Source organism: Mchenga conophoros, linkage group LG10, assembly GCF_057382185.1.
Source record: "Mchenga conophoros isolate Kocher_MC1m ecotype Shallow Benthic linkage group LG10, M_conophoros_male_GT1.1, whole genome shotgun sequence".
Taxonomy (NCBI): domain Eukaryota; kingdom Metazoa; phylum Chordata; class Actinopteri; order Cichliformes; family Cichlidae; genus Mchenga; species Mchenga conophoros.
This window is the reverse complement of record NC_140535.1, coordinates 11102376-11245923: the sequence shown is the minus strand read 5'-3', so window position 1 is coordinate 11245923 and position 143548 is coordinate 11102376. Positions and strand designations below refer to the sequence as shown.

General features: G+C 40.4%; 8 protein-coding genes across 11 annotated transcripts in view; 5 read left to right on the top strand and 3 right to left on the bottom strand.

The window, feature by feature from the left end:
• mpp1 (MAGUK p55 scaffold protein 1) overlaps window positions 1-8151 on the top strand; it is a 9654-nt gene extending 1503 nt beyond the window's left edge. Inside the window, exons 2-12 of the mRNA XM_085288538.1 lie at window positions 1507-1635; window positions 1728-1806; window positions 1979-2064; window positions 2188-2256; window positions 3448-3644; window positions 4300-4403; window positions 4486-4566; window positions 5483-5563; window positions 5663-5865; window positions 7296-7370; window positions 7452-8151. Coding sequence (XP_085144664.1) covers window positions 1507-1635; window positions 1728-1806; window positions 1979-2064; window positions 2188-2256; window positions 3448-3644; window positions 4300-4403; window positions 4486-4566; window positions 5483-5563; window positions 5663-5865; window positions 7296-7370; window positions 7452-7628 — 1281 coding nt within the window. The 3' untranslated portion in view covers window positions 7629-8151. The remainder of the gene's footprint in view (window positions 1-1506; window positions 1636-1727; window positions 1807-1978; window positions 2065-2187; window positions 2257-3447; window positions 3645-4299; window positions 4404-4485; window positions 4567-5482; window positions 5564-5662; window positions 5866-7295; window positions 7371-7451) is intronic.
• A 2627-nt stretch (window positions 8152-10778) lies between these two features.
• vamp2 (vesicle-associated membrane protein 2) lies at window positions 10779-20632 on the top strand. The gene is made up of 5 exons (XM_085288537.1): window positions 10779-11171; window positions 14797-14899; window positions 15162-15320; window positions 15616-15667; window positions 15830-20632. Coding segments are annotated over exons 1-5 (333 nt in total). The 5' UTR covers window positions 10779-11169; the 3' UTR covers window positions 15847-20632.
• A 2057-nt stretch (window positions 20633-22689) lies between these two features.
• pcolcea (procollagen C-endopeptidase enhancer a) lies at window positions 22690-30145 on the top strand. The gene is made up of 10 exons (XM_085288536.1): window positions 22690-23321; window positions 24611-24703; window positions 26948-27056; window positions 27144-27402; window positions 28471-28595; window positions 28696-28832; window positions 28925-29226; window positions 29315-29392; window positions 29478-29648; window positions 29791-30145. The coding sequence occupies exons 2-10, from the start codon at window positions 24615-24617 to the stop codon at window positions 29919-29921; spliced, it is 1401 nt and encodes a 466-aa protein (XP_085144662.1). The 5' UTR covers window positions 22690-23321; window positions 24611-24614; the 3' UTR covers window positions 29922-30145.
• A 1245-nt stretch (window positions 30146-31390) lies between these two features.
• Window positions 31391-34052, bottom strand: tmem88a (transmembrane protein 88 a). Its single transcript, XM_085287922.1, has 3 exons — window positions 33602-34052; window positions 32325-32650; window positions 31391-31908 (listed from the first exon to the last, which is right to left on the bottom strand). The coding sequence occupies exons 2-3, from the start codon at window positions 32631-32633 to the stop codon at window positions 31621-31623; spliced, it is 597 nt and encodes a 198-aa protein (XP_085144048.1). The 5' UTR covers window positions 32634-32650; window positions 33602-34052; the 3' UTR covers window positions 31391-31620.
• Window positions 34053-36093: 2041 nt separating this feature from the next.
• On the bottom strand, window positions 36094-63815 carry kdm6bb (lysine (K)-specific demethylase 6B, b). 3 transcript variants are annotated; one of them, XM_085288535.1, is made up of 22 exons: window positions 63589-63815; window positions 61180-61344; window positions 59108-59166; window positions 58506-58629; window positions 56779-56835; window positions 56310-56514; window positions 55980-56228; window positions 54778-54933; window positions 54421-54699; window positions 47658-50212; window positions 47436-47562; window positions 46887-46992; window positions 46215-46420; window positions 44373-44542; window positions 44218-44286; window positions 43984-44132; window positions 43561-43675; window positions 43290-43477; window positions 43014-43155; window positions 42774-42900; window positions 42176-42346; window positions 36094-40145 (listed from the first exon to the last, which is right to left on the bottom strand). In XM_085288535.1, exons 4-22 carry the CDS (start codon window positions 58622-58624, stop codon window positions 40122-40124), a joined length of 5214 nt encoding a protein of 1737 aa, XP_085144661.1. In that variant the 5' UTR covers window positions 58625-58629; window positions 59108-59166; window positions 61180-61344; window positions 63589-63815; the 3' UTR covers window positions 36094-40121. The 3 variants fall into 3 exon arrangements, with proteins under 3 accessions (XP_085144661.1, XP_085144659.1, XP_085144660.1); XM_085288533.1 differs by having other exon boundaries at window positions 54421-54933; XM_085288534.1 differs by having other exon boundaries at window positions 54421-54933; window positions 61180-61340.
• Window positions 63816-67891: 4076 nt separating this feature from the next.
• LOC146565401 (endonuclease domain-containing 1 protein) lies at window positions 67892-69347 on the top strand. The gene is made up of 2 exons (XM_085287921.1): window positions 67892-68220; window positions 68442-69347. The coding sequence occupies exons 1-2, from the start codon at window positions 67924-67926 to the stop codon at window positions 69048-69050; spliced, it is 906 nt and encodes a 301-aa protein (XP_085144047.1). The 5' UTR covers window positions 67892-67923; the 3' UTR covers window positions 69051-69347.
• A 4437-nt stretch (window positions 69348-73784) lies between these two features.
• Window positions 73785-142730, bottom strand: nlgn2b (neuroligin 2b). 2 transcript variants are annotated; one of them, XM_085288530.1, is made up of 9 exons: window positions 141893-142730; window positions 118332-119079; window positions 110974-111027; window positions 104764-104913; window positions 87664-87849; window positions 84968-85233; window positions 81373-81526; window positions 80701-81067; window positions 73785-78644 (listed from the first exon to the last, which is right to left on the bottom strand). In XM_085288530.1, the coding sequence occupies exons 2-9, from the start codon at window positions 118846-118848 to the stop codon at window positions 77714-77716; spliced, it is 2625 nt and encodes an 874-aa protein (XP_085144656.1). In that variant the 5' UTR covers window positions 118849-119079; window positions 141893-142730; the 3' UTR covers window positions 73785-77713. The 2 variants fall into 2 exon arrangements, with proteins under 2 accessions (XP_085144656.1, XP_085144657.1); XM_085288531.1 differs by having other exon boundaries at window positions 80701-81061.
• Window positions 81618-83094, top strand: LOC146565400 (uncharacterized). The gene is made up of 3 exons (XM_085290142.1): window positions 81618-81857; window positions 82262-83024; window positions 83077-83094. Exons 1-3 carry the CDS (start codon window positions 81829-81831, stop codon window positions 83092-83094), a joined length of 810 nt encoding a protein of 269 aa, XP_085146268.1. The 5' UTR covers window positions 81618-81828.
• Window positions 142731-143548: the final 818 nt, after the last annotated feature.

The following is a 143548-nucleotide window of genomic DNA, read 5'->3' as shown; positions in this document are numbered from 1 at the left end:
ATATTAGTAACCCAACTGTGTGCAGAAAAGCAAATGGAACTACTGATATAGATTTTTATGGTGAATTAATTTATCTCGGCACGGATGGTCTTCCTCTACATGCCTGTCACCTTCTGTTTTTCACCCTGAAGAGACAAGCCGCCGCTTTGAACACTCTTTCTTTACCATGATGCTCCTCCAAACTTGAAACCAGCATTAAAACTGTGGCCATGACCTGACCATACTTGTTGAAGGATAGCTTGTTTCCAGTTACTGAAGCATTTCTCAAACCTTTAATTAAATCTTGATCTTGTTACACTCCAAGTGGTGGAGCTGACAGAGCTCACTGTCAACATCTTGATGAGGTGGGTTTTATTAAAATGACCCTTTAGTGCTAGTCTAAATCTAATTCCTCAAGAGATCAGAGACATTTCTGCTCCTTTCTTCAGACACGTTCAGCTGATTTGTGAGTAAGCGGACATTATTGCAGATTCTTTTTTGTGTGTGAAAAGAAATGAGAGGGAAGATACATATCGTGTATCGGAATATCAAGATTTTTATTTATTTCTTATACAGCTTTTCACTCTTTCCTGGTGCTCAACACTCCCGATGGCTAACAGCACACACAGCTGATGAATTACTATCACACCTCACAGAGAAGTGACCTGACTGGATGCTCATCAGTGCAGGAGTAGTTTCTAAACCCAGAGTTGGCTTTAGAGCAGCTAAAGCTATTGGTGAGGTGGACAGTGATAACGATTGGATTATTGTAATGCTGATGATGGAAGGTAGATAATTTTTTTTTTTTTTGCTGAAGCAGTGCTGATGTGTCATATTCACGCAAGAAAGTTTGCTGATGCAGGCAATCATCTCTCTGATGTCAGTTAAGTGAACAAATTATAAAAGCTTTGATATGGTGCACTCATTGCCCGATCCTGGAGGGCACTTTACTCTCACAGAGTCATTACGTGGTATCTTATCTTGTACTCAGTAGATTTAATGTAATTCCGTAGTGTCTTGATTTGTCAGGGGAGCTACGTGGATTTCTTCTTTTACGGCGATGCTTACACTCGGGAAATAACTCAGACGAGGTTGTCCTGCTACGCTTTTGGTGTAAAAGAATAGCACAAATCTACACATTTGATTTCTGTAGCAAACATTCAAGCAGCATGCTTCGTAGTGTATTCGTTTTGCTACATCAGTGCTTTGTTCATCACACTGCTGGTATCCATGACCACACGAACCTGGTGGACCAGATGAGTGGACGTGGTTAATGAAGTGTGTTTTAATGTCTGGTTAATTTTCAACTTTGAACATATGTTGAAAGTGCAAAGGAAACGTAGCTGTTGTGCTCACGAGGGCAGAAAGTGTCCGCCGCCGTTATTAGAAAGAGCAGTAAGCTAATGATCTGATCTGACAGAATAGTGAATTCGGTTCCCTGTATAATGGGAGGCTTCTTGTTCTTTAGTTAATTTCATTTCCTGTGATGTCATGTGATTCATTTGTTTTCTTTCTTCATTTTAACAGGCAGCTATGCAAAACTTTGAGAATCAGGGGGCTGACTTTTATACCAACGGCAGTGCTGGACACAGAAATTGCACAGAGGTTCCCAGGATGAAAGAAGTGGCGTTTGAAAAGAGTGCTTCAGAGCCAATGGTATGTAATCAGCCTCGACTGTTCACTCAGTACTCCTGCTTTAAATTTGAAAGAAATGATTCCTCCTCATTGACTGTGGTCTGTGTCTGTAGGGGGTCACTCTGAAACTGAACGAGAAACAGCGATGCACGGTGGCCAGGATATTGCATGGAGGGATGATTCACAGACAAGGTGATTCAGCACATTTTGTTTTTTTGTTTTGTTTTTTTACAGTTTGCAGGAATTGTGCAAGAAAAGATATTAATATAGTGTGTCACGAGGGAGTTTTATCTGATGTCCTGATTAGTTGTTATAGTACTGGAGGATCAGTAAGACATCTAGTTTGCATTCTTTGTCTTTCCAGGGTCTATACACGAAGGAGATGAAATAGCAGAAATCAATGGAAAAACTGTGACAAACCAAACTGTAGATCAGCTACAAAAGATCCTGGTAAGCCACCAGCTCTTAAGTCCTTCCATTTATGTTTGGAGCTATACTGAATCACAGTTTTTGCACTTCATTTTAACTCGGCAGTGCTATAAAAACATAAATCCATTTCTATTTTACATACAGAGAGAAACCAATGGAGTCGTCACGATGAAAATCATACCCAACATGAAGAGTCGATCCCGAATCTGCGAGGTAACGATACGACCGACAGACTATGCACAGCTTTAGTGTTGTGATGCTTATGTTGAATAATTTGATTCATATTTATTCTCTCCAAGAGACTTTTGAGATTTGCATGAGTGAATCCAGGAAAGCAGGCTTTTCTGGTCATATTAGAGCACAGTCAAGTATTAGTTTGGTCACTTTTCTCGCAGTCTTTTTCTTCTGCATCTTACTTGCTTACAATGATTTTGTTTAGGTGAATCTGCTGTTAGTCAGTGAACAAACCAGGTGACTATAAACCTAGCTTTAATGTTAAGAACATCACTCATTGTTGCTTTTTGACATGAAACACATTGGTAGTGTGTTTCATTCTGCCATCTAGTGACCACAGCATGTCTCTCCATTTACATCTTTCTTGTGGCATAAAAATGGCTGCCCTGTAACATACTTTTAAGTACAGACGACATCAACTTAAAATAGCTTTAAAAGAATTGACATATATTTCTTTTTTCAGCATCAAAGTTCGTCCCTGTTGTGGTCAGTGATGGCAGTTTACTTTAAAGATTGCACTGCATTAATATGTAGGCATTGTTAATATGCTTTCCATACAGAGAACAGCATTTTTGGTGACCCAGATCACTCCAGTGCATCAATGTTTGTGCACATTTTGGGGTGTAAGCTTGTGTAAACTTCTACTGGAGTCTCTTGGGGAAACCACAAATACATGTTCATGGACTCTACTAACATTAGTAATCATTTACGCTGAGGGGACCCTACATGTGTTCCTGCTATGATCTTTGACAGTTTCCTCATAGTTTGCACCCTTTGGATTTTAACCTGAGATATAAAAAGTAACAAACAGTTACTTAGTTACAGTTATTTATTCGCACAAGTAGACCTTGTCCCTTGGTTAGAAATGTAGCCATGTCCACAGTTTGAAAGGAGCTGTCCAAGATCATATCATGAAATTGTTTACTAGTATTCTACTTCAGGGTGAATTCACAGTTATCAGTAGAATCACAGAATCGTAGACTTCAGATAAACTATTAAGTTCTACAGATTAGAACTTTACTCCCGGCTGACCTTAAATAAGTGTTGGGTGATAACTGAACACTCTGGTAAGGACAGCAGGTTATCAGTAGTACCTTACATAATGCCAACTGTAAATCTTTAGTTCTTTTACTGCCAGGGGAACTAATAAGATTTGTTCACAATCTCCAGATGTACATGAGGGCTCAGTTCAATTATGACCCTGCCACAGATGACCTCATCCCATGCAAAGAGGCAGGTCTGAAGTTTCAGACTGGGGACATCATTCAGATCATCAACAAGCAGGATCCAAACTGGTGGCAGGGCAGAGTGGAGAGCAGTGCTACTGACTTTGCTGGACTCATACCTTCTCCAGAGCTCCAAGAATGGTAAACTCTTTAATATACCAATCACATCACAAATCAATCCAATTGTATTTTATTTATATAGCGCCAAAATCACAACAATAGTTGCTTTAAAGAACTTTATATTTTAACGTAACTGTAAGGTAAGGTACAATAATAGAGAGAAATCGCCAGCATTTAGATGACATCCTATGGGCAAGCACTTGGCAACAGTGGGAAGGGAAAACTCCCTTTTAACAGGAAGAAACCTCCAGCCTCAGGGAGGGGCATACCTGCCATTACTGCAATGTTCTGTTTGGAAAGTGTCCTGCCTGGCATCTCCATTCTCCAAACAGTACAGTGCACCCCACCACCAGAATAAAACTGGTCCAGATTGACTGGGTTTCAAACTGCCCAAAGCTCAACCAAAACAATTATTCACGGGTTCTGCCAGGCTAAGCTCAGTCCATCAAAACCCAAACTCTCAAGTCATTGGACCCCAAGGATCTATTGATAGAAAACCACAAGATCCTCTTAAGAATGGCAGTTTCCATGCCCCATGTGGTCAGAGCGCTTTTGACATCATGTTAGGGATGTACACGATCTAGGTTTGCTGGTTTAATGTCGTGGCTGATTTATAATACAGAGTGAACTGTACCAGATATTCTCAGGCTAACTTAAATACCTGTTTTCCCTGCAGGAGGGTGGCCAGTAAAAGCAAGGCCAAAGAGGGCACTCAGTCCTGCAGTCCATTTGGAAAGAAAAAGAAGTGCAAGGACAAGTACCTAGCTAAACACAGCTCTAGTAAGTAGAACACTGCAACTCTCAGTCCCACAGTTTCATTCATTTCTTCTCTAGTGCGACCTAAAATAATCTTCTTCTGCAGTTTTTGACCAGCTGGATGTGATTTCTTATGAGGAGGTTGTTCGGCTCCCAGCTTTTCAAAGGAAAACACTGGTCCTTATTGGTAAGCTTCCTAGCTCAGTTATATTATAAGTTTGTAACCTTTGCCTTTTGCTTTCCACATCACCGCAATAGGAAATAAAACAAGCAAGATGCAGAAAATGTGCACAGTCCTCAGATCAGTCACTTTTTTCCTGGGTTTCAGAAATAATAAGATGTTCATTGTTAAAACATTGTCCAGAATCCTCTGTGGGCAATGAAGGCCTGAAGTCTGGAACCCATGATCATAACTAAAGAATAAATTTTCTTTGTTTGCGATTCTTTGTCAGACTTTTACTGCAGCTGTGCGCAGCTGTGCAGCTTTTTTGTCTTTAGCATCAAAAGAATCCTGTGATTATTCACCACTGTTTTCTTTAATGGGTTGCCAGGTCTGTTAATGATGCATTTTGCCAGCATGGTCTGGGTTTTTTTTTTGTTGTTGTTGTTGTTGTGAGAGCTGTTAGGCCACGCTTAATGCTACTGCTATTGATGTGTAAGGATGTCTTGCTTTACTTGCATCGAGAGCCCTTTTGAATATATGCTGTGGATTCACAACAGTAAATTCCAAAAACAGATGCCATACTTGGAATCGGCTGTAGACTATTTGCCTGCTTAAATTAATGAGATATAACACAGGAATAGCTCAGATGTGTCTATCAAACCGTTTTGAGTCACTTGAGTCCAGTTAGCTCTGATTCCCTGTAAAATAGTGGACTACAATAGCTGAGAGCCTACACTTTTAGCCCACATGTGTTAAGTAACAGTAACTTTAATATGCTTTAGCAAGAAGTTAAAATAACATAGATTGTGTCTTCATTGAAATTGCATATAAGTATATCTTTAATCAACGGTAATGAAAGCATAGTTAGCACAGTTTGGGTCTGATTAAAATTTCCTTAAAAAATTAGCGCTGTTTTGTTAATTCTGCCTTTTTTTCTCAGGGGCACCTGGTGTTGGAAGGAGTCATATTAAGAATGCACTGTTGACACGATACCCCGAGAAGTTTTCATACCCTTCACCACGTAAGTAGACTGATGGCCTTTTTATTCCTCTAACGTGGTGCAGGTTGTTACCATCCGTGGGCTAATTCTCACTAATTCTTAACTCTCATTCTTGCGCAGACACCACCAGACCCCAACGTAAGGATGAAGAGAATGGAAAGGAATATTACTTCATCTCCCATGAAGCCATGACCAAGAGCATCTCTGGAAATGAGCTGCTGGAGTATGGCAGCTTCCAGGGTTTCATGTTTGGCACCAAAATTGAGACCATTCAGAAGATCCACACGCAGGGCAAAATCGCTCTGCTGGATATAGAACCACAGGTTAGCGCCAAACTTCTTTTCATGTAGCATCAACGCAGTTGATCTAAATAAAGAATACTGTGTCTGCCCTGGAGTGCTATTTTACCATTTCTCAGAGTTGCATAAACTCACTAAATGTTTTTATGCTTAATTTGAGAGCTTTTTTGTTTTCTTAAAGTTCTTTAGAATTGAGATATTCACCTACATGAATTAGCTTCACTCAAATGGAAAGAAAATGCATATCCAATCTAACTTTTTGCCCTTTAACCTAACCACATTGTTAAAGTAATATGGTGCAGATTCAGCAGTCATATTATTAGCTATTGTTTCAGTAGCTATAGCTGTGTTTGCTAAACCTACTATCCACCTTTGACAAACCAAAGATGATAATTTTATATTCTCCTGCAGTGAGTTGCTTTTGTACTCATATTCATGCAGCACAGTGTATAGAAGTGATAATGTGGTATATTTTAGGATAGTCTAGACTGAAGTAGTTATTAAAAATCCCCTAAAATCCCCTTTTGTTAAATAATGACTCAAAAGGCATCTTTTTGAATGAAATTCACACTCCTTACAGGTAAACGTATGATTTTTATAACGATTTCATTTTTCAAATTATTTTTCAAATAAAACTGGGCTAACAAGTGAAGGAAAAGCTGCTCCTTCTGTGCTTTGAGTCAGTCTCTTGCACTGCAAAAACAATTCATATTTGCCTTTATCTTGTCTTGTTTAGAGGATGTTTAAAGTATCAAATGTGTGAAATGCGCTGTACTTCATCAGTTCTTCTTCTTCCGGCTGCTCCCTTTAGCGGTCAGCCGATCATCAGATCATCTGAATCCATTTCACCCCATCCCAAGCATCCTCCACTGTCACACCAACCCTCTGCATGTCCTCCTGCAATGCATCCACAAATCTCCTCTATAGTTTTCCTCTTTTCCTTCTGCCTGGCAGCTTCATATTACATGATCTGATATCCCATCTTGGACGAAGCTGTCATTGTTCCTACATCATCAAAACATTAGTTCAGGATCAGCATCGCAACTGACAAATGACGTTGTCTGAGCATTCAGTTAGCATTAGACAAGAAGCTAGCTTATGCTTTTAAAAACTATCACTGGTGAAGCAACGTGAGTAACCTAAATTTGTCTAACAGCAAACCAAACTTGAAAGTCCACCTTGCAGTGTAATGACATCACAACAATGTAACTGCTCAGTTGCGACGCTGATTCAAAACTAACGTTGTTGTGATGATACAGGAACAACACCAACACATAGATAGTAGACACACTGCTCCATATTCAACATTTCTTGTACAGAATATCCATATTCCCTCATCTGCACATGTCTAAACCATCTCCGCCTTGCCTCTCCAAATTCTTCTTCAAACTGCTCAACGTAAGCTGTCCCACTGATGTACGTGCTTCTAAACTACCACTAAATCCTTCTTGCAGACCTTGAAACTCTTGCGGACAGCTGATTTTGCACCTCTGGTAGTTTTCATTGCACCGACCAACACCGCTCCCCAGGTACTACATCTTATCCAAGTGTTTTAAAATCCCCAAATTTCCCAACCACAAACTGCTAATCATCTACATCTCCTCTCCTAGACGGAAAATCTGCAGATGATCCAGAAAGAGTCAGACGCCATCCTGAGCACATATGGACACTTCTTTGATGTGGTTCTCATCAACAACGACGTGGATGAAAGTGTTAAGGGTGTGGAGGAGGCCATGGAGCGGGCCACGTCCACCCCTCAGTGGGTGCCTGTGTCATGGGTGTACTGAAAGATGTTTGGCACCACTATGATACCTTCTTTTTGTCGAATAGCAGTGCAATATCACTCCTTTACGCAATGCCCCACATGTCTGTGGGCTTACTTTTAGGTAAATGTTAATTGTCACAGAGATTTTTTTGCACTATTGCGTTTTTAAAAAGAAGCAATATGTAGACAGGGTTATCTCAGAGAGTCGAGAGCCTCACCAGGGATGGTTTTTTTGGCTGTTTAGACACTTTGTGCTTCAGGGACTAACTGGTGAAGTTTTGGTGCCGCACATCTTTGGGATTATTTGGAAAGTAAAAAAAAGCAAAACGGGGCGATAACTGTGAATGAAATGCTCACTCTGACGTAACTGAGTTTTAACAGGCACATCCTGAAATTGTTCATGCTGTGAGTGTAGTGCCATATATCATTGTTTGTCACAGAAAACCCTTCGCTGAATCATTAGAGCCTCGCAAAAATGTATACCTCATATGTTACTAGAAAAGGCACTTTGAAACAAAAGAATAAATCTCCCATCTCTGTTGCAATTGAGTCTTTGAATGTGTTTTACGTTAAAAGCTGTTTCTCAGACCTTTCGTGGAATTATTTTGACAGTTTGCTTGTCGTTAGGTCATCTCCCTTCATTGGATCACAAACATGAAAGGGTGTCTTTGAACCGAAATATAAAAGTCGAGGTTTAGTCTTTATTGTTTCGGTGTCATCTAGACTTTTTCTGCCTAAATTGGTTCAGCATAACAGGGCAGACGTAACACATACTTCAAATCTCTCTTAACATTTTGGTCTTAGATGTAGTGCAGGGGTGGCGGGGTGGGGGTGCAAAAGGGTCATGTCTGCCTGAATATTTAAGAGCGCATCATAGCTCAGGGCTGCCATCAATAATAGATCAAGGCGTGCATGTCTGAATGGTAGGATACGAGCAATGCACCTGTATCAACCACATTGCAATTCGTCCCTCATCCACACTGTGGGATAAACACTTACAGGCTGTACATGACAATGAATTTCATTCCAATTCAGTTTTGCACAGAGTTCCTGGCAGCAAACGCGTACAGACTGAAATTAAAACATGTCACTCCATGGATGGATATATTTATGAGTGTGCAAATAAATGACACAGTTTAGTTCTTAAGTCATTAAAGCCAATGTGCATTTGAAAGATATCAAAATTAAGTCTAAAGGTAAGGCTTGACAGTGAAATCTGCTGTATGGTGTACTGGAAGCAAACACGTAGAAAATCCGTGCCGATTTAAATTGTGTCTTTTCAAGAATTAACAAAAGGAACAAACATATTATTAAGTCTACAAATACAACTTAAGCTGCACAGTTAAAAAAAAAAGGTGTTATTTCGTCATCAGCTGATTAGCTGTGTTCAGGTCTCAAAGCTTTCTATACATACGAAATGAAAAAACAAAACATCATAATAACAAGCTGGGTTTTCTCAATTTTTTATTGAGTGCCAGCTGTACAACATGTTCCACATCGTGACTGAGGTCATCACTGTGAAGGGGATAGTTACCAGTGCATAGTTAGCCTGTGAGGGGGTGGGCAGTGAAGTAACGCTGCCTTTTGATGCCACCAAGTGGTTGAGTGTGAGCACCTACAGCTCCTCTGAGAATATGCTGCAGGCTAACAAGAGGATTCTTCAGCTCTGTAACAGTAACCCCAAACACCATAATAAGTTGTATTTGCCAAATTTTAGACAAGCAATCTAGTGCACATTTACATGGTCTTGTTAAATTTTCTTCTAGCGTGACATTTTTATCATGATTGAACCTTATCAACGGACCCAACGCAGAGAATTAAAGAAAACGGGCTGTTTTTCACCATTTCAACCTTACATTTGTTTAGTCTTGCAAAGTATTTCAGTTTGTGTGGTTTATTAATGCAGCAGAACAAGCCCATTGGTGTGTCACATAGGATCATATTAAATTTAACTGCGCTTTGTGTTATTTATTTTACCAAGGATGCCCCCAGTCTTGCACAGCAACACAGTTGTTCATTACACAGATTGTAATGGAAACACTATAGATATATATTTTTTAGCCAAAGGTAAAACATAATTAAGGCACATTGATTTCCATACACTGTGTTGATCCTGCAGCAGCGAGAGCAGCTTCCACTCTTTTAGGGTTTATAGTACATTAATTGAACTCTGCCTCGTTATCATCTTCAACTTGGAACATCTTTGAAGGTAATACATTTGGGGCAGCTGTCAAGAGCTCTCAAGACCTACAAACAATAACTATTTTTAAAGGCTGACCTTTAAACTTCCTTAAGGTGTAATTCTACGTCATCAAGATCTAATTGGACCAACCATCACCATCATGGTGATGGTTGGTCCAATTAGGACCAATTAGGACCTTCATTAGAACCTTCATTATTATGAAGTCATTACAAAACACGATAAAATAAAAAGAAAGGCTGCAGAAAAATAATGTTTCAAAACCATTTTTTGTTGCTTGACCTTTCGTTTTACTTAACTTCTACTAATCATCCTTGGGATGTAGGAACTGTCCACAAAGGTCAAGCTTGTACCAGCCTGTCACACATGAACTGTACATATACACGTTACAGTATCAAAGCTATTACAATGCAGATTTATGCCAGTTTGATATATATATATATATATATATATATATATATATATATATATATATATATATATATATATATATATATATATATATATATGTGTGTGTGTGTGTGTGTGTGTGTGTGTGTGTGTGTGTGTGTGTAGTGGAGATATCGAAGATAGGCACGGCTGGCCCAAACTGACAGAAGACTGAACATTACATGAACCTATATAAACTTATAAACACCAGTAACACTATTCTATGAACTTTGGGGCCTTTTATACAATATATATATATATATATTTTAACAGCCACATTCATATTTACTATAAATGATAACCTAGGCTACTGCTTATCTCGCCACACCCCCTTTCGAGGAACGCCATTTTGTTGACAGACAGACTCGCCATGAGAAAAAGCTCCTTTCTGAGGAGCTAGAACCCCAAATGTGACCGCAACATGCAATGTATTTAAATGAAACACGAGCAGATCCTCAATAATAGCCCCCACGGTTGAAAACGATGCTTTGTGGGCGCTAAAATGGCGTGTTTGAAGTCTCCGGCCACCCATTTCAACATGAAAGTCGCCGCGATTGACGTCACCGAGCCATCTTTGTCCACCTAATCCAGGCGGAGGGTTATTACACCTTCATTACAGCACGGTCTCCGACAGCACCGGGCTCTAGTAAATAGCCTGTCAGGTGCCGCAAATCTGTAGACATAGAGATAATTTTTAAAAAAGAAAAAAAAGAAGAAGAAATATATAGCGAGGAGACACCTCTCAGTGGCAGATTCAAACTCAGTGCTCCTCCTAGGATATATAGGCAGGCAAACGCCACAATAACCAACCAAAGGCTGCCAGAGGGTAGAGAGGAGCGCAGAAGGCACATCCACATCCATCTGCCAGCCACTTAGCACGCGCTAACATTTCCAGTCCGGATTAGAGCACAGCTGTCTCCCTGCTACCAGGAAAATGTAAGTACAGCTCGCTGATTTTTTTTAATTTATTTTTTTTGTCAAATCCGAATTTATTTAATTGCAATTTGGTCCTCACGACTGGTGTTTGGGAGGCTTTGTGGGGATTTGTGGCGTGTGAACAGTGTTCCTCAGCCGTCATAAACCGAGATGGTTATTAATCTCTGCTGTTGTGTTGATCATGGAGAAATATCGCAGTTTGATCTCATTTCACAGCTGTCTCTTTCTGATAATATGACCCAAAAGTGAAGAGGCTAACGCGTCGGCCTAACCTTAGAGCAGACGGTGGGGTCGGGTTTAACTGTTATTAAACGCGTTATTAGCCTTATTTCCAGTGTGTGTGCAGTGAACGTTTTTGTCGACTGTCTTTTTCCTTGTTGTAATTATTATTAGTTGTTGTTGTTTTTTTTCTTTTGCCGTGAGCTACATTTGACTTGAGCCAGCACGTACGCATTTTTTTCCAGTTTGGACTGGTTTGATTTGAAAAGGACACCGTCTGTGTGATTATACCCACGGGCTAATTAAAATACATTTATTTATTTCTTATTATTAATAATAATATTAAGAAGGGAAAAGACGTCGTGTTCTCTAAAGCTGTGTCCCCTTGTTCAACATTTCCAGTGCATTATTCTTCCCTTGCCCAGTCACAGGTGACGATTTGGCCGATTCTAGAAACAGCAAGGACATAACGCTGAACGAGCCATACTAGCTGTTTGACCAGCGCCAGACTATTTGGATAGCCTGTTGAACACACCCTCGACGATTTTCGACGAATACACCATAATACTTGTCAAAGACTGTTATTATTAGCTCTGAATTAGTCTTAGGCCTAGTTTACGTGATGTTTGCAACCTACAGCGGGGGGTGGGGATAGCCTAGCCTCCTACTGTATGTCGTCGATTGTAGTGCGAGGGCGGACAGCTGTATATCTCACCACATTTCATTGTTGTTGGGTCTTCGTGGGTAAATGAAGCGTGTAAATGTCTTTCTTCACGCACCTTTATTGTCCATTTTTTGTTGTTTTTGACCGCACGGTGAGAAAGGGTGGGCTGAGGAAAAGTAGCCGCCACAGCCTTCACTGTCAGCATAAGCATAGCAGGCAGTTTTAAGGGTGAAGCAGCCTGGTTCCGACACACTACCTGTCATTTACCAGGGTCGTCGTGCCTGTTAGTGTTTTCTTTTTGGGCTTTGAGTTACATTTGTCGCCATATTTGGTTGTTATTGTGCATTTAAGAGCTTAAAATACATCCTCCCTAATAAGGAACCTCCCCGCCCTCGACGTTGGCAGTGCTGTAGGTGTTTTACAGGCCCGTCCTGCTCGCGGTGAACAGGGATGTTTCGTGTTTCCTGGTCTGTGTGGGTACACGGTCACACATGAAAGTCGTGTAGGTTAGGATCCAGTGCCCAGCATCAAACAGACTGCTGTTGCGCTGTCCAGTGCTGAAATGTCGCTCTCCAGTGCTGAAAATCAGGCGGCATGCTTTTCCGTGACAGCGACAAACAGAAATCAATTGCAGAGTTAAACGTCTGTCTATCTGCCAATCTTACTCTGGCTTAAGGAAACCAAGCATAAATGTTGAAAAGCTTCCTCATATCATCAGGGCCCCCCTTAATAAGTCCCATCAGTGTTGCAGCAGCTCTCCACAGGGCAAGACTATTTTTAAAAGCACTATCTTGAAAGAAGGTTAAATATATATTTAGCGTTCATAGGAAAACTGACATTAGCAGTGGACTGTAGACCAAACTGCATCTTTTATTAAATGTTTTTTTGTTTTTGTTGTTTTCACTGATTACAATCTCAAAGTGCGATTGAATTGGAATACTGGCACACAGATTGCTGATAGAGTCATTTATAAAATAACTATGTCTCCTTTTTTAATGTATTAAAATGAAAACAATATATCCTTTGTTAAAAAATACAGAGAGCATGAAATCACTTTATTTAGTTTATTTTCAGTTTGTTTTCTTAACTTTAAAACTTTAAAGGTTTTAGATTATGTTCTGAAGTTGCACACAGATGAGAAATGGTTGATCAAATCAGCAGCACACAGTTTTCGCAGGATGTGAAAGCTGGTGAGAAACCTCGTCACAGCACTAGCAGCTCTTCTTGGTGCTAGTTTAGAGGTGATGACAGTGTGAACCTCTGTACACATTACACCTTTATGGTGGGACCCATTGGAAAGTTGGAGGGAGCTCATAGTAATTATATATATATATCTGTGCAACTTTATTGTACATTCATGCCTGTAAATATACAGTTATAGAATAGTAGTCATACTAGTCTGATAAAATAAAATAATATCAGTATTTTGCACATGTTTGTATTTTAAGGCAAATAATATTATTAATATGACATTTAGCTGTTATAATTTTTCCTTGGCGACTCATAGGGACCACCAGCAGCACCACGTAAACTATTTGAAAGGATTTGTTGTTGTTAAAGGATTAGTCATTTGTGAGTGTGCAGAGGTGACCTTTATACAGAGTTTCCCCTCGCACTAGTGAAGTAGCTCAGTTACAGCTAAGGTATATTTCTCGTAAGATGCTACAAGCTTAGCTTTATCATAGAGTGTTTGTTCACGATCTTACTTTGTGGTCATTGATTTAGTTTGGATTTATAGAAGCAAATGGTAAGCATTAGATCACACTCCATCTAAGTATTTTCAACACTTTCTCACTTGCATTTCAGGAGTTGTAGCGACCGCGTTATACATTCTACATCAAGCTGTATAATGTTTAAAGGTTATGTTTAAAATAGCCACAAACTATTCCTGAAAAAAATATTAAAAAGTATATTTGCGGTTGTAATTTGCGCCTGATGCCCATTCATTCTCCATCTCAGTCATGAGATGCGTGTCATAGAGGACTCAAAGTGGATATTTTTTATTTCTATTGATATACTACAAAAACTATGGATATACCTGAATCACAAGTAGTGTAGCAGCACAGAAAAGGCTAAAGTTTCAAATAGATATAAATGACATTTGCATCAGCGGTGACAAATTTAAGTATTTTTCACTAAGACAAAAAGAAGCAGAGAAACTATTCTGAAACTGCCATGTGGTGGAACTCTGCACAGGAGGTTTAGAAATGGCAATGATGAAGAGACATCTGGGTTGGGATGTAGGGTCATTTTACCCAAACTGTTTCACTATTTGGGCCCTTTTGACTTAATATATATATATATATATATATATATATATATATATATATATATATATATATATATATATATATATATATATATATACATACATATGTTGACCTTTTAGCGGTAAATGACACTCCCACTCTGTGAAATGACACTCTCTCACTGTGGTCACCGTTTGTACATAATGTCAAAGAACAGGCTCATCTAGCCCAAGAGGACAAGTTCAGTGGATTGATATATACTAGCATATAGAACTGACACATTGTGAAACCTCCACATCTGTTGCATCACACTCGATGGCCTCTTTAGGTTTTTGTGAAGATTTTGGGGAGCATGACTCATTCTTTTGTAGACTAATTTTCACCGCATCACAAAAAAACCACTTGTGGCTTTTTTTCCATTTCTGTTGTAGAGTAATGTGGGAATTTAACATGATGAACATGCTATTGAATATTTGCATTTGTTTATCATCAGGTCTGCCCCAGCCGCCGGAGCCCCTGCACCAGAGGGAGGGAATCAGCCTCCCAACCTCACCAGCAACCGCCGTCTGCAGCAGACACAGGCACAGGTGGATGAGGTGAGTACAGTGCAAACACACAGCCAGGCATTCATGCTTTTCATTTCATTCATTCATTCCTCACATACTAAAAAAAGAACTGAAAAAAATGAACATTTAATAATAAGTAGTGGGTTTGACTCCTCTATCATTTCTCCAAGTCTTCAAACAGCTTTTGCTATAAAAATATATAAACAATATCCTATATCTAGTAACCCTTACATGCAGTCATGTTGTGTTGATGGCCGATTACACCACACTGCTCTGTGTGTTTCCCCCCCAGGTGGTGGATATCATGCGTGTAAATGTGGACAAGGTTCTGGAGCGTGATCAGAAGCTGTCAGAACTGGACGACAGGGCCGATGCCCTGCAGGCTGGAGCCTCTCAGTTTGAGACCAGCGCTGCAAAACTGAAGAATAAATACTGGTGGAAGAATGCCAAGGTGAGGTCATGCAGACATCCTTACTTGAATAGCAAATGTCTGTCTGTTTACAGACAAAATGAAAAAAAAAGAAAAGAATAAAAATCAAAGTGAAACAGAAAGCCTCTGCAAACATGGAGCCAACTACAACCATCAGTTTCTGCTATAAACTTTGCTCTTGAGCCTAATTTTGTGTGTCACTGGTAGAAATTATATGTGTGCTGTATGTGATATTTATGTGATATTGATATTTTTAGTGCTTTAAAGAGTTTTTATTAAAAATCTCTGTTTTTTTCTGGAAATCTGCTGATTACAGATGATGATTATCCTGGGTGTGATATGTGTGATTGTCCTCATCGTCATTATTGGTAAGAAGCACACTGATATTTTCTATAACAGATATAACAGTTATTTCAATGGTGTTATTTATTTGTAATACACATACATTTCTTTGTAGTTGCCTTTATAATCTCCTAACCCATGCAGCGATTTACCCTCCTTCACCTCTCCTCTCTTCTATGTCTCTACAGTGTACTTCAGCACCTAAGAAGAATTGCTCCTACCCCAGTCTGATCCTAACTTCCTTGCTACAGAAAAAAAAACAACCTCGAATTGATGACAAAATTAACTGCAGATGATTAATTTACTCTCTCTATATATAATTACATCTCCCCAATTAGCCTTGATATAACACCCCTAAACCCGTCAGGGCCCCCACGGCTCCCCCACTTCCACCACCTCGCCTCTGGACCCCTGTCAATATTTGTCCTGTGAGTGTGTGGCCCTGTCTCCTTTCTGGGTACTCTTGGCTTTTCTAACCTGCCATACTGAGAACCAAACACTTGTGACGATGCATCAACAGAAAAGGAAACAACGATTGGCGATAATTGTTACATAACTGATATATATATAGTTCTTTGTAGAGTTTTATTCTGATATATACCGTTTTGTAGGTGTGTGTGTGTGCGTGCGGTGCGTGTGCATTTTGTACTTTTTATTTTTTGTATTAATTTTACGTATGCTTCAGCGGTAACTACTGCCTATTAATCGAAGTGTGTACTTTTTGCATGTTTTTCATCATCTTTCCGTCCCCTTGCTTCTCCTCTCTTTTTGGTGTATTTTTGCACAGTGGAGTTCGCCTCCATTCAACTGGGATACAAATTTTCATCTTGTCTGGGTTACTCGCATCCAGCAAAACAAGCCAGAGAACTAAAACTTGCATTTAAAAAAAAAAAAGTGACATCAAGTTACAGAAATTGGAGCTAATCTGCAGAAAGAACTGCCCTTAGAAAATCTCCAGGTTACTCCTTGTTCGGCTCAGGATTTCGATAACTTGATGCCGTGAAAAACAAAAATCAAGTCTTAGCTTCTTTTATGGCTTTTTGAGCGATTTAACGCTCACTGATAATCCATCAAGCGTACAAATAATGCATGAATTGTGAAACTGCTCTAATAATCATCACCCCTCCGGACCCCTTTCCATGTAATCCTCCCATTAACCTCCATTTCTCTTTTGAAATTTCCCTCTTGAATAACTTTCATCTGTTGCGTCTTTTATGCCCCCACCCCACCTTCTGTCTCTCGGCATGCTTGGACACCTCAATTTCTTGTGATAATTTCGAAACTGCCATAGTACATTTGGACCAATGTCTGTAGATGTTTCTTTTTTTATTTAAATATTACGTAGTGTCTTATTTCGAAAACATTCCTTCATTGCAGTCTAGTGCAAACGCTCTTACTGTAGCACATGTAAGTGTAAGTATCTTGAAAAAAAAAAAGTAACAAAAAATGCGATGAACCTATTGTCGAAAACGTCAGTCGTGCAAACCACTGGAGAAAAAAGTTAAATAGCTGTAAGGGTACATTTTCAATAGGCAGGATTAGACTTTGAAACTGTCCAGATTATTTTTTTAGAGGTATTATCTTACACACTCACACTTATATTCTGGAGATGTATTCTGTGAAGGTACCGTTGTATAAATTGTTGAATTCGCACACAGCAACGTTTCCCCAGTGTGGACACTAAAAGGCCTTAGTCTTAGTCTTCAGTCACTTTTTTTCAGTAAGTGTCAATTATTTCCAGTCACACAATCTCCCCCCATCCCCCTCACACTTTTAGTAGGTGTGGAGGGACTGCAGAAGAGGAGTCTGCTTCAAATGCACAAGCTACCTTGTTTTTGATGGCGCTGTCTGGCTCTTCCATAGCCTGGCCAAAGCAGGTCCTGGTGCAGTAAAAATCAAAGAAACAAACAAAAAAAAAAACCTCTCCACATGAAGAGCACATTATAAAACAAGACAATTCAGCCTTGTAGATTTAGCAACAGGGACAGGGGCTAATTAGTCAGATTCACAGTTTTAGATTTACTTGAGCAGTTTGCTAACCTTCAAAGGTTAGCTAGCGACAAGACAAGTAAGTCACAATTTAAAAAAAACAAACAACAAACAGTAGCATTCCTAAGACGAGCATTTTGCTAGAGCAGTGGTTTGTCTCGGTGTGTCTCCCTATAGTCAAGGCCTTTTTCTTTTTTAAATATATAGATTCTATTTTTTAATTATAGTATATTTTTGTGTGAAACAGACAGGTAAAGAGGAAGTGTGCAATCAGTACCATTTGCTGCTAACTGGCAGCGAGCTCCTCTTTACCTCTGTCTGCTGTGTTTTTTGTAATTCAGCTCTGTGCGTTACACACTGCCAAGCATCAAAGGGAGAGGCTTCTGTTATCGCAGTTCTTTCTTTCATTGGTGCCCTCACTGGTTTGGTCTTGAACTCTTACGTAACTTGATTTCGGCATCTAACTCCTGCGCGTGACCATTTCGGCTATTCTAGGAGCAGGAGAGCAGGGCAATATAGATGCACTTGATTTCTTTTTTTTTAATTTTCAGACACTGTGGGACACTAAGGCCTTTTACACATTTCATTTCTCAAAACCGCCGAAAAGGTTTCGCTCTCAGCTGCGGGATGATTTAGAATTTTCCCTTGAGGTTGTGGTGAATTAAAGTTTATATTGCGTTTAGAGAAATGATGTACCGGCCTAGCATTGATAAATGCTCAACAGGAAACCGCTCAGTTTATCCTTTACTGCCACTGATGCCACAGTCCTGAAATTTAGTTTTGAAGGAAATACAGCATTTCAGAGCAAATGTGTATAAAGCCTTAGCAGCCTTGTGTCTTTTTATCTTCCCCACCACCTGAGTAAACCAACCTGCCCCTCTTTGCTCAACTCACTTTTCGAAATTCCTTGTCTGCGCGTGTGAGTGTATGTGTGCACAAGTGCTTTAATGTGTATGTGTGTGTGTGCATGTGTGTGTGTTAGAATAGCTCAGTCTTGGGAATATCCCCAGTTTATCCTGACAGATTAGGCCGCTTAACTCTCAGAGTGAAGGCACGTTGTTTCCTTGATCACTGAAGTACGATGAACAGAGAGGTTACCAGAACTGTTGGCCCGTTCCAACCTTAACACCCCCCCCCCCCCCACATACACATATATTTATCCCCAAACAAAGCAAAAGCAAACCACAGAAGATTACCAAAGACCAGAATTCCATGCTTATGCTGCCAATTGCCATCAAAAACAAGCGGATAGGAAGATGTTACCCAAGCTATCCCAGTCTGTCTCAGATAGCTTACACCCTTACTCTACCTATAGGAACTTTGAACTCGTACACACTGTTTATGTGGTGTGTCAGTTACGGCTTGTGAGTGTGCCATCCTACTAAACGTATGCAAGTTAAACCAAAACTTGAGGACCGCATGCTTCAAATCTCAAAACTACATTAGCCTTCCCCTAATTATGTGTATCCAGGTTTGAGGAGCTTCTTTAATCTGTAACTAGTTTGTAGACACATGATCCTATAACTAATTATAGCACAAGTCTTCTTTTTTGTGTGTCTCCACAGTGCTGCCAATTTTTCAGAAGACATAAAAATTAAGATACAAACTACAGCTATTAGACAAACCCGAGAAAAACAGTGAAATCTGCATCTGTTTGGTGTTGTAATATGGGGGTGTTTTGGGGATAAGGGGTCCATATCCTCAGGTTTAAGCCACTAGTAAATTTACCATAATATGTACAAGGACAAAAACTGCATGAGAAAAAGTAAAATTGGATATTTTTGGCAATATCAAATCATCATTGGGTTACAGATGTAGTCCTTTTAGCCATCTTACAGGAGTTAACCATACAGTGGACTGAAGTGGTATAACACTACTGATTGGGGTAGGATTTGTGTGTTCTCCATAAATCCAGCTGTTGTCCCGTGAGAGCTCAACCCTATTGGTCACAATAGTGAAAACGAAGTGATTGCTCTCTTTTTCTGTTGCTTTACTGTCTGTATGAAAAGAAGTGTGCATAAATTTGAACACCGTGGCACTTTCTTCTTCTTTTTAAAATGTTGTGACTCATTCATTTTCAAGCGGGATGGGAATATGATTCACTGGTGAATATTGTCTTACGTCAGCCTCAAGGACCGTTCAGTGATCTCAGTGCTGTGTTCAGGTCATTTAGGGGGAATAAGTGTTTGGAGCCCTTTTTTTTACAGGGCTCTTGAATTTGTAATTCAAATTTTGAAAGCAAACGAGCAAGAAAGAAGGAGACCAACGCAAAATCCGCAACCTTATTGAAATGTTCGCCATTAAGCCCTAAAGGGGGTGAACGCAGCAATAGGAGGGAACCTTTTGAGTCTCTGAATGTTCTTTTGATGGCTATCAATTCACAATATTCTACTTAACATATGTTAACATGTTTCTTTTGTTCCTTTTTTGAAACCAAATATTGTGTTTTTATTTTGCATCAGTTTAGTAATAACTCCAGATGTCACTGAGTTTTTGTGTGTCAGCACTGATGGGTAAAGGTAAAGAAAATGGGAAGTTAGAAGGGCAGGGGAAAGTATTTTTACCTTTCAATAGTCCAGAGTGCTTAGAATGACTCTACAGTTTACATCAGATTGCTGTTTGTATCTACCAGATATATTTTTTGTTTAAATCAGTTTATTTTTGAGGAAAGACTTTTCTTTCTTTTTTTTTGTCTTTTTGGGAGTGGGTTTTCTGAGATGATGGTCCATATTGCCCCTGGTCATCTGGCCTTACAGGAGGGACAGGACTGGAAGATCACGGGCAATGTGCTGGGCTGTATGTTTTTTCTCTGTTTGCTTTTATTTATTGATACATTTATTGTGCTGTCATTTGGTATGGGATTAGAAACTTAACAAGGTTGACTCAACGCAAAGGAGAGGAGACTGAATGAGAAACTAAAGTACATAAAATAATTGTAGTGTAAATCTATCAATGTCTTATTATATTGATGAACATCATGAAATATATGTATATTGGAAAAACTGTGTCTATGACAGCTTGTGCTTTCATTTGTGCTTCCTGCGCTTTGTCCGTGTGCAACAATGGGGAAATGCAAATGTGACTGCAAATCTGGGACCTGTGTGAATAAGCATACAGTTATTACCAATGCAAATGATATCCTTAATTGATCCTTAGTATATGCAAGAGTGCCAAAAAAGACTATGTTAAGACCTGAAGTCAGAAAAATGTGCACCTCTGCATCCATTCAGTCTGGTTTATAGTCTCTTTTTAACTCCTTAAACTCACATTAAGACTCTCGCATCACTGAAAACTAAACAGCATGCACAACCAGTTGCATGAGCATATAAATGAGCTAAACTATAATGTAGCTCGTTCACTGTAGTTAGACTAATAAAGTAGGCACAAAACTTACGCCTCCATAGTAATTACGCACACTAAATTCTGTATCAGAAAAGTAAGTCTCTTGAAACCAGAGGGCAAAAATACAAACTGTCAGGTGTGGCTGAGACACTCATGTACATCACAGAATGGGATTTTGGGGGGGGGGGGGGGGGGGGGGGGTTGCTCTCTAAAAACTTCTAACAACCTGCCAATATCTAATTAGGGTTTTGGAACCAGGGAAACCTATGAAGGAGTATTAGGATCATATTTTTAAAAATACAATAATTAAAGTTGAAATTTTGAGAACATAAATAGAAATTTTAATAGTAAAGCCACAATTTGTGAGAATGTACTACTTTTTGTGTCAGGTAACAGATAGATAATTTCTCTTTTAGCATCTGGTAACCAAGTAAGTATCGAAAATTAACAATTTTATCTTATTGCCGACAATTTTATTCCAAGATCAAGCAGTATTTTACCTTTATTCTCGAATTTTCTACTTAATTCTAATAAATGCTCAATCAAAAAACCAAAACGTTATCATCGTCGTTTCCGGTGGCTTTTATTTTGAAGAGTAGCTAAAGCGGTCATATTTCTTGCTATCGGTTCACTAAATATGAATTTCCTAGCCCACATATGTAATAAAAGAAGAAGAAGAAAGCTCTCCAGCAAGCGCTAGCTCTAAATTAAGCACATAAAAGCAAAGCTTCATTTTGCACATTATTATCATGGCGCTGACTCTTTCCAATTGCTTCGTCAGCGCAAAACAGGCTTTCTGACAGAGTGGCTAAATGAACGACTGCACACGCTTCAAATGGAACAACTTGGACGAAGAAACAGAAAATGAGCTGCTATCACTCCGAAGATGATGAAACAGAAAGAGGGGGGATAGACCATTGTTGTTACACGACTTCACCATCTATTTGTGAGGGCGGCGATAAGAAATAACACTGCACCCAAGATGTAGCTTCACGTTTTCACCGCTGGGTGTCGCCCTGTCCTCTACAACATTACTTCACGTACACTACAGACTGAAATTACTCACACTAAACTACTTGCCAGCATGCAAAAGCATAGATGCTGGCTTGCAACACTTCGTTTATATCACCTCTGCATGCAACCAGCTACATCGAAATCTGTGAGGGTAACCACTGCTCTATTTGCGCACTTAGAGTTTTCTTTTCAGATGTTTCCTCATGCAAGCGTCTTGTTTTTGTTTGGATGGTGTTTATTATTTGAACTCATTTCTACAGATGGATATAGTTAGCTATTTTCTAATCTGTCTAACTTGTGCTTTTTATTTCTGTAAACCACATGTCTGCCACTGCAGCATAAGGGAAAAAGCATGCATGTGAAAGGAATTAACTTTCTAGCTGAATACTGTCATTACCATGACTCGGACTTACTGGCAAATAATGATGTCTCCTGAGCAGCTACCATAAAATGTGAGGGAAGTCAAGTATTAGGTGTGACATTTGAGTTGCCGTTAGATCTGACTTTAGTGAGACATCCTGTTATTGCTGTGAGCTTTTTGGCTCATTCACTGGAATATCTTATTTTCCCCATAAAACGCACAATGAAGTGCATCCAGGAAAAAGGCTATTATGCCTCAACAACTTCCCTCCTGAAAAGTGACAAACTCAGACAAAGCAGGACACAGTCATTCCAAGTCACCTCTGCATGTGCTTCCATCTAGTTATCACTGAGATCCTATGAGAGTTGGTCCTTACTGCAACGCACCACATGATTTGAGGAATGTTTTTTTTCTTCTTTTGTTAAAAAAAAATGTGTGGAGTGAATTTGTGAGGAACCATATTTAAACAGAACAGATGGCTCCACAGTTGCTTTAAAATCATCAGTTTGGATCCATCACCTTTACAGATGGATTCACACAACTGCACGCATTCTGGTTTTGGTTTTTTTTTCCTCACCTCTGAAGCGCAGTGTCACGTTAAATTGTGTTTCAGAGTTTAAAAAGAGAGGGAGAGAGATTAACAGCTTGCAAAAGGAAATGTGTGGATGTAATAACAGTAATGTGCTGGCTCAGGGAGGAGGCATGGACGTGACCTAACTCCAGGGTGCGTACCAAAAACAACTTTTCACTTTTCTGGGACTGTCTCGCTGTCAAACTGTTTTAAGTTTGTTTTCCATTTTTCTCAGTCAGCGCACCCCTCCTCTTTTGCCTCAGCCATCCGTTCACTACAAGTCATCTCCTCCCCCGCTGCTGTTCCCTCTTGACTCCCCAGCAGGAATGTGGGGCCAGCTTGGAGGACTCTTTCAGGAGTTACAGCAGAAACCTACACTCTTGCCTCGGATTACGGCTTAAAGGTCACTGTTACTCCCACACATATTGGCAGCGGCTGCATGGTTGTGCAGACGTCGTACACTCCACCCCCCCACCCCCCACCCCACCCACCACCACCACCACCACCAGCAGACTCCTGTGCGCCTTTGCATTCCTTCCCCCGCTGACTCTTATCAGAGTCTTTGGGGTTAAACACAAACACAACACAGCACAATTGGGGAATGCTCATTTCTCTAACTGCAAAACAGACAAGCACCAAATCTGTCAAAAGTTTGGAAAGCATGTGGCACAAAACCTCTTTCAAGCAATCTGGAACGCCACAATGAGATCTGAACTATAAAATCTTACTAAACATAAAAAAAGAAAGAAGAGAAAAGAAAAAAAACTTCTTTGTGGAAATATCTTTGTGATTTTACAGACTGTCTGGACCTTTTCCCTCACAGTTTGATCAAGATGTCCACCTTTGTAGTCCATAAAAATTTATCATTTTACATCAGCGTACCCTCCACAGGCCTCAATAACGCAGGCGAAAGAGTTGGCTCATTACTGAATCTCAACAGAGAAAGGATACTCCCTCCTCTCAAGTGTTATTCTTGCCTTGGTGGCAAATAAACAGTCCTTGAGTCAATGGAGCCAAAGGAGCTCCTGGGGCTTAGGGAAATAAGAGCATCAGGTTTATTATCATTCCTATTAGAGCTTATTTTGACTCCCACATGTATTTTTCATTCAACTAAGGCTATTTTTTTTAAAGAAAAACATTCTGTTTTGCAAATTAAAGGTCTCACATCATGCTGTGGAATGTAAAGATTTACGGGCCTTCCTGTGCACGTACAGCCCATACAGCCTCAGGCTTTGCCTCTACCTGTGCCCTCTCTGTAATCAGGAGTCAGACGCAAGCTGGAGTTCATTTTTCCTGAACTTTTAGGCATTTAAAGGTCCAGAAACATCCAGAAACAAAACTTTCCAGACTTCTGATACTGGAGCCCTTTGCTCCTCCTTCCTAGATGCTCACTGAGACTGAGACCAGACTTACTCTGGAAGAAACATCTGGCTCAAATTAAAGCCTTCTCCTCCGTCCCTCGCCACTCATGTCATCCCCCCCCTCATGGTTATTTTTTGCAACTTTAGCCCTTTCATCCTTATTGTCCATCTCTTCGTCCATTCTTGCCCCCCTACTCATTCATTCTCTCCGCCCATTCCGAGCCTCCTCCTCCTCCTTCTCCTCCACTTCCTCCTCCTCTGTCTTTCACCTCTTGCCTCCTGTTACCATCTTCCTTTTCTGCAAATAGTCTGGTTTGCTTTTTGTACGCAGCATCATGAAGCCAATGAGCCATATCTGGGGTCTCTCCTTGGTCTTGTCTCTGAGTTTGGGATGGACAAAGGCCCAACAGACAAATTTCACCAGGTGAGGTTGCATTTTAAACCATTTGTGATCGAGAACCTGCAAAAGAAAGGTTCTTCTTGAAATTCACTCTGATCCTCATATGCAGATATGTGAGGTGAAGATACTTTTGTTTATTTTAACAAATATCAACCAGGATAAAAAGGCTCTTTGAAATGATCTTTACTATGACATTTTAATTCAGTCCTGCTTCTGTACATTCTTTCCAGCTGACTGTTTAATTGGGCACAGAGCTGTCCTGTTGGTTTTGGGCTCATGATGTGTGGCGCACTGAGTTTGCAAAGGCTGAGGTGCCACAGATGTTAATGCTTTCAGCTCTGCCTGTGGGGTTGAATCAGAGAAACTTGGCTCTGATTCTGTGCATTTAGGCTGTAATCAGCAGCTGTCTGACTTTGCTGGGGTTCTGCTGTCTGAGTCCTAGTCTGGGAAAACAACAACGTTATGTTTCAATCTAATTTTAGTTTTCTAATTTTGGTTGTCCACGTTGCTGTTTTTGCCTCCTTACAATTTGTTTACTTCCTCTAAAATGAGGCATGATTGAAAGATGTTTTATATTTCTTAAAAACTTGAACTCTCCAAAACTCTCGAAACCACTAACTGTAAAATATCCCTTAACAGAAATGACTTCATAATAACTGACATTTTTTCAGTGGCTCCTAGTTTTACAAATGTATCCTTGCCAAAATAGGACATTTTTCTTCCTGGAAAGTACATTTTGACAAAGTGTCCAAAACCTGAGCGTCAGCTGTAAAATCCCCAGTACTTTTCACTGGCCTACAATTATTCAACTCTTTACTTCAAGCTACTGACTAGTCACTACATAGTTATGGACTACCAAAGCACTCAAGTTTAAAAAAATACAAATTAAAAATTAATATGTGCAACCACTGTGATGGTATTGTCTCTAACCCCTATTAAATTTAGCTAGTTAGCCTCTGTTAGCTGCACACAATATCAAAGTCAGTCTGAGTCAAACAGTTATTTGATGTAAATACGCACATTTCACAAATGCAAGAACATCTCTATTTAACAAGCATTACAAATCTTACCTCGTGGGTAAACTAGTTACAACAACTTAGATAGTTTCCAACACCAAAGATAACAGATAATGTTAACTAGCAAGAAGAAGGAAATACCCACCTCTTTCTTGTTCATGTAAAGTGTTGTTTTGTCCAAGGAACACATTGGGGATCAAAAGACACAAACATGATAACCAGTTTACATTAGTTATGCTAGCCCAAACTCAAACCATGGCTGGTTAGTTCAAACTCTGTTAAGTTTGAAAATCTTTTACTGTATAAATGGACTAAGAAAAAGGCAGTTGTGTGACTGGGTAGATGAGGCTTGTATAAGAAAGCCCTTTGAGTGCTCAAATTGAATAGAAAAGCAAACTATAGGTACAAGTCTATTTAAAACACAAATAATGACAGGTAATTTGGAAGCAATTTATCTTACTAAAATGCTATTCAACATGTGGCTATAAGATCTGCGAATGAAACCACCAACCTTTAGATTAGTGGACCTTGGCGTCTCCTATTGGTAATGGAAGTCCAGCTGTGAAGCTTCAACATTAGCAAAAGGCTAATGACTTCAATCAATCAAAAGTTCAGATTCCTATGGGGACGATAATTGACAAAAGAAAATCGCTATGTAAACCCACACGTATAACCATTTAATCAGAAGTCTTTTTGCAATCACAAGATTTTCCTCTTGCTGGACTTTAAAAAGAATGCAAAGTACTTCTGCGCTGGCTTCTGTCTTAAGAGCAGAAAGCCACAGCCATGTTTTATATACAGTCTCTGGCTCTATTTCCTGAGGTACAGCCAAGCTAAGACTATAAATCGATTTATAGGCTTTATAAATGACTGATATAGAGTAAACAAGGGTCTGTCAAAAGAAGTCATCTTAACTTAATTATGATCCTGTTACAGAGCTCAAGTGCTGACTCCAACTTGATTGAAGTGTGATTATTGTTGTTTTTTTCATTCTTTCCCTGTTTTAGTGTCAATTAAGCAGCAGACTTTAATTAAGAAAAACATTGCAAGAATACATGTAGCAACATCTGCACCCTGCGATTAAATCATCATATAATGAAAATTTCCATCTTCTTACACTAATTTCTTCCAGTAAATTCCCACAACAACAACCACAACAGCCAAGAGTTCATTTAGAGAGACAACTAGAGGATGTTAGTCCTTTTAGGACTCTGCTTGAGATTCCCATTTCTCACTGACTCCTTTACCACAGGCCTGTGTTCTACTGCGGAGGAGACATGGTTGCTGAATCAGGCTTTGTTGGAAGTGAAGGGTTCCCAAGCTTCTACAAACCAAACAGCAAATGTGCCTGGCGCATCACTGTGAGTCACTCTCCCTTCCCCAAGCCTGAGTTCTCCAGCTTTTCCAAGCTTTCTGTGTCTGACTCATGTGATCTCGATGCTTTCCAGGTCCCAGAGGGAAACGTGATAACGCTCTCCTTTCGCATTTTTGACCTCGAGGCTGACTCACAATGCCGCTACGACTATCTGGATGTTTACAATGGACATTCCAACTTGGTGCAAAAACTGGGTCGCTTTTGTGGAACTTTCCGACCTGGAGCGCTCATTTCAACCACAAACATGATGATGCTGGAGATGGTGACTGATGACGAGACGCAGAGTCGAGGATTTCTGGCCTATTTCAGTGCAGTCAAACCCTACGTATCTGGTATGTGGTCACATGATGAAGCTGTTTTGTTTTTGTGTTTTTCATTATAATGCCATGTATGCATTCCCAAATAATCCCAGTGCCTGAATGTAGCATATATTTTTGGACTTCGTATCCATGACCACAATTTCTAATGAGGTAATTTTGCCTTAAATTAAAGTTAAGCTTAATTAAATAGTTAATCTCCTCTTCTTCTTGGCCTCTTGCCTGCTCAGCTTTAAGTGGTGGCAAACCTAAAACCAAAGTAATAATAATAACAATAATAATAATAAAACATTTGAAAGCACTGCAGAGGTTCTCAATACACATTAGTTTAACAACATTTATGACTCCTAAAATTTTTATAAATCCCAGATTAAGCCTGTTTTGGATTTAAACTATTAAAAATGACTATATTCTTTAAAACGATTGGCAAGTGCAGCTTTCATAGTTTAGGAATGAAGTGTTTACAGTGTTAAAGAAAACAGGAAGTTTCCCACCTCATCCAGCTTTCACAGTACTGTTGTAAGGGAGCAGAATAATAAGTAGTGAATTTCTTTGCATTAAAACCTTCAATAGCAAATTATTACTGGTAATTAAAGTAACCTCTGGCAAATGATCTGAAACATATCATTAAAAGTAACAGGAGGCAGAACCATCGACAGTCTGGATTCAGCAGATAGATGTTGAGTATCAAGCCTGAGATTAGTCTTCAGACTTTTCTTTTTTGTTTGGAAGAGCTTATAATTAAGCTTCAATAATATGCTTCAAATGTGACCCTGAGTCATGCTGCACCAGCGACCTCCAGCAGTACCCTGGGGGCTCATCAGAAATTGTGTAATAATAGTAGAAGGGGGGCCGGAATAGAGGCCAAAGTATGATGCTACACCCCTGAGCTTGCACAATGTGTTTTAAAAAGTGTTCCAGCCAACAGGCTAGATTATTAATAACAGCTCAAAATGTTGAAATTTATATCTTTGTTATAAATGTGAAATGTCTTATTTGATATTAATGGTGCAGACAGCTTTAAGAAAAATTTACAAGTCTCTTCATTTAGCACCCTAATGGAGTGTTTACGGCTTGTTTCAGACGAACAGTTCTGTGGGGGGAGGATGACAAAAGCCCAGGGAGAGATCAAGACACCCAACTGGCCCGACAAAAAATACGAACCAGGAACAAGCTGCTCCTGGCTGATCACTGTGGAGCCCAATATGGTCAGTGGCAAGCTGACTCGCAGTGTGCAGCCACTGTATAGTCCAAAGTTCCTTACTTTGATTAATTGAATCTTTATACTTGTGTCTCTTTGGATACCAGGTGATCCACGTGAATTTTGATAAGTTTGCCGTGGAGGATGACGCTTATTGTCGCTTTGACTATGTGGCATTCTTTAATGGCGGAGAGAAGGATGACTCACGTCTGATTGGAAAATACTGTGGCGATCAGGTCCCAGAGTGAGTGACAGAAATTTCTGAAGCCTTTAAAGTTGTTTTAAAATAGCCATTTCTAATTTTACACCTCATCCTTTTTCCTGTCTCGTTCCTAGACCTATTGTTACCAGCGGAAATGTGCTACTGGTCCAGTTTGTGTCAGACCTCAGTGTGACGTCTGATGGGTTCCTCGCCCACTTTACCAGCATCGCACGTGGTTCTCAGATACCAACAGTCAACTCAGGACAGACTACAAGATACAGTCCTCCAGTACCTTCTGTCAAACCTGCACATCCTTCTACCCCGATAGAAACAACCACCAAATATGTGCCAGCTCCTGTCCCTAGGTCCACTCCGAGCCCCAAACCAGTCAAGCCCACTAGAGACCGTAATGCAAAGCCAAATGGAAAGAGGCCTGGTAGGTAAATGTACAAAATAAAAATAAAAAAGTTAACAACTAGTATCACTAAAAACATATTATTTCTTTTTCACTATTTTCTTATTAGTGCCTCAAAATCCACTCTGTGCCAAAGCCTGTAAAAGAAATGGAACAATCAAGACTAGTTTCTGTGCCAGTGAATTTGGTAAGTTTCCTGCTGTTGACATATATACACACACATGCATTATCAATCAGATGTTGCGTTCTGACTGACCCCACCTTTTTTCCAGTATTAACCGGGAAGGTGACCTCTGTGGCCCCGAGGCCCCGAGGTGCTATTCAGATTACTGTGTCCCTCATCAAGGCCTACAAAGCAGGCCGGCTAACCATAACACAAGTTGGAGAGACCATGTCAGTTAAGCTGATGTCGCAGTGCAAGAAGTGCCCGCTGTTCCGCAAAGGTGGGTTGTTGCTTATTTTTTAATTCGTATTATCCAGGTGCCGGAGATCAGCAGTATCGTCTTTAACTCAACAAACATAACCTCATTTAATCTTAATGTTTGTGGGGTTTTTTGGGTTTCGTTTTTTTTTTCATTCTCACAGGTGTCAACTACATCATCATGGGTCAGGTGAATGAACAGGGACAAGGTACCCTGGAACCCGGTGCATTCACAGCTCTCTACAAAGCCCCACACCACAAATTGTTAATGAATATCAGCCAACAACCCTGTTAACCTCAAATACCCGTCCAGACCAGAAAATGGAAACACAAATCTAGACATTTTAATGTGAAATGCAGCTCTTTCAAAGCACTATATATATGTTATACAGGAATACATAACTTCAGTGTTGTACCGCAAAATAATTAAAAGGAAGGCAATTGTAATGTCTTATTCAAAACTCTGCCAAACCTTATGTTTGTAATTTATAACTGAATAAAGGTTTTATATCTCTTTCATTTTATCTGACTGGCTACTTTGTGTGTGTGTATCAACTGTGACACTTAATATTAGAATGATGTCTCTGACTCCACCTTGTGGATTTAAAAAGTAAGAGCAACCTGCACATTATGAATCGGATAACCATGGCTCTAGATGAAGAAAATGTATTGTCATTCATAAACACAGAGACCAGTTTACCTTCATTTTTTTTTCAATATTTTTTTATTCGAAGATTCTGAAGCCAGGAATGACAAAGTCAATTTTCGAAAGATATATCAAGAAATTCCTCAATTTTATTAACAAAGGAAATGGAATTGCTCACTTTTTCTCTGCCGTTTTTGTAGCTTGCAAAACCATCTGAACCACTGAATACTTCTAGGGCCAGGGTCTGGCAGACTGACCTTATATTTGAGATCCGTGGTTCCTATTAAAAATCTCAAGAGGTGATAAAGTCTAAAGTCTTTGGTCAAAGAGTCTAAATCAAGATGTCACGTTTTTCAAAAAGGTTTCTACAAATTCCTGTTCTGACCTCATATAACTAGAGTGCAACCAAAAAATGTTCTGTACTTTTAGTACGGAATTATAATTGGAAACCTTGCTTTTTTAATTATTACTGAAGTTTATTAGTATAAATGTGTTTCACACGGCTATACCAGGGCATCACAAGTTGTAGAAATAACAGAAAGAAAAATAACAGAGTACTCCTACCATCAGTCACACAGCAGGGATGTGGCTTTTTATGTCTAAGTGAGAAGTCCAGTGTAACAGACTCACCTGTGAAAAAGCTGACATCCCCATATGCCCTCTTTGCTTTCCAGCAGCTTGTTATGTGGGTTGTTGATGGCAGTTTGTCCATTAGATCTACTACCCAGTCTTCTCCTCATTCTTCAATTTTATCTTCAGTTTCATCCCTAGCATCCTCTTCTGCCACACCAACACTCTGCATGTCCTCCTTCACCATGTTCAGCATTTGGCCCACATTTGTAATTTTCTTTGGGCTACCTTTGGCTTTGACTAATGAGGCTGAGATGCAGTCTAGCTGCCTCAACTAAGCCACGGGTCTACCTTATGCCCCCAGACACGTGCCGTATCCTAAGTCAGTCTCAGGTCATACCCTTTGAGCCACATCTGGCCCATGCTATATTTTATGTAGCTCGTGTCATGAGTTTTTCCTGCATCTGGCCAAAAGTATATGTCACTGAGTTAACTGAGCTATCAGGGCAGGTTTTCTTTTGTGTAAAAAAAAAAAAAAAAGCTGACACTTTATTTTTTTAAAAAATAACTTTACTGTATAAAAGAAAAGAAAAGAAATTAAATACATTGAAACTGTATTCAAAACGCAATTGTGACTCTTAAACAATGAATATGAATGATTAAATGTGATGGATTTTTACAATGGCTACAGAAAAAGGACATATAAAAGTAGATTTCGTTATAAAGCAGGAAACTTGATAATATAATCATATATAATCCTCCTCTCCACTCCTCTCATCTACACCCAGATGCTACCCTTCCCCTGTCTCTCCATTGCATCCTGTTGACTAAAGCAGCTCCCCGGACCTTGCTTCTGATTGCGTTGGGTGGGCAGGTTCTTGTACACAGCCCGGCTGTAGGGGATGAAGCACAGGCCCAGCTGGAGGTGTCGGGCCAGACGGCAGTAAGCCGCCAGCGCCAAGACCAGCAGAGGGGTGAGCAGCAGAAAGCCCACCACCAGCAGGGCTATGCAGGCTGTGTCGTCCAGCAGGTCTGAACAGTATAGTGATGTTCCATGGGGCTGCACCTGAAGGAGAAGGGATGAGCAGCACATCATCAGCACTAACTCTAAGAAGTGTTTGTGTATTTAAGGTGCTCACACTAGTGATGTACAACACGGTCAGCATGCAGTGTGCTGTTTGTGAGGGCCTAAGTCTCACAGTGACCTAGAGCAGCTTAGTAAATGAGCTCTGGGAGGCTCCAGAAACAGCTGAGAAAACAGCGTCAAATCTCCGGAAATAAAGGAATTCCTTTCTTTTCTTTGGCATTCCAACATAAGAGTTTGATTAAAAATCGACATCAGGAGGTGCAACTCCAGTGGTTGGTTTGATAAACTGTGATTACCAGCAGAATCTAGTTTTAACCCCTTTCTTTCAATCTTTTAAAACAGCATTTTCTTTCATTAAATCCAAGATAATTATATAAATATATATATGTATTTACTGTGGAGTGGCAGAGAAAGCCGAATACGATCATGGTCAGCGCAGGGGTGAGAATGATGCCGAACAAGATGCTGGCCAGACTGAAATTGATCAGAGCGATGATCATATTCTGTGCAGTGACCAGCACGGAGCACGCCCAGCAGTCCAGAGAGCCCCTCAACTCCACAGGGGGGTCAGCGGCTTCGCTCCCTCTGTGAGAGTAAGGAGGCGGCACCACGACCCCTGACCCCAATCTGGAGGAGAACCGTGCTTCGGAGCGGGCTTGCTCAGACATTGTCTTCTCCAGCGTCCCGGTCCGTGAGAGGCTCATCTTCTTTGTGGTCTTTTCTGCATAAAAAAACCACACACGAGTCATTCATGCAGCTAGACAATCCACAAAACAACCTGGATCAGCATGACTTTGTTTTAATCCCGGCGTTATCGATCTCATCTTGGGTCTTTGATTGTCTGTTAAAAACCTTCCCTCTCCCTGCATGCTCTGATTCTGATTCAGTCTGACCGCTACAAAGATGGAAAGTTACAGAATGTTAAACCATATTATGCAATAGGTCCCTGAAATATTATGGCGAAAGATATGGAAAGTCACCATGAGATAACTGCACAGTTGTAAGTGCAAGGAAATTAACTTCCCTGACTCCACCTCCAACCCCCTCCCAAAACAATGAGCCAGGAGCATCTGGAAAAGTTTGAAAAAATTCCACTACTCACCGAAGTGTCAGAACAATGTCACAATTTTATTCATGAAATGCTGGGTGTGAGCTTTTAATTCCTACATTTCAATTCATTCAAGTGTTTCCACGCGATAAAGAGGAGCACTAACACTACTTCCCTCTGATCTGTGCTGCACTGACAGCTGCTGGTATTCACCAGTGTGAAATCTTTCACTTTGGCATTTCAACCTCACCCTCCAATCGACTGTCCAGTTAGGTGTTAAGATCATTAAAAAATATCTCTTCTAAAACTAGATTATTGTGCATTATATGGAAGTCAAAGAGTACAACTTGAGTAACAACTATCACATAGATTAAAAGGGCTTTTTGAGTATTAAAAAAACATATTAACGGCTTACACAACATTTTAACAGTTCCTTCGATCTGGGATGGCCTTTTGGAGACACTGGAGAAAATAGGCTGTTTGCTTCCAGATCAAAATGAACCCTACTGAATGGCACTGATTTAGTGTGTACACATTCAAATAAAATGAGCTGTTTTGTTTATTTTTGAAAAAAAGAAAAAAGAAAGGAAAGCAAAAGTAAAGGATGGATCCTGTCATACTTACTTGCGTTATAAACCTGATGACCTTCCCCGGTGCAGCTCAGTAGTGGCACCAGCAGATGAAGAGAATTTCAAGAATTTCCTCCTGATGTGCGTCTTCTCCGACTAAAAATCCAGATTTCGAACGTATATCCAAGTAAAGGTGGAGTTTCTACCTCTCGGCTAAGTCTTCTTCTGTGCTCAGGGCTAATTATACAAGCTAATAATAATAATAATAAGAAGAAGAATCAGGAATCTGTCAGCAGTTTGGACTTTAGAGATGTCACAGAGGCGGGGAGAAAAAAGCTCTACAGGCTGGTGGCAAATTGTGCTTTCCTACTGGCTTCCTTCCCTGACATGCTTTTCCTTCCCTTTTTAAGATTTTCACTCTGACTCCAGTTTTGAGATCCGAGCCAGTGAGCCTGTATCCTGTGTTGCCTCGAATGCACAGAAAGAAGGCTGGGCTGTGTTAAAGGCTGATGTTAGGTTTGTTGGGCAGAGGTGCAGTGGAGGGGTTTATATATGATAACCCCTGAGAGGAAGGGGGAGGGAGGAAGAGTGTTTATTTGGATGGATTAGAGGAGTTATATGCAGCCCAGTCTGCAACACTTTACACCTTCACTGAGCTTTTTCTTCACTGTCAAGTCCCGATAAGGTCCTGTTCAAAATCCAAAACAGCTCATTTTGTATCGCTTTTCAAGCCAAAAGAGAAAAAATAAATAAATTTGAACCCATTCTGGGAGAAGTCAAACTGAGAGTCTGACAGAAGACTTGCTATATTTACATTTTCACTGAGAGCTCAATTCAACCACTTGGCAATATAGCCTGAAGTAAGATGTTTAAGGCACAGACAGACTTACATAAGGTTTCTTCCCAGTGCGGGAGTGACAGGGGTTTGGCCTTTGACCCTGTGATGAAAAACAGATCTGCTCTTTCAGAAAACATAAGGAAACGAGGAAGCGGGGGAACACTTGCTAATTTAGAGGTGGGGAAAGAGGCTATCATGGGACTGATAAGAAGCCAGAGGGGCTCAGATCAAAGGGTGAAATTAGTATTTTGATATGAAGTCTAATTTTATTATCTTTTTTTTAAAAAGCTCACCGTAGACATCTTTGTTTATTTCTTTTTTAACAAGGGGCAGATCTGTAAATTACCCAAAGAGAATGAGACTGATCAAAGAACTCTTGGCGTTTAATCTGTGGGTTTAAAATAGAAAGAGGGGATGAGGAACAGAGAAGGTGACGGGGGTCAACCAGTGTTTTTGCCATTAGCAGTGCCACAGTGTGTGTTGTTTGCATGTGCATGTGAGTGTATGAGAGGGCTGGTAGAGGAAGACCAGTCTTCCTGTCCTTGGATCCGGGATATCCGCTGCTGTGTCCACGCTCGACACTGTGATGTGCACAGGTCTGGCAATCTCATACCCGTGAGACAGAAAGAATGACACTCTCATTGCGTGTGGCGCCTGTTTTCAAACAGTTTCATGCAAGTCTACATCTGTTATATTATTTTGGTTCATTATCATTGTATAAGCAATATGTAGCGTTACTTCTTTTGGTCACTTTAGGCACTGACTTCATTGTTTTACTGTATGACTTAGTTGACTTATTGCTACATTTGAATTACTTTCCTGCTGAACTCGAGAGCAGCTGCAGCTTGTAGCTTTGACAAGATGGTATCAGGAAAGTGTTGGAGGGAAAAATAAACGAGCTGTGTGCTCGCCTCCCTCAGCATCAACTCTGAGGGAAGCACAGTGTCCAGTGGAGCCACTCAGTGGCCATAAGCAGACTGACAGAAGTGCAGCTGGCACGTTTAAACGCTGGATCAGATCCTTCAGGACCACAAGACCTCATTGTTGCACAGATATGCCTTCAAAAGTGAAACAATTTTGTGAACTTGGAAAACTAAAATGAAAATAAAAAATATTATCCTTTGTTTCAGCATTTGTTAGTTTGGCTTGATAGCTAACACTTTTTAATTAATACTGAGTTTGACAGGAATGATAGTGGAATTTAGTAATTAATGGATAATGGATGGTGCATAGTGAGATTATTTGAATTTTTAGAAAATGGAAATTTTGATGTACTGGTTCTAGAAAAAAAGGGGGAATTGCATCACCAATAACACGAGGTTTTATTCTCCTGTAAAACTAATTTTTATTCAAATTAATAAAAGATTCAGACAGAAGCAAGTTGCATGCAGTTCAGTCTCACTTTCTTAGAAAACAATACCATATAAAATAAGTCGTGTTTTTAAATGCTTATAAACTTCTGTACCTCCACACTAGAATGGAGTTGGGTTGCAAAGCAGCTTGCCGAGCCATCTACAACTGTGGGCGGGCAAAGCTCTTTTTAAGATTTTCTCATAGAATGCAAATAGAGGCTGTAGCTTACCCATCAGGTAAAAGACATCCGCTCATATTGAGCTAATCTCAAAGAGAGCAGAGAGGGTTAGCCAGTTAAGACTGAAGAAGGTACTCGATGGGACTCCAAAAAAGAAATGAAACGTCGGAAAAAATCATTGTGGGATAATTTATCAAAACATTTTATTTTCTTGCACAACCATACAATATGTCACAGAAAAATCACAGAGGGATTTAAGACAGGTCTGGCTCAGGTTTTTTCTTCTATGTGAGTTCTTTTTCAAACAGTAAGTGCAGCATAAATCAAACAAGTCAAGAGGGGGAAAAAAGAAGCATTATTACACCCTCCAAATAATCCCAATAATGAAGACAAGACACGAAAAACCTCGACGCCATTAAAAGTCACATCCCTAAAAGTCTCTGCAAAAGTGTCAAGAGTTACAACTACTGCTAATGCTCATCATAAAATCACTAATGCCTCACAAGATTATGAATTTCATACAATGGAAAAAAAATGTTAAAAAAGATCTCGTATTTATCTGTTAGATACAGTACAAAGACATCATTCCATTTCTGTTACCAGTAAACTGTGTTGAAATGGTTCTGAGCACCAAATGGTTGGTTTGAGTTGTATCACTGACTTATGTTCATATATCATTATATGCTGTTTAATGAGGGGGCACTGAGGCAAGGAGGGGTCTAGCACCATGAAAATTAAACCACCCCCCTGATTGCACTTCCCCTATCAACACATTATGACCATACTACATTTTTAAAATACCTTGTAGCCCCTTGTCAAGTGACGTATCCTTTGATATGCAATAAATATATACGAAAACGACAATGTACAGTATAAATAATGTCACAATTTACAATTTTCCATTTTCTCTGTGATCCAAAAAATCGAAACTGACAACAAAAAAAAGAGGTATAAAAGCGGGAAAGATTTCCCATTGCAGTTATTTAAACTACAGTGAAACAAGATATTTTTAGGGTGTATTTTAATATAGCAACAACAGAAACAAATGACTAAGGTGGACAAGTCCGACCAAAGACGAGTTAAAATTTCTGATTGAGAACAAATCTACAGTCTTCTAGCAAACCTGAAAACAGATACATTATGTACATTGAATGGTGTGCACAGACTAATGAGGGGCAGAGGTATGATGTGGAAGATGTCATTCGTGGGCATTCTATTATAATGGTTATACGACAGTGAGGTTGAACCGCCATCCAAATTCATAAAAACAGACCCGAGCTTGTGGAGCGAGCACGAAAGACAACGGCAGGAAGAAAAGCTGCTGAATGTACTTGAAGCAGCGCTAGGCGCATACAGCATGGTAACCAGCCTCCCAGCGTCACACTACATTACAGAGCACGCGTGAGATTTTTAGCTTGTAGCTTAGAATTTTTTTTAAAAAGTATCTGTGACAAAATTAGTTGTGTTTATAAACAAAAAACAACATCATCATAGATTGCATTAATATGTGACTTAAAATCTCAACATGTGAAGCTACATCAACTTTGGCACATTTTGTAGCCAAGTAAAAGTGAACGCAAAATAAAAGTAGGTCATATGAACAATAAATGCGCCATTACTAATATAAGCAATAAAATGAATTAATGACAATGAAAATCATTTGATGTGCTGTTAAACAAAGAAATCTGGGTCTTTCCTGTCATATTTACATTCAGCCGCTCTTGAACATGCAATACTGTTCAAAAGTTTTGGTGCACTTTTTTTTTTTTAGAATAAAAAAGTAAAATGTTTTTGGAAAAAAATTGAAATTACTTAGTAATCATTAGTTTAAATTAGACACATTGTAAATGATGATCAGTGACCACCGGAATCGTTAACTATACATCATTAGTAACTATTTTAATGGAGGGCTGTTTTCAGGAAGCATCGTGTGTTCCTGTGGTACACTGTTACCTGATACAAGTTTATTAAGTTAGAAGGCTAAGTGATCATGCTCGGAAGCTGCAGAATTGGCCTTTGTTTGACTGATTGCAGCTGCTTCATCAAGAAGGTTTATGTTCTAAATAATGAAGCTCTTCAAAAATATTTAATAAAACAGCGTATATGATAGCTTTCTCTGAACCAGCACAATCTGCTTATAACCAAGAGAAGTCGGAGGTCCTTGTGTGCAGCCAATAAAGTATCCAAGTACATCTGAGTCTCCAGTTTGAACAATAGATGCCACATGGCGTCTTCTCTGGCAGCTTCAACAGCGCCCATAAAATGCCTGTCTGAACATCTGCAGTAAAGAGGCGTCTAAGCAGTGTCACAAAGGAAAAAAGCCACAAGACGGGCAGAAGACCGAACAGCAAAATATGGCTTTTTCCTCACAACTTTGCTTGAAGACCAGAATCCTGGAGTCACCTCTTCACTGCCGACACTGAGACGGACGTTATGTAGCTGCTGTTCACTGAAGATGCCAGGTGAGGACCTGTGAGGTACCTGTTTCTCAAACCAGTCTTTAGTCAGTAATGGACTTTTCCTCTTCCTCAGCTGTGCACCAGCCTCTCCAAAATCTCTTTCCATTCTGATTAGAACTAGTTTGTCAATTTCTTTTTGGCTACAACTGAACGAGCCAAATTTACTGCTTCCGTTACTTCAAAAAACATTTTCACATGTACTCATTTAATTTACAAAAACACTCTTCTGACGACCACATAGCCTTTTAGCACGATAAAGCTGTAACAGGAAACACCGCAGAACACAGAAGTGATGGTTCTCTTTGAAGCAATGACGACTTTGTCCATTAATCAGAAATTGTTTTGTAGCATGTGGCATGTCTGATCAGCACTATGCCTCATTAGACAAAAAACAAATATGCTTCTATTTCAGAAACAAAAAATCTTCCGAAACCAACCCAAACTTCTGAGCAGCAGCGCACTGAGCTGGACCCTTCAGGACTGACGATACTGACGCGGCCTGCAGTCTGACCTCACTGGTTTTTGCATTATAACATGATTGTGTGTCCCTCCGGACGTTTCACTTCACGAGCACTTCACTGACATAAACCCGAACGGCGACCCCTGCTCTCTCGCACCCCATCTATGCACACCACTGCGTATCCCATAAATTTATTCACAATTTACAATTATTTATCTTCTCTGTCATCTAGAAACAAGAATATTGAAACAAAAGAGGTATAAAACTGGGACTGTTTGCCCATTCCAATAATGAAAAAAGAGAAAAGAAAAAGACATCACAATGCCTTTTTTCCTCCATGTGTCATAGAACCACACCTAACACCATTTAGACCTGTGAAGAAGCCAAAAACAAATAAGACAAGTTCGTTTTTCTTTCTGCACACTTCATTTTCAAATAAGAACAAAACTGTTTTAGTCCTCTGCTAAACCCGTATTTTAGAGACACTGATAAAAATTTGTGTTTTTTTCTTTTTAATGCTTACATAAAACCTTTGTGTGTGTTTAATCTTCTAATTATCTCTCCTCTAAAGTTCACAAGGCCAATGTGGTGTACTTCTAGGCTGGTAAAACTTTTTTTAAGCATCTAACGAGCATAAATAAGATTGGAATAGCACCTCAGAGAGTTTACAGACAGGAGTTACAAATGTCAGAGCTTTTACCTGAATATGAAAAAAAACCCAAAAAAAACCCCCAACAACAAATAACCAGAAACAGAAACCAGTACAATGCCAAATGTGACAATCAGCTACTTCTCTTATGAAGCGTTTCCCCTGCTGGTACATTAGAATCACAGCAAATTCATGGACACATAGAATAACTAGATTGGTGTAAAAAAGTTCTACTGAATTTGCATAAAAGTACCTGAATCAATACACAGAACTGGCTACTTGACGCTTTTGAATCACAGCAGTGTCCGTTGAAAATACATCACCTGATTTTCAGTGCTAGCAGTGCTCACATTGTGTTTTTTTTCTCCTGTCCTTATCTAAAATGCTTCTTGTGAAAAGTACCAGTCTAGTCATTCTATTTCAAAACACATGTCCAATCAGCAGCTGGTATGGGGAAGACGGTGAGCTATATAGTTGGACTGGCTGAGTATCCATACCTTACAGTGTGATGTAAACAATACTGAGTAAACGTGATTGGCTGATTGAGACAGTGTTTGCAGGAACAGATTGCCTTGAAGGCAACATTTGTGCTGCCATTAGAGTTTTGGTTATGGCTGAAAGACACTGTGGAGGAGTCCTCACTTTGAGAAGGGAGTTGGAGTCTGAAGGATGAGGGGAGAAAAAAAAGAGGAAGAGAGACAGTTCAGCTGGGGGTTTGGAAAGAGCTGTTATCAAATACTCATTGCATTACTGCGGACTATTTTTCAAAGCAGACAACTAGTATCTGCAATAAGGATGTTGTTTATTTAAAAGCACCAGGACAGGGAACCTAGCAGACTCCTTTACTGCAGCAAGAAATCATAATGTGAACCCCAATTTTACAAAATGGCCAAAAGTAATATAAATTTTAGCCAAATAACACATGACTTATTTGATATGTATAATGGTAGATGAGAGCAGTTCTAGGGAAGGTTAACCAAAGCCAATAAAAAACAAAAAAAAGAGAAATCGAGAGAAATAAACTCTCATTCACACATTTCTAAAGGGAGAAACTCTAAAGGCTGGATTAACATAATAGCGTCACATCAGCCACCAGTAAACAGCACTTCATCCAACCCAGTGTGCTTTTTGAGAATGATGACTATTCTCTGTTTAAATGACAAATACATGATTTGGAAGCAAGATGATATCACTTTGTAAAGTGAAGCAATGTAGCTGTTTGGAAAAAAATAAAAGTTACAGGGAAATTCTGATTTTCTTTTTTGGTTGTGAACTTCACAAATTTGCTAGCTCAGCCTGTTAAAAAGAAAACGTAGGAAGGTAATTTCGCTAAAACAACACCATGAAAAAGTATTTGACCCCTTCCTGATTTCTTAGCTTTTTGCATATTTGTCACACTTACATGATTCAGATCATCAAACAAATGGTAATACTAGACTAAGATAATCTGAGTAAATACAGAATTTTATCTAGACCTACCAAGTGAAAATGTGAAAAAGTAAACCTGGTAACTTCTTGTGTCATCCTTGGCAGCAAGAACTGCAATTAAGCATTTGTGATAATTGGAAGTGAGTCTTTCACATCGCTGTGGAGGAATTGTGGCTCACTCTTCTTTAGAGAATTTGTTTTAAGTGAGCCACATTGGAGGGTTTTGGGGGGATTTAAATCTGGACTTTGGGCACTCCAAAAACCTTAATTCTGTTTTTTTGAACCATTTAGAGGACTTGCTGATGTGTTTTGAATCACTGACCTGCTGCATAAGCAAAGTGTGCTTAAATTTAAGGGCATGAACTAACGGCAGGACATCCTCATTCAGGATTTTCTGGTAGAGAACAGAACTGATGGTTGTACCAATTATGACAAGTCGCTCAGACCCTGAAGCAGCAAAACAGCCCCAGACAATCACAGATCCACCACCATGTTTGACTGCTGGTGTGATGTTCTTTTTATGACATGCTCTGTTCCCGTTACATGATGCAAAAAAAATAAATAAATAATTATAAATCAACTTTTGTCCAGTTAGTCCACAGAATATTTTCTTGAGGATCATCGAGATGTTTTTTGGCAAACATGAGATGAGCCTTCGTCTCTTTCTTACTGTTGAATCATGAGTGGGTTCCTTAGATGTTGTTCTGGGTTCTTTTATAACCTACTGGATGAGTTGTTAAAAGCTTTATGGAGTAATTTTGGTAGGCCGGCCATTAAAGTTTTCTCCATTTGTGGATAATAGCTCACTGTGGTTTGCTGGAGTCCCAACGCCTTAGAAATGGCTTTATAACGCTTTCTTTCAGCGACTTTGTTTCTCAGTTGTTTCATGATAATGATGTGTTGCTTTTTCAGATCTTTTAGCCTGCTCCACTTTGTCAGACAGCTTTTTTAAAGTGGTTTCTTGATTAGACATGTGTTGCAGGCCTGCTCACAGTCCATGAAATTGAACTCATTTAAAAACTACAGTTTGTATTTACTTGGGTTATTTTTGTCAAATATTTTTATGATCTGAAACATGTAATTATGACAAATATGTGGGGAAAAAAAAATCAAGAACGGGGGAAATACTTGTTCACAGCACCGTAGCTCCAAATGCATGACAGAGATGCCATCAAAAACAAAAAACAGTCTGAATAAATAAATTTAATTCATTCCAGATGCCAGATTAAAAAGTGACCATTAGAGATTATAAAATCATACTAACCAGCACAAAACCGTCATAGATTTTCATCAGCTCCTCTGTCCGATACTGTTCCAGCACCACTACTCCTGTCAGCGACGGGCTCTTAGCTCTGGCACAGTCCTCACAGTGCACCACGTAGGTCGTCTTACTACTGTTCTCACTGGTCACAAACAGCAAGTTAAACACCTCCACCTGCACAAACACAGTGTAGTCAGCACCACTTTAGTCAAGCATTAGTTCATATTTAGTGGTATGACTCTGTTGGGGAACCTTCCAGACCCTTCTATATGCAGACATAGGGAGAGCCAAAGCAAAGCCCCAACACAGGACAAAGCAGGTATCAGCGACTGCAGATATAACATTGCTTATGCCATAAACAGCATGAAAAGGAGCAGCTACAGCAGAGGAGGGTTACAAAGCAGCTTGCAGGTATGCAGCACTGAGGGAAAGCTAAAGCAGCACAAACAGCATCTTCTAGGATGGATTTGCCAATTGGATGTGTAAAAGGGTGTCAGCTGAGCGACCTCATAGCCTGATTAAACTAACACCGCGCTCGACTTTTGAAAGTGGGACTCGTATCATGCTTTCACTTCTTTCACACAACAGAAGAGTCACTCACATCACACTCGTTGCAGTAGTAGGCTGGCTCGTCTTTCACGCGGCTCTGGTAACAGATTTTCTTCCCTGCAGCCACCAGCTGGTCTCTCAGAATCTGGATGTGCTTGATGGACTGCAACAGGCAGTGTCTGAGTGTTTGAGAGAGAGGGAGACAGAGAGGGAGGGGAAGACAGTGAAAGATGTAAACTAACGCCCCCTCACATACACACATGTATTCTGTAGATGCAAACACACATCTTACTTGATCATCTTGAAGGTATCCTGATCTGTGATTTTAATTGTGCGAGCCACATTCCAGGAAACGTGGATCATGGGAACGATTGACTTAACCTTCTTCACCTCGTTCCACTCAAAGCGCTCCAGGGCGAGTTGATATTGGTATGCTGGAGGAGTGAAAAAAAAGCAAACACAAAACAGTGGCTGACAAAAGGCAACAGCATATTTAAGTAGTAACTTTAGACAAAGAGGTTTGAAGCTGCTGCTTTTGGCTTGTTTTATTTTTGTCCTTGTAACTCACAGTTGAGTGGTCCCACATTCCAGGCAATGTTGTTGCACCAGCCCACAGCTTGGACCCAGTGCACAGTCCCTGCATTAATCCACACCAGGTCGCCTGGCCTCTGGATGAAGCGGTACACAGGGATGTTGGAACTGTAGAGATCCTCTAGAACTGGCCACCAGGAGCCTGTAAGGTAGTCTACTCCATGCCTGAAGGAAAGACCAAAGCAATTCAGGCTACAGTAACATCTTTTGTATCATTTTTGTTTCAACTGAATAAGTTCTTAACTCACTTTTCACATAAATTATTAATAAGTTCCCAGTAGTGCTCATGGACTGCGAACCACTCGCAGTCACCAGGCCCGATGTTGATGTTAACTGAGCAGAAGTTGTTGTTCTCTTGATGACCTGATGAGAAACACAAGCAGTCCTTTTAATTTGAAAAGCAAAGTGTGTAAAGTGTGCGTGTTAGTCCCCATAGGGAAATAGTTCCTCTGCATTTAACCCATTCACCCAGTGAAGCAGTGGGCAGCCGCCAGTGCAGCGCCCGGGGAGCAGTGTGTAGGGACGGTACCTTGCTCAGGGGTACCTCAAGGTAGCCGTTCAGTGGAGTCGAACCCCTGACCTTCCGATCATGGGGCTACCACTCTACCTACTGAGCTATCCCTCATTTGAAACATTAAAAAACACCCTCCTGAGTCAAGACACGCACTTACCTGGTGTACGGCTGCCCGGCACCTTCATGTAAAGCTGGACAGTGTTCATGCCCAGGATGGTGTGACCGACGTGACTCAGCATGTTGTTACTGGATTCCACTCGCATGAAAGCTGGCAGCTTCAGCAGCTCCTGCAGCTGGGGCTTCCACCTTGAAAAAAAAAAAAAGTCATAAAAAAAGAAGGTAATGTGAGAGATTGTGGATCCTCGATTAGGTAAGTTTAACATGATCTTACCTTTTAGGATCAGACAGATCTATGTTGGTCCCGAATTTAATGATCTTTCCAACAGGTTTTTGCTCTGAGCTGGGGAGAGACACAAGCCTAACATGAATATGCTTCGCTGTAATACTGTGACCTTTTACACGAACAGATCACAGTTTTTCACTAACCTCAGAGAGCTGTTGGCATGAGGAGGCTGAGCTTTGCTCAAGATGGACGCAGAACTGGCTTTTGAGGTATGATTGCCTTTACTGTTGGATAGTGTCAGAGCGGCTTTTGTGGCTGCCGATTGGTTTGGAGTCTGTTCCTCATCTTCCTCATTCTCACTCTCCTTCTCCTCCTATAATACATCTGCATGAGCTTAGCTTATAACTGATAACAAATGCATGATTACATAAATTCAAGGTAAGTTTTGGACAGAAACATCTGTGAAGTCAATCACGTTTTTGCCTGCATGTGTTGATTTCCTCACTTCAGACACTTAAATTGTTAAACACAAACTACTACACATCTGCTTACTAACCTACAACCTTCATTTAATGTATTTTATTCAAATAACCTTTGAACAAAATACCTTAAAATACTGTTAGTGTCCCCCTAATGCTTTAAACGATGGACAGACCTGCATCAAAAGTAAATACAAGTCTAAGAATATAAAACAATTCTGAATTATCATTCACAGTGGAACACATAACACATGTATGCTTATTTACAGAAGCATGGATTCTTTCTTGAAAAATATACATCTCACACATCTGAGATGACAAAAAAGAAGCTAATCTCCAGTTTGCAAAACATTAGTTTTCATACAACTTTAAAAATGTTTTTAACACACTGCAAATCACTGTTGTTTATTCAAGTAAACCAACATTTAAGTTCTAGTTCATGGACCCCACTTCAACCTAATTCCAGTCTATAGCATAGCGGTTAACACATTTGTCTAACACAGAAAAGATCACCACATTTTTTCATGATAAATAAGGTTCTCTTAACTACGGGACAGGACTTTTAGCTTTGAGATAGCTTTGCCTTTCTCAGACAGAAACATGAACTTTGCGATCCTTGGATGCTTTGTTTTATACTGTTATCAGATGAACACATTAATAACGTGCCTATAACTGCACCCAACAACCTTCTGTTTCATTCAGACATTTAAAAACAACACTCCCAAAATGTTCCCGCTTGTCTTATATTCAGACCTATGATTACATTCATTCATGACCTCTTTTTTTGTTTGTTTGGTTTTTTTCTGTGCTGATACATGGAAGAGCTAGCAGCCTTTATTCTTCAAGAAGCATAGCAGTAGGAAATGGACGGCTCAGATTTCTGTCCCTGGTAATATATGCAAGACGATCCAAAACACTGCCTTCATATTCAAATCACAGCTGTAATCTGTTTCTTTTTTTCAACACCAAAGATAGTGCTTATTTGTTTTGCATGTGTAGCTTCCTCCATATCGGTCACAAAACAGGTGTGGTAAGAAAGCCTGCATTGATGCGCACTTCTTGTTGGGAGGGATTTATAATGCACTCTGACTAAAAGCCAGTTGGTTTAAAATGGAGCTTAATGCAGTGGACTGTGCAAATGGGCAGACAGACTGCAATGATATAGGAGCCTTTTGGAACTGGGTCACATACTGTTGCCCATGTCCTCTACTGGTCAATCCCCTTTCCTCTTTAACAGACAGAAGAAATGACCTGAAGCCACCTGGCCATACACCCTATTTTGAACTTTTTTTGTTTGCTTTATTAAAATACCCTGGTCTAGCAAATGCTGCTGAACTTCCAACCTGAAGTGTCCGTTAAAAAATGATATTCAGGGGTGAAAAGACACCAGCAGGCAAACAACAAATTTAGCAATGTCAGCAACCACATTAGAACATGTGATACAATATTTCTTTAAAATCTATTTAGCCATGAGCTGAAATAAAAGCTGGTGCAATTCAATTATTCAGTCAGTTATTTAATTACCCAACATTAATTGCCATAAAAGTAACATGAGAGTATGCCTACCTGCAGGCTCTCCTGAAAGGTGGAGGCCTGGTACTGGGCGTATTTGGCAATGATGGTGTGTGAGCGGCTGCTCTCGCAGGGCCATGTCTGACTCGCGCCACTTGCATCCCAGTTCTCATCAGCAGGCTGCTTAACCTGAGTCCTCACTTCCACTGCATGGTCTGAATTGGCCTCCACCAGAGATTTGGTTGAGAACAGACCAAGATCTGCGATGGAGAAAGAAACAGAGAAAGATAATTACCAGATAATTACAAAAACAAAATTTTTTTCCCCTGTTCAATTGCTGAGACCGGTGTTGCCATGCAAATGAATTCAAAGCGGCAATCATAAAAGAGTGGTTGCCAAGCCATCAATCGCAGTTGAGAATACATGTTTTGCATTTAAATGTGAAAGATGAAGCAGGAAGTGTTAGATTAGATTAGATTAGATAGAACTTTATTAATCCCTCGGGTGGGTTCCTCTGGGAAATTCGATTGTGTTATGTGGCTAACAAAATTTAAATGGGTTATATAGCAAGATACAGCACTATTAAAATATCGACTACTTCTATGACAAACCAGTTTTTTTTAATCTGAACAATCTGTGCCTAATTTGACCTTTCCTGCTTCTTGTGTGATGATTTGAACAAAACAATAAAGTAAAATTATTTTTTTTAACAGTAATTAAACTTACTAAGGCGGAGGGAGCCAGCGAGGCCTCTGATGACCGTAACAGCGTTTTTGGGATCAGTGCAGAACTGAAGCAGAACCGGAGAAAAGGCATCCCTCTTGCTCTCCAACTGTGAAAACAGCACGGGGTAAACCATGATGAGATCTGAATGCAGTGTTGGAGAACATTTCTCTGGAAACCAGGGGAAAAGTCCTCACAGTAGGTTTGAAATTTGCAGATTTCTCAAACAAGGTGTGTTAGGATAGCTCTCGCTTGCTAACCAATAAACAGGCCAAGAAATAGAACTGAGCTAAATGTTAACATGGGGATTTGTTGTATATCCATAAAAACTAATTGAACTGCAATCCATCCAGTTTTTTTTAAATTTCCAAGAGATTTCATTCTTAACCTTTCAAAAGTTGAGAATGGCTAAGCTAGGCTAGAAAGGTTAGCAGGTTTTTGACCAGCTTAGCCTGAGAACATGATCCGCAGAACCAGCCTGTTAGCGTGGCTAAAAACAAGATTACTTTTGAAGTCTGGTTACTTGAGCTCCATTAATTAGCACATACTCACATAGATGCTTGGTGTAGGAGGATTCAGCTTATCACGAGGAATGGGGGTCTCCACTGCAATGTTGGGTTTAACCGAGAATGCGGGAGGCAAGTACGACTCCTTGAATTTCCCTTTCAGACTTGCCCCCCTAGGAAAAAAAATGATACCAGAGCATTAATACTCATTAAGAGAGGTGAATAACACTCAGTGAGCTGGTAGCACATTTGTCAGCTTTATACTCACCTGCATGCTCTGATCACATCAGCGGCTGTGTTTGTGATGTTGATCTTGGAAAGTGGGATTGGGATTCTGGGCTCCTGCACTTCTGATATATTGAATGTCTGCCTTCCGCCGCTCTCCACTTTAACCAAGAGGATCTTCAGCTCCTTAGACAAGCCCATGGACAGCGCTTTCAGTTTCAGTGGGTCCACTTTACTTGCTGGTGCAGGACGATCTAATTTGGTTGGACTTGTTGATACAGCTGATGTTGAATTTGAGGTGGTAACGTCTGTATTTCCGACTACACAGGCAGTCTCATTAACGAACCCTTTCTTCTCATCTGTTGTTGCATTTGAATTCCCAGTGTCCACTTTTTGTCTTTTGATATCTTTACCATTTGGGGTTTGATTTTCCTGAGGAGTCTGGCCCTTCATGCTGTCTTTGACCAGTCTGGCTGAGTATGAAATAACTGGCACTGAAGATAAAGCATTGCTGTCTTTTACATCGGGTACTCTACTTGTTTTAATTTTACAGCTGATGACCTTATTTTCTTCTCTCTTTATCTTAATCTTGATCGCTCCCTCTCTTTTCCCATCCTTTACCTTCTGTTTTCTCTTTTTCTCTTTGCCTGCACGTTCTGTCTTTGTGCCGTTTCCACTTTCTTCCTTGGTAGAGGGAGCTTGCTTTACCATCTTCATTACTGTATGTGTTGTGGTCAGAGTCAGCTCCGCACTCAGTGCCCCATCCAAAAGAGTCTTCGTCCTCTCCATCGGGTTTGCTGCATCCTTGTTGTCTTGTTTCATCACATCTTGTACATAACTCTCATTTCCCTCCTCTTTTTCCTGCACCATTGAGCTGGTGGCTGGCTTACTCACATCTGTCTGACTGCGGAATTCTTCAAGTGTGTCTGAGGTAATGTGAACTGGTGATTGATTACTGGGTTCGGAGGATTCTGTGGGATTTGACGTAGGGAAGAAGTCCTGGCTCTCGGGGCAGTGGATATCTGGGCCCAGTTCAAGAGAGGAAGAGTACTTCACTCCATTGGCATCACTAGCAGGAGGACCGCCGAATGGACCACCTCGGCACGCGACCCTCTGGCTGGCAAGTAAGGTGGCCAGGCTCTCAAAGACATCATCAAGACCTGCGTCATCATTGTGAAACTCATGAAGGGGAGAGCCAGACAGCTTCCTGCTGCTGTCCATCATCGCTTCTTTTTCTTCCTCCAGAACTTGTTCAATTGTACAAGGTAGATCAGAGAATTCAGACATGCTGCTGTGGGAATAATCTTCTGCACTCATATGATCAATGCTTTCACTCTCTACAGGAGGGGGTGAAAGACATTGAGTGGGGCTGAGCTGGAGGACAGGTCTGCTTAGTACACCTTTCTCTAGCTCCTCCTCCTCATCTCCAAGATCTGATACTGGAGATCCCTGCCAGCTAAGCACAGGAGGTGTGTTGGCAAGGTTGTCTCCCGTTTCCCTTAAATTTCCCATCACAGCCACAGGCTGAAGGTCTGGAGCATTGAGAACTCCTCCCTGCCCACCTTGCTGCTCTAAGCCAGCCGAGCACACTGTACTGAGAGGCGCTAAGGCTTTAAATAAGAGGGAAGGGAGTATGTCATCTGGCTTTGCTCTTGGCTCACCTTCCAGTTGGGTTGAGACGATGGTGGAACGCTTGCTGGCCTGGTGGTGGCTGGCTTTCTTAGGAAGAGGGGTTTCTGGGGCACTGCTGCTCTTTTTGAGCATTTTGTGATTTTCAGACTTTGAGGATGGCTGCTGTGAAGTGGGCCTGGGATGAAGGGTGTTTGTGGATGACCTATGCGTAGTCTTTTCTCCTTTTTCACTCCTGTCCCTGTGCTTGTGTTTGGGTGGTGACTGGGCCTGATTCTCTCCGTTCAAAGTCTGCATTTTACTTATCTTTGCCTCACTTAGACAGGTGGAAACAGAGATGGAAGAAAACATTTCCTGTTCTGTAACTTTCATTTTGAGGGCTAATTTCCGTTCCTTCTTAGATGCTTTATCGCGTTTCTTTTTCTTCTCGGCCAACCTTTTCTCCTCTTTTTTCTTCCGCCTTTTTCTGTCCTCACCCTTTCTGCCCATCTTTGGAACGTCACCCTTCTTCTCCTTTTTCAGCAGCTTATACTTTTGTTTGGATTCAGACTTTTTATCTTCTAACTCCCTCTCAGGCTTGTCCACTCTTGCTCTATCGTGGGGAGACTGCAGTGAGCAGAGGAGCTGTGAGGTCTTCCTGTACTTGAGGTCTGAAAGCCTAGATTTTGAACCAGCATGGGGTGTCGGAGATGTACTTGATCCCCGACTGGGTCTCGGGATGACACTGGGACTTTCTTGGAGCTTTAGCTGCCCACTGAGGCTGGGACAACGCGGCTGAATGACTGGTGAATCTTTTCTGCCATTGAGCATTTTGTCTGTAGAAGGACTGGAAGGAGCACCTGTACTGCTGGAAGTAAAACCTCCATTGTTCGGACCACAGAGTACAGATGAGTACTGAGGAGAGTTTACACCAGATTTCAAGAGGGAGGGGTCCCTTGAATTTGTCCGTTGATGAATGCGCTGATTCTCCTGCAGAATTAATTTTGCATCAGTAACTTTAAGCTGTATTGTACATTTAAGGCCTTTATACACCAGACATGTAAAATTGGTTAAGTGTTAAAAATATCTTTCAGACTCACTTATTCTTGGTGCACGTGACTGTGCAAGTGACCGTGTAATTTTACTGGACAAACTTGTCATGTACTTTTTGGGACCAAGCTGAATTTTTCTAAGTTTTCTGATGAAAAGAAACATTCTGACCAATCAGATCACTGAATCTGGCAAAAAGTGTGATTGTAGCTCAAAGCCAGTACTGAATAGAGATGGCACGATACCACTTTTTTATGTCCGATACCGATACCGATATCATAAATTTGGATATCTGCCGATACCGATATGAATCCAATATAGTGTTTTTTAATCAACAAAACTGTTTTTTTTTTTTTAAATATCTTGCTGCATTTTGTATAAGTTCATACTCAAGTTTAAAACAACAACTACACTAAAGCTATTCTGTTATACCTGTATGCAAAAAAGAAATGTTTCATAGTTCAGCAATACTGATCAATCTAATAAACTTAAACCTACACCATCCTCCCTATTCTGGTATTTTAAAGAGTACTTAGCGTAAATATTAAGCAACCTAACTAATAGGGTTCCAACTCCCAGCAACAAAAATAAATAAATAAAAAATAGGGAACCACCCCTCACGCTCCACCTCATGATGCTTAATTGACGTAATCAACCTTAATTTGATGCAGTGTGAAAAAAAAATGCACAGAAATCAATTATTTTTCAAGAAATATTAAATAGATTCAACATCTTTCTTCAACAAAATTGCAGACTGCACAGATGGTACCTTCCCAAAGGAAAAAGTACTATAGCTTACTAGGGTATATATATTAGACTTAATAGTCACTATATACAGTAATGGACTTCTATTCATTTTACATCAAATTAAAACTTTGGGTGTAAGATAATTATTTATTAAAAGCTAGACATTTTAAATGAGAATAAGAAAGAAAAGTATGTCTTTGTGCCCCCTTTTCCCTGTTAATGCCCTATCGGCCCCCCTGGCTAAACTTTGCTAGATCCGCCCCTGCACAGTTACCAGCTGTCAGCTACGTAGAAAAAGATTCTCGAGTAGAAAGTAATATTAAATAAATTCTAACAACAGCTTATCAAGCTTAAACGTGCTGCTGTTGTTCAGCCGCTGGTTTCCTCTTTCTGGTGCAAAGTGGGCCAAAAACAAACAAGAGAGACGGACTCGCGACAGAAAAGCCGATCAGCTGATCATTAAGCAGTTTCATGATTGAAGTAGCAGCAAGAAGAGGCAGTCGCTTGTTAAGCTTAACGCAGGAATGCTTTACAAACATTCAGAGATGGACTTACACACTTGCTTTACTTCTCTCGGGGATAACTTTGTCGGAGATGAAATGCCGGGTTGCTAGCGAAGCTCCAAATGCTATCCAGACCACCGACAGGTCCCGCATGCCACAGCCGCTCTATCACGTGATGCATACTGCTCCGACGTGCTAACGTTCTGAGGTGAGTTACGGCGTGTTGCAAGTTTTGTGAGGTGCTTTCGTGATATTTAATGGATCGGATTACATTTTTTATTTTTCTCCGATATCCGATCCAGTAATTTAGGTCAGTATCGGACCGATACCGATACGTAATATCGGATCGGTCCATCTCTAGTACTGAATATGCAATGATATGTAAATAGTAAAATTATACTGTTTTACCTGTTTACACACAGCTAAACACTAGGGGTGCAACGATATTCGTATCGATATTGAACCGTTCGATACAGTGCTTTCGGTTTGGTACGCATATGTATCGAACAATACAACATTTGTAATTTATTTTATCAACTTTCCTTCTGACGATGCTGTCTGTGTTGAGCGCTCAGTGAATCTGCGTTCGACTACTCCGCCTAGGCTGCACTGTCGAGCGCAGATCCACTGAGCGCTCAACACAGACAGCATAGTCAGAAGGAAGAGCGCAGGGCAAGCTAGCAAGACAGAAGTTAAGCTCTCCTTGCAACATGGACCTCCCCCACCCTCATTCAGATCTGGCGTTTGGAATTATTTTGGTTTTCATGTGACGTATGACCCTGAAGGTAAGCGAGTCATGGACTAAAGTAAAACAGTATGTTGGATGTGCCATGCAATGCTCAATTACATGGGTGGGAACTAGTGTGTTAGCGCAGTTAGCTCGTTAACGTGTTGGCCGTCTAGCCCCATGCACGGGGCGATCGGCGGTAGCTCGTTAACGGAGATTTGCCGTGTTGTGGCGTTAAGGTCATTTCAACGAGATTAACCTGAAAGCACTAGTGGGAACACAACGAATATGACTGCACATTTACGCCGACATCATCCTAGTGCAAAGACAAAAACAACAAGCATGCTACTAACTTTAGCCGAGTCATTTAGACAGCTGTTAGCACATGATTCTCCTTATGCTGCTGAGAATATAGCCCAGAAGAAGCGGATAGTATAGCTTTTATTTTGGAAAGAGCCATTTCTCTGTAATAAACTCTCTTTTCCAAAGATGAGTGATTCCTCAATCAGATACATGGCTTGCAATATCGCTAGCCCGACGTCCTGGAGCTAGCGATTTTTTCAGTCGGGCTACCAAAATCTATCTCTTCCCTGCCCGTCGGGCTATTGTAGGAAGGAAAAATATATGTCAATGCTTTTGCATTCTTTCAGAAATGTAGCTGGGTAATTATGTCATTGGCATCGGTGAGCCACTGTCAATATGTGACATATTGATCGCGTTTGAATTTGCGCTTGTTTTTTGCTTTCACTTTGCAATCGTGCGAACTGTGTATAGAGAGCGACAGCACTGATCTGTGAGTGATGATAATTTGTGCACCAATTCCTCTGACATCGTCTTATTAATCGTTAGCTTACTATGCAAACATGACAAGTGAAATCTCCCGCAGCAAGCTTAAACATGTGAGAGGTTGATCGCGCAGAGAATCGCTGAGCTTATGTGAGTGCGTGTGTAAAAGCAGCAGGATATATATTTTAGTTCTGCTGAGCCAAATAAGACAGGTCAGGGTGAAGAAGTGACAGCCAAAGAAAAGCTTACCACAAAACGGAGAAGTTATGACAAATCAGACTATAAGGCAAAAAGAAAGTGCAGCTTTATGGTTTCATGGACAAAATAATTTCTGTGGCTGCAATATGACAAGCTATATAACCAGGGCTGCACATAAGTGGTCCGCAGGTGCGCATTCGCTGTCAAAATAAAAAACACGCACAAGGGTTAGGGTTAAATTTAAAAACTGTACCTTTGAGTTTAAATATATACATTTATAATTTTAATAAATGACAAATTAAAAAGGCATGAACATTTTTTTTGTATCGAAAAAATATCGAACCGTGACACCAAAGTATCGAACCGAACCGAACCGTGAATTTTGTGTATCGTTGCACCCCTACTAAACACTGTTCAATCTGCTCTCGGAAATTACTTCTCTGCCTCTTCAGATGTGGTCCAAACTCTGTCAACAAGAATTCCAACTACCCCACTGACATCCTGAAATATGTACGAAAGTGTTCGTGATACAGCTTGAACTCCTGGACCAAACCAAGAAATTCTCCCTGCTGCTGCCTTTATGTGAGAATTGGATGAGCTCAGAATCTCCTTTTCTTCCTTTTCTTCCTTTTCTTGTTTAGAAACATCAGGATCAGCTCATCATCGCTTCATGTCAACTTTTTTCACAGTGCGTTTTTTGAGAATTAATTTTCTGCTAAAATTCAGCGCTTCGACGAGCGGTCGACAAGTTTGCATCTGAAAAAATGTGGAATGTGTCACTTTTCCGCTAAGTACTCAGTGTGTAATGGTCTTTAGGTTCACAATAAAACTGGGGATGTGGAAGAAAACACAATTATACTGACACTAATCATTAATCATTATTAATCGATTTAACTATAGGGTACTGTAGCTAGGATATACAGATCCCAAACGCTCTGGAGGATCCTCAGGATGGGTGGAAAAAGACCAGGTTACTTTTTCTTTCTTGTACACAACAAATAACATCATGGTCACCAGAGCATGACCCCTTTAAAAACATACTGTCTCCTGTCAATTCTGAAGGTGATAAAGAGCAACATCTACCCACACTTTATGAGCATATGGCTTTGCAATAAAAACACTCTACCTGTTTACTATGTGTAAAATAGCATACTGAAATAAAAGTGTGATAGTAGTTTATCTCTTACTGTGCTTTGTTTGTGATAATGGTTCCAAGAGTCCTTATCCTCCAGAGGGTGTAGTGGGGCGTTGTGCTGAGGTGCTCTAGGCTGGCCTGTGTGCCGTTGATGGTTATAGTGATGGTGTTGGTGGCTGTAAGGCACACGGGTGTGGTCTGCTGGTGAAGATGAGATTTTCCGCTCGACCTTCCCTCTGCTTCCATAATGCGGTGGCCTCCTGCCGCAGCTCTGGTTGGATGGCACTGGGTCACTGAAGCCGTGTTTCCCAGCTCGCAGTTTAGAGGTTTCCTGCAAAAGTGAAAAACCAGATTTGGGAATCAATGGTTGTGCCAAATCTGAGGAATAATACATGTTGTACATGCTCACCTGTTGCTGTTTTGTTGAGGTCCTGTGTTCAGAGTGGTGGCATGGACCCGCCCTGTCACTTGGAGGCTTCCAGTCGTCCTGGTTGGAGCGCTGTTGGTGAGGTGGTGATGGGGCACGAACAAGTAAAGGTAATTGCCTGGATCCAGTATGACAAGCCTAAACAGATAAATATCCTTTCTTTTAAAACTGCATTACACCAATAGGTGGGGCTGTTACACAGAAATGAAATGCCATGTAGCATATAGATGTGTACATGTAAACATAGTGACAGCAGTGAAATTGGCACAGTAAGGTCAAATGAAATTATCTGACTAAGTTTAAGAAACTAAGGTTAATAGAAAAAAAACAATGTTGTATTCATAAATAAATATTGATTAGTGAGTAATTATGGCGTTAAACAAACTGATCCATTCACGTGAACTTAAAACGAATCCATTAAACATGCAGTGTTTGAGTGCCCGAGATGGACATCACCGGCCTCGCAAATTGAGTTTCCTGTATGTGGCTAGAGACTAGCTACATATGTAATAGTCAAAGTCCTATGTTTTATGGCCTGAGAAGGCTTCCCCTTCAACAAGCTAAAACACAAGGGAAAGGGATAACACAGCATCTGTATAAAATACCATCCTCTTCTTCCTCACCTCAAGCCTCTGCTCCTGAACCGAAGTCAGGGCTCTAACACACAAAGATGTACATAAACTTTACTTCCAGTTTTTGAGCCACTTCAAAGAAAGTTTCACTAGAGCCAGCTAATAGTAGCCAACACGGTAAAAAACGCCGCTAACAGCAGCCAGAAACACAGAAAGCCTTTGGATATCCTCAACAACTTATCTCAGCATAACTGCCATTGAACAGAAGTTTTACACAGTTTTACAGACGTGGATACATATTGCACTCACCATAGATGAATTGAGGCCAGAGGTTTTGAGGTGACTTACGGGGTAAAAAACGTAAAACACTTTCCTGATTTACTTTCCGTGTTATTCAAATATGTTAAAACAAGGCGTGTACAAAAATGCTTTTATACACAGATAGTAGAAAAAAAGTTGACCATAGCAGTTATGGGTTACTGTTTACATTGAATGCTTTTGATCTCTCTTGGCTGACCGACTGCAATCTCCTGACATCTAGCAGTGACATTTTACGCATTTTGCGTTTAAAAAATGAAATAAAGGTTGTGTCTCCAAATCAAACACATTTACCTGATCAGGTCCAAAGTCTCTTCTCCTCTTAGCTGGACACTCATCCCGGGGGGTTAATGGGTGCTCCGGGGTTGGACTGTGATGATGCGCTTGCTCCCGTCGCTGGTGGAGGGCTGGCCGTTTCCATGGTCCTGTTCTGTTGTTCACCATCCTGTCTGGGAAACTCCTGCGGGGGTCCGAGTGGGCCCATCTCTCTGGCGTGGTTCCCTGAAGCTCCCTGTTGTTGCGATGCAGGCGAGGAGCCCCGTTCTATTGGGAAAAGAAAAACAATACAGTCAAGATTCCTTAACTAATGACTTATCGGCAACACCTCACCACAAAGTTGCTGACATTGTTTTGCCAGTTTGCGTAGCGTTCCTCTGGTCCTGGCAGATAACCATTGTTGGTGCCATCTCGGATGTGGAACGAATGGATGGAGTTGTGATGCCAGTTCTGGACCTCAAACTGCACCTCTTTACCATCCCAAATTCGCAGCAGCTGGCTATGCCCCTTTGGGATACCTTTGTCCGGGACATGGTTGATTGTTCTGTCACCCCTGTGAAAACAACTAAACTCAGGACCACGCTGTGGACAGGCATTAATGGTAATTACACCACAGTACAACGGAAACTTTTCCGGTCAATACTCAGATTCATCAGGGCATCAAGAGTTGTACTGTTCAGTTTCTCAGTACGAGTGAAGCCAGCTTAGAGAAAATGACACTGACAAAAGCAGTTTCAGTCACAAATCACAGCACATAGCTCTGAAAGCTGGTCAACACAAACCCCTTTAAAGTGTGGTATGAACGATAAATACTTACCTGCTATAAATACGACTTGACAGAGAATGATATGGCTGTTTGCGCCCCTCTTGGAGCCTATAGTGGGGGACAAAAAAAATATTGTGTTGTCTTAATTCGTTTCAAAAGATGTGACGCTTTTACTCGTAGCCTGAAGTCAGATTAAAGCTAATTTCTCAAATGTTTTCTGCAAATAAATGTTAAATGTAGTTCACTGTTGCTCAAAGTTGCTCACAACTTTGGACATACTCAGAAATGAGGTTTTCCTTCACAGCGACTCTAATCCAGTTTTTTCCCACATGCTAAACTTCACAGCTTGTTCATCAAAGGTCTCTGCAAGAATAATTTAATCCCACTGTTTCTAAAATTTCTCCTGGCATGCCTCCTCTTCAGAAAATGAAAATAGTTTACGGCCCACACCCCACAAGAAAATGTTTTCAAGGTGTTTTTTTTCTCTGTGAAATAAATGCTATCACCACAGCATTAGCAGAATTTTGTTTACTTATGTTAAATAAAGAACACTATATTTAGCTTTATGTTTTTACCTACAGCCCTGCAGTGGCTCTATGCTCCACCAGAGGGGCCTGATTAAGAAACACTAGTTTAACCACACACGGTAACCACCATGACTCAACCAAACTATTTAAACTTTAAGTGGTGGATGCGCATAATAAACACATCAAATACGTAGTGGAATAAGAGCATCAGCTTCATTTCTACATTACTTATTTAGATTACTGTTATCAGTTAGTTCAAACTGCTCTAAAACACTATATCCAGGCAGTATGTTTTTAAACTCTTGGCTTTGTATGATGTGAATAACAGCTGATCTCCCTTATATGGTCATCTCATGCACAGCGCTTTGTCTGCAAGAACACACTCTCTACCTACCTGCTGCTATGAGAAGCAGCCAATCAGAAGCTAAGTTTGCTTGAAGGTAGTGGAAAGAAAACTAAAATGACTTGTTTCAGACATTAGATGAACTTGGCTGCACCAAGGCTCCGTATAAAATGCATGAAGATTATTTTGATCTGCGAATCATGCAAAGCTACTGTAGCAGCTTTACCCTAGAAATAGGAAGAAAACTATGGAGCTGAAAACGAGCGCTTTCCTTTCACTTTTATTATCTATTTCTCTCCAAAAGCCGCGACTGCACATAGCTGCATGAGCTACAGTCGCATTCATCAGCGCGTACCCTCAACTGTTGCAGCTGAATAGCGAGACTTGAGTCTTGTGCCAACTGCAGCTGAAGATGCTGTAGTTTCATTCACCACAAGCCTGTCTGTTGAAACCGCACACGGGTTTATTCCCACAGCTGCACATGAAGTGAGAGCTTTTCATGAATATGCTCATCAGAGTTTCAGTTGATCAGTCAGCCACATAAAGTGGCTCTTATCTTGAGTCAGCCCAGACTACAAAAGGCTCAGGTCTCACGTGCTCAAGTGACCCTTGTTTGAGGAAGTTCGAGCATCGAGTTGTTCCACTACCAACGGCCGCAGTGAGCTTAAACCCAGAATCTTTTTTTAAAAGTCACACTGGCTTTCTTAACTGATGCAGCCTTAGTGGTTAATTTTTTTCATATCAATATGATCAGAGACATGAAAATAGAAACAAACGAATATAGTATGGTGAGGCACATGCATAGCACATGTTATCTGCTGCAGGTGAATCACATGTGTACCCCTTAAATGAAATACTGTCCTGCAAGTGTTGCGTTTGTGTGTGGGTTTGGGGACGGTGCTGCTGACCTCTGTGTGTGGCTCCAGGGGCGAGCATTTACAGGAGCCCATTGTCCTTTGTTAGGTCCTCCAGCTGAGTAGGAGTCCCATGTGTTACGGCCAGAGTAGAGCTCTGCTGGGTGATACATGCAGCCTGGAACACACACACAAACACACGCACAGAGTTTAATGTGTAAGTGAAAATGCTGAATACACAAATCAACCTGTAAATATTTAAATACCCTGACTTTATGAAATGCAATTTCAAAATGATGCTCCTTTAAACTTTTAACACAAATTTCAGCATGCACATCCCAGGTATATGAAATGCATATACTGCACACATGCTGTATACGGTATTCAGGGTCCACTGCAATGAATTGTGCAGTAATTTTCATTTGAAGTTAATTCCTACATTCATACCACGTATATAAAAAAGGGAGCTTTAGTTCCATGATACTTATACCTCAGGTCGATGCAGCTCTGGGTTGTAGTGCAGTAAGGACTTTGGGTGATAATAAACTCTGTACGGTAGCGCCAAATTGTGAAGTATGTCTGCTTTTAAATAGTCACGCACAAACACACCCACACACAGAGAGCACAGAGACAGACAAAAATATTTATGTGGTTACCAGTCTTGGTCTGTGTTTTGGAGGCCCTCCACTTCACACCTGAGAGCAAAAAAAGCAGTCTGTGGACAAAACACGTGGTTAAGTGAAACATTCCGTTCAAGGCATTTTTCCACAACACTTGCATTTCTTCTGGCGTTATAAGAAGCTTTATTTTTTTAATCATGTGGGTTTGTGACTGAACTGATGCCACACTATCACTCTGTGTGCTCCCGGTAGATTTAATTCTGCTCGCCGAATTTTCTGCTGCTGCACTGTATCTGCTCAGTGGTAATACCATCACTCAGCCAGAGCTGCACTGTGCACTCAGCTTCTCTCTAATCACAGCCACCACCGCCAGTGGTCACCCAGTGATGGGAAAAAAAAGCCCACTGCAGTGAGACCATGGGCCATGGCAACCTCACTTTGAAGACAAAGAAAGAAAAAAAAAAACCATGGTGGCCTGCTGCATTTATTTTATCACCATTCCCTTCAAGCCATAAGTCCCTAATTTACTGACAGAGCTGGTGGTAGATGTGGCTCAAATCAGCAGCAGACATCCACAGTAGGAGTTCATTCTAGCCAGCTTTATCAGTCGCTATTCCAGGAGCTCTGCGTTTCCCTATATTCCTCCTAAGCCACAATCTATATCAAGTCAGGAGCTTGCTGCACTGTATCTGTCTTTTACAGTGTCTTACAGCCTCAATTCTTATTTCCACTTTTGTGATTGCTTTCATTGCTTAAAACAGGAAAGTCACACGTACGTCTTTCATTAGCGTGGACCGAAAAGATCACTTACTGCCTCTAATGATGACACACTTTTCTTGCTGAAGAAAGCTTTGCTGTTACGGTGAGACATTGGCTTCATTTCTCACAATGAATGATGAACTGGCATGCAGCATTTCACCACTTCCCTCACTGTGCATTAATTCTACTATAAGTAGGGTTTTTTTGTTGTTTTTTTCATGGTTCTGTGCGTGGTGAGACTGTTGCAGCTGTGTTATATTAACTTTTCTGCGAGTGCTGAATGAGTGAAGGAAGCAGCCTCTTCAAGGGACCATTTCCAACCAGTTGCTAGAGCAACTGAGGCCAGACAGTTCCTAATGCTGTAGCTCTAGGCTTTTCAGACTCAACTGCATTTAGATGTATTTTTAGAGCACACTGAGAACACAACAGGTCTTTAAGCGTGCACACAACGTTGCACTGCTAGCATGCATTACAACAACACTGCATGCTTTCACTTTCACATACAGAACCGGGTGACATCAGTCATCGCTGGGTTATGCTGTGCAGCAGATGCAACACATCTGGCGACATCCACCCCAGTCCTGCTAAAAATCTGCTGTTTCAAACGTCCGCAATTCCACTCTGCCTCTTTATCAGTAAAAGTCTCCTTAGCTGAGATATCGCTTGGTTCTGTTAATGTATTTTGAGTGTTTGTGACTGTCCCAAACAATTACTTGCATACAACAGTTTCCACTTTTTTCCTACTTTCACAACATTTGCGGACAAAGTGCTGCGGTTGCTGTGCTTGCAAGTGATGGGGCAACGGTATGCAGACCCATCTGGTATAGACCCTCCCTGCTTACAGTGTTGTAGGGGGAGCCGTCAGTCAGCACCAGCTTGCATTTGACTCCACACAACAACGGCTCTGTGGCTCCAATATTAAACCCATGTGTGCAGGAGTTAATTCAAGACATATGGGCTGTAGCTGCGAGGCCACATGATGTCATGTGCAGAATGGGTTAAGTTGCTGCAGGTTAAACTCCCTTCACAGCAAGGTAGCCCAAAAGAAAGCGTACACAATTCCAAAAGTGTAGTATGTAAGAGCTGACTTTATGAAATGCCAGGTGCATTCAATTACCACTGTACCTTTGGCCACTACAGTCCCCTCTTTGCTTTGGCAGTGTGTAACGTTTGTGCGCAGACAGGTAAAAAGCCTTCATTTGTTGACGTCTATTGTTCACTTAAACCCACCATCTCCTTTCTCTTTCCATGCCACCAAAGAAGGACAGCCATGTAAACCCACATCTGGCTATTTGAAACCAAATGTAGAACCCATGTGTGTGTTTGTGCATCTCTTACACAAGTCTTACCTTCAAAATAAATGCTGAGAGAACAGTGTTGTTGGTGGAGTTGGGGGTGAGTGGGAGTGGGGACTTTCTGGTCCAAATTAGATGATGCTGTCAGGCCGGAATAGAAAGACAGCAGACCCGCAGAGTCTCGGATCCCTCTAAATAGACATCCTCATCCTTGGCTAGCTGGTAAACACACACACACACAGACAGACACACAGTAAAAAAGGACTGAGGAAATACCATCGCCAGTTGGTGCACAGATGTACAAGATAAGGAAGGTTTTGTTTGTTTGTTTGCTTTTTTAAGAAAAAGGGCACTTCCATCTCATCTGTCCCCTGGGTACACCTGCCCATTCTCTTTCTTTCTGTTCTTGTTTTTTTTTTGCAAAGATCTACATTGCTGCAAACCTGACCCCCTCTAAGACAAAGAGCTGTGAGCAAGAGAGGAGAGGAAGCATGGTTTGACAAGCTGGCAGGCATTCTTTCCTCCTGCCTTCCCCTCCTTGCTGGTCTGCCCTTTTGCCTTTGCTCTCTTCCTTACTTGTTTCAACAAGGCTCTTTTTTTTTTCCTTCTCCCTCCCTCTTGATATCCAATATCCCACCCTTTCTCTTCCAGGCAATCTGTACAGCTCTGCCCATGCCTCACCCTTCCTTTTCTCTGCACGCTGTGTCCTTGTATCCCTGGCAACCAATGATATCATTTAGTCCAGAGCTGGGAGGAAGGCCTCGAGCAAGGAGGGGAGTTTTTACATTTGTGTGTGAATTTTGACATGGAAATGGGGGGGGGGGGGGGGGGGCGAGCGGTAGGATTTAATGGATCCTGCCACATTTCTCTGTTCGCTCTCTTCAGGCTTGGGTGTTGTTTACACAGCAGCTCTGTCAGCTCCTGAGATCTCCAGAGCTTCAGAAACAAGCTGTCAAATTCATGCAAATCTTCCACCACGCCGACTGCAGTGACCCCGCTGCAGATGTGCAGATCTTTTTTTCCACCGAGGCTCCATCATGTGCATGTGTGTGCGTGTGTGTATATGTAGCACAGCTCCTATACCATAAAAGGAACGATGGGCTGCCTCTGGTGGTCTCCTATTGCTAAGCTAACACAGAGCAGAGACGTGAGGAGAACAGATGGAGGAGAGCGGACGAGCAACAATGTACAGACGAGAAACAAGAGACTGGGCAGGCTCTCGTGCACATGCGTGATTTTATCGGACGCCGGCCTTAAATAGTGTCACCATCGCAGAGAAAGAACGTACAGTATGAGGCGAATATCAATCACATTTCTAAAAATAACCCCCAACACACACACGCATACACACACACACACCCCTTCTTGCTCTATCCCCCTTCTCCCTTTCTGTAACAGCAGCTTCTTCCCAGTGTATGCTCCATAAAGCACAGCTCTCCGAGGGGGTGCTGGAATGTACCAAGGCAAGGTCAAGAACAAGAAAGAGGGGTGCCTTTTGCAAACAATGCAAAAAAATGAAGCTTTTTTGTACAGCTTTCCCCCCTCTCTTTAACAAAAGACTGTGAAGCAGGAGTGAAGAAGACGCTGGATGCATGCATGAATGCGCGTGACAAACAGCTGGGTTTGTGGGAGAATGGTAACCTAGAAATGCACGTGCAGGTGGTTGCTTGCACTGATCCTTTCAGCTGAAAGCATACACCAGGTTCACATTACTGACAGTAACGTCAGACTGCTGCTTTTCCTTTCAAAATCACAAAAAGGGATCGCTTCTGTTATCAAACGTGACCCAGATATTTAGATGGAGTCAACGCATGGCCAAAGAACCACTGTGGGAAACATGTTGAGGGAAGTGAACTTTGAGAGGAGCCCAGCAAGTGACACAGTTCAGACCTGAGCTAAAGCCATAATTACAGCACTTGGTTGCACTGAAGAGCCTTACTACTGTACACCTCTTTCCCTCCCTCCACGCTCACACAAGAGGATATTCAACAGTTTAAATGTGCCGGAGAGCACCGATGTAGCCATAACAAGAGTGTAACTGCAACAGTTCCCCTATCTTCAACCTCCCCCTCCCATCACATTTCTGTTCTTGCGCATGCTGTGTGTCTGCACGTGAGCATGTATGTGTGCATGTATGTGTATATGTGTGTGTGTGTGTGTGTGTGTATGTGAGAGAGAGAGAGAGAGAGAGAGAGAGAGAGAGAGGGAGAGGGAGCTTCATTCATGAACGTGCGGCAGTCTGCAGACACCACACACACTGCAGTATGCTCATCCAAGGCAGATCGTTCAGGCATAGTGACACAAATAACAGCAACAATGCAAGGGGACAGAAAACAGTTACACGTCTCCTTCCACAGTGCTGTACACAAAGCGACACATTTCCACTCAGACATAAATGCACATCCAGTCCCCCCCCCCCCCCCGCCTCCCTCCTGCCCACCCGCCCGCGGTTCTCTCCTTTACCTTCTTTTTTTTTGTTGTTTTTGTTTTGGTTCTCTCTCGTCGCACGCCCCTCTGTTCCCCTTTTTCCTCCCTTTCAACTCCTGGCCACCTCGTCTCTCGCACGATCCTCTCCTTTCTTCCCTCTTCTCCTCCTCTTCCTGTTTCCACTCCACTCCGATGCTGGTTCTCGCTCTCGCAGCAGACCCATCCATGTGCACAGAAACGACGGGGGCGGGCCGGCCGACTGTCAATCACGCGGTGCGAGCGAATGAGGCGCGCGAGCTTCCTATCAAACACACTTTGCAGGGTATGCGAGAGGAGAGGGGAGGGGAGAACGGCAGACAGAGAGAGAAATAAAGAGCCCCTCTTTATTTCCCCTCCCCTGTGTGTATGTGTGTGTATAACCTGGAACACAGCCAGTACAGTAGAGGAGATATTTAAATCTCTCCACAGCTGTAAAATAATCTTCGGAAGCAGAGAAATTGGTTATACATGCGTATTTATGCATAAATAGACTGGCGACTCGTTTACCCTATATATATATATATATATATATATATATATATAGGGTAATATATATATATATATATATATATATATATATATATATATATATATATATATATATATATAGGGAGGGAGAGAGAGAGAGAGAAAGAGGGAGAGAGATATTACACCAGTATGACATATCTCATGTGTTCTTGTTACAACATTTTTCCTCCCCCAAAACACTGAAAAAAAAACCCGCAAAGGCTCACAGAAGCACAGTTTCAGTGTGTACCGTGTAAGGGCTCAATACCCGCGGTGTTGTCTTTCTGGGTGCGCTGGAAAGTGAAGCAGAGTGAAATGGTGACAGAGAGGCTAGCCAGCGTTGGCTGAGCTCAAATGTCAAGTGACAGGATAACTGAGGGGAGGTGGAGCTACAGCTTTTGGTTCATGAAGGGAGGGTCTTGTCTTTGTGGCTTTAACAATGCAAAGCCACCGCTCACTCCTCTCCGCTCGTTTCACCCGTCGGCGACCAATAACGAGCAGGCAGACCTCTCAGCTGCGAGTGAAAGTGAGAGGCAGAGATGAAGAGGACGAGCAGCCAGACAAATGTAAAGAGTGAAAAGGTGGAATCAGACTGCTGGAAGATTTTTTTTCTTCCTTTCCCCCCCTGAAGTGCCTTAGCAACAGTCCCTGATCAGCTCAAAGTCTATTGGTCAGGGCTCAACCCCATGTGGGTGTTTGGACCAATGAGCGGTCTTTGCTGCAGAACTAAGCGGGGAAAGTCTCACAGGCTAGCAATACCTGCTAAATTGTGCCCCCTGGCGGTTCAATGAAGGTCTACAATCTGTTCTCAAGTGGATGGGAGCATAAACTCTCAGTCCTGTAACTTTTTTTCTTCTTTGCAGTCTTGTCTGTCATCTTCAAAGTAGTTTGTGTAAATGTGGATGTAATTTAAACTTTGTGATGCATTAGTTTACCGTGACTATAACGGAGCAATAATACACTGATGCACAAAGTGGAGAAACAAAAGCAAAGACTGGAAATTAAAAACAGTTTGTCATCATATGACCATATATAAAAACGTGATTTCATGCAGTTATCATGAGAGAGGGCACGAGGAAACAAAAGAGACGAGTCTGTAGTGCCTCCATGTGGCTAATATGCAGTATTACATAATGGCAAAACTGCTGTACGTTAGAGCAGTTTGATGCTATAAATGCATTATCACTAGTAAATATATGTGTGTCTATGTTTTATGGAATCACTCTTGTTTTTAATATGATTGTGCAAACATTTTTAACTACTTTATTTTTGTATTTTTTATGTTTGTTTAAAACAGGTCTGTCTTGTAAATGAGACATTGAGTCTCAGTGGGATTACCTGTATCATAAAGGTTAAATAAATATGTATTTAAAAGTGTGTCATACATTGAATTGCTTTAATGTACTGCATTATATATTTATTCATCAATGATAAGCCATCATAAAGCACTTCATTTGTAATTAAATTACTCAACAGCCATACACAATCTTCCTGTATTCTGATCACATGTTCATTGCCTGTCTGAGCATCATTGAAACAGTGATGCTTCATGTTTGTAAAGAACTTTGTATGAAAAGTACTCTTGCCCTCTTTGATCCACCCCAAGAGACACACAGACATGCAGTCAGGCAGGCGGAAGGATGCCTGCTGGCTGAGATCTAGCACTGTTTCAAAAGCTTTTTTTTTTTTAACAGTATCATTTTTGGCTGATAAGATTCTCTGTTAAATGGGTTTCTCTGCTGAGCTAGAGCCTTGTTCAAAATTCACAATCTGACAGCACAGTTTCATCACACTGACCATTTTTCTATGAAGGGAACCAGACCGGTACTTTGGAGTTTCTGTTTCCCTCGAAGAGCAGCAGAGGGCAGTGGAGCCGGGACTACACACTTGGTCTGGATTTATAATTTTAATTGGTAAAAATGCTGACAGCTGAAAAATGTCCGTTCACATAACTGCATCATCAGCCCCGGCTACATAAGTTATGATTGTCATAACTCAAGATTAGATCAGAGAGGCAAGCTGGTCCCTCAATGAATAACAACACTCAGTCACTCAAATTGACTTATTAGGGCAGTGAAGGATTGTTGCTCCGGCTAATTTGACAGTTTCCATTTGCATAACACCGACTTTGGCAGAGGGCAGTATGGACAGCTCCACAAACTCCCGCCGCTGACGTGTAGCTCCTTTTATTTGCTTTGCATCGCACATTATTTACATGTGTGGTTCCCATCACTTCATATTGGACATACCCCGAAAGCCTAAGTGTGTTCATTTGAACTGATTTTAATGAGAGAGAAAAAATCAATACACTTGTCTATATTTAAAATATGAATATGAACGAACATTTTCCATGAATTGCTCTTTTTGTATGCTTTTGTATTGCTATAACAGAATCCGTCACCATCTAGCTCCTTGGACTGGTATTTTGAGATAATTCAAATTGTCATAAAAAAAGGCAGCTTACAGTAAATGTCAAAGCTTTTAGACGCCTCAGCTGCACATCCGTAACTTTGAGCTTTTCACACACTTTCCAGTTCTTTCCATCTGCAAAAGGTGGGTACAGGTAACCCTGAATCAAATGTTAATCTTTATCCTAGCATGGTTAATTAAAGCAAACAACCTCTGACGGGACACGTGGGCGGTGGCTTGATATGTTTATGAGGTGGAAAACAGGCTCAAGTGAGCTTGATAAGGAGAGCCTGTCATCAAATACTGGCTGACAACAAGTTGGATGAAGAAAAATATACAGTAAAAAATAAAGAATATGCAATATAGGTTCAAAAGCTGTTATTATAAGTGAGAGGACAAAGAGGAAAAAAAAACTTTGGAAAAAGGACGCCGTCTTCAGATGGATTACTCGCTCTGTACACAGTGAGCTGCCAAAATAAGTGCCGAAGCCGTTTTGGCAGAACACTGAGCCATTTGCTAAGAAATACTTGCACTGTACTGCAAGGGAAGTTTCTTGAGTTGCTATGAAGTACTTTTGCTCCAGTGTCCTCACAAAACTTGCATTTCGAATTTTTTATTCTTGGCTATATGTATTAAAAACAATACCATCTTTGGTACCAAAGCTTATAGACACTCGATTATCCTTGTCCAAGTCATTATGCTCTAGTTTAACTATTGTTTTCAGCTATACAGGAGAATGACATAGTTACCAAGTGTCACTATGTAGCTGAATTTCCATCCTTTATCTGTTCATGCCTCTGGCTTATCCATGCTTCACGGTGAGTAGTACTTTACTGCGAAACGTGTATACGTAGTGCCTTTTTCTGGACTGTGAGCCTTTTGTTCATCGCCAACATAGATTAGATGGATTTGCATTTTAGGATTCCTCCAGTAGCATCTTCCTGAATACATTCCAGTGTCCTCTGTTTCATTATCGTTCAGCAGACCTCGGGCTTATGCGAGAGTGAATACCAATTACAGTTTTTCTTGGGAAAAATAAGTCATTGTGACATCCTAGCTATCCTCTTTGAATTTATTTGATTAGGCCATCAGTATGATATTGGCCTCTGTCTCAAAAATCAAGCCACGACTTCATTAAGAACATTAAAAAAGTTTTGATAGTTAGCTTAAAAGTCAATATAGCTGATGCACTTAACCTAACCACAACAGGTCCATAAGCTTTAAACACTGTATGTTTGACCTATACTGCAGCAAACCTGCATATCAATGCCACCATCCATTAGAAGGCCTGTCGTTGGCGCACACACTTCCTGCTTTGCCTATCTGCTGTGTTACATTTAAATCCTAACCGTACACCCTACGCTGTCATAGTTCTGCAGAGAGCACAGTGCGAGACATTGAAGAGACACGTTGACCATGGAGATCCTGCAGCTGCCTTTAGTTTGTGCTCTTATAATCAGTAGTCTCACATCAGCAACAGTTGTTCAAGATTTTAATCATGTGGAGAGATGCAAGGACTCCCTCTATATGGGGACTCCGCCGCGGGGTTTTGTCGACACCAAACTGAAGAAGATCTGCCAGCGATATGCTGACAAACCCCGTTATGTGACCTTGTACGATCCTTCTAAGAGGATCCCAGTTTACTCGGCTTATACCTTCAAGAAAACTGAGGGAGACAGACGTGTGGACTACCCCTGGATGTACGAGCCACAGGTTAGTGTTTCAAAAATACTTTTTTTTTCATTCATTAATCCTTGAATTTTAACCATTGCCTAATGAGATATTCCACACTTGTTAAAAAAGAAGCTTTCAAGGAAGCCAAAATTGGAAAGAAAAAGGGACATAAAGGCCTTGCATAAAGAACTTTTATTGGGTATCTTGTGCTATTTCTTGGCATGTTAAAGACTGCTTTAAGTTTTATTTCATTTCCCCAGCTGGCAGAGCTCGATGGCAATGGGAACATGTTGCCCTTCCCAACTGGCTACCTGCACATGAAGTTTGAGGACAGCCAGGCAGTGCTGGATGACTACTCTGATGTGGTTCTTTATGAAAGAGGTCACCTGAACCCAGACCAGCATCAGTCCAGTCCACACGACCGCGCTGCCACTTACACACTGACCAACGTGGTCCCAGAGATACGAGAGTTTAACATCGGGCCTTGGCGAGAGTACGAGGAGCGGATCCGGGTGCGCCTTAACAACTTCTGCCGTGGCACTGCCTACATTGTCACCGGAGTGACCACCAGGGGCAACATGATCCGTCGCAACAATCAGAACCGCGTGGCCATCCCCGAAGATGTGTGGTCTGCTTACTGCTGCACCGAGTATGACCGCAACGCGCCCCATGACGTTCGCGTTCTCTTCCCATCCCATGCAGCCCTAGCCAAAAACGCCAAAGAGGGCAACAGCATCCACGAGATGACAGTCCTGGAGCTTGAAATGTTTCTGAGAAATAACATCGAAGTCGACACCAACCTTCAGATCTTCTACGACAACTGTGTCTCTCCCTCACCCCTTCCTCTTTATCTGCAGCACACCATCTGAATGCTATCTCAGCTACATCCTCTGTGTGCATATGGGTTTATGTAGCCTAACAGCAGCCATTAACAATAATAAAAACAATGATAGCAGAAGTAAGGTAATTCAAATTTTGTCCTGCAAGATATTATCTAAGAAAGGAGTCCGTATCAGAATAAAATGAAATGTTCTTCATTCAATAAAAATGTTCTGGGTGATGGTTTTCAGGCTTTAGAGGAGGACTACTCTATTTAGAAAAGGATTGCAATACAGTTATGTAATCTTGTGTGGAAGGCTATGGGAATTGGCTCATTTAATAAATTGTCCTAATCTAATATCCCAAACTGAGTTTGTGTTGCTTTTGTGTAAAATACTAATCTTTGAACCCCACTTTCAAAAGTATATGGACACATTTGCGTAAAAAGTTTTCAATAAGGCTATCATTAACTTTGGCATTAATCCGGATGCAGATACATGAACTTTTCAAAAAGGATTCTTTACCCGAATCCTAACACTGAATACTGCATGTCATATCCAACTGCAATGAAAACAACTGGAATACATGATTTTGATGTTCTCAAGAATTATAACACAAATATCTGCTCCTGGACAGATCGCGGCACTCATTCATGGTGTAGAGGGAATTTTTCAGCTTTTGCAGAGGCATTCATTATCAGACTGCTCTTGTTTTAAAGCTGACAGCAAAAAGAATCAGAAATGTGCTTTCGGACATAAAGGCTCCTCTTACACTACAACAGCTGTCCACTGGAGTCATTTACTTGAAATTCTTGTAAAATGCCAAAGAAAGGGTGTTGTTAGATCAGAAATAGCCTCCCTGTGGTATATTGTGGAGCAAGTTTCATTGTCTGTCCAGATATAAAAACTGGATTTGACTTTTATGGGTGTCTGTTGGGTTTTAGTGTCTTTAATCGGTTAGTTAACCTACAAATAATAAAAGACTTTTGAATATATATATGTTTTTTTAAACCCACATTTGTAGTAAAGTTCTCAAATTGAAAACCAGAACTATAACAATCTAAATTTGATCATTCTGAGGACATTCAAAAAACAAGGCAATGCTCTGTCTTTGTGTTGGTAAAGATATCCTCGTACAAGATGCCCTTTAAAAAAAAGTTTTGATGTGTTCTCTATAATTTCTAGCTCAATGCTGCCATCTAGTGTAGAGAAAAAAACTTAGGGTTCAGAAAACATCATCCAAGTGAGTATATTCAGAGAGCAAAAGACCTGACATTACATTAATGTGCATCTAAACAGCTGTGATATGTATTTATGAATTATACTAAACCTTGTGGGGTGTATTCATTAAAGCAGTTGTTAAAGTATAAATAAGGATGTGGTGTTTGAGATAAAAGAAATGATGAAGATGATGTTTAGTAAACCTGTTAAATATATTGTATACCAGTTTGAGTTCTCAGGCTTTTCATTATGGAATTCCTATATATTGATCTAAAACTGTTGAACACGGAAGCCTGTACACAGCTGCAGGAAGCATTATGCGCAACAATGATCTGTCCTTTTTGTTTGTCCACTGTAAAGATTTCGAGGTGTTTCACTTACAGTGCCAAAAGTGGAATTGGAAAAAAGATGATCAGTTGATTGGAGAATAAATCTGACGGGGGAGATGTAAAAATAGGAGCAACAAGTTCTTAAACCATTTACTGACCACTGATACCAAAGAAATTTACCTTTGGCAAAGGAGGTTTTATTTTCACATAAGGACCTGAATGAATGGAAAGCGTTCCGCTAGCTTTATCCAACTAAAGTAGTGCATTAGTCTGGTGTATTTGCTGTAATAACAAATTATTGTGTACCAGCAGCTGAATAAACAGATGAGAGGACAGTTCCTAGCATGAAACCCTCACTGCCAAGTTATGCCAGGCTTTGAAATTAGAATTATTTGGATGTGAATGAACTGAACCACAATCAGAGCTCAGTTTGTGTTCATTCCTGTTTATTTAACATAATGATGAGTAGCCTTATACTTTTAAGAAGAAGGTTTCATCAGCTATTGATGGCGTGGTGAGACTGGAAGCATTACTGCAAAAATGAACCAGAGTTTTTTTTTCCTCCAAATGGCAGACTAACAGTAGGACATTTCCACGAGGATCCGAATATTACACAGAGCCATATCTCTGCTTGATGAGCATTCTGCAAAACCAAGTCAGCGAAAGGCAATGATTTTTACACCATGTGTGCTGGATAAGCATTGGTTTATCTACCAGAATGCACAGAATTAGCTGGAGCTCTAATTTTGGTGCATGTGTGGCACGGCTTGGCAGTGTTGTGGCAGAGCTAAAACATGTCAAAGAATTGTGTTTTATTTTTTGACTCGGGTACTATGCTGCCACACACTGTAATCTATCATAATGAAAATCTTCTTTGCAACTAAGAAGTAATATGATGGTTATGATAGTCTCATCATCATTATGTTTGAATAAAGCAGAAATCAGGGTTGAAGAAGGTAGAGGCTGTGTGATGTAGTTGGGGAATGAGAAATGAGCAGGGAGGGAGACACTGAAGGTTGGTTTTAAGGTATATGACGAATAAAGAGTCCTTAAAGTTGGAGACACTCCATTCTATGTCCCCAAGGGATGGGAAAAAGCACATTACCCTCTGAGGTGAAGTTAAATCAAGGCATATTGAAATGGCTCTAGGCACTTATTTGAGCAGTTATTTTGAAGCACATTTTTAAATGAACTTTGTCACAAACTGGACCACACAGGCACAACAGAAAAGGAGATGCACACAAATGCCAATTAACAAACTGCTCCTTTGAAATTAAAGAAAAAATGAACGAACTTCAACCAACCATGGTGAGTGATGTCAATACTGGCAATGATGTGAGTAGACATTCTACATATATAGAATTACCTGTCAAATCTTTTTCGAAAATAAAAAATTAGCAGACTTCATCCTCTTCCCCTATTTGGTTTTATCCAAGTCTTACTTATCTTACTATCTAAAATTCTAAAAAGTGCTACTACTTTTCAATTCTTCTGCAGATTTCAATTAAGAATTCTATGAGTGCAACATCTCTCTCCTGCAATACCCCTGGCCAAGATCACGAACACTACAGTGTAGAAAGAGGACATCAGCATTATCAGGTGCAGTGGAAAACAGGACTGTCATCAGTATGTGTCACAAATGACTCACTGGAGAGGCAGCTGAATGACACCGAGGACAGTTACACCACAGAACTGGCCACCCTGCAAGTACAAAAACACGAGACAGGGAAACAGAGTTGTGTCCAAAGTCTTTAAATAAAATACTTATGTAACCTTGAAACACCCTAAAGAAACTCAAGTAGTTTCTTGGTACCAGAAACAGAAAGGAAACAATGAACCAGAGTTTACACTCTGAAAAATATAGCTAAAAGAAGACATAAAATGCTAGGTGACTACAGATGAAAAACTAGCCGTACGCTAAACCTGATACAGGGTCACGAATGGTAATATTCATGTCCAATATAGATATATCATAATACAAATAGAATCAGAAAATAATGCTTTGCATAGTCACTTTGATAAGTTTAAAGAATACAATCAAAATGTTGGACTGGAAGAAGTGAGAAGGCAAAAGATAATGTTTTTAAGCACATTCCTTACATTCAAATTCATCTTAGATGTAGCTTTCTTACCAAACATACATTTGTTTTCTCCTGATTGAGTCCATTAAAGATAAAATTATATTTATCCACCCTGGTCTTGTAGACAGTTCTTAAAACCTACAAATGACTGCAGGACCCAGGTGAAGTTATAGGGCATGTTTGACCTGTTCTATTTTATTGTTCTAGTGGGACAATACATGCCTTCAAAAACACTAGCAACTAACTCTGTAATTTTTTCCTTTCTTTATTTTTCTTGCCTTCTTAACCCCTTTTTGAAGTTTTACATTAGTCAGATTCTTTCCATTGTCAAATTCTTTCGGCAGGAGTTCTGCATCTGTTAGCAAACATTAAGTACTGTAAGCTAGAAACTGAGCTAGCTAGCATGAAACTAAGCTAGCTTACTAAATAACTACTAGCTAAATAGCTTTTTTTGGTTTCTTGTTTTTTTTTTTACCAGACCAGAGGTTCTTGGCAGTGACTAAATCTGAAATCCAGGAATTAATTTTTACTCACTCTAACCATAGATGATCTAAAACATGGACGAAACTTTGAAGCTTTAGTTCAAAATATGAAGGCAAAGAGGAAGTGCTTTAAATTCGCATTTTATCTGAAGGTCAGCAGGTGGCTGTGGCTGCAAAAAAAGCTTCTGGTCCTTTCTATCTTGACTACTATAAACACCTTCCGGGCAAATTTATTGGCTCATTCATTCATTTTGGGTCAAACCAAATTAAAAACAAACAAACAAACAAAACTGCTCATGGTCTACTAATTTGTAAATCATAAACTGGAAGCCAATGAGAATGCAGATTTACAGTTACACCTGCCTGTCCTTGCCACATCCAATTATTTTTACAACAGTGGAAACAATAGCAGACATGCTTCTCTCCAGACTTCAAAATGGACTTCGGAAACTTCACATCAGAGTAACTAACATCTTTTTTACACTAAGGCTAAAATGACGCCATGTTTTGTCTTTCTGTAAATTAGAATTTGCCTGCTAATGCGATACTTAAATACTAGGAAGCCAAGTTGTGTTCACATGCTGCAGAATTCCTCTGCCACCCAGTGGCCAAACCACAAACACCTTTTTAGCAGTACAAACCCAGCCATGTCATAAAAGCGATGGCACAGCATTTGTTTAAGAATGTCTTTTAATGTTTTCCAGTTCAGATACACAACATACAGTGTGTAATAGCCTCTATTTGAAATAGAAATATTAACTTTAATTCTTTCAACCCCTTCTGGTCATTATGCTCTCTCACAGTCTCTTGAGCCTCAAGCAGGTTTTACTGAATCAAATGAAACAGACAAACAGGTGCAAGCCTTCACTTTACCTTTCTGGCATTAAATCTTATATAAGAAGAAGAAGATATTTGGATCGGTGTAATACTTTCTCCCCTTACCTTAAGCCAACATCAAAACTGTAGTGTAAACATGTAAACTTGGTGAGTGTGCTTCCGTTATCTGTTGGCTCGTCCAAATCCCTTGTTTCCAAAAAAGAAGGAAAAAAGAAAGAAGGAAAGAAAAACACACATTTTCTTATGCTGTGGCTAACTTAAACTCACTAACAAACAGCTGGATCAATAATCCCCAAAATTCAATGTGCAGACAAGATTGCAAAAAGGTAGCAAAACAACCACCGTGGTTACTAGAGTTTGAAATTAGACTAAAAGAATACAAAGGATTTCACAACTTCCCAATTACAGGTTATACTGTATGACAATGCCCGAGACAATGTGAGACACTAACAAGTAAATTCAACAGCATCACAAAGAAAAATAAAAAAAATAAATCTTTTTTTTTCTATTTTTGAGCATATTTAAAGAACTAACATGTTGTTTTTTCCAAGCCTCATTTCACAAATCTTCTCAATTTCCTCCTTTTTCGTGTGTTCTCCACAGCTGTTCTTTGGCTTTTCTTTTTTTTTTTTTTAAACCAATGAAGGGATTCATTTCACTCAAAAGCTGCCTTCATGATTGATGGAATAGTGTCAGGCCTGTACGTCACATTTTAGGCAAGACTATTTTTATCACAATCTATGCGAACCTGAGCCGTAGACATTCCTTTTTCATGTTCATGCTGCCCTCAACCACGCTGTGCCCATACAACCTACTGGAACCTGACCTTGAGTTCAAGGAAACAAAGGAGAATCGAACATATTTGAAAACCATGTAAGTCACCAAAACTTGCACCTGTTGTCACAAAGAAAAGATCCGGCCAGTCAGTCAAACCAAACGACAAACATAATATTTACAAATTCCAGTTTTGTTCGCTTACACTTAAAAAAATGTACAGTTTGTTTTTATGTGTTGTTGGGTTCTTTTTTTCCTTTTTTTGTTTTTTTTTTGGGTGGGTTCTTTTTTTGTTGTTGTTGTTGTTCTTTTGTCCTCGCAGCTTGCTCCAGTCCAGCGTGAGGGATGGCAGTCTGGCTCCAGAGTGTGGTTATCCTAAGCAGACGGGACATCACAAGGAAGGAGGGGGACAAGAGAGGAAGAGGACGGGGGATCCTGCTCACCTTGCGTTCACGGTTTATGTTGTGTGAGTAATGTCTGTTAAACTGGGTTTTCAGAATGTATCCTCTGCGCACTGACGGATCGTACTGTCGCTATTTTCGTCATCGGCACTGTGTTTGTCCAGCGTTTGTCCTAATGTCACTGTTTCTGTTTAGTTTGCTTTGTTTTTTTTGTTTTGTTTTTTTCCTCCTCCTCCTCATTGTCCAGAGTGTGACCCGTGTCCGTGTTGGATTGTGCGAAAGATGTGAAACGCGCATACAAGGCTCTCTCACCTTTTTTTTTTTTTGACCATAAATACATCTTATCCTTTCTCCTGCCTTTTGCAAAAGCCAGAAACATGGGACAACAAAAGAGCAGACGGAAAAAAGATAACTGTCGGGCAGTCCTCAAAGACTTTGAAGCAGGAGGGAGGTTAATGTCCAGTCACAGACAAAGACCTTATTTATACTCTTTGTGTAAAGTAGTCATTTCTTTTTTTCCCTAACTTTAAAAAAAAGTGCTATCTTCAGGTTGATTCAGAGACAGTGACTGTGCAAGCTCGACATTGCAAAAGATAAAGAGAAACAGCAAAAAAAAAAAAAAAAAAAAAGGGGGGGAAAAAAGGGGGTGGGGGTTATAAAGGCTTTCATCAGTCTTTCCTGTAGTTTTTGCAGCACAGCCTCAGTGTGTTAGGGAATGAAAAAAATAAAGAGGAAATATTTACTCTCTTTGTTATAATCATAGTTTTACACAATATTCATCTTTTAATACTTTAATACTTTCTGAAGTACCACAAAGTGCAGCTGATATTGAAACGGGATATTAAAAAGAAAAAAGAAAAGATTTTCAAAATAAAATAAATGGCAAATCATCAAAATGACAAGCTAACTTCTAGAAAAAAACCCAGAAAAAAAAAATCCAAACATGCAACAAATATCCCACACAGTAAAGTTGTTAATAAAACTCCTTAAAAAAAAGAAAAGAAAAAGAGGATATATTGAATCTGATTTCTCTTTAAAGAAGAGACCAGCCACAGTGCAACATTGAGTGGAATTAAAAAAAAAAGTTTTAAAAAAAGTGTGTGGTTCAAAACTAAAGATGAAGGGGTTGGCACTTTTTTTTATGGTAATTCCTTTTGTAAGATACAGTCAGGGTGGACCTCTCCAGGCGGTCCACTGGACGCCAGTAAAAGAGGAACTTTATCACAGTACTTGGCACCAAGAATGCTGGTAAAAACGAGATATCAGAATATCTTTTTTTTTTCATTCATATCCTTACAATTTATTAATAATACATCATTTACACTTGTGTTTTTGTATAAAAGACTCCAAAAGGAAAAAGAGAGTCTAGAAGTGATTGCAAGAAAGAGGAAAGGAATGCAGATGGATTATGTCGATGGTTTTAATAAAAAGAGCTACAAGGGCAGATGCAGAGCGAGAACGAGAGAAGCGGTTAAATGAGACAAAAGAGATTGTGGGTATGAAGATAAATAATGTAATGGATGTGATTAGAGTGTGTGTGGCCGAAATGCAGCGACTTCTAATGGGCAGCCTGGATTCCAGGTTGCATCCCACAAAGTGAGTGGGATTCAGTAATTTCCTGTACCGCCCCACAGTTGAGGCCTCAATCTGGAAATGTTTTGAAAGCAGCAGTGGTGAGTATGCACTTTTGTTTTTGGTTGGGTTTTTTTTTTTTAAAGCGTGGGCAACTTAATCTCCATGGGATGCTTTATGTTATTCAGCTAGCATCACAACCAAAGAAAAAAAGAAAAAACTCAAACAAACAAACCAGTAAATATATGTCTAATTAATAAAATCGCATTTTAAAATTAAAAAGTCGTGATTCGCCATCCAGTGGATTCCACCCCTTTTCCTTCTAGGCCCGTCAAATACATTTCACGCTAAACAATAATCCCCAAAAATCACAAAGGAGGGACAGCTGTTGGGACAGAGTGCTAAACACAGGGTGCCAAATTTCACTTCCAGATTGGGCCTTTAAAGCTGCAATTTGTAAGTTTCAGGGAATCAACGCTTCATGACAGGCAGCTTGTCGGGACATATGTTGCCTCAAACAAAGCTGCTCGCTACTGTTTTATCTTTTTTGCTAAATGAGTGAAAATGAATATTTGCATTCGGCGTTAAACATAGTTTTTACACTGACACAACAACACATGCGCAAAACAACGGAGCTACCACAATACATGTCTGACTGATTGTTGATGAGCCTGAGAACCCTCTGCGAGAGCTACAAGCTTAAAGCTGCGTGTTTGGTGGCTCTCCAAAGCACCAGATGTTGAAAGCGCGTTGACGGGGAAAAGCGGTATGCATCTAGTATGACGGTGTTTTGGCAAAGGACCTTTCTTAATCAAGTCCCCCCCCCACCTTGAGTTACGGTTACAGTTTAGAGGTATTTCACTGCTTCGTATCTTACAAACTGCAGCTTTAGTTGAGGGCTTAATGAGAAAAGAGAAAAGTAGAGTAAAGAAGAAGAGAAGGTGGAGTTTGGATGGAGCAGTTTGTGTGGTGCATCTCTGTAAGCCCAGAGTGGGGTAGCAGAGCTTGTGCCTGGTCCTATACACGGGTGGTGGAGTGTTGGTGTGGCAGAGCATTGTTGCTGTGGCTGGGGACGGGTGTAGTAGACGGGGCTGGGACAGGGGGATAAGTGTTGAAGGGGTGAAGGGGCTGCATGCTGCTAATGGTGCTGGGGATCATGGTAATGGTGTTAGCTGTCATCAGTGGCACATCTTCGGGCGCTCGCCGCAGGGCCAGCGTGTAGTCAGGTGGGCACACGGGAGGCCGCAGCGGTTCCAGGTCGCCGTGGACACCGCGGGACGGTAAGGGGGTCCCATGCTCTAGCTCCACCCTCTGCTGTTTCATCTGCAGTGACATTAGCTCCTCCTCCTGACTCAGCGCTAGGTCGTTGTGCGGTGGGGCCCCTACGACTCCCATGCCAACACCCATGCCCATTGTCGTGCCGCGTTGCGGGGAAAGTCGGCGGTGGCGTCTCTGCATGAGTTCATGGCGCTTGTCCCGCTTATAGTAAAGTGCGGCAAAGGCCAGCACGTTCAAGAAAAGAAGCGAGGCGCCGACAGCTACCGTTACGCTCAGCTCGGTGGAGTAGTCCCTCGTCTCGCTGGGGAAGGGAGGATAGCGGGGCCTCTCTGAACTGTCAGGGTCAGGATCCGGCGGGTAGGTAGAGACCACAGGGTGCCGTGTTGAGCGAGTGCCAGGATGAGGGGCCTTCCAGCGGCTGGTGCCTCCAGGTGGCAGACGGGTGGTGATGGAGTTAATGATTTCCTCGTGAAGGCTGTGGAGGTGCGGTACCAGCTCCAGCCAAAAAGCCACCTTGTTAGCGCGGTAGTTATCTCTGACACGGGGCTTCAGGCCAATATGCAAGTACTGCTTGTCCTTGGAGCTGAACTTGGTCCAGATGACCTCCTCAAATCGGTTAGGCTTAGTGTGGATGAACGTGGTGTCCTGAGGAACTGGTAGGTTAGGGTCTCTGTAAGACACAAGACACAATTATTAGGCTATAAACCTAACCTTATATTTGCTTTGATAAAGTCAGTCAACCAAAAAAAAGGAACTGATATGACATTTGAGGGTAAAAGAGCAAAGAATAGCAAATTACTAGGCGCTCTATAACCTTCAAGTGCTTTACTGCAGGTGGTTTATGCTTGTTGTTGTCATCCTTGTGCTTTTGTGTTGTCATGTACCTCCTAAAGTTTATAACCTGCCATTTTAGCTGGGATGGAGGCACAAGTCAGCAAAGAACTTGGCCTCTACAGGCATCTCTCTGAATCAGTGCAGGAGCTTAGGGATTCCAAAATAGGCACACAGGCAGAAAAAGTTGGATAACATGATGTTCTGTAGAAAACTTGTTTTGACATCTTCCTTTTGGAGAGGTGAAGTCGTGATTGTAGATGGTATTCTTTTGGGGCATTAATGCATAATGTTTTTGGGGGGGTGGTGCCTGTGGTTATCGACATAACAGCAGCAGACTGGCATTTATATGGTGATCTAGTGATCGCTCTGAGCACTTTATGGTGCTGTTTTGTATATACTTCAAGCATTCTATCTACCTCACATTCATGGCCAGTTTAGAATCACCACAAAACCTATCATGCATGTCTTTGGAGAGTGGGAGGAAGCTGTAGCACATACAGGACCAAGAGACTACATACTAGAACCTTTTTTGCTGTGAGCCAACAATGCTAACCACTGGGCTGCCACAGTTTGCAAGAGCAGTGAACAAAGCATTGATTACCAGACCTCAAAAGGCTGCATCCTGGCTGCTTGGGCAAGATACTAACCCCATGTTTGCCTACTGGTGGTGGTCAGAGGGCCCGGTGGCGCCTGTGTCCGGCAGCCTCGCCTCTGTTAGTGCGCCCCAGGGCAGCTGTGGCTACAATGTAGCTTGCTATCGCCAGTGTGTGAATGTGTGTGTGTGAATGGGTGAATGACTGAATGTAGTGTGAAGCGCTTTGGGGTCCTATGGACTAGAAAAGCGCTATACAAATGCAGGCCATAATCAATTTCTTGCAGTGAAGTCCCCTAAACTCACTGCCATGTTTATAACAATGAGTCTGATTTGCCTTAGCTAACATTTGCATGTGAAACAGTCTTACCATAATGCTGGAAATAGCAATTAAAAGATGGTAAACTGTGGCTACATGGGCTCTCTATTGATTTTTTATTGTGACAGTAACTCCTTGTCCTTCTTGTTATGTGACAACGGTACTAACCAGTGCCCTCCCCACATACAGCAAAATATGATGCTTTTAACCAATTAAGAGCATTTGCAGCATTTCAGAGCTCAGCAACGCAATGTGGGGCCAAGTGTTTTCCCCTCCAGTGGGTGTGATTATGACATAGTGTTTCACATGGTCTGCAACAATACTCAGGCAGGATGTGGCATTCAAACCATAATTAATTCATAATTAATTCTTATGGTGTGCCAAAAAACATTCCCTGCACCCCTGAACCACCAGCAGGCTGGACTGTTGACACAAGGCAGGGTCTATGGATTAATGCTGTCCTCAAGTGTCCTCAACTTCTGACCCTATCATTTAGAGAAAGCAACGATCAGTTTCCAATTTTCGGGTTTTGATGATCTTGTGCCCTCTGTTGCTTTAGATTTCTGTTCATGGCTCACAGAAATGGAAACCCAGTCTCTTCCACTGTGGGGGATTCCTCTGTGTCACTATAGGTTTTGTGACAACACCAATTCTCCTCCAAACTCTTTTAACGTGAATTTCTGTGAGTTTCTAGAGATGGCTGTGTGTGAAAATTCCAGGACGGCAGTTTTAGAAATGTCATGTTCTATGTTAGTGTTTACTGAAACTCTTGTATGCTGTGTGTCTTTCAGAATCTCAACACAGAGGACTGATCCATAAAGCTTTATACACAAAAATGTTTCATCTGTAAAATCCCCAGAAATATCACTGGGCTTGTCTTTTAAAAGTCTGACTGAGTTAGTCATTGTGTTATATGTGACAAATATAATCAATACTTTATACACAATTCATAATTCACTTGAAATTAAGTGTTATACTGACCCTGACTTGGCAAAGTTGGTCCAATATGTCATCACAACAGCACTGAGCATTACGTCATTCTTGGAGAAGTTACAAGGAAACAAGTCAGTGGCCCCCACCATGGGAATCCCAAACACATAGGGGATCTCATCTCCATGGGCAGCATCTGCCCAGTCTGGCCTCGCCTCGGTCTGACAGTGGTGGTGGAAGGTATAGAAGTAGACAGGTGACTGGAACTCAGCGTGGAGTTTGGCAGTGGCGACAGCTGGGGCCACCCACTGGTGGTCTGTGAACAGAGCCAGGAGGGTCTTCCTGCGCATGTCGCTGTTGTCTCTGTCAGCCCAGTCTGTGTACATGAACTTTATGGTTTCCCTGAGGATATCTTTACCTTGGAAAAAACAGAAGTTAATGTGAGCATTTATGCCATGATAGAGTCCATGTTTGTCTGCGACATTATGTGGAAGCATGTAAGGCTGAAATCTTTTAGATTTTTTGGTCAAAACATGTTTTTTGCCACAGGAAGATTCCGAAACATAATTTACTGTGAATACTGTTGACCAGCCTGGCTTACGAAGGACTGTAGTCGCTATTCACAAGCAAATCGATGTCATTTTTATAAATGCTTAGTGCTGTTGACAACATTTAGAAAGAAACACATCGTAATAGTCTAGAAAAATAGGGATAGGATCTGACCATCGGGGTATCCATACAGATTGTCCACAAAGTTGGAGATAGTATAGTCAAATGAGGCAGCTGATATTCCATCTTCTCCTTCACTGTCATCCACAAACTTCAGGCCCTCTCCCTGGTTGACACCCAGCAGTATGTCGTAGTTGAGGAACTCGCCCTGGTGTCACGACAAACACACACAAAGCATGACATACAAAACAGAATGGAGCAGTAATGCTTGTCAGGAATGTATTTATATAGTATAGGTTAACCCGTTTAGCCCCACTGGCAACAATTGTTGCCAAAGTTTATCACTGTCATTTTCGACTCACAATAAAAAATCTCAAAGGTACTAATGCAACTTTTTCCACTTATATGCTAGTAGACAACTTAGACAAAGGTTTTGATTTTTAAAAAATCGTTTCCAAGTGCTTCCTATCGCATGACATCATCTGCTTCCCGCTCTTTCTGGCTGAAGACATGGCGGATGCAAATCATCCTGGAAAGAGGTAATTTTCATAAATTTCTTATGACTTTCCCCCCAAACATATTTATAATTATTTAATCATTCAAGTCTCTAGAGTAACCCTCCCCAAAAAAATTGTACCTAGGATAAATATTTTTTTGTTCATGGGCTTATTTCTGTGAGTGGCAACAAAAGTTGCCAGTGGGCACATAGCATGTCGCTAACTAAAGGAAAACACTGTCTGCAGGATTGCTCCTAATTTACTTATTTAAAATTGTAGAATGATGTACAATGGCTCATTTTAGTCCTTTTAGAATAATTCCTAGCTAAATAAATTCACAGGTATTCAAGGCCTCTGTGTATAGGATTTTTATACATTACCATACATCATTTTCTTGCTAGCTAAAATTCGCTTGCTAGCTAACATGTATGTTGTCCTTTCCTTAGGTACACCGTAGCAGAGATCCTGGCCATGCTGCAGGACTCTGAAACTGTGGCGGACATCACAGTTGTGCCTGAGTCAGAAATGCACGCACATGACACAGACTGTGACAGTGACCAATCTGATGATGAGGCCACTGGTGACCATAACCGCCTCCCATCAAGAATACTCAAAGGTGAAGGCTTTCTACCTAATTCGGACATGCAGCTGCCAAATCCCCCCGATGATGATCCTGGGTGCTCATCCTCAGTGAGTCAGACAGAGACTAGAAAGGTCAGTGGCACAAATGAAAATGTGACCAGTCAGATTGTTGGGCCCATGCTCCACAAAACTAAGAACCAAGACAGGAAATTCAAAAAAATCAAAATTGCGGCCAAAGCACCAGCACAAGCCAACAAAAAATATCAGATCCCTCGCTATGTCCCCAAAGAACATGATCCTGGCTTCACATCAGATGATCCAGTGGATATCTTCCTCACATTTTATCCCAAGTCCCTCAGAGATGTCACACTGGAAATGTCCAATCTCTACGCTGAACAAAAAGGGAAAACGCTCAACCTGACTGAGGATGAACTTCTTACATTCTACGGTATTCTGTTGATCAGTGGATACAACACAGTCCCAAGGCGGCGTCTTCTCTGGTCAGACGATTGTGATGTCAGCAACAATGCTGTAAAAGATGCCATGCGGAGGAACAGGTTTGATGAAATTATGTCTTTTGTTCATTTAGTAGACAACATGAAGATCACAGCTGACCCGTTCTTCAAGGTGCGTCCCCTTTTTAAGCATCTAAATGACATCAACAACGCAATCCCGATAGCAGAACATGTGGCAGTAGATGAGATGATGATTGAGTATTTTGGAAGGCATGGGTGCAAACAGTTTATTAGAGGGAAGCCTATTCGTTTTGGGTATAAAATATGGAGCTTAGCATCCTCCTCCAGGTTTGTCCATCAGATGGAGCCATATGTAGGAAGCCACACACATCTGGTGGAAACTGGACTTGGTCAGGGTCCAAGTGTGGTTCTTGGCCTGGCAGAGAAAGCTGAAGTGCCACCTGGAGTCAAGTTTTACCACGACAACCTCTTCACAACCCTGTCCCTGGTGGATGAGATGACCCTGAGAGGCTATGGCAGCTGTGGCACGATGCGACAAACTCAGCTCCATAACGTTCCCTTCACAGCACCCCAGACCTTCAAGAAGACACCCAGAGGAGATGCTGAGTATCTGGTTGAGGCAGAGAAGCTGATTGTAAGGTGGAATGACAACAGCGTGGTCACCGTGGTGTCGAACATGGAGAGGGAGTTCACCGAAACTGAGGCGAAGAGATGGAATAAACAGAAGCGGACTATGGACAAGGTCAGACAGCCCAAGTGTATCCAGGACTACAACACACACATGGGAGGAGTGGACCTGCATGACCAGTTTGTCAGCCGCTACAGAGTCAACATCCGGTCCAAGAAGTGGTGGTGGCCATGCTTCAGCTGGGCCCTGAACAGTGCCATGGTGAACAGCTGGTGCTATTACAGGTACACAAGGCTGTATGTTATTTAGTGATATCACAATCGAGTTGGTGATGTTTGACTCGAGGTCATCGCTAGTGCTCTTCGGTCGACAAGAGCAACAGTGATGATATCCAGACCAACATCACAAACTCAAGTGTGATATTGCTTTTACAGAACATTCTACATATGGGGCATGACGTTGTAGAAAGGATGAAACGATGCACATTCATGCATCTATCATGCTTGTTTTGTCATTCATTTAGGTCCTGGAAAAGCGGGGAGAAGGATCTCCTCTCCTTCCAGAGGCTGGTAGCCCAGACCCTCCTCCTGCGCCATGGAACAAAGCCAAGTAGGCAGGGCAGAAGATCTTCAATGGCGGTGGCGATAACTGATGCCACCAGGTTTGATAATTTGAACCACTGGCCCTGCAACACTGGTAGCAGGTACAAGCGATGCAAGAACTGCGGCGGACGCACATCATTTGCGTGTGGAAAGTGTGATGTGCCACTACATGTGGAGTGCTTCAAGAAGTACCACACTGAGTAGAACATGCATGAAAGATGATGGAATGTATGGGAAGAAATATGTTATATATGTATATATGTTTTTAGAGGTTCTAAGAAAAAAATGTTTGTTGAGTTTTTGAGTATAAAAAAATTGAGAATAAAGAAATCAGTTCAAATTGTTTGATGTTTTGAATTTTATACAGGGGGAACCTGAGGCTCCACCTTTTTGTTATTATTTATTATGACTATATTATTATTTTGTTCTTATTATATTATTATTATTACTTCTCTATTATTATTATTAGGTGACATTTGACCTAGTGACAAGCTGTGTGACTACTGGCAACAATTGTTGCCAGTCATAAAAATGCTATTTTCTTCAAAAAAAAGTACAAAATGGAAAAAATAAATACATAACATGATTCAGAGGGACTCAACTGATAAAATGATATGCCTTACAACTCTGAAAAAAATCTGGGCACAAACGGGTTAAATAATTATTTCATCCTCTGCTGAATTTGTAGGTTTGAATTTCTGATTTTATGTGATTTTCATTATAATGGAGAAAAATGAAATTGAAAAATCAAAGTCAAACTGTGGGAGCCAGAATTCTGTCTGGCGCAGCGGATCAAATACTTTTTGATATTCTGTCTCTCACAGTATCACACAGTGTACGGTAATTGAAGAATTCAAAGCCGACCTGCTGCATGAGGATCTCAGGGTCATCAGGTACCACGTCCCCATCTACCACAGGACCAAAGGCGATGTGGTATCGGGCAGGCTGGATGTCTTGGTCCACCAGCTCCCTGAAACTCTTCCTACGCAGACAGTCCACCAACTCTGCATTGTCCCCTGTGGTGCAGCCAACCTTCTTGGCCAGGATCTTGGTATAAATCTGCGGTCGGTAGTTCACCGACCAACTGGAGATGGCTGAGCCACTCTGAGCAATGGCCCTCTGGAACAGCCCTATACAAAAACACAGTCATATACACCAGATGTATTAAAACATACAAACACTTATTCTCCATCAGCTTAGCTGCCCCCCCCCCCCCCCCCGACACACTCTTGCTAGCAGCTGATGGTGTCTTCAAGGCCTTACGTTAGGCCTTGAAGACACCAAGGCCTTGAGAGCACGTTAAATAATGCATATGTTAGAGGAGGAGCAATTGTAGAGTATTACAGGGGCAAGATGAAGTAGATATCCTGCTGCACTTCTTAGCTGGAGAAAATCTTTATGAAGACCAGAGTAAAAAACATGAAGTGTTTCATTTACATGCAAAGAGAGACAGCAGCAAGAAAAATGGTGGCAAATCTGCGCACGGCTTGTTGGATAAAGCAAAAAGGACAGAAAGAGAAAGAAAACTGCTCGCACTGTTGCACCGCTGCACTGTTATGTAAAGTGGCTTGCTGTCCCTCTGTTTTATCTGCAGATTCTGTCATTAATAATTAAGCCCCCCCATATTCTGCGTGTGCCCCGCCCCCGCTCCTCTCCCTGTGAAATCAATTAAGAAGCCTCTCAGCTGCAACTCCAGCGCCTCATCTCATCTCTCCTCGGCATACGCACACACACACACACATGCAGACACGCACACACTGTACCTTTAAAAGCTGTTCAGCCTCCAACTTTTTCTTGACTTTGCGTTGCTTCAGCCTGCTTTCAAAATGGAGTTGGGCTAATCTATGCAAAACAACCAGTTGTGTTTTTCTGATATTGCACCCACTATTAAACCTGCCATAACACTGACCTACAGTCGCGTTCTACAGAAGAAATTCTCAGCAATGCACAAAGCACATAAAGGAAAGTGTGATCAGTGTTGATGTAATATATGTGTTTTCAGTGGAAAAAGTATATAAAGTCTGTGAGCCTCAGTGTTCAACCTGGAAACCTGGACTATCAAAGTATCCATGCAATATGAGCTGGTATTATAGGAACCTTAAAAAGTTAGCAAATGACCTCCTGACTTTTTTCCTGACTCAATCCCTTGCATCAACCGAGAATCTGCTTCCTACAGTATATGCAGTATTTTTATTTGTTTAATCCGTCCAAGATTAGTCTCTCTGCGTGAAGGTTAACAGTTTAGTAATATCATAATCTGAATTCTTGGTAAGTAATGAAACGCTATTTGACTTCTCAGCTCCACAGACCAAAATCATAGAGAGTATTAATGACAGAACATCTGGCGAGAATTTAGAGATCCGCCATTCAAGAACTAAACGGTCCTTTTCTACTAATGAGGTGCAGATGCTAGTGCCTAATCCAGAACCTGTTATGTGGATGGTTACAGGTCCCACAGAATGATGAATCTAAATTTCAAGTTTCAGGCTCAAATCATTTTCATGGTTTGGGGCTGCATCTAGACACTTGTGTTGGGGGGCTTGTCAAAAGTGATAGAATCAGATTTTGATCCACCATCCTTCAGAAAGTGTGTACTGCATGGTACTGGCTTTAATTTTCAATATGAAAATGATCCCAAACAGCTAACCCTGGATAGAAAAACACCACGTGGAACACTATCAGTCATGGATTGGCCTCCCCAGATCCTGGACCTCAACATTATTAAAGCAGTGTTGGACGATCTTGACAGAGAATGGGGGGGGGGGGGGGGGGGGGAGGCAGCCAAGAGCCAAAGAAGAGCTTTAAATGTCCTTCAAGAAGCCTGGAGAACTATTTCTGAAGATGAATTAAAGAAATTACAGCAACATATAAAATAAAATGCTGGATGTCTTAAGCCTTATATAACATTAAAAGCACATTAAATAATAAAGTACACATTTATTACACAAAGCTTGCACACAGGTGCATCTTAGGCCATGCTTATGACCATGCTTCCTAGCAACCACCTATCAATGGGCTATGTTTGGGCTAGTTTATGCACCTATAACACATAGTAAAAGTTTAGATTCACAACACTATATGTAACTCTGTAACATTTAAAAGCCCAATTTGACAGAAAAGTGATGAGAAGACGCACTCATTCATCTCAGTGCTTTTTCAGTGACTGTAGTTTCATGTGGAATGATGTTATTTGGAATTATTAAAGGGTTTTTGTCCCAAGGGGAGTAATGGTTTTTAGAGCAAAAACCTACTGTCTAAAACCATTTGTCAACTCCAGAACTCACAACCTTGTTTTCTTTCAAATTACTTGATCTTTGGAGTTTTGTCCTGCTTATTGAAATAATACCATAGTGCCCCAAACTGTAAGTGACTCATCTCTGAATCCCTTTCTTCGTGGGAATAATACTGCAGTGCATTTTTATCTGCTTTAGGCTTTTCACTGAAAAGCACCAACATGCTCTGTAAAGAAATACATTACCCACACACTGTCCTGAAATATTAATCCCCTTTGAGTGGAGTATGTGACTACTAATCGGTCAAGGACAGGAAAAGAACCTTACCCTCGGAGTGGTGGGAGAGGATGAGAAGGTTCACACAGGCGGCACCAGCTCCAGAGCCAAAGATTGTGATTCTCTCTGGGTCTCCTCCAAAGTGGCCGATGTTTTCATTGAGCCAACGCAAGGCTTGGATCTGGTCCAACAAACCATAGTTCCCCTTAGCAGACTGATCCCCGGTGCACAGAAACCCTGCAGGGCAAATTAGAACAAATACAGACAGGAAAAGAATGAAAAAACATAGATTTTCCCAAATGAAGGATCAGGGCCCGATTTAAAGAGACGGGATATGTGTATATCTTTTTCCGTGTCCCACACAAACAGAAGATGGCATCCTGTCATTGTCAGGAACTTCTAAGCCTCCAACTCACTTCAAGTCTGTGGAGATTTCACACAGAAAGCTTGCCAAATTACTCATTTTTAATACCCACGCTGAAAATACAACACAGTTAAGAGAACTTGTCAACAGAGAGAGGAGGAGAGCAACAGAAGGCATGTTTCACCTACTTCCAGGACACACATTTACACAGTTGGTGCACACCCACAACAAGATAAAATAAACTGAACAAAATGCCACACACAAACACACACACACACACACACACACACACACACACACACACACACACACACACACACACACACACACAGCTCTGTTCTTATGAGAGTGAATTAAAGTACTTTACATGTGTTTCAAGCAGCTTCACTCCGTAACAAATGTAGCATTTCAAATTTTCCACTGTTTGGATGACTTCAATACCCGTGAAACAACTAAAAATTATTTCAGTTAACTGCACACTTCTCAGAGCCGTGGCTGTAGAGGTGGAAGATATACTGAAAAAGAAAATCGTGTTCAAGCATGTTCACCCGACTTTGATTTAGCCAAGTCTGCTTAGCAGTATTTACTCAGGCGCTTCCTGTGAATAAATACAATTTCCTATCCGGTCGTTAAGTCTGACGTCACTAGCCGTGTCTGGGCCTAAACTCCGCTGCAGGTCCATATATCAAACGATCACTATGGCATTACTGAGAGTTGAAAAACTGTCTAAAGTCTTTCATCTTTAATAAAATGATCAGCGTTCTGCTCTACCAGGTGTAACAATTGAGTTTAACATCCAGGCATCCATGAAAACGGAATTTATGACATTTAACGGAATTAGAAGTTAGCAGGAAGTTAGCTTGCAAGCTTCTATCTAAATACAATATAGCATGTCCTGACTGTGGGGTTTTGGAAACAAATTAAAACGTACAGCTCTGTTATCACTTCCAACATAAATGAAGACAGAAAACTAAACAGCAGTGACGTTTGATGTGCTACGTGACCGCTAGCGGCTCAGCTATGTTAGCATAATATAAACAAGCTAACTTTTTTTCCACTCGATAAAAGTTAACGTGAGTGTTCTCGGTGGTCAGGAACAAATGTAATCGCATGGCGGGATGCTGTAAAAGGACTTCAGCCAAGAGAACAATTGAGATAATCCATCCACAATACGAGGTTAGTCATTCATATACTGCACGGGCTGGGGTGTAGTTACATCCTAAGGTTTTAAAAACTGAGCTTAAATAAATGATTAGCGGTAATAAAAGCCAAGGGAGGTCAACAGTGATCACTGACTGTTTTAGGAGCTTTTTGAGATTAAATAGAAGAAAATACAAAACATTAAACATGTTAACAACACAAAAGCCATATTAAACGCAGACTACTTTAGGCCTGGAAGTAGGATTCGTCACGTCATCACTGAACGACCGGATTGTTGCCTATAACTAATACCAGGGGGCAAGATTTATGGAGACAGAGTTTTATTATGGCTTAGATCTAAGGGTCATATAAGGCACAAGGCTGTTTTGATCTCAATTATGTAAAATGGGGCTAATTTGGAGTGAATTTTTAGGGAAAAAAAGGACAAAAAATGGCTGACCGTGCAAGTCGGTAACCTGCGGCAAACAAAGATGCTCAGCTATCTCGTCATGCTAATGTGGTCGCTCTCTGTTCTGACTGTTTTCTCCACAACACTGTTAGCAAACAGTAAATTACCCTGTAGGATAATGTAGTTATTTGGTGCCACTGGTCACTCTGTGTCAGTGACTGTTATCACTGAAACATGGATCTCAGTTCAGGCTGAGTCTGGAAGCCAGCTTGCTAACTTATTACGGTAGTGTTAAAAGAAAATCCTGTTAGTGCAATGTTATAACTTTTTTAATAACACTTAAAAGCCACTTTGCTAAGACTTCATGATGCATGCAGACTGCACTGTTATGATACCTACTGTATTATATACTCAGTGTGAATACACTGACCTATCCACACTGAGCCTGGTACAGCATCACCACCTGCCCATGTGCACTGTGTTAACTTAGAGTCTGTAAACAAAGCCAATGACAGCTAAATGGGCTGAACATGGTTCCCTGTTGGCAGTGCCTTAGTAGACCGTAGGGAGCTATGGACAGCCCGTCTACCTGCAGTGAGCATCTGCTGCCAAATGGAAACAGTGTCCAAAGTTTGTGGTAAAACCAGCCTGTGGGCTACTCTTACTTGTGCTGTTCAAACATGTCAGGAGAAGAGGAAAGTCATAACATATGAAGAGCTGAAGTGAAACTGAGTGTTAAAAAACAATGAAAAGTGTCCACTGCAGCCATCATCTGTGCTCTGCTGTATTTTTAACTTGTTGTTAAAGATGTTTTGCTTTAAGCTTGTCCGATTACTGGTGAACTCCCTTCCCTGCTCCAGTCCAGCATCTCATCTACGTACAGCTGATCTATGAGGCGTTGAGCTTTTGGAGGCTTGCACGACACCATGTTTGCAAAGGTTGAAAACCCCTCACTCTGTAGGCAGTCTGAAGGCAAGCGCCTACGCAAGCAGACATGACAGCAGTACTATAAAACAAGAATAAGATAATTGTTCCACTGCATGCCCTGAGTCCTACCACAGGAGAATGCCACCATCACTACAAAATCACAATATGATGCATATGTTTATGCATCATATTGTGATGTGATGTGAGATGCTTTGCATTGATGGTTTATATCTGAATGTGGGACATTTACTGGGCAAAATATGAAGCGGATCAGAGTGCGTACATTTCGAAGTGGATTGTAATACATCAAATATATCAAGGGAATACTGTTATTTTATTTTAATATACATTATGCCTATTTTGCAGATATCATTTTTGGCGTTCTGAACCCTGTGCTGCCTTTCTAACATAAGACGAGGTAAAACCAGCCAATAAGATGTAATGTTTAACCGGTAACAAGTTTTACAATACTTGCAATGTGGCAAATGTGTTGGCTTTGATATATTAGAATGATAATAACCCATTTTCAAGCCAGGACTGTTCATTCAAGAATTAAAACACCAGTCTTTGAAAACCAGGCCTGCCACATCAAAGCAAAGCCTTGCCCGGCTAAACTAATCAAAACGAGCAGGTCAATCATCTGGAGGCGGGATCTTTAGTGTCCACCACTTTAACATCAATTGTCAAGGAAAGAACTCAGAGGGACTAGCTGGACTCGGAGCATGAATGGGGCAGTAAAGCTCTCATGGCTCTAGGCTTTTCCGATTTCCAATTGCAAGGCTCAAATTGTCAAAACGTGCAACTTAAAATGCGAACGTGAAGACTGAGGAGGCTTTAAAAAAGACTTTTAGAGTAATCTTTCTAATTTGGCAACCCTCTAATATGTCAGATGTTCTCTGTCATTAAGAATGTATGTACCTCTGTTAGGTCATAGCCAGCTCAACACAGCCTTTTCTACAAGAAAGTGTATCCCTTCCAGATTCACTATTCAAATAGTTATAGTAAGAGTTATAACAATAATAATAGAGCTTTAAGGTATTGGCCCAAGGGCAGTTGGGGCACAAGCACTTGGGAAGGGACAAAAGTGTCAGAGGTCAGGGAGAGGTCAAGGAAAAGCTTTCAAAAGCTCCAGGGTGCTTTGTTCTAGTTAGACCTGGGGTTCAAAACATAAGGCCCAGGGGCCAAAATCCACCCAGCAAAGACTCCAACCCAGCTCCCTGGACTGGATGTCTTTCACTAAACAGAGCAGCATTTCTCTTCATTTCTGTAGAAAAACTGTAAAAAATAACTTATTTTTCTTATATTAGGATATCTAAAGATTAAAGTTCTTTCCACTGACAGAAAGGGCGGCTTTACTGGTTTGGCCCGCTTAAGATTAAAGTGGGCTCCATGTTTCCCACAATGTAAAATGAGTTTGTCATCCCTAAATTTGACTGAGAGAAAAATGAAGGCTAGCATAATACTAAAGGGTAGTCTAAATCAGGGGTGCCCAATCCCGGTCCATCCAAATGTCATACTTTCGTTTGGATGAAGCCAAGTGACCCAAAAACTCTGGGAACACATTTTAGTTCATTTAGACCAGGGCTGCCCAATCCCAGTCCTCGAGAGCTACTATCCTGCAGCTTTTAGATGCATCCCTACTCCAACACAGCTGAATCAAATGGTTTGATTACCTCTTCAGCATGCCATCATGTTTGGCAAAGGCCTGATAACAAGCCATTCATTTGATTCGGGTGTGTGGGGACAAGGATGCATCTAAAAGCTGCAGGACGGTAGCTCTCGAGGACTGGGATTGGGCAGCCCTGGTCTAAATGAACTAAAATGTGTTCCCAGAGTTTTTGGGTCACTTGGCTTCATCCAAACGAAAGTATGACATTTGATTTACGTTTTAAAATGGTATGACTTTGCTTACACATACAGCTAGTCATTGAATGTGGCTATCTTAAGCATTCAAGTATTCACACATCCACAGGAAATCTTTAAGGAAAATGGAGCTCTCTGCTTCTATCCGACAATAATTTGTGACTTCACCTGCTGGATTATACGAAAGCAACCATCAGACCTAAATAACCCCATCCGCTGGTTGGCTTTCCAGATTGGCGCTTGCTTTACACTCTGAGACAGTCCATATATAGTTCAATAAAGATGACTAGTTTATGACCACATGCTACTTTACATAATGCAGCCAAGTCTCAAATAGGTTTCTGAGCAACGTCATCAAAATGTACCAGGAGGCTGAACACAAATCAAGATGACTGGGAACTTCTGGCTACATGTAAAACCCTTTTTAGCGGTTTTAAACTGCACAAAGTGACCAGAGCAAAATACTGGCCACAATCCTGGACTTTGCACTGGAATTAGAGGAATATGTGCACCTTTCAAGTTAAGACAATGAACCTTGTTGGTATGGGTTTTTTTTCCAGGGGAACAGTACAAACATCCTTCTCTGTGATCAGTGTTTCAGTAAGCAGTCTGATGTGCAATGTCACTCCAGTCATCTTTAATAGAAGACAACAGTCTATCTGGCCTATTTTTGAGAAAAAAATCTTTTCACAGATGTCACGAACAACTAATGGCACAAATATGTAACCAGAATTTGGGCATCTGCGCACCATAACTTGCGCAGAAAAAGCTGTTATTACATATTGTTGCTTCCTGGCTTTTGCTCTGATTTAGGACAGAGCTCCAGATTTATTACTAATTCCAGGCCAAACATTGTTTGGTCTGTGATGCGGTGCTTCCAGCATCAAGTTTCAAATTATCTTGCCAAAAACCGACAGACAACTGTCAAAGGTGAAATGTAGTAAACCGTGAATTGCTTTGGATAAGCCACTGGTGACTGTCACACCCAAAACAACAATTATTTTTCTGGTTTCCAGCAACTGAACACTGAAAATAACCATTTTTGGTTTCATGACATTGCATTGGCATGTTTTCCACCTCCCTGCTGCACATGGATCCTAGATTGTTTGTACAGTATGTCACCTAAACGTGCATAGTGGCTGAATAAATGTTTACCGTCGCAGGGCAATGCACAGCATAACCTTGCGTATGCAACTATATACAAGGTCACAGCCACAGTGTGTTTACATAAACTGTGTTATAATACTTTCTCCTGAAGCAGTATTGTTTTGTGAACTAAATTCCCATTCTAGATGTTTTCTCGTGCGAACAAAAGAAACACACTGAATAAGAAACTGAGTTAAAGGGCAGTTTGTAAAAAAAAAAGGTGGTATAGCTCAGTACAAAGGGACAGATGGTAGGAACAGACAAAGCACATTTTCAAGTGTGTTAAATAGCAAATTAAGTTTTATTGTTGATGATTATTAATGAAAGTGATGGCGATGCTGATGAAGGTAACAGCAGCCATGATGACAGTGGTGATGATAACCTGCCAAATTGACCTTTCTACTACAGTCAGTGTGACACAACACAACTCTCATTCCACACTCTTCACTGTACTTACACTACAGTCAACAAGCACTTGAAGCCTGGAGTGTCGTGTTGGGTTAACTTGGCTTAATTGTGATTCACATTACAGAGTGCACAGTTATTTTGCTGACTTTTGGGGGTTTTCTTTCAATATGACTGTTTGCCTTGGACAAAAAGTGCAAATTCCAGCCACGATGACAGCTGATGTGTCACTTTATCATAGCTTAAAAAAAGTAAAAATCTACGTTAACTTAAAGTCAACATTTGACTTGTAATGAGCATTAATTAAAAAGTTTTTTCATTCATTTTTATTTTGGAATTTAATCCTCAAATGCTGTGACAGGATATTTCACATTCAAAGAAAACACTGCAATCAGCAAAGTAAGCAAAGAATATGCAACCTCAAAGAGTGACCTCGTCTTGAGCAGGCAATAATGTTTGTTATGAAATGGCTGTAATGTGATAATGATTTTGAAAAGAAAAAAGTATGATTAAACTGTAATATAGAGATAATTGGATTACCAAATTTATAAGAAACCACAGCTGCTGCCTGTCTCTATAGTGCAGTGTTTAGTGTTGGATGGATTATTAAAAAACAGAAATCATGTCTCAGTGCTGTAGCAGAAATATTACTTTGAAAGGATTAACCCCACTAATCAAGATATCACATGTTACTATGTAATTGTATTATCCTTGCATCATCCCAGCAATTGACTGGTTCTTAGCCTTATGTGGCTCTGACCTGGTAACATATTACCACTGACCTGTGCCGCTTATCAAAACCATGTGCACGTGGAAGTGTCTCCTGCCCAGCCAAGTGCTGAGCTGCCTGCCACAGTTGCCTGGCAACTGTCTAGGACTTCAGGCAAAATGAAATGGACAGGCACTCACGAAGGCACTCGGATACCCACATTCAAGCACTTCCATATTCAAGTACGCAAACAGCAGCATGCAAATGCACGTGAACTCCAAAGTCAGTGCATGTACATGCAGGCAACTTCACAGTATGTGCTAGCATGCTAGCTCTAGTGCCGCTCTCTTTGAAAGGCCGACATGAAGGGAGGGAATTCGGTTTATCTTCCACCATTGAAGATAAGTCAAACAAGTTCCCTCCTCTACTTTCTTTCTCTTTCAGTAAGTTTTCCTTCTGATCCACCACCCACACCCCTCCCATCTGCTGAGTTGGGTTTCCTACTGACTTTAGTGCTGAGAACAGCAGTTTATGAGGCTGAACTCATGCATATTCAACACTTGCTTGAGGTAGCAGCCAAGGAACTGTGAGGAGAGTCATCAACCTCTAAAGATACAGGTTGAAGACAGTGAAGTGAATGGATGAAAGAGAAACAGAGGAGGAGTGAGGAAACCATGGAGGGAAATTTAAAAACAAACTGTATGATAATAACTGGAGCTTCCAATACCTCTGGGATTGTTACCAAAAGCTCTTTCCACAATGCATCTACTCTTTCTCTAATGTATGCCAATGAGGAGAGTCATTATAAAAGCTATTATTCCCAATAGATATCGTATTGCGTCTACAATAGGATGAAATATTTGCATTAGCTGGACTTTTATTCATTTTGGGACAAGATACAAAAAAAAAAAAAGACCAACACAGAGATTGTTATTGGTATGTTGTGTCTTTACTCTAATTCTCTCTTAGTGAACTGCACCATTCAGAACATCCTCTGTTGTCACCCATATTTGTAAAAGTCATTCACACATTTTAGCCCTAAAACTACGCTCAGCCATATTATTGCTTTACAGAGATAGGAACATCTGCAGAGCAATTTACAGGACTGAACAGAATAACTGTAGTAGGTCACTGAACATATTTCTGTGAACAGAGAAGAAAGAACAATAGGAGAGGGAGGGGGGTGGAGTTGAGGGTGAAGGATTAAAAAAGGGAAAAAAAAGAAAGAAAGACATGAAACAGGTATTAAATCAAATATTGCCCAAAGCTACTGTCAGATGTTAACTGACAGACAGTAGAGAGGAATACAGTGAAGGACGAATTATATAATTTCATTGTGACGTCACGCAGGAGATGATCAGAGATGTCTACATTCAGAGGAAAGATGTAGATTTTATTTTATACACACAGGAAAGGTGATTGAAAAGAGGAAACAAAGCGTTCTTGTCTCTGTATATGTGAGTCACAAAATTAATGAAGCACAGGTAGAGGCATTATTATACAAAAAAAGGAGCGGGGAAAAAAACCCTTAGCAGATGGTGAATGTCTCTTGCACACTGAAGACTCTGTTTAGATGAGCAGAATAGAGTGGATTGGATCACTCAATACTGTGCACCGGAGTCGGGGATTATCTGCTATGTGTGTATGTAACAGTAGATTAATATGACAGGAGAAAATCACAATAGAAAATTCTTTAACTCAGAGAGATGCTATTGTAGTTCACCTCTTGCACATTCTTGCTGGATTATCTTTTTTTTTCTTCTTTTTTTTTGGTTACACAAATCTGTTAAATCTCCTTGTCGGCACCAAGGGTTTGATTTGAAGACTAGCTGGCAGGTCCGTTTCAATTATGCATCATTCTGTATGTCAAGTATACCCAGAAATGAAATTATAACGCAATTGGGTTTCACTTCCACTGAACTAATGTTAGTTCAGTACACCGCCCATAGGCCTCTGATGTCATTGTATTTATTACCTTACTTATCTCGTTCAATTTTTTCTCACAACTGTCCACTCAAATGGCACCGTGCCATGCAATAACACCAGGCTGCCATGCAAATTTGAAAAGCAGCGGTTCAAACATCATGTTGCCTCTCAAGACTTTTCAAAGCTTTTCAAAGTTCTGTTTCAGAAACGCCTTATTGCTCATGAAAACTGCAGCCTGCCTGAATAAAAAATCAAGTCAAATTAAATGAATTAAGAGTCTTGAAACAGAGCCTCGTCTGCAGTAGGGGACGCAATTTTAATCACAGGGCTAATATTTCAGACATGAAGCTATTTTAATTAATGATATGGTGTCATTAATCATACTTGTTACATGTATCCACTCAGCCTCTTAATATGGCAGTTCAGGTGCCCAAGTGATTGGCAAACATTTATGTAATTTTACATTTACTTACGCATAATGGTATTTAAATGTGGATATTTCACTTTAATCACTGCCTCCACTATTAGGTAACAGTCAGATTAAGGCTTTAGCACTGAGTAGATGACACAAATGAATGCTAACACCAATTATGGCACAAAACGGGGACAGATTCATCAAGCTGAATGAAAAATCTTGCCATCAACCGAGATCTATCTGTCATGTAAAGGGGCATTTAAATTATTTAAATAAATGAACCTTTTTTACATTTCGCTAGTATTAAAAATATCTCAGTTAGTTTTACAGTTAATTCTATCCTGAAATCACGAGTTAATACTGATAATAGACACTGGAGCAAAGTTTTATCTGAAATGTGTAAATCACCCTGAAAAGAAGAAAATGTGTGAATAATGTCTTTCACTGCCAGAAAATGTTCCTCCTTTCTTACTTGTTGAATTCCTCCAAGGGAGGAGAGACGCACAGTCTTGAAATCTCAGATTTAAATTCAGAACAACTGTGAGCAAAGACACAGCTTGAATATCTCTGATGTTATATCATAAACATCTACGGGATACAAACAGAGGAATAGATTTCAGTTGCATACACTGGAAAGCAGCGCACAACAGTGACTGCCCACTTTTTTAAGCGCTCCAGTTCTGTAAGTGAATTTTGTCCTCGTTTAAAAAACAAACAAACAAAAAAAAAACCACATATAAATGTCTTGAACCAAGCCAATCAGCTACGAAGTGAATTATAACCATAAAAAGATTTGATTTGATTGTAAAATAAAATGTAAAAAAAAAAAAGAAAAAAAAGAAAAGGGCAAAAACACATCATTACGGTGTGATTGTAATACGTGTGAAAGAAATACTCATCCCAAAATACATTGCAGATGCAATGTAATACATTACACAGAAAACCACATTTGAGCTTCTGGAATTTAATCGTTTCTCATTATTGTAGTCCTGTAAAATAATATACTTGAATATATTTGGTAATATGTGTAGGGTACACCGCTCTTGTGGCTTCTAAAGTTTCACATTCACTATGTTTGCAGCAATCAGAGATGTAGCTGGATTCTGGGTAGATTAGTTCCGTAAAAGAAAAACAAGCTTGATGTCATACAGACCTGTGGTTTTTACAGAAGAACATGCCATTGTTTTACAGTGTTGTAGCTCATAGTTAGTCTACTTTGGATGGTTACAACATCACAATCAGTCATAATCGACTGAAATTTAGGTACTTGAGGCCTGGACAATTTAAGGTCCCTTATGTGTGGCATGTAGGTTGTAGAGCATCAAGTAAGGGGAGCTGCATAAATGATCCTTCTCTTATTTGATTGGTGCAGCTGTGTATTTGGCTACCAGCCTGCGACACAGATTGGTGTCAGTTTCAGTCAATATGCCTATAAGTCCTTAGGGTTCACTGAAAACTGTCTCTGGCTACTGATCCATGTGTCAAGAGCCTCATGCACGTTATAATACACATTATAAATAATGTCCGCAAAGCATTAAACACACTTTTGCAAGGAACAAAAATAACACGAAATGTGAAATATTTAGAAATATGTAATTTGTAGAGTGTAGATAGAGGATTTTATAGCTGAATCTACTCACAAACAGATAATGTTAGTTTTTGATTCTGTTATTACAGTGAATGCATCATCACTAGGCAAAAAGAAAAAAGAAAATGAGGGTTGTGAGAAGACTTTGTCTAGATGCAAAGAGTGGGAGGTGTGTTTTATTTGTATTTAGAGAGGAGCTGAGTGGTGAGAAGGCAGCAGGCTGAAGTTAATTGACAGCACTGGCTAAAAATACTGTTTATGTCATATTTAAAAGGATGTGTTTGAGAACAACAGGCAACACAATGTAAAGTGATTCCGAAGGCTGACTGAGCTATGCACTATTTATGGATGCACTGACACTGTTTGACTTGACTTTCACTAAAAATGTTTCAATGCACAAGATTTTAAAATAAAACATATTAAATAAAAGATAAAATGATAAAATTACAGGAGTGTCACAAACAGAGTACATGAGCACATCATTTTTAGATACGTCATTTTTACCTACCAGTCTCTAATTAATGAACAACTCAACTAAGCATAATACAGCGTAAGACATTATGAAGGCTTTTCTCTGCATTTTGTAATTATAAATACAAAGTAAGGACATTCTTTTCATTTCTGGGTAAGATTAGTAGAGCATTTTAAACAGTTAATTATACTGTTATCAATGGTCATGATAATTTGCTTACTAATGATCAAGGAACTGACCTCACAACCTATTTTATTCATTCAGTGGGCTAGCTTCAGTCATTGTGCAAATGTACTACTTATAAAGTTGGGGAAACCTGCAGTCAGCTGAGACCGAAGAAGTCAGTCAGATGGGTGACAGTGTTTCTCCCACTGAAAATGCTATGTCCGGATGAACAGAATCAACCATTTGGGAGTTAATTAGAATTTTTTTTGTATTTAATACACATGCAATTCAAAAACGCAAGAGATAAAAACATTAGTAAAGACTTGCTAGCTTAAATTGTAAAATGACTGATTTGATGCTATACTACTGTGGTACCGTAAGTGGTTTCAGATATCTCTCTTTGAGCACTAGTGTTCAGTTCAGTGTCCATTTGTACGTGTTACCAATTAAATCTTTAACAAGCAACCTTTTCTGATCAATAAGCTAATGAACTGTAACTTTAAAATAGCAAACATTATACAAGCTAATGTAACTAGCTTGTAGTTTAAGCTAATGCCCGTACCAACTCAGCACCTGCTTTTACTTTTCAGTCTGTCTTCTGCCAAAAAAATATATTGCTAACATTTTAAAAAATGGTCTGACGCCACTGTGTCAAGAATTTGAAACAATTTTGTTATATAGAAGCTTGTGTTTAAGTACATAGGATTTTTTTTTTTACTTTGGTATCAAACTAGCGTATTCAGAATCTGTGTATTTCTACAAGTACTACTAGAGACGCCTACATTTCTGCTATTGTGACAGCCCAAGCAATATGTTAAACTTATCTCAAATTGACATAAGTATATGATATATGATGAGTATATAAAAAACTTGAATGTTTTTTTGAGGCAGCACACATAAAACACAATTTTCAGGGAATTTACATCAAATTTACCATGTTTTCAAGCAACTTTAAATCATATACATACAACATTTTTATGCTGTGAACAAGATGATATTAAACATGGTGGAATTTACTCCTAAATAGGTTACTTGCTTACTTGCAAGTAAAGAGCTGAAATTGGGAAGAGAAATGTTTCCAGAAGAAGCGTTTCATCTCTCTTCCTGCGGTGAAAAATGTTCTCACTCTCAGAGCCCACGATGGTGGGCCTTTCCCCAGAGTTCATTAATTAGTTAATTAGTTAATTAGTCTAAACAGATGGCTATGCAACACAAATCAGAAGGCTCTCTGGGCCTGGAGCAGGAGGAAGGTAGGAAAAGGTGAGCTGAGCCGCGATCTCAAATCACAACTGTCACTGAACCTCTGAACCGGGCTGTGTGCTGCAGACATTTTCTTCTGGTTCACTTATTTTATTCCACCACAACGAGGCGCATGATAAATTAATATTACAAATCCATAAAGTATATCATTTGCTGGAAACTGACAGATGCACGTGTTGTACTATAATGAAACCATTAAGTCATGTGCAAGGCTGCTGCGGTCACAATGCAGGAGGGTTTGTTCGAATGAATACTTTGCATCACTGCAGATTTAAAAAAGCATTTCTGAAGGTTTATTTTTAGACTGCTCCCATCTCCCCCCTTCTGTTTCCTTTTCCCTCACTGTCTCTCCATGATTCTCCCTCGCTCATCTGTCTCTGTTTCCTGCACTCTCTGCTTCCCCTATTTCTGACTCCCTATCACTCTTTTAAAGGCGCAGACATTGTATGAAATGAGGTTGGCATGTGTAAGCTCCTGTGAGTGTAAGTACGGGATAATACTTAAGACAAGAATGTAAAACTATTAAAATACCAAATGCCTGTGTTTCTCACTGTGACTCAAATGCACAGTGTCAGTGAGGAGTGCTATTAAAATTGCAGATGGATGGTGCATTATTTATATATATATTTTACGCATGGCACGCAACCAATTGCCTACACACACTCTATCACATGCAAAAGAAGGACTTTGTGTGCACACAGACAAAAATGCATACATGCTTGTGCCACACAGAACATGCAAAAAGACACACACACGCATACACACAAGGATTATCGCCTTAGTACAGTAACCCATTTAAAGCATATCTGAGAGTCAGAGTGAGAGAGCACACATTCGCCCACATACCAAAATTTTCAACAACATTAAAGGAATCGAGGACACTGCGTCATAATCACTCAGCAGGATCTATCTCCACCTCTCTCAATGTGCATCTTGCATACTTTAATGATTATATGTGGACGTTCTGTACAACACATGAGTGCACTCCACACATCTCTAATGTGGATCACAGCAAAAATGTCAATGTAAATCAAATACCTTTACGGTCCGGAGCCAAGGTCGAAGTGAGTGTAAGGAAAGCAAACGAGGATGCCAATGAAGAGCATTTGGAATAGCTTGTAATTTTATGCAACAATATCAGTTCCAAATTGTGAACTCAGTCTTTTGGCTCGGCTTTTTAATGATCGTGATTTGTCAGGCAGCTGCGAAGAAGAACACGCAGAAAGGTGAAACTGAGCCGTGTAAAGCAGCAGGTCCGGGCCCTCATTTCGCTAACTCTCAGTTTGTCCTTGTCCCTCTGCCTCTCCGCTGGCATTGTCAATAACAGTGTGGCTCACGTTACCCTCTGCTAATACTTGCAGAAACTCTTGGACTCCATCCTAAACTACTCCCATTTCTCTGTTTATCATTATCCTGATATGTTGAAACAGGCGTGATGCAATAAACAAGATCTGATTACCCAACCTGGCAGCCGCAATGAATGACACAGGGAGCCTGTGTGCAAACACCTCCAAAAGATGACACCAAATGTAAATACTTGACTCCACTGATATCCAGCAGCAAAAAGGGCTAGGCGTACACATGCACACAGCTCAGCCCACACTCACTGGCTCATGAGCTCTATAAAAATGAACAAACAGAATACCCCTTGATACAAAAATACAATGACAGCAACAGACGCAGTTCTGTTTTCTGTTGCTGAATGTTACACCAAAGGCGCTAAGTTGTTGTTTGTGTCTTTTGAAGTACAGGGACTGTGATCCTGGCTGTCGTCTTTACAGAAAGGCATGTTAATACAAAAATTAATGAATTACTCTAAAAAGGAAAAGCCAGGATGTGAGAAAACAGAAAATACACCTGTTTGTGTTTTAATACAAAGTGCCTGCTGCAGGAAGACATAGAGTCACTGGTGAAATGTGAGCAACAGTAGCCAAAATGATACCAAGATTAGCCAGAACGTTTCAAGACTTGTGGAAACACAATATGGCCGTTTAGGATTGATACACTTTGGATACACTTTGCTTAGGATAGTCTATAAGATTAGATTAGACATCTTATTGTTCTGCTACATGAACTGATACTTCATCAGAAACTGTGGATATGTTTGCATGAAGTTCTTTTAAGCTATAATCTGTCAAAAAATATCTCCGACATTTTTTCAGGCACAGTTTCCACATAGTGTAGGCACTGCATTGCTAATTCCATCATCTGCAATAGATGAAATTAGGCTTTAATGCTTGAGTTGGTTAAAGTTCCTAGATTTAGCAGTACCAGTGAGGCACAAGAGGGGGGGACACACAAAAATACTGCTGCTCATGTACCTGTCAGGATGATCCAGGTTAAACCTTAAAGACACTGGCATTTGAAGTAGTAACGCTGAACGCTTATGTCACGTCTCTGAGTTAGGACATGCTATTTAACTTTATTAGATTGTTTCCTGAGCCTGGTTCCTTCTGGATAAAAAACCCCTCCAGAATCCTCTTTCCTCTACATCCCCAAACATGGGCAAGCCCTCTACAACACACTACACCACAACTCAATTCAACTAATAAATGTATTAATTTGTAAACTGCAGTTTTATGAATAAGTTCTGTGGTCTAAAATTTGATTACACGTTTCAATTTGTTCTGAGGGCATAGTCGCGCATAAACAGAGCATGAAGTTGCTATTCAAGTCAAAACATCACTTTAATCTTATGAACCTTCCTAATCTTAAGAGGTGCTCTTAAAAATGGCCGTAGATTAATAAGTACCTCCTACACAAGAGCAGATGGCTCAGAGAATCTTAAAAGCTGCAGAACTTACTCAAACATGACTTGTATGACTGAAGCTTTTTGCCCTGTGTACTTATTTGCCTGCACTTTTTAAATAAGCGCTAATGGTTTCTATTAAGCATGAAAAAAAAGAGTTAAAGGGACAATAGGAGCTTTGTTTTTGTTTTTTAATTTGTGCTCAAAAGATGTTTTCTTTATCAATTAATTAAGAATAAAACATACTTACACTTTTAATTATACTTTTTGTAATTATGTGTTCTCATGTTTGGATTTTAGCCACATGTCTGTTTTACTCTTTTTATGTTTTTCATAATTTTTATATTTGTGTGTCTTCAGAAGAAAATACAAAAAAATATGGAAAAAACTGAATAAAATATAAAGACAGAGGAAGAAGTGTGCTATTTTACTTTTTATGGGACACTGTTGCTCCTTTGAGATAGTATTTATATTTATACCTGCCTCTTTTTCACACATGCTGCCATCATTTTCCCTGACATGTCTTTTCTACTGTGGCATGTCAACACTGCTAAAAGAAATAAAACTCAAATGGCATCTTTACAGTATATGACATGACTGGCATTAATAGAAATTCACACACCTTGTGATATTAACTCAGACCATGTAAGGACTTCTTTAGTGCACACAGGAGTACAGTAACAGGAGTTCTGATTTTTCAGTACTGGGCAAAACTATTGAGCCAACCCCCATGTCGTTATGTTTTCCTAGGAAAATGGCACATATGTGCAGGGATTTATTAAACATGTGCAAACACAAAAGGAAACATGGTATATAGTGCTAAAACAGAGTTCGCACAATTCTAACAAGCTTGAAAATTAGTATTTGTTATGACCAATTTTATTTTTCAACATACTCCATATCATCACTCCATAAGACCTGTTGCCATGGGTTTTTAGGCCTGTCACTTCTTTGGTCCTCTACTTGTCTAGTTTCCTTAAAAAAATTTTTTTAACAACATACTTTACACAATGCTGAGAAATGCCAAATGTTCAGTGAATAGCTCTTTGGGAATCATTTTGCTGGTGTAAAAATCTTATTTTATGCCTGTTAAACTATGTTATCTTTGGCAGTTCTCACATGTTTCAACAAAAAAATGGAAACTAAGTGTCTGCAGGTAAAGGAGACAATGAAATAACTTCTTTAGCACACACAAGACTACAATAGAAAGAGTTCTGATTTTCATTCATAGGTCAGTGTTGAGTTGCTTAACAAAAAAAAACCCTTCTGAAAATGGTCAAATACAATAACTGGACTGAAAATGAGTGAAAAAGCAAAGAAAAGACTGTCAGAAAGCCTGGAGAACTACTTGTTATGACTACTTTCACAGATTACAGTAAATTTTGGCTCATAGGAAGCAAAATATTTTTTAAAAATGGTGTGTAACTCAAGACGTTTACACAGTAAACTATAAAGAATTTCAGAATGTTATTTTTCATGCATGTGAATGCTGTCATTTTTAAATACAGTTTAACATGGCACACAAGGCCTGGTCTAGCTGAAATGAGGCAGACCAAAACAAAGGTTGTAAATGTATAAACAGTTACATCAAATATCTGACACATCAAACTTACCGAGCACGCCAAGCCGATAGTTCATAGTGACCACGATGACATTTCCATAGGCAGCAAGGACACTACCATCAAACATGTTCCCTGAGCCCTCCATGTAGGAGCCTCCATGGATGAAGAGCATCACAGGCTTCTTACGGCGATCCCGAATATCTGCATAGCACAGATCAATGCAGGTGTTTGTTAGTTTAGAGTTGATCCACTAACATATGTTAAAGAGTTGAAATTCAGCTCCATTAATCCCTGGCTATGGTTTGAAATTTTCTCCTGAAATAGCATCTCTAAAATCAGTCACTAAATGGAAGAATCAAATTGTCTATATATAAGAAACAAATCTAACCTAAAAACAAGTAACAAGGATAATTAAGTTCAATTACATTTTATTTATCGATGACAATTTAATTTAGTCACCTTAAGGCTCTTTATATTGGAAAGTAAAGATCTTACAATAATGGAGCGTAAACCGCAGCAATCATAAAACCACTTGGTGCAGTTCGTGATAGTGGGAAGGAAAAACTCCCTTTTAACAGGAAGAGACCTTCAGCAGAACCAAGCTGAGGGAGGGGCGGCCATCTGCCATGACTGGTTGGGGGTAAGGAGAGGAAAAGGTGTCCTTGTCCTTGTTATTAGTTCAGAGTGAACAAAGAACACTTCTTTTACCTCTGCCTTGTAACAGTAAAGTACAAATCCACTGATATTAAAGGATTTATCTGTTGTGGTTGTTCTAGTACTAGGTATTTAAGTTTAAAAAACCCCCCAAAAAAACCATGCAAACTGTCTTAACCTCAGGCATCCTGTGATTGATGAAAGAAGAAGGTGAAAATACAAAGCACAAAACACTTGTGTTCATCTTCTATTTTTTATTCTGTGATGTTTGTTTCCCCTGTCCTGAGCCCTGATGGTACCTTCCCAAACTGCTATTCCCCTCCATGTTTGGAGCAAATGGTGCAGGCAGTTCTGTTGCCCTCACTGTTATTGGTGTCTTTGTGTCCATCAGTGTGTTGCTATGGTTCACTCTGTCAGCCTCTGTGCCTCGCCACCACCCCCTTCCTCGTCTATGGTACGGCCTGAGTGTCTGAGTGTGGATGAGGCTGAGGGAGCTGCCAGTGCAGCCCAGTTAGGCTGAGCATCTGCACTGTGCAGGGCCTGTAGATAATTTGTATGAAAGCCAGACCAAGTGGAAACATAAATAACAGCCACAGCATCTGTTTACCCTGATGAGCTTCAGCACTCAGAGATGGAGGAGACGGGGAGATAAGAGGAGAGAAAGAGAGATAAAGGAGGGAAGGGGGGGGGGGGGGGGGGGGGCAGGAAAGAGACAGAGGAAGGAGATGAAAATAGGGCAGCATGAGAGAACTGACGGGGGTAGAGAAATGCATGAGAGCTTCACACCAAGAAGAATAAATAAATAAATACGATTTGATAGCATAGATGGAAAAAAAAACTATGAAACGTTACAAAGCAAGTCATACACAGTGAGGTGCGTTAATGAACATTCACACAGGATTCACACAGACACACACAAGCACACATACACACACAAACTCTTGCATAGGCAGCTGCGATGTTGAGTCGCTATGGAAACTGCTTCTCGCTAATAGAACTGCACCAGCCATTCCATCGCACCGACTCACTGAATGCCTGTTGCCGTGGTAACAAATTCCACTCACGTATTTGCACACCCGCCTGCATCACCACCTGAATCTCAGGTTACACATGCACTTGGGTGCGTCACTCACAGTCGTGCGTGCAGACTCACACACACACATACATGCAGACAAGTGGATGTGGTAAAGCGGCACGTATGGCTTCAAACACGCAGGTATGTTTTATAGATAGCACGTACGACACAGGCAGGCTGGCTTTAAATTAAAAAAAAAAACAAAAAAACTTTGAGTTGCACACTCTGATGTGCTGCTCCTTTTCCCCTCTCTTCTCCGGTGTATTCAGAACCTTGGCTGATTTCCCAGAAGATACGTAAAAAAGTTCAATTATCTTGGCATCACCAGGACAGTAGAAAGGAGTGACGTTTCAGCCGGCATCACGAGCAGCGCTCACAGCCACACTCTGTATCTCTCAAGCAGAGAATACATGATTTATCTACATTTTTAAAGTCCCATTTAGCAGTGTTAAGTTTTTACAGCTTTCATATATGACTTTCAGACCCACAGTGGGATCAACCACCCGGGTTCTGAAAAATTAACCCAACCCAGAAATGCCAAAAACTGCAGTTTTTCACATGGCCACTTGAGGCGAGCTCCAAAAGTGATTTAGTCCCCTTAGACTGTCACAGTAAAATGAACAGCACAAAGAATTAGATTTATAGCCTTGTAGGAAAAATATATTTTGCCTGAATGGAGGCAAATTCATAACTCAAAGGTGGGTGTACATTTTCATAACTCACTGTAGTTATACTAGTAAGGCTTTAGGTTAGAGTCCATGGATGCTTTGATTGACAGGTGTGCTAACATAGGGACCTGTAGTTGACTGTTGTGTGTCTTAAGCCTCACCTCTGCCAATAAGTCACTAAACTGTATCTTTTGTTAATATACTTTGATATTGGTCCCTTTTTTTGCAATTTTTATGGCAAATATGCAACGGGATAAAACCCATCTAAGAAATCTGTGCTTTAGTTTTGATGATTGAAATTCTACTATTTTAGTTGTCTCTTACCTTAATCGCTGATTCTGATTAGCAGACATGTGCCTGTGCATCTTGTGCACACATGGTAACTTCTGTCAATGGTGTCATCCAATGTAATCGTGGCACCAGCTAATGTAGCCTAATGTAGCTTCGAGCAGAGGTGAAAACTGCAGAGGTCCGGTAAGCTCAGCTCTTTCTTACTACACACAATGCAGTTTTTAGCCTCAACAGACACCAAGTTTGTCTGTGTGTTAAAATGTTATTCAACATCTATCATTAATCCCTATTAAAGTTTTACTTTTCTCCCTGTACATAAAGCATGTTGATCTATCTCTGTAGCTATATCAACTAAGATAAGATAAGATAACATCAAATTACATTTTTGGGGGTTGTGTAAGGACAGATTCTTTTCTTTCTACTTGTGTCACAGATTACATCTTTAATATTACATTTTTTTAATAGAAAAAAGGCTTAGGGATAGTTATGGGGCTTGGTAATTCAAAATACTGCAGTGGTACTTAAACCACAAAATAGATATATGTGGGGAGGTTGCAATGTTAAACCATAATAAATGAATATTGTTAGCATGATAACTGGAGCTACAGAATTCATAACAATACACACTAATGCGCAAGTATGAATCAGAGGAATTAAAAGGCAAAGTACTATAGCTGGTACTGCTAATCAAATGCACTTGATTAATTGCGTGAGCACAGTGTGAGGATTTTCATAAAAGGAGAAACATCCCAGTAAATTCACACCAAGGTCAGACAGTGCAATACTCCCCAAAACAGCAACAACAACCCCCCCCCCCCCCCCCCCCCCCCCCCAAATAAAAAACAAGAGCTACATCTCAGACTCTATAGGCCTCAGTTAACATGTTAAATGTTCATGTTTATGAGAGTATAATTAGAAATAGACTCAAATATATCTTGTTGGGTTGCCAGGAGAAAACCTCCACTCTAAAAGGAACTGTAAAAAGAAGATGGCAGCGTGGCTTAGATTTGTGAAGCTGCATCTAAACAAACTACACGACTTCTGGAACAACTTTCCTTTAGATAGATGAGACCAACGTAGCGATATTTGACCATAATGCACCACATAACAGCTCATACCAACCGTTAAGCATGGTGGTGGACGGATAATGATTTGGGCTTGTTCTGCAGCCTCAGGACCTGGGGCACCTTGCAGACATTGAGTTGACCATGAACTCCTCTGCGTACTAAAGTATTCTAGTCAAATTTGAGGCCACCTGTTTGAGAGCTTGAACACAATTGTGTCAAGCAACAGGACAATGATTCCAAGCACAGCAGCAAATCTACATAAGAAGGGCTGAAAAAAGAAAAGAATCAATGGCTAAGACCTCAACCCAGCTGAAATGCTGTGACAACCTTAAGGTCTCAATAAAGTGAAGCAACTATGTATAGAAGAGAGCTCCCAAATTCCTCCACGGTGATGTGACAAACTGATAAAGTCATACAGAAAATGATTAGGTCAAGTTATTGCTGCCAAAAGTGGCAGTCCTGTGAAAACCTTCTTTTTCACAGGACTGTATAACTATTTTTGCCGATCTTATCTTGTTTTTCTAATAACAACAAAGGCGAGAAAATATTCACTATCCTAATAAAGCTAAAATTTTAAAAATAAAGATAACAATGAAAAAATCATTAATTTTGAATAAAAGATCATACGCGCATGCACAGTCACAATTAAAAGTGTGCGTTTGCATAATTTTTTTTTGGGGGGGGGGGGTACAGGCATACAAATGCCTAGCTATGCATTCTCTGGAGATTTTGTCACACAATATTTCAGTTTTAAAAAGATGGAATATTTGAATGTGTTTAAGAGAGGGACGTGTCGGAACAATTGAAAGAAGCTCAACACAAATGCAAAAATGATGAGACGATGGAGGGTGATCCACTCAGTCCAAATTTGAGCCTATAAAGCCAATAAGGAGCTGGCTGTCTTCCCTTCCTCCCCCCATAACACTGGCACATTATTCGCTTCTCTCATTTCCACCTAACCTGATACTGTCCTACTCAATATCCACCTTTGTCCTGCACAGACATTCTCACATTAATGTCTTACTGTTTCCAACAGATACTGCCCACTTTCCACTTTTCCATTCCTCCGGTCCTCTCTCATTCATTCCCTTATGGAAATCTTCATTGATTTGGGTGTAAAAGTTTTCAGCCTGCCTCAGCACTTGAACAATTTTCGCACCCGGACCCACAGCCAAGACTCTACACTTTCACAGAAAAAACTTTCCAGCAACAAAGCGCTAATACTACTGTTTTACAACAATGTTTAAGAAACTCTGTCCAATCCATACCTAAACAATTAAGCGAGGAATTCAGCCATGCCCTAGCCCTCCTGATCCTGTCAGGATCCATCAGGTGTCGGCATAAATGTCAAGCTCTACCAGTCTCCTACTCATCCACCCTCTCACTCTCTCCTTCTCCACATCTCTCTCACTTTCAAAGCTCTATAAATGTCATTTCATAATGCACTTGTCTTCATTATGACTGTTTTTTCCCCCTTCCTCTCCCCCACCGCTGCCCTCGCCAGTGCTCTCGCGGTGTTCAGCTTTTTTCTTTTCTTTCATCTCTATTCAATCATTCTGCTCCTCTCCTTTACAATCCTGCATGGATCCTTATTTCTGTTTTCACCGTTAAGAAACCACACAATTGGATTAGCTACATCTGTCTCTTTTTAAAACACAGCAATTAGAAATGCAAGGAAGGGAGAATTCAATACTGAAATAGCACAGAGCCTGAAATACAAAACACACACTGAGGCGCAAACTGGAGCATACGCGCTCGTGTGTTGAGTTGCACATGCGCTGTGCTCAAGTAGACACACATGCACGCACACACACATGCACAAATGGAAATGTGGAGCACTGCATGTGTGTATAATACTATGCAATATACAGTAAGCCTGGGCACGTGTACAAAAACACACGCACTAATTGTCTGCACAGATTTTGGTGCACCAGTAAAGTGTAGTGCGAGCATCTCCCCTTGTCTGCAGTGATCTTGAAAATATACTACAGTGGCAGAAATATGCAGAAGTCCTTCACTTTTTCCCACTTTAAAAATGAAGGATTGGGTAGAGCCCAATAACATTATGAAGGACAATAATTTAGCCGAGCAATTCACGAGAACTTTAGTCCAAGAATAAAAGCGCAGGTGAAGAAGGCCTGAATATCGATTTTCAGTGATGCGTCACGCTGGATAGCCAGAACATCAGAGTGTGGTTAATCAACCACACAGCAACCAAGCAAGGAAAGTTAATTAGCTCCCCGTGCAAGCACACAAAACGCAGCATTTGTGACAAGGGTGGAATAAAAAACAAATACTTTGTATGTGGCTTTTATACGACCAAAATGCGTGCCTGTGAGAAGGAGTGACAGATTTGTATGCTAATAAAGGCAGTTAACACAGGACAATGTAATGTGCACATAGGGTGATTACGCTCAGATGGTTATTAACACAGATGAAAACACCACAACCCCCATGGAGTTTGAAAAATAGAGCATGAGGGGAAAAAAACATGCAATTAAAATACCTTCATCCCTGGGTCTGTTCATTGAAGACTCATCGTGTTTTTTTGTGAGCGGACCTGAGGTTTAGAAAAAAGACAAAAGACAAAATTCAAGGTTGCACTGGTACAAAAAAACAAAACAGAAAAAAAATTAAGAAAAGGATTAAAAGAGAGGGAAAAAATATGCTGTTTCTCGGTTTCATTTCAGTGGCTGTGTACAAGGATTACACACTGTTTCCTTTAAAAATATAACCCCCAAACTCATCTGTTTCATCTGCTTAGGATCTAGTCACGGACTGCCTCGTAAATGACCCCAGAGGCCACTTCTCCTCAACCCTTCTCCCAATCAGTCTTGACACACTGCTGCTTTGTAAAGAAAAATCAATAAACAGAATCAAGCCATCACTCTTTTGGGTCAGAAAAAGCAAAGGAATGCCACGATGCTGCGTGTCCTGCTCTGAGGACTCAAAACACAAGGTTCATCCCTTCACTCCTGTATAAATGTGACTGAATATATATTAGAAACACCAGCCTAAACCTAAAACATGACTTAAAAGTCTTGCCTACCTAATTTGCCAAGAGGAAGTTGGGGGTTTTTGACGGTTATGCCACCTGCATGGGTTTGTGACAGGATTGGCCTCATCAAGGTCAAAGAGGAGCTCTGCATTAAGCTTTAATGGTGACACCAGTTAAATGCACTATAGGGGAGAGCCAATAACGAGCATTTATCACCGTGACCAGCCAACGCCCTGGCATGTCAACCTCTGTAAGTCTTAACTGATAAGGATCCCATTAATTTGTTTTTTTTCTTGGCTTCTGTCAGTGGGGCTTTTTCATCAGCAAACACTTAATGCTGCATTTTGTGTCGTCTACAGCTGCCGCCTGCCCGTTTGGAAGAAAGTCACAAAATACACTAAAACACCTGCAGTCCCACACACATTTAAATCACACACCACGCAAGGAATGTTAACAGTTTACAATCAACTTGTGCTGTCGTCCTTGTACACACCCAGCAGCAAATTTCCCTCTTTCCAATGAAATATTGTTGCAGTCTTTTAAATTTGCTCTATACTCGATTGCCAAGAGGGTTATCACTCTGCTTCTGTGCTGCTGACATGCCTGTTTCTACCCTTTTGCTGAAAACCGTCTTGTAAAGTTATGGCATATATACCTTTCACAGTAGTTCTCATCTATTGACAAAGGAAACACCCAGCACTCCACCATTATAATGCAACATTTTCACATCTCTATCTGTATGAATATGGTTTCCTGGTATAAAATGTTTATCTTCCATTAAAATGGGACAGGATCAATGCTGAATGGATTTGCTGCATCCCATGAACACCATCATCAGGCGCCTGATCCAGAGAGCACTTAGTGCCATAGCAGGAGATGGTATAGTCGTAGGTCCTGGACTACAGAGCAGGCAGGTAAGCAGACCAGTAATGGATAGAAGGGCACATTACTACCCTATCTTGTCGGCACTTCCTCACTACTTATCACCACTCTAAAACCACACCTTCCCGCTTAATGGATGGACTACTCGGATTTCAGTTCAAAGTCCTCATGCCTAATAAGACTTAAACTTTATGTGAAGATGAGCAGCACATCCACACTTTGTCATGGAGCAGATATCGCCCAAAGATATCCACAGTAAATTTGTTAAAAAACAGAAAAAACACTGAAGAATCTTTTCTTCTTTAGTATTATTTTCACTATGAAATAATCAGTTTAAAAGCCTAGCACAGCTAGCCAAAGCCCAGTGTAAAGGCTACAGCCATGCTAGCATTTCTGTAACGGCCCCTAAAGACTGACATTTCAGACATCCCGAGATGTCTGAAATGTCATTGAGAGTTCATTGAGAGCCACACTGTGATGGTTTGGTGTAAGATATCAAGTTTGATGCCCGGAGACTGTATGACTGATAATACCTCCTGAATCCCGGGGTATGATGCGCATCTATGAATCCTTTGCTACTTGCAAAGGACAGCTGGATAACAGCTGGATGTTGGACTACTGTTGTGGAGCCAAAACGGAAAATCATCCAAAGATGACCAGCACAATTCAATTGTGGTGGTCATCTTTCATCTGCACCAGCCCAAAATCACCTAAGTTGGCTTAATTGGTTTAAGCTACATGTCAACATGCTAGCACTGACAAGCCTAACCACAAAGCACAGTGCAGATGAGGTTGATGGGGATGCCACTGGTTTTGCAGGTGTTTATTCATAAACCAAATTACTTGAATAAAAAAACGAGTCACCAAAATGACTCAAGTCTGAACTTAACTTCACAACAATCCATCAAAGAGATGTTGAGACATTTATTATACACTACAAATTCCACAGTGGCTCTATGAGAAACATCACTAAATTATCTAAGTCACTGGATAAATCATTTTAGCATTGGTAGTGGTTTTATTGTGGCTATTTTCCATCATGGCTAAATGCTACAGTGGCTGCGCTTGTGTGTTTAATATACTGAATTTGCACTAAAATAACTGCTCATGGCAGTATCTAGGTCTTGCCCGACTTGACTAGGGTTTGAAGAAATACTACAATGGATTACACAAGACAAAAAGTAGGACCTAGCCAAAGGGAAAAACATACGCTTTTTGGGTCAAAAACATCCATTCCATCTGCTTCCCATCAGCAGAGAAGCCTGCCGGTAGGCTGAGTGCCACATGATGTAATGGGCCACTGGTCAGTGAAATGCTACGGCCTATGCAGGAACATTTAGCTTGGGTTGTCCCAGTACTGTTTGACCTAATGCAGCTCCATCTCTCAGTCGACAGCGTTTCTGTTCGGTTCAGTGAGCTAGTGGCCAGTACGCAAGCTGTCTCCCGTCCCTCTCCATTTCCTCAGTGCAGTAATCGGGATGAAGCTGCAGTATGTCATGTCTGTGGTGGCCTGTCTGCTTGACAAGGTGTCAGACACAGCTTCAGATCAACACCCCCACTTCCTGCAGCTTCTAGCACATGCAGTCCTATCCTTTTGCTCTCTATCTCTTCTACTGTGGCCCCAGCCCCCAGCTCCATTCTTGCCTCCGCTGTCCTGCCTCCTGAAATATGGTTTTTAATAAAGAGCACGGTAAATGCCTGCTCTAGCGGTAATAAAAATGAAGAATCTCAGGCTTTTGGCTGGGGAGTGTCTTGGGGAAATAGGAAATGCGATGAAACAGTGCTCTTGCCTGACAGCCTGACCAAATGCTAAGAGTTAGGGTGGAACACTAGAGAAGGTGGTAGAGAGCAAAAGAGAGATAAAGTGAGAGTACAAATCTCACTGTTCAATCGGGGAAAACATTTGTGCTATTTACATGGTACTACAAAGTTGAAGAAGTAGCAGGCTACATAGTGGCCTGTTGGGGAAGGGCACTGAGCTCATTTGCATTCAGAACAGTAACCCCTTCTACCGCCATCTGCATAAAGATGGAGGAGTGAGGAGAGCAGAGAGGAGAAGGGGTAGGGGATGGTTTTAGGGAGGAGAGAGAGCAGGACGGGTGAACGGATGCAGAAAGAAATAAAGCTTCTTCATGTCCAACCAATCACATGACGAACATGGTCAGAAAGAGTATTTCTGGGTATGAAATAAAAATCCCAGTCAGAAGGTGCATGACTAGAGGATACTACATAACACTGAACTCTAAAAGCTCTTTATGAATTTGTGCTGACAATTCATTTTGGCCCACCTACATCCGTTGTGCGTGGGAATGCAACTCCTCGTTGCCAAACACAGCACAATACAGCCCCAGCAGCCAACCTTTATACATGCTTGACCATCACTTTAGAAAACAAACCTACTCCTGTAGATAACAAGCTCAGTCTGGCTGAAACATCACTAAGAGTCTACAGGAACAGATGATCAGTGAGGCCAATGTGCTTCCACCAGTAAATCTTAAAACTTAGCTTTAAAATGCCTCTGGGCTCTTATTTGGGCATTTGTTTAGAGAAAAAACACAATCAAATTTAACTTTAATTTCTGTGGTTACCAGGATATAATACTGGATGCATATAATCACTAGTCACATCTGATAATTCTGACATTTCTTTGTTAATTTTGACCACAAATAACCTTTTGTTAGGCTTTTTTTAAACAATGGAATGGAATTATTTTAGTCTTTTCTGAAAAGACTTTCGGTCCTTTGAGCACGATGTCCCTCTGTTGTATTTACAAGTAGTATAAAAACGACAGCTGATGTCAATATAAACCAAATTATCATGGGAACAAAAAATCAGGGCCAAATAATAGCACAAAATTCTAAAGTGCAGTTCATCTTCATCCAAATCTAATGGCAATGAATCCTATTGTTCCAGAAATCCTATTCTAAACTATAAATGTAAATCCAGTGGAGGCCCCATGGGATCACTAATGAAATGGACATGCACTGTCTTGGAAACATGACAACAATTAATTTTACAGAGGTCGACCAATTATAAATGTCTAAAGGAAAACGTTTCATGACATCAGGATGGATGCTTTGTTTGTGGTTGATCTTTTTGTTTTAAAGTTTTTAAGTGAGTGATCCCAAAAAATTGATCTCAGATTATAATAATACTTTAAATGTCACAGTGAAACACTTAAAAAAAATCTGCTCCATCCGATAAAACCACCAGTTTAACATCATATAAGCAATTTGAGAGATTATGACAGCGGTAATATGTGAAAAATGTATCTGATTCCTGGGGCATATCACTCTCCTCCCGTCTCTATTTCTCTCTCTCACACACACAAGGCAAAACATATCCTTGGGGAAGGCATTGGCCTTGTGTAAGTGGTGACCCGTGACAATAAGTGACAGATTCTGACAAGCAGACAGGGTAAAATCTGTCTCACTCATTTGCACACCTTTCCCCATGGGAATAACACAGAAAAGTCTAAATAATCCTTTTTGTAAATATATGTATATAGCTTAGATATTCCACTAATTCTGTCCTTATGGCCAGAATATGCACACTTTCCGTCATGTTAAGAGGAATTTAAATCACTTGATAATCTCTGTCATCACTTTCTACTACGCTAACGCTCATTTTTTCCACTTGAAATTAACATTACCATCTTCTCTGGGAGGGCGGGGGGGCATGGGAGCACTCATTAATGATATATAAGTTTTCATTCCAGCTTCATTGTTGAAACAAGAATGTTTTACGCCACTCTAGACTAATCTTCGGGGCTAGGCTTCATATATTTGCAGCAGCTGTAATGCATAAACATGTGTTTTGCTTGAATACTCTCAGGTAAGTCTCAGGTGAACCCATTAATCATAGGCTTTTTAACATTTTATCATTAGCCTTGCTCACTATCATCAGCAGCATATGCTTTGCCTCCGAAGTCAGACTTTGATCCTGTGTTCTCTTACCTGCCCATCTGCTTTCACAAACGCTCTCCGCTGGCTCATTAATGCAAGAACTACACCCAGGTAGCCCATGTGGAGTAAACAAGGTTATGCTTGGCAATGTATTGTATTTGTTATATATTTTAATAACCTAATAAAAAAATCACCATATTGGCAGCGCAACTTTGAGGAGACAGTTCCTATTACTGCATGAGACAGTATGAATGCCAGTCTCAGAGCTCAATATTATACAGGCATATTTTTGACAATTATAAGTCAATCATATTGTCTTTATATGTAAACTCTTAACTGGAGCAACCTATAAAGTGATAGACAGCAAATGGGACATGAGCTAAAAGCTCAGTCATGCTAGAGTAAAAATATGGAACTAGCAAAAATCAGTGATTGTGTTGAATTTTTTCGCATTCAGCAATAAGATCCAAACAGTCACAGTGACCCAAATGTTCAGTATGAAACACCCTCAACCTCTGGGTGACCACTTTCGATGGCTTGCACAGGTTGCCTGGTGGAAGGCAAACTATTTCCAAACAGTTGTGGTTAGACTCAGACTGTCTGCAGTCGCTCTCAGGAAGGTTGTTAAAGGTTTCCAAATAACTGCCATCTAATAGATAAACGCAGACTGGTTGAGAACACGTTGCAATCATTCTGAGTTACTCTGCGCCGATGAGCGCAACTCATTTGTGTCTCTTTGCAACAGCGTACTCGGCTTGATCTGTGGGGTTGTAAACATATAAAATGCAAGGTCATTTTGCAGTTAAATTGTTATCCTGCAGTAATTATGTCACTATTCGTGTATTTCTGAATTTTTAATTCAAATTCATGAGGTTCTGGCATGTTACAAACTAAGAGCAGACTGACTCTGTCTTACTGATGTTTTATCACCATCTTAACACAGGTTGAGATGTGGCGGACCTGGTCCTTGTCTTTGAAATAACCATTTGAAAGCTAACAAGACTGCAAGTTCACTGCACATGGTTTCAACCACTGTGGAAATGGTTGCAACAGTGTCATTTGATGTGATGTGATGTCACATTATGTTATGTTGCAACCACACTGGGTGTGACTTTGATAAGTAGGAATTCATTATTGAAAAAGCACTGCTAACAGTATTGACAGTACTGTCATAGTCATAATTGCTGGTGAAGAGTTGGTAGAAGAAGAGAGTTACCTTCCTCTGAAAACACTTGAATGGTATAAAGTCATAGTGTGAAGGACAGCTGTGTGGCTACAGGGGATTCTTTGGTTTGATTCTCTTAGCAACATTGCTCTACACTTACAAGTTTGTCAAAAACTAAATGGAAAAAAAACAAACAAACGCTAAGTTTTCATAAAAGTTTTTAGACTGTAGAGTTTGTATGGTTTCCTTGTGCATAATGGGTTTCCTCCCACACTCCAAACACATGCATTTAGTTTAAGTGGTGAAGATATGAATCTGTCTGTTTGCGTTAGCCATGTGATGGACTGGTGAACACTCCAGGGTGATACCCTCCTCTCACCCCACGACAGCTGTGACCCTATGTTAAGAAAATGGCTGGAAACAAATGAGCACCAGTCAAGCTAAAGGATATTACAACACAGTGCTGTTAAAAATAGCATAATAAGCAGCTAAAATGTTTTTGCTTTCATTTTTAAAAGTCTAATGATATCCATCCATCCATGTTAAAATGAGTTGCACATGAGCAATAAAACTAAAACATATAACTTTGTTGCAGCATTAACATTTCTAAACAATTAGGCCCAATCAATAGTAATTTAAACAGACCTTCTTTGGAAATCTCCTGATTGTCTTTTGGCTTATCTTCCTCTGAATACGATCCAGATAAATTTATCAAACTGACACTATTTCATGGAGTACTTACACTCAGTATAAAATGTGAAAATGACAAGAAAAGTACAATCTGTTCTTTCTCTGTGATACAGTTGTGACACAAACTGGTGCAAATTATTAACGAGAATTCGCCGACAGAGACACTCAATGCAAGACTTTCCACTTGCATGTAATACAAGCTACGCCTCACATTACGGACTCACCATCTTCAGTGGGGACATAAATGTTGAGGTAAAGGCAGTCCTCACTCTGGTTCTGAACATAGGTGGCTGCAGCATCCAGGTTGTCTGTGAACCACACTGGTAACATGATCTCAGGAAGCACCCCGTGCACATTCTGAGGACACACAGGCGCAAAATGAGTGGCATTGCGAATCTCTTGCCAGGAACCTGGGGCTTCAGGAGGCTGGAAGCGCCTCTCGCCAATAGGTGCGGTGGCATATGGCACACCTAAATACTGTTCCACTGGGCCCAAGATTTCATTGTTGAGCTCTTTCCTGATACCACGGACCTTTCCGTAACTCGTGGATACTATGGGGTGTTTCAGGTCAACTCGTTGACACGAGGAAATCGTCAGGTGCAGCACTAGTCCCAAGAGCCACACCAGACAGTGATTAGCAACCTGCTGAGTAGAATAGTGATGCTTGCCGCCATAGCCCTGGTGGCTGGCAGCGCTGAATGGAAAAAACAACATGTCCAAAATAAAAGCTCTTGTACTCATATCAAAGGGACTTCAGCTGGGAGCAGAAAGGGATCACAAACTCAGTGGGATATGGGGGATGACAAAGGCAAAAAGAGGATTGGTGGAAGGGGGCAGGTTAACGGTGTTCCTAGAGCGCCATGGTGAGGTTGAGGGCCAGACAGCATTCTCCAGTAGACTCTGTGGTCTCATATGTCTTCCTCTTTGGAGCTCCTGAAGGGTCCAGAGCTGCAGCTGGGATACCAATTAAACCTGGAAGACACAGACAGGTCGCAGGTTTGAGTAAAGACATGTGAATAAAAGCTCTGTCAGGTCAGGCTGTTTTATAAAGCTGCAAGAGACACAGCAGGACAGAAGGATGCACTCTTGTGCTAACTATCTCACCGAACTTAAACCAGATATTATACAGTGCGTCATTTGTATTTAAGTCAGAGCTATTTAGCCAGTCTATGGTATCACAGTAATCAAGTATGTTTGCTATAATAACGACTGTATTTTCTACACATTAGCATGACTTAGCTCAACACACTGCTAGCAGCTAGCATGGCTATACAATTCATGTTCTGTATTAGAATAAGTGTTTATAAAATGTTATCATGCTAGCTCAACATTTAATAATTCTAGTCAGGATGAAAATCATTAAGCACCGAACGAAACTGTCATGTTAGTCACCTATTTAAACTTAATAAACATTTGGCTAACATCTATTTAAACCCTTTCCTTATATTTTAAGGCTGCATTTTTACCACTTTGCTAATAAGATTGGAGAATACTGTGTGTAGAGTGCACCTTATGTTGTGTCATCTGAATAGACTCTGAAAAGTCTCAGAATTATCTTGGCAGTTGCTACATGTTGTGCGATGGCTCCCTAATGGATTTAGGCTGTATTTAGAATTCTCTCAGGGTTTTCATCATGTTAAAAGGAAGTTTTCTCCTCACTGTTTCCAAGTGCTTGCTCAGTGGGAACTGCGAGGTTTTTGTCTGTCATATTCTAAAGTCTTTTGTTAACAGTATAAAGTGCAATGACATTCACCGTTGCGAATTTGTGTTACATAAATTAGCGGCACCTTTTCAAATTCTTCATTCTGTATTTGGTGGCGACTCGTTGACTCGTTCGGTGACCGTTAAGTTACGTGACTGTTAACATACGTTAGACAGGACATGTGAATCAAACGCAAATTGAGAAAGTAACATTATTTTTAGGATATTTACACAAGAGTTACACCCCTTTGCTGCTCTCACATGCTTTCAGAAATACTAGAAATATTTTAAACTTGAACTCTAAAATGCTATGAAACTCCGAACCTTGGGTTTTTGAAAACAGAAGTTTATAATGAGCATGTGAAGCCAGGGTTATTTCTGAGAATATTCAACCAACGTGGCTTCAAAAACATTTAAATTTCATACCAAAGGGAACATTTTCAATCACTATTGTGTAATGCTGCCACACTTTATGTTTTCATCTTCCCAATAATCACAGGACTTTGAAACCTAAAACTAATAATTGTATGATAAGCTAATAAATAACAAAAAAGTAAACACAGGCTAAAGCATGATTTTAAAGCATGAACAAACCCCACTGGCCCTCCACCCTTTTCAGCCATGTGTCAGAGTTAGCCTTTTTCTCACAAGTTCAGTTCCTTCTTGCTTCCACATCATTACAGATGAATGGGCAGTGCTTATCTCACTGTGGCTTTGGGAGACAGAGCCGTTTAGGTGTGATAAAGGCTTTATGTGGTGCTAACTGTTGGTTGAACGCCACCTCATCCCTCCGCCCACAACCTGACAGTATCCACACTCTACTGCCAGTCAGCAGGCACAGGGATTGATAGTTAAATATAGCACAGAGACAGGGTGCAATGTCATAGGATGTTTAAAGTTAGTAATGTACATAATGACAAAATAAGGAGAAGCTGTGTGGAAAAAATATCCACTTGATTAAAGCCTTATTACGGCATATCATGGAGGAGGTATGATTTGTAAGGACACCCTGAATCCTCATCAGAAAAGTTGGTGTGCAGACATAGTCAAGCTGAAAATCCAACTTAGAAAAAGATTAATGTGAATTATACACAGTACATGACTCTAAATTGTGCTGGAAAGACTCATTGTGATGGGGTAAGACTGCGTGGTTGGAGAAGCCACTAAAGTTGTGGAGTAACTGAGAAATGGATGAGACGTGTTCATTCCCCAAATTGCTCATCTCATTTTGGTATTAGCATTTTTGACTAAGCAAAGCACACTTAAAAGAACAGTGTATCATTTTATTTAGTCTTTTTTTTCTTATTTAGAGGATAAGGTTTGACACCGCACTTCTACCTGTCTCTTAGAGACGTGCCTGCCACTTCTAAAGCTAGCTGAACCCCCTTCATAATGGATAAAAAACTTTTTAAATATTCACAAACATCTGTCCTTTCTTTTTAGATGGAGAGATTACTATTGGCTAATAACTGCAGTGGTCATAACTGCTTTTCTTATTTTGCTAGGAGCTAGCTCAGTGGTTAGTTAGCAAGTTCTTACAAACAATTTCCATGCAAATTACAGGCGAAGGCAGAAATATGCCAGAGACTGAACAATGACAAAGAGATTTTAGGTGCAGAGCCCTTTTTGTGAATTATTTTACTTGCCAACCAGTTGTGGAATACTCATTTTTCCCTAGCAACCAGAAGTTGTCAGGAGGTTGCCAACTGGTCTCTAGTCCAGTGTGGCTGATGTCTTAGATGAGCAATGCTGGCAGTAAGTGAAGTAGTAAAGTCAATGCTGAAGCAGGGGTGAGGAACAGCCTTCTGAGGTTCAGTGAGTTCACCTCTTTCTAATTCTAAAACGCCACAATGTATATTTTAATATATGTAATCTTATTTCCAACTAACAGTAACTCGGTTGAGGCAAGCTGTCAGACTTCTGTGAAACTACAAATGGTTTAGAAGCTTTTTTGCACATATGTAGTTCTAGTCACTAAGACCTCAAAACAGACTTTGATGTACAAACCCAGTCGAGTTTTCCATTTAATTTGCTTTAAAACTGCAGGGAGATGCAAAAAGATGGCTTCAAACAAACAAATCAAGCTTCAGAAAACACAGAAACAAAAAGGAAATCCTGACAACTGGTCTCAAACTACTGTACAAATGATCAGTAATATTTGAAGTTAGTGAGACCAAGAGAATAAAACAAAATGCAGACAGAAACTGAAGTACTACACATACACTGGCTCACACAAATAAATATGTATGCACACTGTAAAGAACGCCTTTGTAAAGGTTGCAACTTTAAATAGGGTCTGATTACACAACAGATGCTGTCACTGCTCATTGCTTACATTTTCTATATTTGTCTACACATCTTGATTTTTGAACAGCCATCTGTGTTTGCATTCTGTCGGTAAATGTAACTTAACATATAGCACAAGCCCAAGGTCAGAGCACCTCTTAGTATGCCCAGCAAGGATGCACACAGAGGTATGTCCTTTCTGGGAAGGATTGCATAGGTGGGTCAAATGTTAGCAGCCCGCCAGATTGTTCTTTATATACTATCTTGCCTCTCTGCACGTGCTAGCAATAATATGCACACATATGCACACAGATGTGTAAAATCCAATGAGGCATCAGATGTTGCATGCAAGAAGAGACTACTGTAAGTACATGTCTCACATGTGGCTTGGAAATGGTAGTACCCTAACATCTAACATCTGTTCGTGTCAACCATCCGTGAGCTGGAACGGCATCGACCGCGCATCTCCACGCATAAAATGAGATAAACTGACACACAAATCACCAGGCTGATGTAAGCTGTTTTCTCTTCTGTTTTATATAATAGGTAGTCCTGTCAGCTGAAGCTATTTGAGAAGGTAATGCCTCCCTGCCAGTGGGACTCTTTTATGGGTATGTTTTAACGAAATGGTCCGAGTGGTTTGTGAAAACTTTCGCTGAATGGTGGTGTTTGAGGAAAATGCTTGCCTTGGGATTTTTTATTGCTTTGTTTCCACTTTGACTGTTAAAACTACATACACTACTTCAGCTGTCAAGCTGCTCTGCTCTGCTAGTCAACATCTGTGGATGACAAGCAGCTTAGCAAGCCAGAAACAGAGTGCTGAGTTTTTGACTAAACTTTCTATTCTCTTATCTACTGTCTCTGTGCTTAGAAAATGAACCTCTGGTGGCTGTGTGTTGTCTTCACTTGCATCCAGCAATATGTAGATACAGCAATCTGTTGTCTTTTTTTTTTAAATGCACCATTATTTGATGAGAAAGAGAAGTCCTTTTTCGCAGAAGTGAGGCTTTTGTTTATTCCCTTCAACAGCATCTATGCGAGTTAGCAGCATGCTACATATACCAGCTCTTTTCTTAGAGATTTTGGGAAACTGCTTTGGGAATTTAAGTGGTAATCTAGGCTTGAATAATCTACATTTGTAGTATTTAATTACTTGCTTGGTTCTACCAATATTAGATAGCTTACACAAAGCTGTTTTATTAATGCATGCATATTATTAAAATTTGGGACATAATGGTTGTATTGATGGATAGCAACTTGAAATGCTCCAAATATGCCACTACAGCATGTAATAATGTAAAGATAAGCTCTGGCAGACTTGGCTCTGTGCTTGGCTTTAAAGGGTTAAAGGAAGTAGAACTCGACTAAACCCAAGCTACAATGCTAAAGCCTGTGCACTTAAAGATCTTGCACATGTAACCCAAGAAAACCTTCACCGCGCTGGGAAAAAGATATACACAAAACTGTTTAAGTAATTACAAAGTATTTCTTATATAAGATATATCTTTATATCTTGGGAACTAGGTTTAAGTGGGAACGCATTGGCATGATGTAAGGTAAGAAAGCAGGTGACTCATGCATGCTGTCTGCCTCCCCATGGTTCTTGTTCTTTTCTGATAAAACCAGATGATTCGATTGCTTAATGTTGTCTTTAACCTTAAATTGACCGGGGAAGAATAAGTTGTCTTGTTGATGAATTGAGAGGCTAGAAGATTAGACTTGTCAGACTGCATATGTAGGTTCAGCCAAAGAGCCTTATCCCCTTTTCACATGCGGTCCTGAAGCTACCCCAAATCCACTCCAGTTCCTCTGTGTACAGCTTGCCAGGGTGCACAGGGTAATTCAGGGTAAATAGACTATGAGGGAAAAAAGAGTTGCAACTTCCTGGAAGTTGCAGCTCTCGCTCTTCCAGGACGTTCCAGCTCTCTCTTTTCTAATGGTGGCTTTTTAAAAGTCACCAGTAGAAAGATTCATTTGATTTGATAATTCATTACTGAAGATGTTAGTCCATTTTTTAAAGGTCATTACAGGTGAGTTTTATGCTGTTCTTGTCATCTACAATTACGTGTGATTCATCTGCTTAGAGACCCAACTATCAATCGATTTTCTTAACTGCTTATCCAATTTAAAGCCCTCTTGGTGCTGCAGTCTATCCCAGCTGAACTGAGCGGCAGGACAGGTTGACATTACATCACAGGGTTACCCCAGAGAGGCAGTCAACCACACACTCACATGCAAACTCTACACAGAAGGGTCATGCCCAGGCTGTTTTTGTTTTTTAAAAAACAGTTGGTGGTGAAATGCTTTAATTTAATGTATTAATCCTAAAATCTTCTTTTTCTCTTCATCTTCTTAAACGTATTAATATTTACAATGGTAATAGACAATATCCAGAATAATATTTTTAGATGTGCCAAATACCAAAATAGTATTGGTACACTTTCAATTTACCAGTTAACCTAGATTCCAACTCCGGTTAGTGACAGAAAGAAAGAATGAGCCACAGATCTCTTCAGGTTTGTTCTACAGAACCATCTATGAAGTTGGTCTTAGCAGCTGTTGTAAGATGAATCATGTTTCCACCCCTGCCTATCACAACTAACTTGAAATCATTATAAAGACTGCAAAAAAAGGAAAAACAAGCCTCACTCGGAGAAGCTTTGCAAGCTAGGAAGTTCTCGATGTAGCTAGCAGGCTCAATATTTAATGCCATCTCAGCAATGAAAATAAAAGACACTTGTAGCCACAGGCATTCACTTTCAAAAAGAATTTGGGCAACCAATAGTTGCAACACTTTTGGCAAGTATTTCCTGTAGGATGACCGTTGCTCTGAAGCAGGTGTGGATAGCTAGCTTGCTAGCAAGAAAACAACAAAGGTTGCTTTACTTTGCTGACTCTAAACTTCAGCAAACACATGTCCCTCTTCTAGATGGAGTGGTAAATGGACTGGTTCTTATATAGTACTTTGCTACTCTGTCTGAGCACTCAAAGCGCTTTATACAACTAACTCATTCACCCAATCACTTCTTATAAACTCTTAAGTGCTCTATCTAACGTTCATACTCCGATAGATGCATCAGAGAGCAACATGGGGTTAGTATCTTGCCTAAGGATATTTGGCATGCAGACTGGAATAGCCTGGGATCGAACCACCACCCTTCTAGTTAGTGGCTGACCTGCTCTACCACCTGAACTACAGCCTTATCAGCCAATATGAAGATTTGAGCAAAGACAATTCAGCTGTATTTTTCAACTTCTATTTATATAGCATTGGTTCACAGAAAAAAGCCATCTCAATGCTCTTAATGATGCAAGGTAAAAACCCCAACGGTGGCATCCCATGAGCAAGCACCTGGCGATGATTAAGGAGCAGATCACACCAACTTTGCAACCGTGCCAATCCTGAGTATTCTCATGCTGCCAAGGGGATCAACCCTTCATTTTTAATAATCAGATGGCATTTCCTCAAGCAGAACCCTAAGAGAAAATGACATTGTAGCAACTTCTGAAAAAAGCACTTTGTTTTTGCGTTCATTACAGCAGGCACAAAATTTTTATAGTCAGTTGCTATAATGCCTTAGCATCACTGTCATTGACTGAAACATATGAACATAAGTGGGAAATAAATGTCATGTAAATTAATTTCCCCTTAAGCTTTTGTGCACATGTTTTCATAGAAAGTCTGCCATGATTTCAAACTAAATCACTCTGTAACAAATCTGGTCTAGAGAGCAAGATCCAAACAAAGGTTAATCTGTCAGAGAAATATTTTAGGTTGTAAGTTTTTGTCACGGTGTTAATTTTTATAGCGACCACATAATTGCGGAGAACTGCTGCATTGTTAGTGCTGATGGAGGCTTTGAACTTCATCCTAAAATTTATTCCATTTACCATAAGCTCTCCAGACTCCAACAGCAGCTCAATCAGATACCATGGCCGCTCCATCTGCCACTACACTCCCATCATCATCTCACTGCAGCCAGAAAAATCAGAGGGATATCCTCAAGGAAATATCACTTTACACTTATTGTAATCAAACCAAGCTGCAAGCATCCATTTCAAAAGGCAATAAGGCTTTCTGGACAAATCCTGACAGGCAAAGAACGGCCAAGCTCAATATAGCCCTTTAGATCACAAATTAAACACCTCTATTTTTCTTCATGGACTAATCCTGATAAATAATAGGAAAACACAGGTTAAGATGAAAGAAAATGTTGACAAATGATCAAGGAGAAGTCAATTAAAGGGGCCTTAATGATGCGGGTTATTAAAGCTGCGGTGAGGATCATCAAGCAGCAGGCAGTCGGAGCAGATAGGAGATGGTAGACAACAGGCCCTCTGTCACCGCTGGACCAAAAAATCAATATGTTGCTGTTGGTAACAACAGTTTCTCTATCCGCTTAACACATGTGGATCACATGGAAATCCATTTATCTTACAGATCTACAAACACAACAAAATAAACAATCAAACAGAGAATGATATCTTGACATCAACTGGCAGCGTAACTTTAGAAATGTGTTATAGTAGAACGCTGTTGCCTCTAGGGGCTGTTACTTTTTATTTATCCGCTTTTTTTTTAAGTGTGTTTGGGGGAGAATGTGCCAAATTGAGGCCAAGTAGTGAGCACAATCTGGTGACACACTAATTAGCGATGATCTAGGTGAAATGCTAGCTGTGTTAGCATGTGTATAAGTGTCTGTGGGCGATACACACAGTTTGAAGAAGCAGTCTGACAGCTGCTTTGCCTCAGGCTTAAAGCTTATTCAAGAACAGAATGGCGAACTAAGTTAAATAGAGAAGGCCGCTTAACCATGTTAAAAATGACTGTCCGATCTTGCTGACACATGGTGCCTGGAGATGAGAAAGACGATCGTTTTCAAGCTCAGAAAAAAAAATACAGTCGCAAGTTTGAAAACAGTGCAAAAGAAAATGTGTCTAGAGGGATCAAATTTACAAGATGTTCAGAATGAAATTGAATTAACTATCCTGCATTCCTCTGGGCATGCATGTTCAATGCTACCCCCCCCCCCCCAAAAAAAAAGAACAAAACAAAACAAAACAAATCTACAATCAGCTTTCGTCTTGATTCTACTGGAGCAAAGTAAGAAAACAACTTCAGAGTAGCAAAACAAGAAGCTCAAACTTTATCAAACTCTGAATGGGCCTGCAATTACTTTGACCAAATTAAAATGTGATCATTGAATGTTCATGTAATGTGTCAGCCTCTAGTTTATAGACCGACAAGCTACAACCCATTTTATTATTTCCCAAAGCATCTGACTCCCAATAAAAATGCTGCAAATGGTTGTCTCATGCTCTTGATGTGGGTGTGTTAAGAACATTTTACTGGCAACGTGCACATCTGACTAATTCATCACCCTCTGTGACATCCACATCCAACTGACAGGCAAATCCCTTTCCTTTTATTTGGTGAATGTCTGGATGGAATGCGTAGCAAGTTGGTAAAACAAACTGCCATCAAAGCCCATACAAATCACTAATAATATAACAATTATAAAAATAACATTACATGAGAATAATATTCCAAACTCACTGTTTAATATTTTGAATACGTATTTATATTGTATCCAAATACATATTACATATTGTATCAATTGCACTTGATTCAATTTAATTCAATTTCCTTTGTATAGCACCAAATGACAACAACTGTCACCTTAAGGTGCTTTATATTGTAAGATAAAGACAATCTTATCTTACAATATAAAGCACAATGTTGAAGAGGAAAAACCCAGCAATCGGACAACCACTTTGAGCAAGCACTTGGTCACAGTGGAAAGGAAAAACTCCCTTTTAACAGGAAGAAACCTTCAGAAGAACCACACCGAGGAAGGAGCAGGCTTCTGAGCATGACCAGTTGGGGGGGAGGCAGTGTGGGCAGGACAAGAGACAAACTATAAAAAATAAATGTTAAATTTAAATTATTGGTAATGATTAAATGTAGTAGTTCTACATAAACACACAGGAAAAGAAAACAGATGAGTGAAGAAAAATCCTCAGTGCATCATGTAAAGCCAGGAAGGATTCAGTGTTACCTGATTGAGCCCTAACTATAAGCTTTGCTAAAAAGAAACTAAATCTCAATCTGCTGTGCGATATGGCCAAAATCTCATATCCCGATATAAGAATTCTATCGTCCCGATAACGATATAAATCACAAAAATGTAACATTTTCTGTAAATTCTGTGAATCTCGGGCAGCTCGACTTGCGGGAAGTGTTTCCAGCTGCGCGTCATGTAGCTGGAGTTGAGTGTTTTAACAGATGCATGAAACTATGTCACTTTTTAGACATAAGTTGTAACAGCCGCTGTTTTCTTTGTGAGTATTTATTACTCGGCGTGCTGCGGGGAAAAGCCTGTTCTAACGTTTGAGTCTAAGGTTTCTAACCCTAACCCCTAACCCATAGGTGTCAAACTCTGGCCTGCGGGCCAAGTTTGGCCTAATTACATTTGGCCTGCGAAGCCATATCAAATTACTATTAGAGCTGGCCTGCTGGTATTATACAGCTAATATATATATTGTTTAGTATTAAGCTTTGCTTGTTCCATATTCAGTTTTTCAGCTAAACTTGTTTGAGTCCATAAGAAAAGATTCATTCTTATATCTGGAGGAAGATTTTTTTTTTCAATAAATATTAATGTTAGCCCGCGACTTTGTTCCATTTTGAATTTTGGCCCACTGCGTATTTGAGTTTGACACCCCTGCCCTAACCCTTTAGCACCTGGCGGCTCTTTTTTACTTCTCATCTGTAAATAATCTGCTCTTTCACGTGATTCAGTTTATTTTGAAAAGTCTCAACAGGATCTTGAGCTTTATTGTGAAAGGTTGATGTGGAACATAAACAAGCGGACACGCGATGGTGTTACCGTCGTTGTTGCTCACCACAACGCATAAAAACAGGCGCTTGCCCGTCCGTAGTGTGGTTATATTAAATATAAGAGAAAGATAGAACTTTAAGAAATTAATATAGCCACTACAGCGACCATCAAAACAATGAAAAAATATTGCCGTAAACAGTTTATTTTGTGACACCACGAAACAAACGATAGCGTAAAATGAAACGATAGACGTTTTTACATCGTCATCCGATATATATCGTTATATCGAACAGCCCTACACTATCTTGTGAAACATTTCTTTTGTTCCTATGTTTTTGTGTTTAATCTGTTTTCATATTCATATATTCAACATCCTTTGTCTAATATATTCATTATCCCTCCTGGACATGTCCAAACCATCTCAGGCTGCATTCAACCTGATACATCACAGCATGCCACTAACATCTCACTCTTGACCTTTCCACCTGTCGCCCTCTGATTCACAGACATGTAAGATTACATGGGAGTGTGGAGGTATGCACTGACATACCTCCAGACTTCCAGGTTCTCTTCTATCTGCTCCTTACTTGGTGTTAGCATTTCAAACCCGATACAGATAACTAGGACACTTCAGTCCTCCATAGTGTTTTCAATCGCACAGGCAAAAAATTACAAAAATGAAGAGGATTTAAAAGAAACAGAAGATTAAACAACACCATCAATAGCAACGCTATTTTGAAGTTGTCTGCAACAAACAATAATACAAAACAAAAAAAGGTTACAGGTGGGTACAGTTGGCTGATAACGTTGGCTGCCTGCATTGATATTATTGTTTTTTATAAAGCCACTGCCTCAGTGGTAACTTAAAAGAGGGATAATGTGGCTATCGAGTAAATTGCTAACAGTTAAACAGCTAACGCTTACATGTGTACTCCGCAGTTATGATAAATGTTTAGTACTTGTTCAGTGTTACTGAAATCAAAGTTTTACTGGCCTCTTGTTATGAAGGTCGATTACTTGGCAGCTAGTGAGGGGAGGGGCTATGTGTCTTGTTGTTGGCATCAATGGTCCAATATAAATTTTTTGTTTCAATTATTATTTCAATTAGTATCTGAGTGTCTATTTTTGGACAGCCCTACCGTCAAATAACACTTTTGTTTCGTACAATTTTACACAATTTCTGCTTGAAAAAAGGCAAAGCAGGGCAAAGTAAGAGAAACATAAGACCTCACTTAGCTTGTTCAGTCTATGATATATCACTAGTCATTAGTAAGAAAGGCCAGGTGATCCCATTTTCAAAGCTTTAGAAATACTCCTCAAATCTTGTCCCAACAATCAGCAGCTGTGCACCTCTAAGCGGTTCCCTCTCATACTTGAGATGGGAATGTGAAAACAAAATAGCACTGCATTTTTAGGAAGCTCTTCCCACTGAAGATTTATTAAGAAATAGAAGTTAACTGAAATAGGAAGTTGAGTTGGCTGCTCATTGGATTGCTAGAAAGGCAAATCAAAACCCCTATTTGGCTCAAAGAAGACCTTTAGGGAGGTTTAGCTGGCTCTGGAGTGGTGGTGCACTGTTCTACTGTGCAGCAACACCTGCACAAGCATGACCTTTATGGAACATTCATCAGTAGAAAACCATTCCTGCAGGAGAAGGAAGGGTGCAAAATGTCATGAAAAGAACAGCTCACCAAATGTTCCACACGGGAATGGATCGATCATGCTTTGGGCTTGTGTTGCAGCCAGTGAAACCAAGAACATTTCACTAGTAGACGGAAGCACAGGCTCAGTTAAATACCAAGCAAGTCAGTGTCTGTCAAAAGGCTGAATACACAACAACTCAAAATCCTAACTCAAAATCCACAACGGACTACCTAAAAAATACCAAATAAGTTGAAGGTTTTCCATGCGTATGACAACTGTGATTATAAATATGCACAAAGTCTCGGGAATATTAGCGTAAGTAGGTATAAAAGGGTGAACTGCAAGTCTCGCTACTGACAAGCGTAGTGCTTGCCAAAAGGATGGTACTAAATACTAACTTTGCAGGCTTCCCAGTTGTTTTTTAAAATAAAAAAATATATATATATCAATTACAAAACTAATCTGAATTAAAATATTAAAGGTCTTATAGTTATTAGCTGTTTTTATCTTAAAAACATTGTTCACTGGATTAAGAGCATCAACTTAAATAAAATAATAAAAAACAATCTGTTCTTTCTTAAAGGGATTCCAGATGATGTGATAGTTTTTCTGCCAACAAAACGGAGAAAGGGAAATAATAATAATAGCACAAGAAAAATATCCCAAGGAATAAAGATGGAAAGAACAAGATATGAAGCCAAAGTTAGCACAAAGGGGAAGGCTTGGGAAATAATGTGAGGAGAATGGTGGAAAGGTAAAATCCGCCATGGCCACAATACAGGCAGGTGCTGGTAGTAAGGGTAGAGTGGTTTGCTGGCTGTCATGTTAGAGCTCTTCCTCCTGGTCTTAAATCACACTGATAGTTTATGAAGACAGCATGTCGAACCATAGCTATGAAAGAATTATACTCTTAGCATAGGTTGAATAGTTTCCGTCTGGTCTGGTTTCCTCTATTGTATCTAACCAAGGATTTACACATCTAAAACAGTGATACAAACCCTGTTGCTGTACAAACCTACTGGGGACCTCAAATGTCCCTAAAGCCAAAGGCCAGCACTTTTACATCACAGTCATTGCTTCATTTCACTTTACACATGGCGGTCTACCTTCATAACACGTCACTCGTCAGTACTTTTCTGCCTGCGCTGTTTATATTTTCAAATGGCCATTCTGCCATGAAGTTTCCCTCGCAGCTCATTTCAAACCAATTCAATTTCAGTAGTGTCAAAGGAGAAGTAGCATGGTTGTTAACTGTGATTTTATAAGCCACGGACGAAAAGAGAGAAAAATCTCTTTCTAGGAGGCAACAATCTTGACTTATCTGAACCAGAACAGTATGTTATTGCACATTTTTAAAATGTTCTTATTTACTTTAGAGCATTGGTCAGTTTAATATGCAAGTAAACTTAAATTTTTCTTGTAAGGACTAAGCGTTAATATTCAAATTTACCAAGCAGCCACAGTTCTGTTTGACTCTTAGATAGACTAGTCTGTAAAGTTTTAATGAGTTTTGAATATTATTTTAAAGAATTAATATCAAACTACAGAGAAGCCCATGTTGAAAAGAATGAAAGAAAATGTTTTTCACCGATCATAATTGTTTTCAGTCAATTAAACACAGCCCTGTATTAAGATGTTAAACATGTCACATCAACAGTGGTCTACTAAATGTGTGACAGCGGGATATGGGGATAACCTGGTAATAACACCAGCACTCCAGACACTAGTCATTTATGCTTTTGCTTAAACATGTTCTTTTTGTCAAGAGGGTTAGGAAGGATTTGACAAGAATTCCCTCATGGTGTGTTTGCAAGGCCGACAAAATGGAGCTGTAGTACCGAAAGCCCTCGTCTTTTTTGATTGAATGCTTTCAGGTAACCTTGCGAATAATGAGACCTCGCTCAAAGAAACAACAACAAGAAGTCAGGCCTGACATTTCTCGGTAATTCCTTGTCTATGTAAACTGTCCCCGGTCTAACTAAATATACCCCTGCTGGGTTAAATCACCTTAATGTGAACTGAGCGTATGCTTAATTGAACTATTACTGCAATCTGTGTTGTCCCAGTAACAAGCATGGCCTTGCCTTTTTACTATCATATAATCAAAGTCTAGCCACTTATGTTTTGAACATTACAACAAAAATGTGATTAGGTTTTTCTTTATTATGGATTTAAAATGATATTTTGTAATGGGTGTTACAATTTGAAATTTAGTTACACTCCCAAGGGGAAATAATACACATAAGGAGCATTAGGAGATTGTGCGGTTCTTACTTGTGTAAAACCATGTAGCTATGCTACAGAGATCACATATGCTGAGAATGCAGTGTGTATTTGGAGAGAACCAGAGGTGTATTGGAAGACATAACACGAAGTGCAACTGGAAAAGCAGGAAAATTGAGCTGTAATGCTAAGACGGGGTGATAAGTAGATGTAACGCTGTGCACAGAGGCTCCTGTTAAAGTGAGAATGAAAAGAAAAGACCACAACAGCACATAGTTTTATGAAGAAATGTTACCATGTCAAATTTAAACTTTGATTTAGCAAAATCTATTATTTTTTGTTTCAAATCTTTTTTTCCTTTTTTTCCTTTTTTTTTTTACCCGATTTGCTTTGGTTTCCACACAATGCTTGTTTAGGTTCAGGTACCAAAAGTACTTGATTAGCTTTAGGGATTTTTTTGACATTGTAAAGTACAGGTTAAAAAGCTCTTTTCTCTAGCTTACAATAGCATTCCCACAAACATCATACAACCACTATGTCTCCTTCATAATCTTTCATAAATTATTGATTACAATAGATGAGCAGATAACGTCTGGGCTTATTTATAGGTAATAGTGGGAGCCTGCTTACTTGTAATATGTATGTTGGGCCAACATCTGATAACAGCATTGTATTGCAACTGGGCAGATAACTTCTTAATAAAGTAGTGGTAAAGAGTTCAGCATGAGCAAGATTTTACTTACACACAACACAATTTATAATACTATAGGTGCAAAAACATATATTTTGAAATGGATAATACACGGTAATTTTGTAACCAATTCAAATCCAAAACCATGAGCATCAATAAACCTTTTGATTCAATACTGAATAAGTCTTTACACCAGCAAAGGTGCTTGTTTAGTTGCTCAGATGCTTTGAAACATTTGATGCAATTACACCAGCGTGTTACTGTCTCTCTGTTTGGAATTCAATGACTGTCTTGTGTTTTTAAGTACATGGCATTCATTCTGTTCGCATGTTCTTGTTTGTGTTGTTGGAGTCTTTCAGCGCTGCTGAAACCCATCTCCCTAACTGCTGTGGTAATGCACTGTAGTCCAGTTGTGTTCTGCACATCCAAACAAATGAATAATTAAAATGTTTTTTAAAACAAGGCTGGCTTGGATAACCTGCGTAGCGTTTTCTCCTCTTTGGCAACGCGGCAGCCTTTTTCCTCTGAAAATTAAACCAGGCGAGCTCTATAAGTGTGAATGCAGCTACTCCTGCAATATCAGCAAGGGATCCCAAGAATAACAAATTGAGTCTTTCGGGTTGTTTTTTTCTTACCCTTTATTACACCGAAAAGGGAAAATGGCATTGAAAACCATAAATATCACCTTCCGCAGTAATACGTAGCATTTTCATACTCTTCAGAAAAGTCTGAAAAGTTAAAATACATACAATAAAATACATTTACCTCAAAGGAATTAAAAATACACTCATCTAATTGGATGAGTTGGCATGGAAACTGATATTAGGTGGACTGTGTATCTGCTAAATAAGGTTCTTGTATATTCTGATTGTTTGACTGATATAGGACTTTTAGGACGAACAACAGTACCGATATTTCCTGATAATTCCTTTTTCAGACACACAAAACATAAACACAACAAATCTGTGTTACATGTAGTTATTTAATTACTCATTTACACTAGGCTCTGCCCAACTGCTGTGTTTGTAGGAAACACTTGTTGCGAACAGTGAATTTGCATAGTGCCCTCTGGTGGACAAGCTATGCAATATTGACACTCATAACGTAGTTGAAAGATCTTCACTTTTTTAACCTTCATTTATCCACCCTTAGACTTAAATAAAAACTGAAATAACAATCATAGCTATGAAAGCTGTCTCTGCTTTTAACCAAGTGCTTTCACTGTATAAGGCTTAATGTAACTTAAGTAACTGAAAGGGAAAATGTTGTGAATTAAAAGAGCAAGCAAACAACTCACATTGTTATAGTAAGGATCCAAACAAAAATCTGCTTTTTATGATCAGGCACAATCACGATCTGCTTCCATACTGCACATGGCACAAGTAGGTTTTTTCACAGAACAGCAGGAGGTCACCTTGCCGAGGAGTTGAAAATGTACACCGGTCCTTAGCAGCTCCTCCTCAAACAACTAAATATAGAGCCAATGCTTCTGAGCCAAAATTAAAAACGATCTGAAGGGAAAGATCTCCCATTAATTACCATTATCTTGTTTAGCGGAGGGGTTTTTGGTGAAAGACTGCTGTCAAAGCTAAATTCATTAGTAAATATATTACTCCTGTGGCTTTGCTGCAATAAAAGTCACAGTGGGTTTTGCAAATTGCCTGCAAATCTTTTGCTGCCCTCAAAATAGCACCGTAACAATGACCAGACACTGAAAGATAAATCCAGATTGTGCAATCTGGACTTCAACATATTGAGGAATCATTATCAGTAATGCACAAGACCAATCGGTGACGGCTGCAAGAAATATGCTTTTCTTTTGATCTTCAGGAAGCCATTATCATATGTTTTACATCTATATTTCATGAAAACTTGCTGCCAGGGGAATCTGTAATACTGTCTGAGATGCAACACTGTAAAACAAGTGTTATTACACTCTGGCATAAATCGATGGATACCCAGAGCGCATCAATATTATAATAACTTGTCTACAGCCATTTTAAACTCATCCATTAAAGAGCAGCTATTATTTGGTAATGTAGATGTGCATCATATTGGAAATGTGACAGATTTTAAAATAGATTTACAATAGAAAACTAAAAAAAAAAAAAGCAAAAAAACATCACACGATATATGCGTGAGAGAGCAGGTGCATTATATCTGATCATCAGTGAGCACGATAATGGGCAGGACAATCGTCTATAAGTTGTGCAGCCGGTCCCACGGAGTTCAGCAGCATGGAAAGCGGGCCTGCTTCATCGTCTTACAATGGGGCATCATTCATAGTAAATACGCTCTGTGCTATTTAAGGTGACACGACGCAAAACAGCTACAGAAAGTTAAACACTGACTGTCACGTTCACTGGAAGGTGTACTCTTAACAGATGGGATGGCTGCAGTCATGATCTTCTGGGTTAGCTTACATAAAGCACTGAGACTTGCTGTATGTGATGTATTCTGCTGGAATGATTTGTATGCCCAAAAGTGTTGAGAGGTTTCCTGTACTCCAAAGGTACTGCTGTGAGGTCAGCTGAATAAAAGATGGGGGTAGGGGCAATCTGGGTTTCAATGCTGGTACTGACTTTAAAAATTAAAATAAAAATGAGGAGAATACGAGTAGTTAACTGGATGAAGATTGTTGTTTACTAAATTTGATCTGCTCTTGAGATTTTTCAGTTCTCTCCTTTCATAGTTTGCACACCAGAGACTCCGCCATGCCACTTGGCTTCACCATCATTAGCAGAATAACACACACAGTTCACGTGGACTGCTGTTTCTAATAAACTGCCCTGAATCCTTTGATGTAAGTATTTGACTGAACTACCTGACATACTGTAAGGGTGCATCTGAACTCCCTATGCTACCACAGTGGTCCTCGATGTTCAATCATTTCAAGTGTCCTGAGCCGTGTCTTGTTATTCTGTACTTTTGCTGAATTTATTTTCAGTTGTTGAGGAAGTCCTAAGATTAGTAATGCAAGCAGAATATTCCGTTCAACTGAAAATGATCGTCAAGGTCAGCCTTTGTTCTTCTGGTAAAACAATGGTCACAATGCAAGCGCCATAGAGGGTGGCTTGTAGAAAGCAGTAGCACGCTCTGGAGATACAGATGATCAGGTGAAAATATGGATGGTGTAATATGATGCAGATTTAGGTGTTTACATGAAGCTGAATTACCCATAAATCACTATGTACTGTAGAATTCCTAGCATGTGTAGCAAGTCAGCAGAGCAGCTTCTCCAACAGGTGACATGCTGAGGAACTGTATTTAGGAAACACTGAAATTTCATGTATAGCCACTGTAGATCCCTGGTGGTCTAGTGGTTGGGATTCGGCGCTCTCACTGCCACGGCCCGGGTTTGATTCCTGGTATGGGAACGCCTTTTACTGAATATGCCGGGGGGAACCCACCCGAGGGATTAATAAAGTTTCATCTGATCTAATCGAATCTAGATATTCAGTAAAAACACACACAAAGTAACTCAAAGTGTAACAGAGTACATAAATAGAATTTTGGCTGTATTTTGCACATCCAGCATGGGTTTTTACACCAAGTTGAGCAAGATACAGCATCTAGTGACTTAATGTATAATAAATAAAACACAACAAATCATCTTTGTGGGATGACAATTTTTACACAGGGCAGCAAGTTTAATGTTCAGTTATTTAAATGTTGTGTACAGTGCATGTTTTAGGTGAGAGACCAAGATTCAAAAGAAGACAAAATTTGAAAAAGCTCCAATTTTCACATTAAAGCTCGCCACTTAAAGTGATGCTTCAAAGCTTGCTCTTTTTATCAAATCCACACCCAGGGGTTCATATTTTTCAGCAATGAATGCAGAACGTCTGCAGCTTTTGTCCAAATTTTGAAAAACATTTTTAAACATCACTAGTATTCGGTATGCTGTTCAACGCTGGTCAGAGTTTGATGATTGCTGTTCTGTATTTTTAAATGAGAGCGTTTTACATTACCTAGCATCTTTCTGTTGGCCACGTTCTTACATTGTGCTTAGCTTTAAATATTGATTTGGTGATAGAGACAAAAAGGACAGTGGACACACAATGACTTCTTAATCACCGCATCAGTTTTCACTGACTTCCCAAATTATGACTTCACCTTTATTTGTTGGGCTCCTGTAAAGCAGTGATTGAACTGCCAAGCACCAGCTGACATGAATCACACACTCTTGTGTACTTTACACCGAGCAACAGTTCAATCCTGCAGCAGTGGCAGAAAGCAAGTGGTTATCTACAGTTCCTGCAGTTCTGCTGTATTTCACACTTGTCGTCAGTGTCCTTCAGCCGATGAGACTACCGTTCGCCAGTGTCATAAAGCAGATATCAAATCCCCATCTAAAAATGTAGATGCTGACATTTAAATAACAGCAAAATGGGCTGCCGCCCTAATAAAAAGTATCATGTCAAATGCGTCTCATTCATGTCAACACAGCCCACAGCTCCATAATAACCATGACAGGAATATTTATTATAATATTTTTTTAAGAATACATGTCATATTTCAATGCCATCTGGAGTTTGTACACCACTGCAAAAACAAATAAATAAAATAAAATTAATCAAATATTACAGCTGCTTAATGGATCACGTGCGATGAATTTAAAAGGTGGATCTTTGTGTTTCAGGAAAGGTCACGTGTCCCTTTTTACTGGGCTTTTGCATGTGTCACTAATAAAAAGACGCATTAACTTAGTGCATATTTTAATGGGTTTTGCCGTGATATTCTTCTCGGAGCGCGCGAGACAGGATGGCCCTTATCCTGGCTTATCTTATGGATCACTCTTATGTGATGTTGTTTCAAAGGAGGTTGCACAAGATGGTTACCATGGCATTTGCACAGGCGTTTTCTCCAGCTTTACTTTGCTCACAGATAATGGGTCAGGTCAAGCTATTCTACAGCTTCTCCTCTCTGTGGTCGTGATATGACTGAGAGCTGGGTCATTTTAACCTCCCTTTCCTCTGACTCGACATCTTCGGGCAGAAATTAAAATCTCCGAGCCTCCATTACAGCAGCTACAGGTTTAAACCCAGCATACAGTCAATGTTTTATATCAAGAAGGGTTAAAGACACTTGGCTAAGGTACGGGATACGATGAGCGGATAGCAACAGCTCCCACAATTCAAATATAAACGAGCTGCAGATGGGTTTTAGTGCTGTTTTGTCCGGATTTTTATTGTTCAATTTTTTTAAAAACCCACCATTAGAGTGTTAAAGACTCCAAATTTAAGAAGTGATGTCCTATGTGCAGCTTTATGGACAGCTAGTCAGTGGTATTAAGTGTACTGCAGCAGTGACTATGGGTTACATCTAATCCCAAAGTTCAGAACAACAAAAATAACAGACTTGTGAAGAATGTTCTTGATAAATCTCTAAGGGCTCAGGTCAGTCCCACACAGTACAATTGTAAACGGCATGAGGGCTCTTTTGTGGAATTTTTGGACTCTTGATAAACACTTTCTCTAAGTGCACAACCCTGAAGACTCTCGTTGTGGAACTCACTCACAACTGAAAAAAAAAGGACTGAGAGTCAAACCCAGGAAGTATCCATGGAAATATGAACATTAAAATAAGAGCATGTTAACTCTGCACAATTAAAATCAGTTTAAGTGCACTGGGTGTGCGTTACCCTAATGAAGGCTATTTTGTGTTGGGTATTTCTAACAGAAACAAACTCTAGTGTTCACACTAGTGATCAAACCTTCTCTGGATTAAAACACGATGCTGACTTTGCCATAACCTGAAAACATACTGTTTGTTTTGGAAGTGTAAATCTCTTCCACCTCTTCTTCAAGGTCAGCTTGGAGCACTTTGAACTGGATTATATGAGAACATAGAAAAACATTAGGAAATGTAATATTTTTGCACAATTCAAAGTATCTTATTTCAAAGTATCCCCTTATTAAGGCTTTTCCCCCAGTGTGTAATGTCTTTAGTTCTCTAGTTTATGTTTTTTTTTCTATTGTTAATCTAAAATACAATTTTGACACCAAAAATAATCTAAAGTGGCTCTAAAGTGAGAATTATAGTGTTGAGCATTCCAAGCAAATAATACAAAAGTAAACCCAGAAGGTATTTGAAGAAAATTGTCTCATCCAAGGCTTAGTCCCTGATAGTTTTCCTTTTTTGTGTGTTTTCTCTGTCATCAAAGACAATCAAATGACAGTGATCACAAACGCCTGCCTTGTCTCTCACAGTGCAATAACACATGGAGTAACATGTAGGTTCAAACTGAAAAAAAAAAGAAATATAAATGCAGTTGGCTTTTGGTCTTGTGCAGCCAGATGAAAGCAATCTTGTGTGTGTGTGTGTGTGTGTGTGTGTGTGTGTGTGTGTGTGTGTGTGTGTGTGTGTGTGTGTGTGCCAATCTCAAACATGAAGTAACAAATGACACTTCATTTTACCATCGCTTATTACCTCAATCTTACAGTTATGAATCCATAAACCATAGAACAGCTTGCAAGGTCAGGATGCTAACGTGCATGAGCCTGTTCACCAGCTGCCATGTTCTACATGCTACCTGTTATTTCAAGACATGCAGTGACATCACTTAGCTGCAGTCACACAGGAAAGCACTGATGAGGAAATTCAGCTAAAAAAAAAAAAAGACAATATCCTGAAAGTAATAGAGGTATGAAAAATAATAATTAAAATCATATTGCTTTAAAATTCTGGGCTATAATGATGGAAACAAGCACTGATATGCGACAAGGCTGCCTCATCCAAACAAACAAATACACCTATACAAACAACCCAACAGCTGTGCTGCTGCAAGAAAGCTCTGACTTTACGAGAGGAGAGAGAATATTAAAGTGAACACTTCTGAGCACTTCACCTTCCTCACCCAAACATACTTCATTAAACATTAAGACTTAACACGTTTTGTTCCAGATTGTAAGTCCCCCACCTTGTGTTCTCATTCAATCCATTAAGCGGCCGTTCTTTCCTTTTCGTCCCTTTTATCTTCACTTCTAGGCCATTTTCTCTCTAGAAACCGACTGACACCGAGCTTGCCACAGTATTAACTTTATTGGCCCTTAACTGTAGTTTATTGGACGTAGTGCTCTGGGAATGGTGGCAATCTCTGTATGTTCTTGAAGATTAAAAAAAAAATAAAAAAATCAGATGAAGCACACGTATTACCTGCGGTGTATATGAAGAAGAATGGTCATGCTACAATTCTGCCATACTGTAGCGTGCTATTTTTTTATTTTTAATTTTGTCTGATATGTAGTGAAACAAATTCCCACTAAAAGATGAAGCCCAGGCAAGGCTTCCCAGTCTTCAGCTCCATTCTGCTGTATTTGAGTAAGCCTCCTAAAATGCCAGCGCCGAGGCTGACGTTACGCCGGCCTAAGAAAAGCAATCACAGCTATTTGAACAGCACGCCAACAAGAGTAATACGAAATTCTTCAAAAGTCTACAAAACCACTTTATTGGTTTTCTGATGGATTTCTAATGTCACTTCTCCGTAGCTACAGGCCCCATATCTGTGTGTGTGTGTGTGTGTGTGAGAGAGAGAGAGAGAGAGAGAGAGAGAGGAAAAAAACAACACACATTCACTCCTTTAAAAATGAAAATATACCATTTCTCATGACCTGTCAGAACAGAGGTCCTGTTGTCTTCCATTAACTGAGCACTGCCCAACCACCGCTGAATATTAATGGAGCCTTCCCTGGATCATCAGCATGTGCATTTAATTCACAATCCTATCTGCATCTTCTAGGGCACAGGCTTTTTTGACTGCATGTGTGTGTGTGTGTGTGTGTGTGTGTGTGTGTGTGTGTGTGTGTGTGTGTGTGTCAGAGCTGTTGTGAATTTGTTGATTAGAGGAGACGTCTTCTGAGTTCAAGGCCTGTCACACACTGTGCTTGAGATGAGTTACGTTGCAGCACAGAGGCATAATTAAGCTGTCATCAATAAGTGTAATGAAAAAAAAAAAGGGGGTCATCAGAAAATAATCAATATCTCCACAATCGAGCGGGATCGGCAGCCCCGGCTGAGAATAGCAAGCCGGTCTGATTGACGGTCCCCGTGCGTGATGAGCTGATCTCCAATTAAATCGCAGCCGTATCTCCCCGCTAGCCGCGCGGTTAAAACCACTTGGATACGCAAAGTGGACCGATCGCGTTAAGATGCCACAGCTTATCAACAGGCAAGGCCAATAGAAGGCTCCCACTGAAAGGAAGAAAATGTGTGCTATAGCAACAAAGTGGCTCGAGGATTTTACATGGGAATCTCATTCCTCAGTATTGACAGTGCGTCAGGACGGGCAACGTGCGCAATGTGCGAAGTCACCAAACATATTGCGCACACATGAAGCCCGCGGTAGACAGCAAATCTCCAGTCACGTTTGGGTGCTGGTGGTGAACATATGGCTTACCTAAAAGACGCGATGCAAGCACCGGAATTAAGATGAAGAAGAGGATGATGATGGTGATGATGGCCCGTCCATCTAAGCACGATTCTTCTTTTCTATCCTCCGTCGGCGTGTCGATGATCTCCTAACTAGGCCATTTCTCCCCGGCTCGCAATTATTTCTCAGGAGAGCAACGCAGTCGCAGGCTTCCGCACATCAGCACACCTTCTCGGTGTCCGTCTTTCTCCGGCTTTTCCAAAAAAAAGCACACCTCATACTGGCCTCCTCCTCCTCCTCCTCCTCCTCTCATCCCTCTCTGACAACACCCCTGCTATGTTTCCTTCTCCACGGAATATTTGACTTTTTCTTTTCTTCTTTTTTTTAATCAGGCAGAGACGCAGCAGCGAGTGCGACCCAAACACGGGAAGGAGAGAGGGAGAACGAGAGAGGGGGGAAAATGAACTCACAGGAAAATAAATGCGTAACGCTATAGCGTCAGGACTCGCGCGTCGCTTCAAAAGTCAACGCAGCGATCTGTCCTCTTTCTCTCCCCCCATTTGCCCGCGCGGATAATAATCCGCGGTGTGCGCCCCCGCTGTGCCGAACGGCCCCCTTTAAAGAAAAAAAAAAGATTACAGGTTGACTGACTTAAAACACGAAACAGCGCTTCAGCGAAGACACCCCACCGAAATCAGGTGTCCAATCTCTTCTTCGCGCGCTTGCGTGGTGCTCTCTCTCTCTCTCTCTCTCTCTCTCTCTCTCTTCACTTGGTCTCTGATGCTAAGGAGAGAAAGCTCGGAATGAGAAAACAGAGCCCGCACCTTCCGATCTGCTTTTGGAACAACACCTGAAAGGCTGTGAATATCAGGATGATGCAGTGGTATTTATTTTTGAAGCCCGCACTGAAGGAGATCCCACTGCTTTTCAATCTCCCTCTCTCGCTCTCTCTCTCTGAGCGCAGTCTCATTGACTCTCGCGCAATATTTCAGTCTCACTGCTAGTTGTCATGACGAGGAGGCGAGACGCATAATTCGGCGGAAAAGGGCGCTCGATCTGCTGAAATACTCGCGTGGAAAAGCAAAACGCGTTTGCTTCCAGCGTTTATAGGTGATGATCTGTGCCAGGCTGACGCAGATTTTTGTTTTCTTCTTTTTAATTTTTTTAAAATTTATTTTTGGTACTTTTTTGGTGGGTGAAATATGAAACACCGTAATATACGAATGCACGGGTTACATATAGAGCAATAATAATACAAATAACAGCAACAATAAATACTTACCTATAATTTCTGCTTCCTGGTTGAGTATATTATTTAAGGAAAATGAGCATGGATGCAGAGCTCAGCTGGTACACAGTAAAGACTACCTGCATTGATGTGACCACTAGGTGGCAGCACAAGCACAACATGCCAGCCAAAAGTGACCAGTTAGTGTCCCTAATAGCGTATTCAAATTAAATCGTTGGGGTTCGCCTCTATGCTGTGAATTGAACTGAGCTGAATCAGTTGTGTTGGCAATCAATTGTTTGATGAATCTTGCCACGATACTAACTTTCTATTAAGTTCTGTTTTGTTCTTCGCTCACCCTCGAGGGAAATATGTGGCCCTTCAGCTGCTAGATGCTTTCTCTGTTTGTCATTTGGTCCTCGACAGGTAGCATGAAGCAGGGGGCTTTAAAGCTG

What these genes read in the sequence shown, in the direction of transcription:
- vamp2 (XM_085288537.1), top strand. An exon ending in CACAGGCACAGGTGGATGAG is followed by an intron (nt 14,900 to 15,161) that starts GTGAGTACAGTG and finishes TTTCCCCCCCAG; the next exon opens with GTGGTGGATATCATGCGTGT. An exon ending in ACTGGTGGAAGAATGCCAAG is followed by an intron (nt 15,321 to 15,615) that starts GTGAGGTCATGC and finishes TGCTGATTACAG; the next exon opens with ATGATGATTATCCTGGGTGT.
- LOC146565401 (XM_085287921.1), top strand. Translation starts at nt 67,924, where the DNA reads ATGGAGATCCTGCAGCTGCCTTTAGTTTGTGCTCTTATAATCAGTAGT. An exon ending in CCTGGATGTACGAGCCACAG is followed by an intron (nt 68,221 to 68,441) that starts GTTAGTGTTTCA and finishes TCATTTCCCCAG; the next exon opens with CTGGCAGAGCTCGATGGCAA.
- LOC146565400 (XM_085290142.1), top strand. Translation starts at nt 81,829, where the DNA reads ATGGCGGATGCAAATCATCCTGGAAAGAG. An exon ending in GCAAATCATCCTGGAAAGAG is followed by an intron (nt 81,858 to 82,261) that starts GTAATTTTCATA and finishes TCCTTTCCTTAG; the next exon opens with GTACACCGTAGCAGAGATCC.
- pcolcea (XM_085288536.1), top strand. Translation starts at nt 24,615, where the DNA reads ATGAAGCCAATGAGCCATATCTGGGGTCTCTCCTTGGTCTTGTCTCTG. An exon ending in AGTCAAACCCTACGTATCTG is followed by an intron (nt 27,403 to 28,470) that starts GTATGTGGTCAC and finishes GGCTTGTTTCAG; the next exon opens with ACGAACAGTTCTGTGGGGGG. An exon ending in TGTGGCGATCAGGTCCCAGA is followed by an intron (nt 28,833 to 28,924) that starts GTGAGTGACAGA and finishes TCTCGTTCCTAG; the next exon opens with ACCTATTGTTACCAGCGGAA.
- kdm6bb (XM_085288533.1), bottom strand. Translation starts at nt 58,624, where the DNA reads ATGTATCACCCAGCAGAGCTCTACTCTGGCCGTAACACATGGGACTCC. An exon ending in ACGCAAACTGGCAAAACAAT is followed by an intron (nt 56,229 to 56,309) that starts GTCAGCAACTTT and finishes TTTTCCCAATAG; the next exon opens with AACGGGGCTCCTCGCCTGCA. An exon ending in CCTTTCAGGAGAGCCTGCAG is followed by an intron (nt 44,543 to 46,214) that starts GTAGGCATACTC and finishes GATGTATTATAG; the next exon opens with GAGGAGAAGGAGAGTGAGAA.
- nlgn2b (XM_085288530.1), bottom strand. Translation starts at nt 118,848, where the DNA reads ATGAGTACAAGAGCTTTTATTTTGGACATGTTGTTTTTTCCATTCAGC. An exon ending in GAACAGACCCAGGGATGAAG is followed by an intron (nt 104,914 to 110,973) that starts GTATTTTAATTG and finishes TGTGCTATGCAG; the next exon opens with ATATTCGGGATCGCCGTAAG. An exon ending in CTGAGATCCTCATGCAGCAG is followed by an intron (nt 81,527 to 84,967) that starts GTCGGCTTTGAA and finishes TCGTGACACCAG; the next exon opens with GGCGAGTTCCTCAACTACGA.
- tmem88a (XM_085287922.1), bottom strand. Translation starts at nt 32,633, where the DNA reads ATGAGCCTCTCACGGACCGGGACGCTGGAGAAGACAATGTCTGAGCAA. An exon ending in GCTTTCTCTGCCACTCCACA is followed by an intron (nt 31,909 to 32,324) that starts GTAAATACATAT and finishes CTTCTCCTTCAG; the next exon opens with GTGCAGCCCCATGGAACATC.